Here is a 112,213-nt window from a genome sequence, read left to right on the forward strand (position 1 = left end):
CTCTGGACCTCAGACTCTGCCCAATAGGTAGGAGTCTGGCACTCAAACACTGGCCAGTGGGCTTCCAGCCTATTCTGGAAGGCAGATGGAAGTGGGATGAGCACATTTGCTGAAGATACAGAGACCTACGTCTCACTTATCTGGAACTTTTGAGTCTTTGCCAGGAGGCTGTGGGCTGTGTATGTTGGGGTTGGCTTACATGGGGGGAAAAAACTGTGCTATTCTGCAAGATGGCCGGGGTTCAGATTTGTTGCCCAAGCTTGTTGCCCAGACTGCAGCTGCAAAAACCAACCCTGCACGGCCTTTGTCAGGTTGGCGACACTCAATGAACCCCCTCGAACTATCCATTCCTCTTCTCCTCCGGTCATTCTTCTCTAATTTTAGGATTCCTTAATGACTGAGCAGCCTGTTACTGCGTAACTAATATTTTTCATTCTTGATGACCATCTCTGTACCCACAGCATCACCCCACCCTCAAATGTAAGCCATCCGTCATCACCTGTGAGTTCCTAAGGGACATGAAAGGCACACTCATCCGTATGTTCTAAGCTGTGTTGTTGTGCACACAGAGAATTCTTCTCACGTCCACACTAAGCTCCATCTAATGAGGTTAAGTCCCATTCCTAGATCTCCATCTTCCCCAGAGAAGAACTCGCCATGCAATATTTCTTCTGGAAATATGCTTTTATTTAATGTTATTAGAAACAAGAAAAACATGACAATAAAAAAATTAGTTTGCTTCTTTTCTATCAAAATCCACATACAAGACAACTGTATCTCTCCGCACAGCAGCTCTGTATGAGAGCGGAGGGGAGAATTGATGCTTTAAGTCTCCGGGCCTGCTCTAAGCCACAGAAGCCTTTCTGCTGCTGCTAAGAGGCCATACCACATGGGGGATGGGAAACCTCTGCTTCTGTTCTATATTGGCCCATTTTTAATCAGCCCATCTTGGCAAGTCAGCTTCCCACCCAGCACTCCTCCAAACTAACAGCTTGTTCCTATTCTTAGCCTGGTGAGAATATTTGACTCTGAGATGTATTCTGGGAAAATCAACGAGAGGCATTGAATGTGCAATCAAGACATTCGTCTTAAAGGTGCATACATTAGTGCCATGTAATACTACAGCGTTCAACTTTCAAAAGTCGATTTTCTACAAGAAAGTCTAATTTTAAAAGTGTTGTAGTTCCCGGATGTGGTCACACCCACCTTTAATCCCAGCACTTGAGAGGGAGTAGCAGGTGGATCTCTGGGTTCAGGGTCACGCTGGTCTACAGAGTGAGTTCTAGGACAACAAGGGCTACACTGAGAAACCCTGTCTCAAAAAAACAAAACAAAAAGTATTGTATTCATTATGAATATTATTTTTTGGTGGAAAAAATGTTTTTTTTTCCTAGTACCATAAGAACATAACCAAACTCAGCTCTTTGAACACGAATATACTTTCATTTAGGGCGTATAGGTTCTAGATTCACTGGGATGGTATCTACTCCTGCTTCCCCATGGCAACTGATATGCTCCCCTGGAGAGCATTCTTGGGGACAGGCCTTTCATTCCCTTGCCGGCTACTCAGTGTGGGCTGTGCACTTCACGGCTCCTCTCACCCTCGTACTTAGGAATGATGGGAGAGGAATATGAGTAGATGCATTAGTGTGAAACTGAAACTCGTGGGTTTAGATTTACAATACAATCTAAGTCTAATGTTGAAATCACCCCTCAGTAGATGTAAGGGAGAAGAGCCCCACAGATATCAACATCGACAGATACTCGAGTAGGAGACATAAAATGGCTTTGTATTTACATAGACTCCCATAGACTTCTTCCTCTGTGCTTTAAAACAAATGGTCGACAGACAGTTGTTCCGCTGTACCACCCAGGAAGTAATAACAAGGAAAAAGGGGCACATATTAAGTACAGATAATATTTTTCCCAACTGTTCTCAATTTGCAATATTTGCGTTCATGGGTACAGAGAGCTTTTATCTTGTTTCAATATTAATTTCAGCTAAATAAACCAAGACAAAAAATAAAGATCCTATGGGATTTGGTTGGGCACACTGATTAGTACAAAGAGCTCTTTGTTGTCCAGACTATTACACATTTCCTAAAATCCCAATGGAAAAAGTCACTGTTATGAGGTTATCTATGTGGTTAGAATACACGAAGATTTCATATTTGATTCTGCAATTTTGGCATCAGAAACCTTCACACATTGTCATCTGCTCCTGGAAGTGCTCTGGGTCTTCATCCTTGTTAATGTAGCTTTGCAAAAAGCTATTCTGTGCTCTTGATACCTTCTGTGTGATACAAACAGCTTTTATTACTATATGAAATCAGTGAGAAGATCAATTTGCATCAGTCATGTGTGTCTTTGAACAAATGTACATCTTGGTAGAACTGCTTAGACTGTTTGCTTCCATTTTCAAGATCCCTTTCCTCCAGCTAATGTTCTGTTTGTTGTCGCTAGTCTAGACCAACAGTGGATGAATAGTGCCACGGGCTACATACATGTACACGGCTCTCTGCAGGCCGTGAGGGCCTAGAATTCTGTCTTTGGTTCTCTAACTCCCAAATAGAAACTTCCAGTGGCAGAGCTAGGGGAAGAACTAAAAGACCAAACTGCTTCTGTCTTTCTGCTGCCTTCTCCACTACAAGCCGGACAAGACCAGCACTTGGGTCCACCCAACTTGGGGGACTAGACCAGGAGTCCACCCAACATCCAGCTTGCTGTCTTTGTTTCAGAAAGCACCAAGAATAAGAAACATTGTTCTCTGTGGGTACATCTCTTGAATTCCCACCAACAGGGTTTGGTGCTTAGATGTTGCCTTCCATGGTCCTTTTGTCTGTCATCAGCAGGAACAATGCCGGGCATCACCTGTCTCCAACCACAGCCACAAATGGATTCCATTCTGGTATTTTGTTTCCTTGCTAAAAACAAAGCCAGCTTCTTCTTTGCCTAGCACCCAAAAAGTAAGTCTGTATCAGGATTCTTTGGCAACATACCTAGAAACAATAAATCTGCTCTGTTTCCATCTTACATACTCCCTAGGAGCTGATGCATGGAATGAAGTGTTGGCCCCATGAAAAGTTCTTAGAAGTAAAATAAGAAATGGAAGCTACTCCTCTGTATCTCGACCCCTATGGATTTTAATAAGTGCTTTTAAAATACTTGTTTTGAAGAGAGCTTTGTTTTTCTCATCGCTTCCTCCCATCTGCTAGGTTTTGTAACAAAGCCATAATATGCCGCTATGAGGTTAGTGACTGTGTTAATGAATGCACTGCTGTGTTGGCAATGCTTGCTGAGACAGTGTGGCTAAGTAAAGGGGTTTGGACCATGAGTATTAAGTTACAACAAACTCAAAAGACTAAAACATTTGTGGAACAGAATCAATTTTGGAATCAATACATTATTGCTTAGCTGCAGGTGTAAAGGATCGGGCCTAAGACAGATATATTTGAAAACACTTATTGCTTAGAAAATGGAAGGATATATGAATAAAGAGATTCAGCTCATATTTTTTTCTAAATATATTGACCAATATACTGGCCCCATGAGTCCAGAAAAGGGTATTGGGTTCCCTAAAACTGGAGTTACAGGTGGTTATGAGCCACCAGGTGGGTGCTGGGTCCTCTGGAAGAGTAGCTAGTGATCTTAACTACTGATCCATCTCTCCAGCCCCCAAACCCTTATATTTTAAAGTAATCCTTCATTGCCTGCCCCAGCACAAAGTTAACTGACTTCTCTCCCTGGAATAGATTGTAAAACAGTGTGCATCCATGTGCGTAGGCTCACGTGTGTTGGGGGTAGATGATTGATACAGAAAAAAGACCAGTTCCCTGAAGAGGGATAGAGAATATTCATCTGCTTCAAATAATAATTTTCTTCACACCTTTCATCCTCACTCTAGAGAGACAGGAAATGAAGACCTCATCTTCCTGGCTTCCCGGACCCTCAACTCCCACTCCCACTTTCTGCTATTACATCAGCAGACTGCCACCCCACAGTGTGCCCTGTGTCTTCTTTCCACTGCATTTTGCCATGGGCTAAAGGAGACGGCCGTGGGTCAGAGGAGACATTTTGGTGATCACGATGTGAACTTTAACTGGTGGGAAGGGAGGGATTAGGACTGAGGAGGACTCAGACCCAGTACCTCGCTCAGACGACACGCCCCTTTCTCATCATTCCAACTGTGCCCTTCCTGCTTCGATGCCACCACAGCCACTCTCTGACTCACTCGGTCCTGCCCCCGACTTCGTCCACTGTCTCTTTGCTGCCCTTCATCATCAAGGGAAAGGGGGAATCAGTCTATTATTTGAGAGATTTGGCCTGGGTTACATGTCAAAATGCTCTTTTGGGGGGAGAGTTTTGAGACAGAGCTTCACTGTGTAGCCTTAGCTGTCCTGGAACTCACTCTGTAGACCAGGCTGACCTCAAACTCACAGAGGTGATATTTGTTGGTCTGCTTCTCTCCTGGTTGCTATTAGTGAGCCCCTTGAAGTACCATCTTTCTAGCACGTTATTTACCGACCAGTGTTAACATACCGTGCATGCCTGAGAAATGCTTCTGCCCCTTTGTGGTCATGTTAAGATGACGAACAGATGGATAACGCAACCTAGCTTCTGAAGAAGCTGCGTCATCATTGAGCTATTATTGCTGGGGGAAGCCAAAAAATGCTGCAGTCTCTAAGCCAGATGCCTAGAAAGGGAAATGCCTCTCAAGGTACCAAGAGTACCTCACAGACTCACAAACACTACAGATGCTGAAGCTACTTCTGTCCACACCACACACAAAATCTAAGACTTTAAAGAAAGAATATGATAGCATAATGGGCTTAAAATTCACAATCTATAGCTCAAGTGGAAATAGTTTATTTCTCTATCAAGGAATTCATCTTATCTCTAAAGTCCCCATTCTCACTGATGAGAGCAAACTCAGCCATACCACTCTCAAGAAAACTCTTTGCACTTTCAAGACCAGTCTCTTGAAGTAAATATTGAGTTCAGCTAGCCACTAACTCCATCTGCTTGGTGTCACACTCAATGTAAGGGCCGCTCAACAGCCATCAAGAGTCTCTTCTCTCCCCCTCAGGATATACCTGGACGAAAGGGACTCACGGAAGGGCCACATCTGGTTGTGCCCTCAAATACCTCTGTTCAGCCTTCATAACTGAAGGATGTATCGCTTGTCATCTGACTATGATAAAGGCCCAAGACGCCACCTCTCATTCATGTGAAGCTTGGAGACTCTTGTGTCTGTCCTTTGGGCTGCCCGCCCTAGAACCTGAGCCGCAGTCACTGTGTCCCAAGACAAGATTTGGAACATTTGTTGATACTCAGGGTGAATACTCCAGTTCCAAAGTACCGGGTACCGGTGTGGCATCACTGAGCATAGATATGGAAAGCTGTGCCCCGGCACACCATGCAGACACAGCAGCTGGAAGAGCGGCAGGAGTGTGGGACTCGAAAACGCAGTAAACTGATCTAAAAGCAATGGCTCGAGTAATCACTAGCTTTGTTTTCAATATAATTATTGCATTATAATTTTATGCCATTTAATCTTTAATAATGGCTGGCTTTATTAGCCAGCTCATAAAACCTCTAAAATTTCACAACCAGCTCTCCTCTTCAAGTCAGCTCCAGCCTCCTGAAGATCCTGATGCAACTGTGAGGATCCCTTCCTCATCCAAATTCTAGGGCAGCAGTGGCACCGTGAGGGAGAGGAGTGGTTGCTTCCCTGGACCTCACTAGTCCCAGGCTGCGCTGGGCTGCCCTAGTCTTATGGATATCCATCCCCTGAAATACTCAGACTGCTGTTAGTTATCGGTGTCATTAGTCAAACCGTGAGCTGTGTGGGGACACGCATATGGCTTTCAGTGAAATCAATAGTCTCCTTTGCTTTGTTAAGTCTCACTCATTAATTTAATCTTACATTTAAAAAGTAAGCATTTAGAACAAACTCAGACACTCCCTAGGAAAAAGGGTTCTATTTTGGGAGGTTGTTGTCCTTGTGTTGTTTTTGTATTTTGAGACAGAGTTTCATATAGCTAATTCGCCTTAGACCTTGCTAAGGGTCTAAGGAACTAACCAAGGATGGCCTTGATTTTTTTTTTCTTAAATGAATCCTGTATTTTTAAGCATTATTTATTTATTTAGTGGGGGTGTGTGTGTGAGTGCATGTGTCCTGGTGCCCTCGAGGAAGTCAAAGGCCTGTTTGGAGCAGTTGGCTCTCTTCCTCCACCATGTGGGTCCTAGAGATCCAGCTCAGGACTTCAGGCTGGGTGGCAACTGCCTTTATCCACTGAGTCATCTTGCCAGCCCTCTAGCTCTTTTTTTTTTTTAACAGATTTATTGTTGATGAAGAAATTGTGGTGGTGGGGGGTGGTGGCGCACACCTTTATTCCCAGCACTTAAGAGGCAGAGGCAGGCAGATCTCTGTGAGTTCCAGGCCAGAGCCTGATCTACAGAGCAAGTTCCAGGATAGCCAGGGCTACACAGAGAAACCCTGGAGAGAGAGAGAGAGAGAGAGAGAGAGAGAGAGAGAGAGAGAGAAATTGTTATTCTGAGCTGTCACTTGTGTTAAAAGTAAATCTGGAAAATATTCATCAAAATGTTAGCAATTATCATAGATGATGAGGCTGTTGTTTTCCTGGTGATTTTCTATGCTTCTGGCTTTTGTTTTCAATAAATACATTACACTGGTAACATAAAATGAGACAAATTTTTAGAAACTTAATAATCAAATTGCACTGGTGTTGTCTCTTTAAAGGCTAGAAGGACTAAATAGCATTTTCAATAAAAGCCAAGGGAAATAAACATCACTGTGCTGAGTTTCATTTAAAAGCCAGATACCCAGGAATTGGATACGGTTGATTGTCAATTTCTGTCCAGATGGAGTGTTTTCCTTTCTTCTGTCATTAGATGGAAAAGCACAGCCTCCCCGGCTGCTTCCTTGCATCCAGTTGACTCTGTTGGAAAACATTCAGAGTAGGTGGAGTGCCGGAGAAGGGTGGAATATCGGATAGTGAGCGGGAAGTTGATGTGCACGGGCGCAGCTTAGGTTATCCCCTGGCAGGGTCATGTGTGAGTGTACACATGTGCGTGAGTGTGTGTACGCATGTGCGTGAGTGTGTGCGCATGTGCGTGAGTGTGTGTACAAATGTGCGTGAGTGTGTATACGCATGTGTGTGAGTGTGTGCACGCATGTGCGTGAGTGTGTGTACAAATGTGCGTGAGTGTGTGTACAAATGTGCATGAGTGTGTGTACGCATGTGCATGAGTGTGTGCGCATGTGCGTGAGTGTGCACATGCATGTGCATGCACAAAGAGAAACAATAAAACCATTAATGGTTTCATGATGAAAGACCGCAAGTCTGTTCTATGCCCGCCCCAGCTGGGAATGGAATTCAGATCCTCCTGTACTAATAATAATCGATTGCTGTGTAACATTTTGCCAAGACGTAGCCACTTACAAGAAATGTGTATTATTTTATAGGTCCCATGGAATGCGAGCCGGTTTTTGCTGGATGTGTCCGTCTCAAGGTCTGTCATGAAGCTGCCAGCAGGAACTATGTAGGCATCAGAAGGTTTGACTGGGAAAAATATACATCCATGCCCCTTACGTTTCAGAATAATCTTTAGAATACAGAGCAAACTTAGAAGATTGTCTTAATAAAAGGTGCCCCCGTTTGCTTCTCTGTTGCTGGGACAAAACCATTACCCAAAGCAACTTGGGGAACTAGGGATTTATTTGACTTGTAAGTTCTAGTCCATCATTGAGAGTGCTGGGCCAAGGACTCGAGGTGGGGGACTGAAGCAAAGACCCCCTCAGAACACAGCTTCCCTGCTCACTCCCCATGGCTTTCTCAGCTTGCTCTCTTACCCCTCCTGCCCAGGGGCGGCTGGCACCGCCCACATCAATCATCAATTTAAGAGAAAAAAAACATAGCCTATAGACAGGCCCACCGACCAGTCGAATGGGGGCAATCACTCAGCTGAGGTTCCCTCTTTCCAGGCAACTCCAGTTTATGTCAACTGACAAGAAGCTAACCAGCACAGACGGGCTGGGGGCATGGTTCATGTTAACCGATTGCTCAGGTGGGCATGCTGGGTAAGGAATCCTGTGAGGTGTGACAAGTTCCCTCTGGTGAGGTGGAGGGGATGCCATCACAAACATGGAGATGGTGGCCGAGGATCAGGATGCCTGAGGCTGCTTTTCCAGACCAATCAACTGTTTTTTCCCTCTGATTTTTTGAGCCAGGGTTTCTCTCTGTTTCTGGCTATCCTGGAACTCGCTTTGTAGATCAGGCTGGCCTCGGACTCACAGAGATCCACCTGCCTCTGCCTCTGGAAAGCTGCTATTAAAGGCGTGCACCACCACCTGACCGGACCAATCAGTTTCAGAGGCAGATCCAGGTCGTGTTTGGAACTGAAGTACGCTGACTTGGCTCATTCATCACTTTGTCTTCGTTTGTCAAAACCTCTTATTAACTGATAGGACATGCTCTCATTCTCAATCGCTATAGATTTATTTCCTTTATGTACTCTTACTGTTCAGGAAGGAGATCCAGATTTTATTATGAAAAAATGTTGGATCTTATCAAATTCCTTTTTTGCATTAATTGATAATGATGCTATGTGAATTGTCTTTTTTAGCCTGTTGATATGTAATATAATTATATTGATTGATTCACATATAGCTAGGATAGATAGTAGCTATTTGGTCATATTGTATATTTTTAAAATCCTTTTTACTTGACCTGCTAGCACTTTGTTGAGAATTTCTGCCTCTAAGTTCCCGAGAGATGTTGGCCTCTAGTAGTCTTTCTTGTACTCTGCATGGTTTTGGTGTCAGAGTAACACTGGCCTCCCGAAGTGAGCAGAGAAGTATTTTTTCCTTTTCAGTTTCTGGAAGAGACTGCAGAAAGTTAGTAAAAATCCTGTAAATGTTGCTGGAGTTCTCCAGTTGAAACCATCCGTGTCTTCTTCCAGGCTTTCAACGATGAGTTCAGTTCCTTAATGGATGTAGGGCTATCCTGTTTCGTCTCGTTGAGTCTCAGTAGTTTGTGGTTTGTATAGATTGGCCCGTTTTCTTCTAAAGCTGTCGGATTTCCAAGTGTGGCTGTGTCTGCAGCGAGCGTCCTCTCTTCCTTTAGTGGCTGCAGAGCTGCGGCGAGAGTCTGTTCTGTGACTGGCCTTGATGATTTGGTCTTTTCCTCTTTGTTTCGTCAGGCTTGGGAGAGGTCCTAGGCAGGCTTTTGTGGCACTGATTTTCCCTGTAGTTTTTCCTTTCAATGTCACCGGTCTGCCCCTGTCTCAATCACTTGTTCATGCTTGCGTTGGGGTTCTTTGTTCTTTTTGTTTTGTTTCGTTCTGTTTCATTCTCTAGATCCTGAAGACAGGGGAGCACAGATGATTATCTTGAGATTTCTCTCATCTCTTCTTTTCTTTTTTAGACATTTCTACATTGACTTATTGTGTGCAAGGGCATGCATGCCACAGCAATGGAGGATGAAGGACAGCTTGCAGGAATCAGTGCTCCCCTTCTGCCAGGTGGGTCCTGGGGTTCAAACTCAGATCATCAGGGTTGGCAACAGACGCCTTTACCTGCTGAACCGTAGCACCGGCTCTTTTCCTCTTCTCTGATGTAGTTGTTAGTGCTACACATTTCCCTCTAAGAGCAACATCTTAGCTTTGTCGCAAATTTTGATGCATTTTATTCGTGTTTCGCTCAATTTGTGTGTTTTTTTTTTCCTCTGAGACTTCCTCTTTGACAATATTTTTTTAGAAGTGTGTTGTTTAACTTCTACAGTTGAGGATTCTTCTTCCATTGCATTTTCCTCACTAATTACTCGGTTACCTTGCTGTCAGAAGGCATATCCGGCATGGTTTGCCTTGGAGCTCCTAAAATAGTCTATCAAGATAAAATGCATTCAGCTTTTCATTCTATAGGGAATGCTGGGATTACACACGGTATGTGCACCAAATCAAGTGTTTTGTGAAGAGTGAGTCTGTATAGACCAGTGTCTGCCTCTTTATATATGTCTTGTGTTCACATTACAGTGATCTCTGGCTCAGCGCCTTTGGGGCTTCCTGGAAGCGGTTCCTCTGCCACAAGGGTCAGCAGTAAGATACTATACACATTCTAATCCTGAGAGCTAGACTGTTGGCATCTTCCTGGAAGCGGTTCCTCCGCCACAAGGGTCAGCAGTAAGATACTACACACATTCTAATCCTGAGAGCTAGACTGTTGGCATCTTCCTGGAAGCGGTTCCTCTGCCACAAGGGTCAGCAGTAAGATACTACACACATTCTAATCCTGAGAGCTAGACTGTTGGCATCTTCCTGGAAGCGGTTCCTCCGCCACAAGATACTACACAGAGCAGTGACTGTGAGAAAACATTTGTGTCCCAAGCTCAACTTCCCCATGGAGGACCTCGAAATCCCTACAGCCGCTCTAAGGATGCTCAGCACAAGAAGAACTGTGACAGGCAGTAAGTCACACTAAGAGATAATGCTTTTCACCAATTGTGGTTCAGATAGGTTACCTTTATAAACTCTTCTAGTTTCCCAAAGATCTATGAACAGATCACTAAGATACTTTGCATCAACTTAGGGCCTATGAGAATGATGTTCCACAACATTTAACATTCCTTAGTTTCACCAGCTGACCAGAGGAGAGGGAAGTGCACGTTTGTAAACATTTGTACATAGTTCCTCCTTTTGAAGAAGCAGCTTCTGGGATGGCTTTAAAACTTCACTGTTCAAATTTCCTAGCACACACAAAAGCAGCAAGAGCAATACGAATCGCTGTGCTCTTCATTTAGCTTCTAAAATTATTAATTTTGTTGCTTTTGGTTGGATGCTTTCAGTACACACGCACACACACACACAAACAGAGAGAGAGAGAGAGAGAGAGAGAGAGAGAGAGAGAGAAAGAGGGAATGGGGGGATGACCAAATCTCATTTATGCCCATATATATATGTATAATGAAAAAAGGCATGAGCCCTGCAAACAACAATATTATTTTAACCAGAGGAGAATTAAAGGCTTAAAAACAGATGTTGCCTTCAGATATGGATAGCCATCAGTAAATTCACATAAGAAATGGGCTACTTAAAAAATAAAGACACATTCTAACTTATCCAAACTGAGACAGAATAGAGATACCGAAAATATACATTGTCTGGATTTTTATCCTAGAGTTTTGATGTGGGGTGTCCTTCTGTATACATGTTGCTTTTTATTGGTTGATGAATAAAGATGTTTCTGCCAGTGACATAGCAGAGTAAAGCCAGGGAGGAAATCTGAACAGAGAGAGTAGGTGGGGTCGAGGAGACTCCATGTAGCCACTGAAGGAATAAGATACCAGAACATTACCAGTAAGCCACAGCCTTGTGGTGATACATACAGTAATAGAAATTTGAGATGTAAGAACTAGCTAGGAATACGCCTAAGCCATTGGCCAAACAGTGTCATAATTAATATCGCTTCTGTGTAATAATTTGGCTCTGGGTGTCCTGGAAACAAAATCACAGTCTCCATTTACAGAGTTACTCTTGGTTTCAGTGAAATCTTCTAGCCTCTTTTCTTTGGTTCTCTAACCATATGCTCAGATTTCTTCATATTTAGTTAACATTTTTGAATGTTTATTAAATAATATATATATATATATATATATATATATATATATAGCAACTTAACTAGGCTTTGGCATACCTGCAGCATTGGTAAACCTTTTCTTTTTCCAGCTTTGTCTATAGCAGCGTCTCCTGAAGAGAATGAAGTTCCGCTCACCACTGCAGGTACGTTCCTGCTCCAGTCCTTGAACATAGCTGCCCCTGTTTGGAGTTTTCAGATTCAAACCAGGACTTATACTCATGAGACACTCAACTCACAGACCTTCGGACTCACTGCATTTTATCACTGGCTTCCCTTCTGGCTTGCAGAACACAAACCATGAGACTTCCTGAGCCTCCATTGGCCAGTCCTCTAACACACACACACACACACACACACACACACACACACAGCTTCCATTTCTCAAGAGGCTGTTGAATATACCAGGAACTAGACACTTTCACATCCACTGCGTCATGGGATCTTTGAAACAAGCCTGAGGTGGACGGTATCATCCCTGTTTTTGAAGGTGAAAAGAGAGGTTCAGAGGGGTAGCTTGGCCAAGGTTGCAGAGAGAAGACATAGCTACAGCCAAGGACTTCTGGCTCAGTTCAAACATTCTCTTCATCACCAACATTTGCACGGCTCTCTTAAATCTCAAAGTACTTTCCCAGTTTACAAGATAGATAAAATTAATGGTAAAAGTCTTTAATCTACAATCGAATATAGTTTTATCTTCCATCTGCAAAACTCTACCTTAAGTTTCTTCCTCTGTTTAGGAAATTGTCCTTCTCATGAAGTGGAGCCCACCTCTTGCTATTGGATCAGCTTAGAACTGTTATGAAATATGGTAGCCACTCACCACACATGACCTATAAGCATGTGAAAGGGGCTAGTGTCCATGTCGAAAGGATATTTGGACATATTGAGTTAAATGAAATATATTGTTAGGTGGCTAGAGAAACACTCCTGCAGTTAAGGGCTTATAATGTTCTTGCAGAGTTCACAGCGCCCACACTGGGCAGCAGACAGCCATATGTACCTCCTCCAGCTCCAGGGGATCCAATGATCTCTTCCAACCTCCATGAGCACTGCACTTACGTGCCCAGCCCCTTCTCGTATGCACACAATTAAGATCTTTAAAGTATATGGTTACAATTTCACCTGTTATTTTTAAATATATTTTTATTAATTCTTTGAGAATTTTACACATGCATCCAATGTATTTTGATCATATTTACCCCTTAACTCCTCCCCCTAACTCTTCAGATCCATTCCCAAACCCCTCCAAACTTGGTGTCGTTTTGCTTTTTTAAAAGTAACACATCAAGTCCAATTTGTGCTGCCTTTATGCTTGCGGAGATGAGGCCATCCACTGGAGCCTAGATGCCCCACTGGGGGCCACACTCTAAAAGAAAAATTATACCCTTCTGAAGAAGCCATCAGCTGTCAACAGTCCCCACCTGGGGTCAGGGCTCATAGCTCCTCTCCGCTCCAGGCTGGACCATTGACTGGGTGGAGCTTGTGCAGGTAATTACAGCCACTGTGAGCTCAGGAGTGCAGCTGCCCTGTGATGTCCAGAACACGCTGTTTTACTCTAGTCCCCCCAACTGGCTCTTACAGTCTTTCTCTCCCCGCTTCCAGTGTTCCCCAAGCCTTGGCTTGAGGGTTCACTTGTAATTTTTTTTTTTTAAAAAGCCCTTTTTTAATGCAGCTCTTTAAAAAATCTAAAACTAAATATGTAGCTTACATTATATTTCTGTTATTTTTGTTTTATGCTTTGTTTTTCGAGGCAGGGTTTCTCTGTGTAACAGACCTAGTTTGGAACTAGCTCTTGTACACCAGGCTGGCCTTGAACTTGAACTCACAAAAATCTGCCTGCCTCTGCCTCCCAAGGTTAAAGGTGCCCGCCACCACCGCCCGACAGCTTACATTACACGTCTGTTGGACGGCATGAATGACACGGCTGAGATGTGACTGAATTGTGTCGATCACCTGTCCCCATTGCGGCTGAAAGCTGGTGCTAGGAAACAAGGTGACCTTCCGTTCCATTCCTCCGGGAGTAGCAACAGTGATCATTGCTGGGTCATGTTTCAGGGCCTTAATCGGCCAGGAACAGCATTTAATGTCTAAGTCATGAGGTAGCACAGTCTCAGTTTAGGTTTCGACATCCAACAGTGGCTGCAGGAGAGGTTTCAGGGACCCGTCGTGAGCATTGCTATGATTGTTGCCCATGAACATCCTATAGGCCCCCAAGACCCGACTAAGAAACTCTTTTCCCGTAAAGGCTCTTTCTGAAGCTCCCTTCTCTGCCCTAGTTCACAGGCTCTTTCTTCCTTTCCGCAACAATGGCAAGACACAAGCCACACAATTGTCTTCTGCTTGTGAGAGTCTCACGGGGACGTGCCACGTCTTCTCAGCCGCACTGTCTCCAGTGGTAAGAACTGTGTTCCCTGTGGTAAGAACCATGTGTTTCAGTTCATCCTTAGTATCTGTCAGACCCTCTTGGTGACATCACTGAACTAAGCACTTGTTATCACTACAGATCTCTAAAGCAGGCAGGGAAATAACCATTATCCTTGTTTGTAGATAATGAAACTACTACTTAGTGACTAGCACGCAGGTTTGCAGCTGGTTTGCTGTCAAGAGGGAGCAGAAGTCACATTGCCTACTCTCTGTTCTTTATTCTGGGCTCTGCCACACTGATAAGGTGGTGTCTTAGTTAGGGTATTTATTGCCGTGAAGAGATACCAGGACTATGGCAACTCTTATTTAAAAAACCATTTAATTGGGGTGACTTGCTTACAATTCCAGGTGTTGAGTCCCTAATCATCATGACAGAAGGCATGGCAGCGTTCAGGCAGATGTGGTGCTGGAGCTGAGAGTGCTACATCTTGTAGGCAACAGGAAGTTGACTGACAGTCACAATGAGGGGAGCTTGAGCAAAAGAGACCTCAAATTCCACCCCCACGGCGACATACTCCTCCAACAAGGCCACACCTCCTAATAGTGCCACTCCCTTTAGGGTCCATTTTCTTTCAAACCACCACAAGATGATGTGTTAATTTCCTAGGGCTACCATAATATCACAGGTTGGGCAGCACAAAACAGTGTATGTACTCATGGTTCCAATAAATGGACATCAAAAATTGAGGTGTCAACAAAGCATGCTTCCTCTGAAACCTAGAGGCAAGCAAAGCCTTGGCCACCTTATCTGAGCTGATGGCTTGCCAATGACATCTGACTTTCCTTGTCTCGCTCACCTCAGGAGGTGATGGCTTGCCCATGGCATCTGGCTTTGCTTGCCTTCCTGCTGCACTTCTCCAGCCTCCATCTTTGTCCTCGCCCGACTCTCTGTCTGTCTGAACATAAGCATTTTCTCATACAGACAACACTTGCTATGTTACTGCTCCCATTGCAGTGAGACCCAGTTTTAACTTAGCCGTATTTCTAATGATCCTGCTTTCAATCATGATCATGCTCTGGTGGTTAGCTGAACCTGTCTGGGGTGAGCACAGGTCAACTAATAACAGAGGGTCAACGTAAGGAAATGTTGTCATGGGTCCATGATTGGCTCCAAGGATTACACTATAGTCAGAAAGAAAGTAGAGGTGAGCCTTGTTTATTTATTTTACATTCCAGCTGCAGTTTTCCATCCCTCCTCTCCTCCCAGTCCCTCCCCCACCACACCCTCTTTTCCCACCCCCTAATCCATTCCTCTAGAGGTATTAAACAGTCTCATCTACTACTTGGTTTCTACGTGGATTGGCAGAGTTCAGTTGATCAGCATATAACATCATTAATTTAGTGTACCTCTTACCTCATATAAGAACTGAATGGTACCCACAAATAAGATAACAGCCCTAACCCCAACAAGCAGATCTCTCCAGCCATCCCAAACAATGATATAATTGTGAGAAATTAATAGAGAAAGAGGTTGTTACTGTGATCCTGTAACTCTTGCAGAAGATTGCTTTGGGATCTAAGAATTGGGAGACTAGATGGAGGAGGGCCAGTCGAACACACTAAAGAAGTCTAAGAAGTGTAAACTTGTACTTAGGATCTGATCCAGTCTTCAGGCATGTCTTAACATACACTGAAAAAAATGTTTTTAATAAAAATACAAAGATGAAAAAATGAAACTGGTAAAGTGAGTTCTGCTCTAGCTAAGAGGAAGGACTGGCAGCAGTCTGCAGTCAGGACCTCAGTGGGAAAGCACAGGATGGGCGGCAGCTGCTCAGGTATCTGATGAAAGCTAAGGACAGAGGCAGGTCCAAATAAGCTGTTCCTAGATCTGTTTCCCTTCAAAGGCAAGGGCATGCCTGGGCTTTGGGTCAAGACTGTCTCCAAAAGTTTTCTTGGTCCAGTGACTTAATCTCTTTGTATCTGCCCACGTTCAAAGTGAGAATGGCTACCTAGACGGGCTGTGGTAAAGAGTGAGGCTCTGCCACAGTACAACAGACATACAATATACATCACATTTACTTAAATCTTTCCTTTGTCCACCCCTACAAATACATTCAATATAATTTCTACCTACTCCTCCATCCACCCTGACAAATATAAAAGGTGATTTACATTTAATTTTAAAACCCAGTAGGTGAAAAACAATAAAACACAATTAGTTCGATTCAAATTCCCACATTCATTAATTCAACATTTACTGAGTAACCACCCTTGCCAGTCATGGTGTTAAAAACAAAACATTTTCCCTTTTAGCGAGCTCACTGTTCAGCGAGGAGATGGCAAGTAAACAATAAATATATAATTTAAAGATATAGCCAGACCCTGTGGCACATGTCTGTAATCCTAGCACTTGGGAAGTAGAAGGAAGATGATCACAGTGTATCTGAGGGCAGAGTGGATATGTGAGGCCCTTTCTCAAAAATAAAATAAAAACCGAAGGGCCAATTATGGTGGCATGTACCTATAATACTGAGGAAGCTAAGGCAGGATGATGACCAGTTCAAGGTCAACCAGGGTTACAGTGACGTCGTGTCTCAAAACAAACAAAGGGGATGTTTTGCAAAAACATCCTGCGTGCCAAAGAAGAAATGACAAGGTGCAATGCTGATGGGTAGGAAGGCAGATTTAGTTAGTAAACATGACCCAGTGGCCTTTCTGAGGTGGCAATTAAACCCCAAACCTTGAAGGACAACAAGAAGTCAGACTTGTAAAAGGTAGGTGGAAGTTCTTGCAGCTGGTCAAATCCACATGCCCGAAGGCAGCCAGGTGCTAAGTGTTCGGCGTTGTTGTATTTGGGAGGTTCACAGATTAGAGAGACCATTCTGCCTAAATCCCGCTTTCGACCGTGGCCTGGAGGCCCTGAATATTGCCTCCTCACCCCTTCCTCCACTGTCGCCGCTCTCTAGTTTTTCTGCCCCCCTTTCCCTCACAAACTCATTCCACCTGAAGCCCGTTTTTCTGTCCCCCTGGAAGGCTCTGTCCCAGGATCTTCCCAAGACATCTGTCAGTCAGTCTTAGGGCCATGTCACCTGTGGTAAGAGATTGTTTAACACTGTCCCACAGTGTTCATTCTGTTTCCTGGTTTGCTCTTTTCCTATTCCTTACCACTACTGGTTTTTGCCTATTCCTTCACAGTAGAGTGTGAATTCCACGAGTTTATATTCTGCATTGCTGTAACTCTAGAGCCAGGATCAGTTTCTATAAGTGACAGATACCCAAAGGATACTTTTTAAACACCCCAAGAAAATTATGATGGACAGGTAACTCAAGGTGAAGAGCTGATTGTTGTTTGAGACAAACTGAGAGGGAGTCCAGAATAAGTAGGTTTGGAATTAAAACGGGCGAGGAAGGCTGGAGGGGCACCTACAGAAGAAAAACTGGTTTTGTCTTCTCCATTGGGAAAGGGATTGACTCCCTTAGCGCTAGAATTCATTTTCAAATTTTCTATCATCAGTATCTAGCCCAGGACCTGGCATTTGGTGAATGCTTGATAGGAACAGATGCTCACAGATAACCGTAGCGTGCGCACAAAAAGTCTACTAATTCGTGGTTTCAGCTTAGCTGGAAAAGGTGAAAGCCGGGCGGTGGTGGCGCACGCCTTTAATCCCAGCACTCGGGAGGCAGAGGCAGGCGGATCTCTGTGAGTTCGAGGCCAGCCTGGTCTACAAGAGCTAGTTCCAGGACAGGCTCCAAAACCACAGAGAAACCCTGTCTCGAAAAACCAAAAAAAAAAAAAGAAAGAAAAGAAAAGGTGAGCAGGTTGGAGACTCAGGATTCCCGGTGCAGAGAACAGAAGGGACTAAGCAAACCGCAGAGACAGGGCACCGGCCGCTGCGGCTGCGCAGTCCAGTCCCTCGGCCCCGAACAGCGGGACGCCCGCCCGCCGCGCCCACCGCGCGTGCGCACTGCATGCTTCCCGCCTCCAGCAAGATGGCGAAAGCCCTGTCCTGAGTGGGCGGAGTGTGGCTGCCGGAAACCCGGCTGCCGTCTTGGGGGAGCTTCGGGCTAAGGCCCGGGAGCAGCGGACGGAGGCTGGCGCGATGCTGTTCCCGGGAAGCGCGGTCGGCTGCCGCTGAGGAAGCTGGAGCTAGGAGTTGCCTTCCCAGCGCCCCCTATGTACGCCTCCTCGCGCTCGGGGCCGGTCGCCGCTTTGCCCGCCTCGGTACCGCCCGTGACTCTCGGGGCCCGGAGCTCCGGCGGCGGCCGGGACCGAGTCCCGCGGGAGGGGAGGCGCCCGGGCGGCGCCCGTGCTTGCGGCCGCGGAACGAGCGTCTGGCAGGTGAGTACGGCTGCGCACGCCGGCGACTCCCACCCCGGCGACGGCGCCGGAGCCCGGCGGCCCGGGGCCACCGCTCTCCTCCGGACTGCACGTTCCTGGCCTGCCCGTCTCCGGCCTTCTGCTGGCCGCGGGCTCGCAAGCTCCCCGGCTCGCCTTCCCACACCGTGGGCGGGGGTCACCGTGGGTGGGAGGGTGACTCCTGCCGCCCTCGCACCTTTTCCTGGCTTTGCAGGCAGCCTCGCCCCTGCTTAGCAGTTCTCCTTTCGCTCTAGGTGCGTGGGTCGTCCTGCCCCTTTCATTTGAGCCCAGCCAGCTTTCTTCCCTTGAAAACTTTTGAGCTCCGGGAAGATTATCTGAGCCTAGTTTGTAGAGTTACCGAGGAAAGCGTTGCTTCTGCAGAGGCCGGTGGGATCCGTCCCCCTTGAGAAGGGAACGAGTCCCGGTAGACTGGGATGGTTTAGGCGTCTGACTCCTGCCTAGTGGAGCCTGCGATGGCAAAATGATTGTTCGCTTCTAAATCATCAATCTCTTTCGGCATAGTCAGTCTTTGGTCTCCAGATGGAGGCGAGTTTTGTGAAGCGTTCGGTTTTGTAGATCCATTGAAAGAATTGGGGAGTGTTCCGTTCCTTTAAAAAAAAAAAAGACCTTAGACATGTAAGATAACACATAATGGCACAAGAAAGGAGAAGTGGTTTATACTTTCTTTTACACTTTCTTTAGTTATTAGCCCACAGTGCGCATTGAAGCTTTGGAATCCCCAGTGTGCAAACCCTTTGTTTTTGTTTTTTTTTAGAAAGGGCTGCTCACATTTCTTGTATTCTCAGTTGTGACTAATGTTTTACAATACATATAGCACCTGATAGTAGCTGTAACCGGGGTTTGTGCCAATCTCGGCTACCCCTCAAGGGTAATCGCGATTACTGTACGCAAAATTGTCCCGATTAATTTAGGGACCTTGCCAAAGCTTGCAAGTGCAAACTACCCCATCACAGTGGCGGTGGAGGAAGTTGTCGGGGTTTTTTTGTCTCCTCTGTCCCGTTCCTTGGATATGTCAAGAGCCCCAAAGTGGGATTAAAAATACTTAGACTTTGCCCTTCGAGGCTGCCATACAGCGGGGCTTTGAATGCTAGTTCAGAAAACTGAGGCGTTAGCTCAGTGCTAGAATGCTTGACTCCGTGTTCATTCTCCAGGACTGTAAAAAAAAAAAAAAAATGTAAAATTTCACTATAGGATTGCCCACTTTAAAAGAAGAAATCTTTTTGAGTCTTCCCTCGTTTGTGAGTGGTAGCCCTCACTCGTCCCCGCTAAAGACTGCGTGTTCTTAGGTCTTGGCTGTCACTCCTACGCTTTCATTTCCATTTGAAGGAATAAGAAGGAAGCTGGGGCTTCTAAACTCCAGTGGCTGAGAAAAATCTCAGCTGTCTGAGGCATACTTCCTCGATTTCCCAGGTTCCCCCCCCCCATATTATCTCCCTATTTAATGCACATATTTCAGAGACAGAAATGTCTGTCTTTGCAAGAGCAACCATCTCTATTTAGAACTGTCCATTATTACTGTCTGGAGGCCTTCTTTTTTTTTGTTTGTTTTTCGAGACAGGGTTTCTCTGTGGTTTTGGAGCCTGTCCTGGAACTAGCTCTTGTAGACCAGGCTGGTCTCGAACTCACAGAGATCCGCCTGCCTCTGCCTCCCAAGTGCTGGGATTAAAGCTGGAGGCCTTCTTCAGTCGCTCCCTCTCTCTCCTATATACGTTTGTGTTTTCCGCTGAGCTGCCAGGTACAACTCCAGGAGGCCATTCTGAATTACAAATTTTCCTTCAGAATTTTTTCATCCAAGGACTCTGATATAGTCAGATAAATCCTTCAGTCTTGGTTTTGACTGGTGTTAAAACTGCTTAGCAGTGGGTGTGATCATATTACCGCTTAGACTATTCTGTATCTATAAAGTAGGATGAAATACTTACCGTGCATGGTGGATACAGAGGGAGTTACTATGTGTTAAATGTCCATCTGAGTGTTTGGCACATCCTCATCTTTCATTTCACTATGAAGTTACCATGAAAGTCACAGTGCTGTAAGGCCATCAAGATGGGTCGGCAGGTAAAGGTGCTTGCTGTGGAACCTAACAACTGGGTTAGACCCCCAGGACCCACATGGTTGAAGAAAATAACCAACTCTTGCACGTTGTCTTCTGACCTACATCACACATAGACACACAATAAATAAATGTAGTTTTTAAAAATCCTTTTTAAAAAAAATCAGGTAATACTAAGCACAAAATCTATTCTGTTTCATCTTCAGTTTGCGTAGGCAATTTGTAAATTATATAGTGCTCTGTAGTAATGAACGACCTGTTCTTGGCATTCTGTACTGTCCTTCCTAGTTTCTTTGAATGTCCTGCCCTCGCTCGGCTTCATTTTTCTCTTACTCCTGCTATCAGCTAGGCTGCAAATAGGATTCTCAAACAGAGGTAATGCATTTGCCTCTTGTAATTGGCAGATACGTCCTTAGAAATGGCATGAAGTGTGGTTTGTTTAGCGATCATATAGTCAGTGCTGAAACTCCATCTTTCCTCTCTTTTCTCAACATTGTCCTCCTGTTTGAGTTCTTTGCACAGACTTGCTTCTCGCCTAATAAGAAGATGACTAGATACAATGTTCGTGTATGATCTTCATTTACTATCAGAGGAAGGTAGAAGTCTTCTCTTCTAGCCTTTCCCCAGAGTTCTCAGCTCTCCTGTGGTTGAACAAAACAGAAGGTCATGCTGCTAGGTCTGGAGCAGTATCTTTTTCTCTGGGGGTGGTAGTTAGGTAGGAGTGAATCCTGTATAAAAATAAGGACTGGAGCTCAACATGAGTGGGGTGTGTGAAATGGGTCCTAAAAGGGTTGCTAATATCCTCAAGGCTTTGTATGTTCTTTGGTGTGTTTTCTTGGTGGTCATGTACATTTTTCTTTTGATATAAACGATTTTGTCTGGCTATTTCTAATTTCTGCAGCTCCCCTTCCCGCTTCCACTGTTCGCTGTGAATCCATCCCTAACTCAGATGTGCTGCCACAATCCACATGACAACAGACCAAATCAGTTTAGTCTGCATCCACCTACACCTTGTGCTGTGCTCCAGTGTGCTTGCATGTTTGTATTTCCTTCCTTCTAGTTTCTCCCTGTAGCACACTTCTCAGTCACCCAATATTGAGCCTTACAGTCATGTTGGTTCTTTCTCCACTGCCCATGAGTTGTCAGATCTTAAACACATGTTAGTTGGGCTCCAAATTACAGAATACTTACTTGGTGTCTCACATAAAACAGATGATCAGAATTAGAGGATTTCATGGCTAGTCAGTTGTGCTGCACAGTGAGGTTTCGGGGATCATCTCTATAATTGACAAGTCCTAGTGTGCTGCCTCAGTTGGGTTTTCTGTTGCTGTGAAGAGACACCACGACAACAGCAGCTCTTATAAAGGAAACATTTATAAGGGTGGCTTGCTTACAGTTCAGAGGTCCTGTCTGTGGTGGGGAGCATGGCCATGTGCAAACTTTGTGCTGGAGGAGTAGCTGAGAGTCTTACATGTTGCAGGCAACAGGGAATGGTCTGAGTATCCCACTGAACAAAGCTTGAACAAAAGAGATGTCAAAGCCCACCCCACAGTGCCAATCTTCTCCAGCAAGGCCACGCCTCCTAATAGCGCCATTCCCTTTGGGGGCCATTTTCTTCCAAACCACTACATGTACTAACTTTTGAACATACGCATATCGCATCATAATTGTTCATGACTCTTTTTTTCTCAAGTACCATACCCACCAAAGATAAGTATGCCCTCTTATCTCTTAATTAGGCAAGTAACCTTCCACAAGAGGTCTGTATCAATCGGGTGTCTACCTGAATTGTAATACTACTTGGAAAACCCAGTTATGGCATTTAAGTATAAGAAGAGGCTTAAGAGAAAGTGGCATTTGGTGTCAGTGACATATTTCTGCAGTGTTCTATGGAGAAGTAAGCTTTACAAAGAGAATTGCAAACTAACAGTAGGTAGCGTAAAGCGCTGTTTGCCAATGCACTGTCATAAACCATACATGGCTTTTTGCCAAACATTTTGATAACCATAAGTAACTATCTAAAGTGGTTTCTTACATAAAATTTGTAAGATTTGAGTGGTAGATTAGAATATTGGATTCTTTTAAAGTTGGTATGATATTAAATGCATTTAAACATACCTGGTGGAGCCTCTGTCTGAACCAGATATAAGCAATTATGAAACAGTTTTGTGGTTCCTTTTCAGGGAAAGCATTTGGAAATTCAGGGAACATTTTTGGTTGTCACAGTAACTGTCAAGTCTCACTAGCAATTAGAGAGTAGAGGTCAGATACACTAAGTAGTCTGTGATGACCAGTCTCACAAAATAGTCATACCTTAAAGTGCCACTATATACACACTGAGATTAGCAAGTGTTTTGCCTTTTAGAAGAATTCACAATGATCTACTTATAGTCTTATATTGTAAATGACAGGACAACAAATTCAAACTGATTTTCAAAAAGCAATGATTAGATCTTGTGTTAAATGTTAGCTCAGGCATCAGTCAGTGGCTCCCATGAAAGGAAGGACTTGGCTCCATTGTTCTGATTTGCTCTGCTGTCTCGTTTCCCTTAATTCTGGTTTCATTCTTAGGCCTGCCTCAGGGTAGCAAATTACTGTAGCACTTTCAGACTTAATGTCCACATTTCACATACAAAATAAGATGAATCACTTTTTTAAAAAAATTATTTCTTTATTTATTTGTTATGTATACAATAGTCTATCTGTATGCCTGCAGGCCAGAAGAGGGCACCAGACCTTATTACAAATGGTTGTGAGCCACCATGTGGTTGCTGGGAATTGAACTCAGGACTTTGGCAGAGCAGGCAATGCTCTTAACCACTGAGCCATCTCTCCAGCCCCATGAATCACTTTTATATTCGATGTTGTATTTGTTTTGAGTATCACTGCTCCTGGCCTTCCCTAAGCACCTGTTCCCACAAAGTTTGTTAGTTTTTCTGTCTTGGTACAACTTTGCAGACTGTGTCTTCATTATGTATCATACTGTGTTTTTTCTCTCTCATGCTCTATTCTCCCTTAGTTATCTTTATGTTCTTAAATTCTGTCTAGATTATTTAATGGTTTAGTGGTTCGACCGTATATAGAATAATTTTATACTTAGTACAAAGATAGGTTGTGGGGAAAGCAGAGAAACGGAAGGTCCCGCCTCTGTATTCCCTCAACAGCTTTTTTGAGCCCTAAAGTATGTGCATTGTACATGCCACCAAGCACGTGTATGACGTTCTTGTAATTCATTCTTTGGCATCCAAGAAAGATTTGATTTTGGACCTTCCATGGATGACCGAGACTCTTAAATAAGTATGATAGTATTTGCATATAATCTGTACATCCTTCCAAATACTTTAAATCATCTTTAGATTGCTAATAATGCAAATTTAACATCCCTTGATACAAACAACTGAAATCTGAAAAGCTCTAAAATATTAATTTTTTTGAGCATCAACATGACAGGTAGAAAATTCCACTTACAACCTCATCTGACAAGTCACAGTCAAAATGTGGGCACATTAAAAATATATATACTATCTCAAGTTAAATGAATAAGGTGTCTGTATGCAACATAAATGAATTTTATGTTTAGACTTAACATTCCTAGGATAGCTCATGCATATGCAAATATCCAAAAATCTGAATATTTTTTAATCTAAAATATTTTCGGTGAGAGACACTTATGTGTACCTAGTGAGTGTTAATGGTATTTAAATTGTGTTGTTTAGATAACACTGACAAGAAAGGCCATGTGTGCAGTACAAATAGAAGGTTTCTTTCCAGTTGTTTCTAATCTACTGTCAGTTAAATTCAAAGATGCAGAACTTGTAAAATGTACAGTTCACTGTTTTCTTAGTCAGAAAATCTAAACACAAATACCACTCATGTAATAAGCGTTTTAGGTAAAGTTCTTGTCTAGATGTGCAGGGCTCTGGGTTTGATTTCCAGCACCCCAGAAAACAAAGCAAACAAAACCCAACTATTTTTGAGGCCCTGCTGTGTAAGCGGGGTGGTAAGAACGGAGAATCAAATAGCCTGTGTTCTTTCTGAACTTACATTTTAGAAGAGAATATAGACAACAAAGAGTGTGCATCTGTGCGCAGGTCATGTTTAGGCTTTGAAGTAAATAAAATAATAAATAGGTAATAAAGCTCATTGCTCTAGATAGGTTGGGAAAGGACTTGAGTTAACGAAGTATTGGTAAAAGTCACGAAAGGATCTACTGAAGTGAGATGATCTGTGTTGTCCTTGTCAGGATTTCAAATCACTGTTACACTAACTTTGTAAAATAAATAGACCCTCATTTCTGCTCTGCACAGTTGGAATTATTTCTTCCTTGAATGTTTGTTTTAATCCAGCAGAGAAAGCATCAGGGCTGTGGGGGTGTTTTTCTTTGTGGAAAGGTTTTTACTAAAGGTGTTACTAACTAAATTTCTCTTTTCTCTTTCTCGTCCCCTCTTTCCTCTCCTTACTGGGGATCGAACCCAGTGCTTTATACAGACTAGGTAAGCTCTACCACTGAGCTGCACTCCTGTCCTTGGTTCCTCATCTGCGTGCACAGGTGAATGTGGAGGTCAGAAGTTGGCCCCTGGCATCTGTCTGGGGTCTTCTACCTTGGTTGAGACAGGATCTCACTGGGACCTGAGCTCCAGAGGGCTTCCTATTAGCCTAGGCTAGCACCCAGTGAGCCTCAGAGAACTCCATGACCATCGTCTTGCTGGACAAGTTCTTTACCAACTGAGCCATCTCAGTCACTGTTACTGTTTTCTTCCACCATCAGTATTGTTTAGCGTAACACATGTATTTACTGGTTTTAGGTTTCCTCTAAACGTCTGTTTAGGATCCTTTTTATTTATCTTAAAGAATCTGAAACACATCCTTTAGAATGTCCTCCTGTCCGCCTGAAAAGGTTTTACTTTTCCATTCTTGAAGGATGTTTTTGCTACAGAACGCTAGGTTAGCAGTTACTTGTTAAAATACGTTCTAGATTGATTGTTGCTTTATGTTGGCTCATTCTCTTTATTGCTATCATTATTTACATGTTTTCAAAGACAGGGTTTCTCTGTAGCTTTGGAGCCTGTCCTGGAACTCACTCTGTAGACCAGACTGACCTCAAACTCACAGAAATCTACCTGCCTCTGCCTCTGCCTCTGCCTCTGCCTTTGCCTTCTGAGTGCTCGAATTAAAGGTGTGTGCCACCACAGCTAGCTGACACCGTGACTCTAAAATTTTAAAATCATTTTGTCATATTCCTTTGAAGGAAGGAAAACTTTTTAACATTGTCTTCTGCTCTATCATCAGTGATTCGGCTTTGGATCCATTCTTATCAGTGCCACACATTTGTCAGCCAGAGGCCTTCAAGTACCACCTTTACCTCAGTATTCGCTTTTGCCCTTAGCAGGGTTCTGCAGTAATATGTGCAGATCTTCCTGCCTCTCGTGTGCCCTGATCCCTCCTATGGTGTCTTAAGGCTTTATCCTTAAAGTTCCTATTTTATTCACCTATATCTACTATTTGGTTACTCATCAAGTAAGTGCTTAATTTAAGTTATTTTACAGCCTCAATGTTTTTTTCAAATCTCTAATTTTTTATCCTTTGCAGTTACACACACGTAAGTTTAACTGCTAACTTCTTAAGTAAAATAATTAGGAAATCATAATCTAACTCCAATATTTGTAAATTTATGTGAATCTGTTGGAGAAATAATTTGTTGTATAAGATAATGCTAACATTTTTTATGAAGGTTTTTATTTGGTGTCATCAAGAGTCTGGGACTTATAAAATCACCTTCATCAATTTCACATTGTTAACTTTATGTGTGGTGCCAGAGTTCATGATTTCTGTTATAATTTGAATGAGGGGAGTGTCCTACAAAGGTCCATGTGGCAAAGGCGTGGTCCCAAGGTCGTACTGTTAGGAGGTCAGCTATGAGATGTTGGTGTTGATGCCACTTTGCTTTTTGGGTCATAAGATGAGCTGCTTCCTTTACTGTACATCCACTATCTGTGCCGCTCTCTAGAGTCATAAAGTGGCGGGACCACTAGGTTATCTTGTATCTGTGTTAATTACTCAGGTATTTGTTGGAATGAAAAACACAATATGGTCTCTTGTCTTATTCTTCAAATGAAGGGCCCATGAAAACCTCAGCCGAAGGCAAAGAGGTTTTTACTTTAGTTGGCACTTCGTCTGGGACTCTGTTTGGCTCCCCATCTTTGAAGTGCAGGCAGCATTAAATGTTTATTCTCAGCACTCAGGAGGCAGAAGCAGGCAGATCTCCGTTGAGTTCGAGGCCAGCCTTGTATACAAGACAGGCTCCAAAGCTACTGAGAAACCCTGTTTTGAATCCCCCCAAAAAAGATTATTTAATATCTCACTTTTAAAATTATTTTCAGAGATAGTTGGTCTGAAATGCCTGATATCCCATTTCTACAAGTAGAAGTACAGACATTTGACAACTTGTCCAAAGAAGACTAAACATTCCTGTGTTAGTGTGTTACTCGTTTGTGTTCATCTCTTTGTAGCATAAATGAGAGACCCGAGAAATGTAAAAATTAACATGTAATTGTTTTGTAATACCACTTTTTTTTAAAGACAGTGTCTGCATAGCCCTGGCTGCCTGTAGCTCATAGAGACCCACCTGCCTCTGGAATTAGAAGCCTGAGCCACCTCCTCCCTGCTCTAAAGTGTATTATTTGCCAGGCTAGTTCCTGTTACCTGTGGGAAGGGAGGCGGGATATCACATCTGATTGTGTGTCGCTGGAACAGGCGTTGTCCTTTTGACCTGGCAGGATGTAATCTTACATTGTAAAGTAGGATTCTACAAGTTTGCAAAGGACATGAATTGATTTGACAAGGTCTGCAAACAAATTGTCCTTTAATGGTTGTACTAGAAGTTGAGTTTATTTTCAGTAATTAATGTGAGATGTGATTTTTTTTTTTTAAATTACATGTATTTATCTAAGAGTGTGAGTATACGTCTTGGTCATAGCATGCATGTAGTGATACTTTGTGTTAACAAATGAAGCTTGCCTGAAGATAAGAGAAGCAGAGCTACCAGCCACTAGAGAGTTCTTTTATCACTACCAATGTTCAGACTGAAGGTGCAATCCTGTCCTCAGACTGCATCTGTCTCCACCAAACCTCAGACTGCACTGAGCTCCCAACTCCTCCCACCTTGTATTCCTCTCTGCCCAGCCATGGCACTTCTGTCTCCACCTCCCTAGTGCTGGGATTGAAGGGTTGGGATCACCTTTGTGTGAGCTCTGTTTCTCTTTTAGAGGGATTCAATCTTGTGTAGCCCAGGGTGGAGAGAACAGAGGTTCTCTCTCTTCCTAGTCCTGGAACTAAAGGTGTGTGCCACCACTCCCTGGCCTCTGGTGGCTTAGCTCTGCACTCTGATCGTCAGGCAAGCTTTATTTGTTAAAACACAAACAGAATATCACTGCACAAGCATATGGAGGTCCAAGAATTCCTTGGGGGCATCAGTCCTCTCCTCCCACTATGTGTGTCCCTGGGATCAAACTCAGGTTGTAAGACTTGGATGTAAGCCCCTTTACCCACGGAGGCATCTTGGCATCCCTGGGGGTTGTGAATTTCTTTTTCAGGGATAAAATAAGAGTTTTAAATCTTAACACATCTATAAAAATGCATAATTTGTATTTGGATTTATTTAGTTAAAAATGGAAGTCAAACTTTCAGTTTAGAAATTCTATGCTTGCTGGGCAGTGGTGGCACATGACTTTAATCCCAGCATTCAGGAGGGATTGGCAGGTGGATCTCTGTGAGTTTGAAGCCAGCCTGATCTTCAGAGCTAGTTTCAGGACAACTGGGGCTGTTACACAGAGAAACCCTGTCTCGAAAAACCAACCAAAAAGAAAAAAGAAATTGTCAACTTCAAATTGGTTGGCAGTCTTCCTTGTTTAAAAAGTTATGCTGGGAATTTAGAATTATATTCATGTTTTATAGTTATTTGACTTGATATTCTTCATAGCCTTTAGCATGAGATGCCATCCATTTCTGCCATTAAATTGATGCATCAAAAAAAAAAATACAGAAACAGCCCTCTTGGAAGGAAGCTTAGAATTTCTGAATTTTGCCTTATTCTTTTTCTTTTCTTTGTTTTTTTTTTTTTTTTTTTTTTGTTTTTTGTTTTTTGTTTTTTCGAGATAGGGTTTCTCTGTAGCTTTGGAGCCTGTCCTGGAACTAGCTCTTGTAGACCAGGCTGGCCTCGAACTCACAAAGATCCGCCTGTCTCTGCCTCCCGAGTGCTGGGATTAAAGGCGTGCACCACCACCGCCCGGCGCTTATTTCTTTTTCTTATCTGCCAAATGGGTATACTAACTTGAAGATCCGTGTTGATTATGGTGTCTTTGCTTCCTGTTTGTTTCAGATTTGTTCACTTGCATTCAGAACACTGGGTGATAACTTGGAATTGCTCTGTGCTCGGCCATCTTACCCACCTTTTTACACTGTGTGAAGTCAATGCCTTTGTCATTGTTCCTGAAGTGCCTTTCTGCCCTATCCCACTTGCTAGGCACAGCAAGATGATGATTCTCAGTGTCTTTTAAGATCCGTTCAATGGGTAATGCACCTTGGTTACTTACGTCTTAGTTGCCAGTGCAGTTAATTTTAGACCTCATGAATTAGTGAGTGTGTTTAATTTCTTAAAAGTCTGCTACCTGACTGAATTCAGGTATGAGTCAGTCTCACCCTTCAGTCTTGGCAGCTGTTACTTTCCAGGCTGTTCCTTGGCCTGGCCTGCCACACAGGTTGAGTATTCCTTATCCAGAATGCTTGAGACTAGTCGTATTTTGGATTTTTGTCTTTCTTGGACTTTGCAATATTTGTATGTGCATAATTTGAGGATGGGACTCAAGTCCAAACATGAATCAGTTTATATTTCTCATATACCTCAAGGTGTGTGTATGTACATACACATATATTCTTCTGACTGTGCTGGGACCAGACCCTGGGCCTAATGCCGTGTTAAGCACACACTGAGCTGTGTATTTTGTACATTAGCACATCAGTTTGTATTCTGACTGTGACCTGTTACATGAGACCAAGTATTAATTTCCCAAGTCATGTTGGCACTTAAAAAAGTACTGGATTTATGGAAAGTTGGATTTGTGGTTTTCAGATTGTTCAACTTGTATATTTTCTAAAGATTTTTACTTAAACAGTAAAGCAGCAGTTATGTTAGATTGAGTACCTCAGAAAAGGAACAGATGATACTATTACTCTATCATAGCATTTAATGTATTTAATTAGGGATCCTGTTATCTTATTTTCAAAATCTTGTCATGCTTGACTGACAAGGATAATGCTCACTTTTCCTGTTACATTCTTTTGTAAACACTGGAGTGTGGTTTTAGTACCTTATTTAATTAGCCAGTAACAGTCTACCCACTTCATTCTTTTAAATTCTCTGTCTTTGCTGTAGTTTAAGGTCAGAAAAAATCTGATGTATTTTATAATATTCTGGTTGTCTTTCAATAGTTTCGTACTTCAAACACATTTCTCCTGTGTTTTCTCTAACATTAATGTACATATTGACAGCAATTAAGAATATATTATCTAGCTGGGCAGTAGTAGCACATGCCTTTATTTCCAGCACCCTGGAGTCAGGGACAGGCCAGTTCAAGGATAGTCAGGTTTGCAGAGGGAGTTCTGGGACAGTCTCCAAAACTACATAGAGAAACCCTGTCTTGAAAAACAACAACTATATATATATTATATATATAATATTAATATATATTATTATATAAATACAATTATATTAAATGGATATATATCCATTGAAGCAAATTTAAGGATTGGAAAGTGTTACAGTGGACAAAACTCTTAAAATTGTTATTATTTAAATACTTCATTCATTTAATTTTTTGGGTATGTGTCTGAGGTGTATGTAAATTTTCAGGAGCCTGAGGTGGTCAGAAGAGGGATCAGAGCCCGTGATTTAAGATAGAATTAGATAGATCTTTGACAGAAAGTTATATGTAGTCAATAACTTGTTCACTAAATATTGTAAGTATGTTGAGGACTGAACTGAAAGAATGGCTTTCCACCTTCTGTAACAGGTGTTCAGCATCACTTTGTTTGTTTGTTTGTTTTCAGACAGGGTTTTTCTGTGTTACAGCTCTGGCTGTCCTAGAACTTTCTTGTAAACCAGACTGGCCTCAAATTCACCAGAGGCCTCAAACCTGCCTCTGTCTCCCTAGTGCTGGGATTTTACTGAGTTGTAAATTAAAATGTTTTATTTGTTTTATACTGGCTGTCAAAGGCCCTGTGATTATTGTAGCAGAGGCTTCCAGTTTATTACTTTGAGTATTTTATGCAATTTAATTCTTACCTCGTAGATGTATACTCACTGTTTGTCATTTTTATTAAAATTAAGCACCCACCATTGGTATAAGAATATTTTGATGATAAATAAATATATTTTTTATTTATATGAGAATTAATTGCCGTTGGTTCTTAGAGAACGGAAACCTGAACTCAAATTTGGCAGCTGTCTTAGTCAGTATTCTATTGCTGTGAAGAGACACCATGACCAAAGCAACTCTTATAAAAGAAAGCATTTAACTGGGGCAGTTTTCAGAGGGTGATGCAGGGAACTTGGCAGCAAAAAGCATGGTGCTGAAGAGGTAGCTAAGAGTTCTGGATCTGGATCTGCAGGCAGCAGGAAGAGAGAGACACTGGACCTGACTCAGGCTTTTGAAACCTCAAAGCTCACCCCCAGTGATACATTTCCTCCAACAATGTCACACCTACTCCAGCAAGGTCACACCTCCTAATCCTTCTCAAGTAGTGCCACTTTCAAAGCATTCAAATACATGAGCCTATGGGACATTCTTATTCAAACACCACAGCAGTTTTAATTAGGTTAGGACAAAGCATTGACTTCTGCCTGATTGATTTACTTGCAAGTCTACAAGATAAAGGCATACCATATTTTATGCTTCTTAAATGTATTTCCTGACGTAATATATGGAACCCCTCTTTCAGGTAACTTTTCTATAAAAAGAGTTAGACACAGACATTTAAAACTCAGATCACACTTAGATTAGCCAATATAGATCATTTCTTGTTATATTACCTTGGATGTTTCCAGAATTGTAACACTTGCTTATTGACCTTAAACCTTATAATAGGTTTAAACACACCAACCCACCAAGATACACAATGATGGAAACTTGTCTAGCAGGTACAAGGCCCTGTGTTCAACCCCTAGCACTAGGAAGGAGAGAGAGGAGGGGTAATGAAAATGATTTCAGACTAAAAGCTAACTAAAGTAACTTGAAGCTCCTCCCACTGAGTATGTACACATGTTCCTATGTGGTGGTGCACATATGTGCGTGTGGAGATGATGATAGCCTCAGTTGCCATTTCTCAGATGCCATCAGTGACTTGAAGCTTGCCAAATAGGCTAGCTTGGCAGGACAGTGGGTTTCAGGGACCCACTTGACCTGTCTTTCCACCAGCTGGGATTACAAGCACATCACCATACCCAGCTTTTTAGATGTGGGTTCTGGGGTAAGATAAGCACTCTACCAATTATGCTATCTCCCCCAGTTAGCATTATTCCTATTCTAAACATAAAAGAATTCATCTTTGTCAAGAGACAGACTTCAGGTTTTTTTTTTGTATTTGAATAGATACTGCATGCATGCAGTACACATTTGAAAACTGCAAGTATGTGTCTATAAAATAAAAGTAAATCTCCTATACTTGCTTCCTAACTATCCACAGAAGCAGAGGAAATCAGTTTTGTCTACCTTTTTAAGTTATCCCACATACTATGAGTATTCTTTTGGAAGGCAGAAATTATATTATTAGAACATTAGCATTCAAGAATTGATGTACTTAAGATTTTCATTGATAACTTCTTTGCAGTACAACAAACACTATGAAACAGATGATTGAATACAGTCTCTGCTCACATAGATTTCTCTTGGAAATCTGACTGGCTTGGAGTTTAAAAGTGGCCCCATAGTTAGTGGTAACAGAAAGATCTGGCTGGAGCAGCTCAGTTGCTAGCTATATAGGCAGCCATTATAAGGAATTTGCACTGGAAATTAATTACCAGCATAATTGCTAATTGCTTACCCACATAAGCAGTTTTTGTCAATGTGGCTGGAGCTAGGAAATTCACTTCCGAGTTCACTTGCTCACTTACTGATTGGCAGGTTGGTGTTGGTCTGGGCCCTTAATGTTGGCTTCTCTGCAGGGTTACTGAAGTATCCTCAGGACACTATGACTGGTTCCAGAGTAAGCAGTCAAGAGAGACCAGAGCAGGAGCTATTATGTATAGATATCATATATTATAGATCTTTACTATCTATTGATTGAGATACCAGTCTCTTCTAGAAAAATCCCATCGGTACACTCAAAAATTAATACCAGATATTTGGGTATCCTCTAGTTCAGTCAAGTTGACACCTAAGATAGCCATCATAAAGATGTGAATTTTAACTATATTCTCTATCAATTTAAAATGCTGTGATAATTAGGCTGCCAGATTAGTGTGGAAGAATAAGGCTGCCACACTATAAAATGGAATTGGGAGAAAATTATTATTATCCAAAGAAGCTTTTGATGGGCTGGGGGGGGTGAGTGTCAGTATAGTACTTACCACACAAACATCAGGATCTGAGCTGAGATTCCCCGGCAGCAGTGTAGAAAGCCAGACATGGCAGTGTGCACCTGTAATCCTCATGCTGGTGAGGAGACGCAGAGCATCCTTGGCGAGCTCCAGGTTCAGTGAGAGACCCTGTCTCAAAAAATAAGGTTGAAGAAGGTATTGAACATTAACTGTGGCCTTCAAACACATGTGCACACACATATGCACACCCAAAGTAATTTTTAGAGAAGAGCTTGAAATAACCAGTTGTAAGAGGGTGTGATGACAGGAAAGACTGAATCACGTGTTTATTTCGTTCATATTTCATGCAGCTGAGTGAAATATCATGTTGAGTATTCAGGGGATAAGGTTAAGATAGAAACGCCAATTTGAGATTTAGTGTAACATAGTTTGGTATTCTTTGAAAGAAGTTTGAGATCAAGGAGGGATTTGTAAAGATTAGTAATTCTAGGGTGTGTGTGAGAATGAGCCAATAGGAAAGGAGAGGCTGATTTGGGAGAAAAGACTAGCCAGATGAAGAGTAGTTGTAGTTTTTCTCAGGTGTGGACCATTTATGGGGCAAGGGAACTTAAGAGGGAGGGCAGCCCACACTCACGGCCATGGAACAAAACTCATGCCTGGAATCGCAGCACTTGATAGGCTGAGGCGGAGGGGGGGGGCAATTTTGATGAGAAAATAACTGGAACAAATGGAAAAAAAAAACCAGGAGTAGGCAGCTGGGTCTGTGGTGATGATGAGGTTCCAGTCCCCACCCACTATTGCCAGCTGCATACTGTCTGGGGAGTGCTGGAGTGTGCATGAGTTGGAAGGTTGACTTCTAGTTGTTGGCAGTAAGAATTCACCAAGTCAGAGCAGAGTGGGAAAGAGGCTGGCTATTTATATGCTAGTGGCCCTTTTTGTTTGCTTGTTCCTAACATATACTTGGTTGGTCAGTGTTTAACTTGGTTGGACAGGCTTTGTAGGGTCACAGCTCTGTGTTGGAAATTCATGTCACCATTTCTGTAATGCCCACCAGACCTAGCTTGTTCCCCCACAGCGAGGACTGGTACTTTCAGTGGTCCAACTGCCTAGTTACTTCTTGCTCCATTCTCTTATAAGCAGTCCAGTAAACTCACTGGTACAGCCTAGCTGAGCTTGGGTGGAATCTTTGGTCTGAATCTGGATAAAAGAGTCATTTATGTCTCTCCAGGAAAAGATATGCTTCAGATATCATTACAAATGTGTGTAATGTCTGGCAGATTATGTAAGTAGTTTTTCTCCAATAGCTTTTTATTGTTAAATAATTATATTAATTCTTGAGAATTTCATACAATATATTTTGAACATGTTTGTTCCCCTCAACCTTTCCATCCCTTCTCACCCACCTGTGTTATTGCTTCTTTCTTTTCTTCTTCCTCTGTAGTGAGATTTCATTTATATTTTAATAAATAAAGCTTACCTGAAGATCAGAGAGTAAAACAACCCTACTGGTCAACCTTACAGACCAGGTAATGGTGCACACCTTTAATCCCAGCTCTAGAGAGGACTATAAGACAGGAAGAGACAGCTCTTAGACACAGTCTCATTCTGAGATTCTGGAAGGCAGGATCACCATTTCAGACTGAAGTAGAGGTAAAGAGCCTGTGGCTGGCTGGGTTTTTTTTTTCTTTTCTTTCCTTTCCTTTTCTTTTCTTTTTTTCAAGACAGGGTTTCTCTGTGTATCTCTGACTGTCCTGGAACTCACTCTGTAGACCAGGCTGACCTCAAACTCAGAGAGCTCTGCCTGCCTCTGCCTTCCTGAGTGCTGGGATTAAAGGCGTGTGCCACCATGACCCAGCTGCTGTTTTGCTTTTCTGACCTTCAGTCTGAACCCCAGTATTTGTCTCTTGGTTTTTATTAATAATGTCACATTTCTTCATCAAGGCCAGCTTGTGTTACCCTGCTAGTATTAGGATTGGGGCATGCTCTGGTGTGTGATCAGCCCAATAGGTCACATTATTAAAAAACAAATAGCTGACTCTCTCTCTCCCAGTAGCCATCAGATGTTACTAGCTCCTCAGCTGCTAGTGGTGGGATCTCTCTCTCTCTCTCTCTCTCTCTCTCTCTCTTTCTCTCTCTCTCTCCCTCTCTCTCTCTCTCTCTCTCTCTCTCTCTCTCTCTCTCTCTCTCTCTTACACACACACAGTGTGCACGTGCTCTCTGTTGGGATTTTGTTTGGCTAGAGCGTGTGCAGGTCTGTGCATGCTGTTACAGTTGTTATGAGTGCATATGTGCCCTGTTGTACCTGGAAAGCTAATTGCTTTTATATTCTCAGTGAAGTTGGTCATTAACTGAGCCTATCATAAGGAGTAAAAATAGATTTGTTACAGGTTTGAGGAGACATGCAAAGCTCAGAGTAGGAAATAGAGTCGTCCTTCTAGGCCAGGGTTGACTCTCCTTTCATGTCTGTAGTTATAAATGTAAAGCGAAGTAGCCAGCGCTGTTCCTGAGCAGTATGAGTGCCACTGCCACTTCCTTCTGTTGCCCAGGCTAAAGAACTACTTCCTTTGTGCTTTCAGAGTTTACAAATGACTTATTGTTCTTAGGGCCAGAATAGAGTTACTTGTTTGTTTGTTTGGTTTCCCCTATTTTAGAAGGTAGAGGGAAAATGCCAGGCCTCCCACATGTAGGCTGATGAGATTTTATGTAGTCTCAAGTTCAGCTAGGTTGGTTATCACTTCAGCTGATACCTCTCTCTCTTCTCTCTCTCTCTCTCTCTCTCTCTCTCTCTCTCTCTCTCTCTGTAAAGAAGAACTTTGTATTCTCAGCCATGGAGAGCACTTGGAAAGGTGCCCCTTTTCTGCCCCACCTGTTATTGAACGATTTTGTTTTGTTTTAATAGCAGAACTTTGGGGAAATGTTAAGAAAAGGCACTTTTCATACTACCAGAGGTATAGGATAGTTTAAGATCAAGAGACTTTTTGATAGTTGTTGTTATTAGTTGGGAAAGGTATTTGAATGTGAAATGAAATTTAGTACAATTCTTGAATCTTGCTTTTGGCTTCTATAAAAGAACCTATGTAGTGTTTCAATAAATTCTACCTGACTTTGGATACCTTTACAAAATACATTTTAAAAGACTTAGAAAATGAATGTTTCTGTTTTAAAAACATTAGTCTGGATGGGGAGTGTACTTTAGTGGTAGAAAACATTGTCTAGCATTCAGAAGCAGCCAGTCCCCAGCACCAAGAAAGGTCACAGTACCTGATGTGAAAGAGGGTTCGCATATACTAGGTGCATTGGATTCATTCGTCCTCGTCTCTCTGGAATGTAATATCAAACACTCATATGAACCCATTTGTTAGTGACCGTTCTTGCCCTGGAATGAAATGAAATCCGCACATTAAGTACTACCTTTAGTAGTCTGGAAACCAGCGTCTCCTACTCTAAGTGACACTGGCTTGTTACATTAGGGAAGGTTTAGAATTTGTTTTCCATTTAGCAAGCTTGGATCATTTGGCCTATAATGACAAGAAATATTAATGAGAAATTTTAATCCTGCTTTACTACGATGAATAGTCTCTCAAAAACAAGTCTCTGTGTGCTCTTCACTCTCAAATAGCCCCTTCCTTTGTATTCATGTCAGATAGACAGAAGATGGATGGATGGATGGATGGATGGAGATAGATAGATAGATAGATAGATAGATTGATTGATTGATTTTACATGAGAGGAAACATTTGCCTTCCCTTACTACTCTTCCATCTCAAATAATCTGCCTTTTTTGTTGGGGGAGAGGTATCAAGACAGGGTTTCTTTGTGTAGTAACCCTGGCTGTCCTAGAACTTGCTCTGCAGACCAGGTTGGCCTCAAACTGTCTGCCTCTGCCTCCTGAGTGCTGGAATTAAAGCCATGCTATAATCTGCCTTTTTATGTCATATTCTCTCTCTCTCTCTCTCTCTCTCTCTCTTTCTCTCTCTTTCACACACACACACATTCTCTCTCTCTCTCTCTCTCTCTCTCTCTCTCTCTGCCTTACACTCTCTCTTTCCTTTTCTCTCTCCTCTCTCTCTCTCCCCTACACACACATACACAAACTCTCTGTACTTTACTAACATGAGAGAAAACAAAGTATTTGTCAGTCTGACTTATTTCTCTTTATGTGATGATCTTGAGTTCTTCTACCCATTTCTCCACAAATGAAACAATTTCTTTTTTTCCCCCCTATGGCCAAATAAAACTCCATTGTATGTTTACGACATTTATCTATGGTGGACAGCTAGACTGATTCCATATCTATTGTGAATATTACAACAGTAAACACGAATGTTTAAGTATCTTGGTGGTATGCTGACTCAGGTTGTTTTGGGTGTGTACCCAAGAGAAGTATAGCTGAGTCCTTTGATGATACTAGTTTTAATTATTTTTGAGAAACCTCCATGCTGGTTTCTGTAGTGGCTGTACCGTCTCATCAACAGTGTGTAAACGTCTGTGCGTGGTGTCCATTGCATTCCCACATCTTTACTAGCATGTATTGTTGATTCCTTGGCATTCTGACTAGAGTGAGATATAACCTCGGTTTAGTTTGTATGGGGTGGGGGTGTTGTGGGCCGGTGCATGTGGAGGCCAGAGGTCAAGCATCTTCTGTCTTTCCTTCCTCCCTCAACTCCCCTCCCCCACCTTTTTTATTTTATGACACAGGGTCTCACTGAACCTGGGACTTGCCAAGTCAGCTAGATTGATCAGTCAAGGAAGCCCCTGGGCTCCTCCTGTATACTTTGCAACACTGGGATTTTAGGCCTGAACTCAGCTTTTTAGTGTGGATATCCAAACCCAGGGTCTGGGTCTTGTGCAGTAGGTGCTCTACCTGTGGAGCCTTCTCCCCAGATCTACGTGGAATTTTTAGTTGCCTTTTCCAGGATGTTTTGAAAAACAAACAAAAACAAAAAATAAAGAATTTACTTGCTTACACACAAATTTAAAAGTTGCTAAATAAAATTTCTATGGCAGTCCATAGAGCATTCCTATAAACATGTTCTTCCAGTTGAAAATACTTTTGACTATTATACTTGGCTGTAATTTTATGGCTGTAATTTCTCATTATTTTCCCTTTTGAGTAGGAAGAGACACTAGTCCCGTTGCTTTTTGAAGACTTTGCTCTTGCCATACATTCCTCCTTATTTGAGATACTTATTCCATTGTCTGTAGAATAAAGTTTAAAATTTTAAGCTAACAGGTAAGATGAGACGCTCTGCCCCAGCATCCTTCAGGACTAGTTCTGTCACTCTGTGCTCTCTGAAGTCTTTTCCTGATAAGCTAGACATGACCTAACCTGTCCTCTTTTAGCCATATAAAATTGGCCTTAACCTTTGTATTAAAGCTTACATTGTACAAGCCTCAGTTCAAGTTAATGGATTGTTGTTGTGTTCATCGTTATGTTGTTATGTCATAACAACATATTCATACATTGAACGGAATACATGAAACACCAGGTATTCCAGGTCTGAGAGAACAGCAGGGTCCTCATGGAGTTTATGTTCTGGTTTGGGAAATGAGAAGACACACACCTTAGTAAGTATGTAGGTAGAACGTTTTCTATTTCCGGTGTTCTGCGTGAGGATAGCACCGTGGTGTGGTGGGAAGGCGGAGCAGAGGGCAGTGACTCGGTTAGCATGGAGGGGTCTTTAACAGTGGAGGCTATGAAGGAACCGTCATAGTAAGATTTTGGAAGCAGAGTTGTTTTCTGGGGACTGAACCAAGGGTCTTTTTCTTGGTATACAAGTGATCTTCCAGTGGCTGTACCCCCAGCCCTTTTTGTACACATACATACCTATCCATACACAGACACACACATAATCAAAAGTATTTTGTTTTTGTTTTTTTGAGACAGGATTTCCTGGAAGTCTCTCTATAGACCAAGCTGGCCTTGAACTCACAGAGATCCACCTGCCTCTGCCTCCTGAGTGCTGGGATCAAAGGTGTGCACCCAGCTTAAAATTGGTCTTTTTTAAAACTGTTAAGAGAAAATGCAGTACCTGGGTTGATATACTGTATGCATAAACAAGGTCTTGGTTTGTTCCCCAGCCCCTGCCCCCCAAAGTTAGTTGGTATTATATAATAATAATTATATAAAACATTATATATAAAATATATATGTTCAGTATTTTTATAATACTGCATGAATTATGTAATTATGTTATCTTCTACAATATTCTAATCATCTTGGAAAGGTACCAGAAGTTCAGTTAACTAGCCTGTTGTTAGAAATATGAGGTTAACATTTTAGTAATATAAATAATGCTGAATATTTTTACAGTATAAATATTTTTCTTTATATTTATTTATTTGTTCCATTTTGGTTTTGGTGAAACAAGGATTGAACCTAGACATAAGCACTACCATTGAACATGCCTCAATTGTACCCTTCCTCTTTTTATTTTTTCAAAGTTTTTTTTTTATTTTACCTGCATGCATGTCTGGGTACCATGTGCATGATTGGTGCCTGTCAGAGGCCAGGAAAGGGTGTTATATACCCTAGAATTGCATCTCTTTATAGCTAGAAATTTGTTTTGTTTGAATTCCCCAGTAAAGAGACAACTGAAGTTACCAAGTTTGGATGCTCACCTTACGAGACCTGGATAGAGGTGGGCAGTCCTTGGGCTTCCCACAGGTCAGGGAACCCTGATTGCTCTTCGAGCAGATGAGGGAGGGGGACTTGATCGGGGGAGGGGGAGGGAAATGGGAAGCGGTTGCGGGGACGAGGCAGAAATCCTTAATAAATAAATAAATTAAAAAAAAAAGTAAGAATCAACTACAGCTGTCAAAAGGAGCACTGATTTAACTCACTTCACCAAACTCAAATGCTTTTATTAATATCCTTGTCAGTTCTTTAAATGTTCAGTTTTTTAAAAGACGTGTGTGTGTGTGTGTGCGCGCATGTGTGCGCGCTCGTGTGTGCGCACACTTTGTATGAATGAGTGCCCTTTGAGGCCAGAAGAGGGCATGAGATCACCCAGAGCTGGAGTTGTAGCCATTGAGAGTGGGAACTGAACTTCGGTCTTCTGGAAAAGCATTCTTTAACAACTGAGCTATCTCTCTAGCCTCTAAACTGTGAGTCTTAAATCAGGTTTAATGAATATATAAAATATAGAACATACAGTTGAAGACATTAATAATCCTATTAATCTTATTTGGTCTCTTTGTTTTATTTTTTTAAGACATGGTTCTTTGTGTAGCTCTGGCCATCCTGGAACTAATATTCTGGAGATCAGGCTGACCTTGAACTCGGAGATCTGCCTGCCTCTGCCTCCCGAGTTCTGGGATTAAAGGCGTGCGCCACCACCGCCCGGCTTGGTCATAATTCTTTTTAAGGTTCAAATTTTTCAAAGATAAAATTTGCATCCCTGTTTAATAACACTTGCAAATTAAGCCATTTACTAAAAACAAACTGGTAAAAATTTAAATTAAAAATATTTCTTGAAAAAAAAGATCTCGAGTCTCTATAAAATTTCAGTGTTATATTTTGAATAAAAGTTACCTTTATTAGTTTTTATTACTCCATGTGCTTGTGTGAGAGTACATGCACTTGTGTACATAGGGATCTCTGTGGGGCCCAGAAGAAGATATCAGAGTCTTTGGAAAGTTGTTTCAAGTGTCTGAACTACCCATCAAGGGTCCAGCTCTCCTGATAGAGCAACAAGTGATTCTAACCCTGAGCCATCTCCCTAGCCCCGAAATGCTGTCGTTAGTTCTTTTTTTTTTTTAAGATAAAATTCAGTCTTGAAGAAGCTGGCTTAATGGTTCTTCTTCTTCTTCTTCTTCTTCTTCATCATCATCATCATAATTGAGTTTTATTGAATAATCCAGTTGGCAGCCTGGTGACTATAAAAAGTCTTTGGACTTCTTATACTTGAACCACAGTCTAGGTTTATGAACATGTAATGGTCATAGCTTTCTTTGAAACTTAATCATTTGATGGTCTGTGTGTAAGGAGGCCTTGGGGTCATTCTTTAGCATCCCGTGCCACTGAATCACTGACTAATTTCAGTATTAGTACATGTAGTTAAAATTTAAACAAGTTTTGACTACCAATTCATTTCTTAAAGTAATGGCTTAAGTCACTCATAGCCCGAGTCAAAAGTAACAGGCATAATTGTTTCGTAGGCTATTAAGTTATTTTGAGGAGCTTTTAAAATGCATTCTTTATTTTGCAAGATAATTTTTCTTTCTGGAAGGCCGATCCTGAATGAGGAATTGTGAATTTGTCATAGACGATGACTGTGTAATGAGTCCTGCAGACTGAGTGATGCACTTCCAGTAAGATCTTAAAAAAGGCTTTGTAAAGCCATGTCTTTCAGGAAAGATGTTTAGAATAGAGTCAAGTTGATTCACGTTTCCTTTGTTCAGTATGAGGCTTTCTTTCTAAATATGTTTAAGATTTTAGTATATAATTCTAATTACAGTTATATTGTGGTCAGTGTGGAAGTCCTGACTTACATACAGCAAATATATACAGCATATTAGGTATTTATAGAGACTAATAGAGGGAAAAAGACCCAAAGCCCAAAAGAAAATTAGAAATCCCTCCCATATTCTGACCTTCAAAAGAATATCCCTATTTTGTTGTGTGTTATCCTTTTTAAGATTTAATTTTTATTGTGTATTTGTGTGTGGTTCTGTGACATGAGTGCATTACCAGTTGATAGGCCTGGAGAGGGAGTCATATTCCCCTGGAGCTGGAGTTACAGGCCACGTGAGCAGGCACATGGGGTGCCACAGCAGTGTGGTTCTTACCACCACACTCTCACTAGCCCCTAATTTTCTTCTGTGTGTAATGTTTTATAAACGGGAATTGCCTCAAAAATGATACTTAGTAGCTTCTTGTCATTTTATTTGAAAAAAATGCAAGAAATTATAGTAAATATACTTCATTTAGAACTCTAAATTTTAGTTTATTTTTAAAACTTCAGTAGATGGGGCTAGGGAAGGGATGTAGCTTCATAGGTAGAGTGCTTGACTAGCCTATAAGAAGCCCTGAGTTTAGGATCTAACTCTGCCTAAACCGTGGGTGGTGGCATACACACACACACCTTTAGTCCCAGCCTTTGTGGAGGCAGAAGTTCAAGGTCATCCCTGGCTCTTTTAAGTGCTGTGCTAGCTTGGCACGCGAGACCCTGTCTTAGAAATATTTGTTTGAAAAAAATTTTCTTGTTTAAAACAAAGCTTAAATCAGACTTTTAAGCTAGAACTTAATGTGAATCTTGCCCTTCTCACACATAAATCAGTAAATGTGGAGTATGCAGTAGGATCAGTGGTAATTAACAGCTTGCCCTGTATGCCTAGGAGTGCTTTAAATACACCCTGCTTATACTAACTCCTATTTTATGCTTGTTCTTGTTTAATAAAAGAAGGAATTTAATCACTGAGAGATCAGTTGACTAGTTAGAGGGCGAGAGAGGAGCAAAAACATTTAGCCCAGGCTGGAACTCTGAGGTCAGACACAAGTCACTGTGTTTTGTCATCATGGCTTTTCTGGTAACTGTCCTAAATACAGTCGTAATTAGAGTTAATCTACTGAACAAGTTAATGATTTATAATGTCAGATTATTCATTGTAAATCACTGACTAGAATTGTGTTTCTCTGCTGCATGTCAATCATGAGAATGAAATCTAATTTACTGCCCCTCCCACCGTCAGTATCCCGCATCCCATGAGGGGCTTTCCACCCTGTGGACCTGTGGTTTTGAGTGTCAGCTAACCCGGGCTGCCAAGGTAGGGGTGTCCGGCTGGACAGTGCGGTGCAGTGGGGTGGGTCTCTGCCCTGCTGTGAAGCAGGTCAGAAGCGTGAAGCAGCTGTGTAATCCGCTGGATGCTGACCAGGGCGCTCCCCATTCCAGTCTGGAGCCAGCGGATTGGCTGGGCGCAGACACACGTGACCGACATGTGGCTGTATTGGCGCAGCCTGCCGGGGTGTCACTGGAGACAGAATGGAGGTGCTGCCGGGCTCGAAAATGGGGTAGGTGCTGGAGCTGCGATAGCCCGGCTTGCTGCAGGGGAGAGGGAGGAGGTGGTTTTCTCATGGACTGCCTTAAACCGATGACCTTTCCTTGGCACAGGGTCTACTGCCACATGCCAAGCCTAGGAGGCAGGGGCGTCGTCCCACTCCTCTCCCCCACCCCCCACTGCAGCACAGGAGATGGATTTCCTGTGCTTCTGATCCTGGGATTTTGACAGAAGAGGAAGAAAGGGGGAGGGGTAGAAGTGGTAAGGGGAGCCAGGAGAAAGCCGTTTTGTTTTTTATAATGCCTGTTGACAGTGGAGTGGAATAACAGTATCTAAGGAAACGAGTAGAGGACAACAAAGAATGGAGTATATTCATGGCGAGGAGAGAAAGCCCTAGCCCTTTGAAAGGCTGCTTTTCCTCCTTGGCCACAAGGGCACAGGCAGTGGTCGCCAAGAGTGGGCATACAAAGCTGCAGCTGATGGAAAGGGCTACCGAGGACGGGAGGAAAAAAAGCGGAGCCCAAGTGATCTTTCGCTTGACTGGCGAAATAACGTTCAGTAGTAGTAACGTGCCGCTTTCGTACTGCATGTAGGTGAACTCGTTGAGAATAGGATGCAGAGATAGCTGTGTCTTTGTTAGCGGCAGGATGCAGCGGTAGTGGCTTTCGGTGGTGATGCAGCAGGGCTCTGCTGTAGACAACTGCAGAGAGTAAGCAGATGGAATGCTCAGTCCGTCTACAGGAGGCCAGCGCACAACTACACCCAGAGAGGAGAAAATGCATAGTCTGCCTTTTTAAAGTGGGAGGAATATCAGATTATGAATGTTTTGACAGAGGAGGGTATCAAACACTTTGATTTTATATCACAAGAGATGTCAAATGCTTTGATTTAACATAAATCCTATAGGAAGTCTTAATACATTATGTATGGAACTTGGTCTTCCCCTTTGTTAGTCTAGCTCTTATGCCATTAATTAGATCATTCGAGGGCAGATTACTTTAGAATGTAAATTACTTTGTGAAAAATTTCAGACAATACATTTTTTATAGGCCTGATATTTATGACTTATATTTATTACGTAAATTTCTATTTCTCTACTGTCACTTTTTAATGTAGTTTAATAAAATCTACAGATAAATATTTTAGCTATATCTCTATTTAGTGAGTATCCGCAAGATACAGTCTCAGTCTAAAGTGTTTTAATGACATTAGATGTCTGTCTCGGATGAGTCTTGGCCTTATTCCTGTGCATGTCTATGGCAACCCAACCCCCAACCCCCCCCCCCCCCCCCCCCCCCCCGCCCCGCACTTCAGGCTCGGAGCTGCACTAGCAATGGCTTTGTGAAGCCCTCCAGGATCAATGCTCCTCCAAGATAGTTCCTTTTAAGTTGTTTATGTAGTTGTCTTAATAGAATTTCCAATTTTCATTGACAAATGAAAATTAACAGTTTTATTATTTTTTGTTTTGTTTTGCTGTTTGTTGTGTTTATTTTAAAACAAAGTCTCATTGTGTAGTCCAGACTGGCTTCCAACTTACTTTGTACAAGAGTGACTTCAAACTTAGGCTCCTCCTGCCTCAGCCTTCCAAGTGCTAGGGTTATAAGACTATGCCAGTATGCCAGGCCTAACTTTATTCCTTAATATTTTTAATATTTTAATTTTATGTGATTGTGGATGTCAGGATTAAAAGTACTTGGGATAGCTTTTAAATCTGATGGAAACCATACCTGGGATTAAAGGTGTCATGTTGAACTGGCAATGAAATTTAATAGCTAACATTATCCAATCCCTTGCATCTCAGTCTACTTCTTGAGTTTATGGAATTATAATTTTTACAGATGTATTCTCATTTAATCACCTAGTGAGTGTAGCATTATTCTCATTTTATATGTTTTACAGTTCTCCTATCCTAGTATGTGACTTTATCCAAGGTCATCGGGTCATCTACTGTGTAAGGATAAGAGCTTGTCTTTTATTTAACTTCTGTTTTGTTTTGTTTTGTTTTTCGAGACAGGGTTTCTCTGTGTAGCCTTGGCTGTCCTGGAACTTGCTCTGTAGACCAGGCTGGCCTCAAACTCACAGCAACCACCTGCTTCTGCCTCCCAAGTGTTGGGACTAAAGACCTAAAGACATTCACCACCACTTACTGGCCAGTTTTTAACTATAAGAATGCATTATAAAAGATTTGATAACTTAAAATTACATGTATATATTTACTCTGTGTGTGTGTGTGTGTGTGTGTATTTGCATGCATGTTGCCAAGAAGTTTATGTAGAGGTCACATGACAGCTTATTGGACTTGGTTCTCTCCTCCCTCCATGGGAGTTCCAAGGATCAAACTCAGTCTATTGGGCTTGATGCCTAGTACCTTTACCCACCGAACAATCTTGGCAGTCCCATTAATTAGTATATATTTTTATTAGTATTATAAACATTTCTACAATATTAGATTACAGTATTTTTCCAAGTTAAGAGAAATAAGACTAAATTAAGAAAAGATCTCCCTTTAGTTAGAATAGTCTATATTTCACTGAGCTTTGTAAAGGGGTCTTTAAAATTGCTTATTGCTAACTTTTGTAGCTAGAATTATGTGACCTACTTGGAAATTCATAAATTAACTATTCAGAAGTGTATTTTGTGAACTAAAAGCTATTCATGATTTTGTTTGGATGAATTACAGTGTGAATTTATGTTTTACTGTTTTTCTCTTGCACTGACTTCACACACTGTAACTAGTACTGCACTTCCGTGTTTAAACACTTCGCGGTGCCACTCTCCCGTTGGACGGACGAGGCCAAGTGATAGCTGTTCGCACAGGTGCCAGAAGTGTGATAGCATGTGGCTTAGAAAGATGAGTAACACTTGAGGAAATCTACTCAGTACATATTTGTTAGAGTACCAGCCACATGCCAAACGTCAGAACCAAATAAAACCTGGGAACTAACCTTCATGAGACTTATAATAAACTGTGAAATCTGAACGCGGGTTGGATACTGATTGCTTTGGCTAGTCCTGGGCACCTTTTTAAAGGTTTGTATAATCTGAAATATTTTCTGATTTGCAGGGAAGGAATGGATTGTTCTTTGAAGTACTGTACCCTTGTTTAAGACCTGACATCACAGATTGCTTTTGAATATCATCAAGGTTGAGTGGAATGGTTTCTGTATCATTTAGTCCTGGCTGCCAGTTATATATTTAGTTTTGTTTTTAGACAAGGAAGGACACCCCCATTGTTTTGGTAAGATGATGTGTTATGTGGAAGGAGCTTTGTCCTTTGTTTTCACCTCTCCTTCTATTTTTCTTTCAAAGTGCATGTCTTGTTTTTACATTGCTGGAGGTTGAACCCCACAGCCTTTGCCTCTGCCGCTGGACCATAAGCATTTTTAAGTGTACAGTTCTATGGCATTAAATACATCGTGCATCTATAACCACGGTCATCTCCAGAACCTTTTCATCTTCCCTTGTGGAAACTTTGAGACCATAAAAACCCCAATTCTCTTTCCCTTGACATTTAGCAACCAGAACAGTACTTTATTACCTCTATGAAGTTGCCTGTTGTAGGAATTTCATATAAAAAGATTCATATATTTACCCTTTGGTGACCAGCTGGCTTAATTCATTTATCATAGTGTCTTCATGAATCATTTAAGCTAGCCTGCATGTATTTTAGTTTCTTTCCTTTTGAAGACTGAGTAATTCCATTCCATGCACACTACATTTTGTTTATCTATCTGCCTCTTGGAGTCTGCTTCCATTTTGTCCTGAGTAAAGCTGTGATCATGTGTGTGCTGAGAACTCTTGTCTCTGCTTTCACTTTCTTTTTGTGCTGACAAATGTTTTAACTCTTAAAATGCTGTCTGTTTTACTTCCTGTCCTTAGAATTTGTGGTGCTAACATCGCTGTTTAGCACCCCATAATGTTCATTGTTACTCTAGTGGAGGCTGTAGGTTTCCTTTTCTGGATTCTGTTTACCACAGACTGCAGCGATTCGTACTTGCTATGACTACTCACTGGTTGTCCTAGTTCTGTGTTACTGCACAACAGATCACACCAAAACTTAATGCTTGAAACAACATTGTGCCTTAAATTATAAGCATTTATTGTTTCAGTTTCCATGAGATAGAAATTCAAGAGCATCTTGTTTGCGAGAAAACTGTTTTCTCAGGAAGCTGCAGTTAAGATTTGGTTATCTTTTTTTTTTTTTTAAGATTTATTTATTTATTGTGTATACAGTGTTCTGTCTGTGTGTATGCTTGCTGGCCAGAAGAGGGCACCAGATCTCATTACAGATGGTTGTGAGCCACCTTGTGGTTGCTGGGAATTGAACTCAGGATCTCTGGAAGAGCAGTCAGTGCTCTTTACCTCAGCCATCTCTCCAGCCCCAAGATTTGGTTATCTTGACAGTCATCAGGCCTTGACTAGAACTGAGGCTACTTCCAAGATGACTCGTTCACATATCCTCTATTTCCCAATGGCTACTGACCAATAGTCTCAGTTGCTTATTTTGTGGGAAAGAGGCAAAAAAGGAAGCCATTTATGGTGTGGTCTCAGAGCCTGTACACCATTTCTGTTGTCTTAGGGAGTCATACTTTCTTGGCCTGCCAGCCTGCAAAAAGTGACTTGGAGACTTCTTATTAATTATGAAAGCTTGACCTTAGCTTAGGCTTTTTCCCAACTAGCTCTCATAACTTAAATTAATCTGTTTTTATTCATCTATGTTATATTATGTGACTTGGTTACCTTCTCTGTACTGCATGTCTAACTTGTTCTGCGTCTCTGCATGCCTAGATTCCTTCTTCTCTTCCTCTCTCCCCACACAAGTCCCACCTATCCTCTCCTGCTCAGCTAATGGCCATTCAGCTCTTTATTAAACCAATCAGAAGGTGTCTTGGCAAAGACACATCTTCACAGTGTACAAAGATTATCCTACAACAGCCCTACCTTTACTAAGAGTGCTAAGTCTAGCCTACAAAAGAGATGAATTGGACCTCTTAGGAGAGTATGGTCAGAGAATTTGTATAAACATTTGAAGGTCATTGCATGGATCAGGATGGCACTGGAATTTAGCCCTAAGGGAAGTGGTCACCATATTGGCATTGCTTTCTATTACTGTTATTGTTGCAAACTTAGTGGGTGGAGTGGGTTGGTTATCTGTGGGTTTTGTTGGTTGGTTTTTGAGAGGGTCTTGTATAGCCCAGATTAGCCTTGAACTCCATGTGTAGCTGAGGATGGCCTTGTTGCTATTACTGATCTTCTACCTCTACTTCTGGGATTATGGGTGTATACTTGGTTTTACGTGGTGCTGGGACCAAATCCAGGGCTTTGTGCATGCCAGGCAAGCACTCTACCACCTGAGCTATCCTCAGCCCACTTCAGGATTTAAGACAAAATTTACTATTACGCATTCTTGGAGGTCAGAAGTTGGAATGGTTTCCACTGGCCCGAAGTGAGGAAGCACTTCGGGATCACTGCCCTTCCTAAGGCTGGAGGGAAGTATTTGTTTCTTTGCCTTTTCCCCTAGCTTCTAGGTGCCTCCTTCATTCCCTTTCTCTACCTTCACTGTCAGCAGTGTCATTAATTTCCCTCTGAATCTGACACTTGGCTTCCACTGTCACAGGTCCTTTTTTGGTCAGCCCCTTTCTTCTTCTGTGAACATATGTCATAACATTGGTTCTGCCCGCGTAAGTCAGGAAAATTTGCTCCTCAGACTTGACTGATTGTACCGACAAAGTCTCTTTAGCCAAGAAAAGTAATGCATTTATGGGTTGGGGAGGTTAGGGCACGGACAACTTTCTGGTATCATATTTTTTTTTGCCATAGGTATGCATACTAACAGTTTGTTTTTCTCTGAGGCATTTTGAAAATAATTTTTTTGTGAATAAGTATTACTTTTGAAGTGAGACTAAAATTGTTATTTAAGCCGGGCGATGGTGGCGCACGCCTTTAATCCCAGCACTCGGGAGGCAGAGGCAGGCGGATTGCTGTGAGTTCGAGACCAGCCTGGTCTACAAGAGCTAGTGCCAGGACAGGCTCCAAAGCCACAGAGAAACCCTGTCTCGAAAAACTAAAAAAAAAAAAAAAACTAAAAAAAAAAAATAAAATTGTTATTTAAGGTATAATTGGTAAGTATTGAAATAGGTTTTTAAATTTTTTTTGAATACTGGCTTTATTACCAGTTAAATGTTTATCTGTATATTAGCTACTTATGACAGAGTCTATAATAGAAACTCAGAAATGAAGTCACTCTTTATACCTTTAGACTTGTAGCACCTTTTCTGACTCCAGTCAATGACAGCCTCCTTATACAATCTAATTCCAAGCCACAGTGTTGTTTATATCTCTCCCTCCCTGGTCTCCTTGGTTATTTAATATAACTAAATACTGTATTTAGTTATATTAGATAATTGTGTGCTCCCCAATATGTATCTTGCTTTGTCAACTTCTGAACTTTGATTATGGTATTTGTGTTAATGAACTTGGGGATACAACCTGTGCCCCAAGTCAGGTCTGGTCACCCATCCTCAGCAATTAAAGCCAATTGAAAGAGCCAAATTAAAAGTGGGAAGCCGAAGATTTATTCAATGTGGCCACATTGGGAAGAGAGACAGAGCTCTAGTCAAACAGACACATGCACACACGTACAGATGCACATACTCGAGCAATACCCCAACCCATCTTCTCTGTCCTGAAGTGAGATGGAGGTTAAAGAGAGGACCAAGGATATGCACATCTAAGCAGTCCAGGTCAAGATGTGTGGCCAGCACCATCCCAGATGGACCCATCTTTGTCTGGATTTCAGTCTCCTGCAAACTAATCTGGAAGGTTCTTACAGCTGTGTGAATCTCTCCAGGAGACAAGTTCCCCTCTGGCTGAGGCTTTTTCTTTCTCCCAGCATGAGATTCTTGGGAAATTTTCTGGTTTTTTTTTTGAGGGTTCCCCATTTCAATAGTATGATAGTCAGATTGAAAGACACAGGTATCGCTTTAGAAAATCTTTATTTCCTCCATGCCTGTTGGTTACCTTCCTTTCCTGGAATTCTATCCTCTCATGGTTCTGTTGACGTCTGCAGTGAGCTGGTGGAAGAAGGAGTGCACGGAGTTGTGAGCCAGGGAATAGAAGGTGGCACCCACAAGCCTGATGGTTTTGTATAATGATCTTGTTTATCCTTTTCCAGGAGCTATTTCAGAACAAGGAATGTATTAACTTACCTTTTATCACTATATTATTTTCCCAGAGCTGTTGGAACAAAGTGTCATAAACTGTTGATAGTTTAGAGCATTAGAAACCTGTGATTTTACTATTCTGGAGACTGGAAGCCCAAAACCAATGTGTTGGCAAGATTACTTTTTTCTGAAGACTCCAGGGAAGGGCCTCTCCTCTCCTCTCCTCTTCTCTCTCTCTCTCTCTCTCTCTCAGCAACCCCCCTTTCCATTGTAACATAGTGTTCCTTCTGTGTGTCTGTGTTGATTCACGTGTCCTTGAATTCCACCAATTGATGTAGGCCCCACTTTAATACAGTGTCCTAGCTCTATTACTAATGCAGAGACCCTGTCTACAAAAGGTTCAGATTTATTGTTAGAAATGAACCCATTGTTTACACAAAGCCCTGCTGACATGTCTAATCAACAGCACATATCCTGCTGAAGGAGCAGTAACTATGACACAAACTAGAAATGAAAATCAGCAGCACACAAGAGAATACAACAAGCCAAGCCAAGCAGTGATAGCTCATGCCTTTAATCCCAATACCCAGGAGGTAGAGATAGGCAGAGCTCTGTGAGTTCAAGGCCATGCATATCAAGTTCCAGGACAGGCTCAAGCTACAGAGAAACCTTATCTTGAAAAACCAAAAAAATAAATAAATAAATAAATAAAAGAAAGAATACTCGAACAAAGTAGAAATAGTTTTGCAAGGTGATTTCTCTTTTGGCAAAAAGGTTAGGCAACAGAATCAAAACCCTGCTAGCCAGCATACTCTAAAAATGAAAAAAGGCAACTGTGTTTTATCCCTGACTTATATGACGGTACCTCATCTCACTGAGAACTTGGTTTTCCAAGTGACATGATTGGCACTATCAGCTCAAAGTGGAATGGGAGGACTCAAAGTTTCTTATAGCATTAGCACCGCCTTATACTGGTGTGGTAGTGTATGGATTAGAAATTGTCAGAATTTGTTGATCCCATGGTGCAGCCACAGAGAGTCTTATTCTTTAGTGGAAGGTTGTCTTTCATTTTTCTCTGAATTTGTCTTGTTTTCTATTTGCTTGCTTCTATAACTGATGATGCATATTGTTTACCTTCTATGTGACTGTCACTGGGAGCATTGGGGTTACAGAGACTGCACATTACATACAGCCCTCTTCTAAAGATGTCTGTGCCTTAGCTGAGGAGATAAACACACCAGAGTAAAGTAGACCATAACTAGGCCAAGGTGTGTCATAGTTACTGCTCCTTCAGCAGGATATGTGTTGTTGATTAGACATGTCAGCAGGGCTTTGTGGAAAGCAGCTGAACTGGACCTAGAAGAAGAAGCTATGCTCTAACAGAGCAGAAGATAAATAATGTGGCATTCAAAAAGAGGATGTTAGAACACATGTACCACAAAGGTACAAGCCATATGCAGAAAATATTGAGAAGAGACTTATATGGGGGGGGTATACTGGAACCTAATAGGAGGTAAATTGAAAGCTGTTATCAGGTTAGAGCCTTGCTTGCTCGGTAAGAATGTGAGCATTGGACACCAGTATGGGTTTGACTCCTGACAAACCTTTGGTCTGAGTTCTGGGGAAATTACTTGCCATTTGGACATCACCTTTTCCTTAACTCTACAAGAAGCATAATACTTACTTCATGGGTAGTTGTAAGGTAAAGGGGGGTAATGGGTTTAACACATGTACAGCTTATGGCATATACTATCTGGATTTCACGTCTCAGACACATAGAAGTAAGGATATGTGTAGAAGATATAAATAATATGTCATAGCTAGGAAACAAGGTATAGAATTTTGAGACTTTTATATGCTCTCAATTTTTTTGATAAAGTTTATGAAAATTAGTCATGTAATCTAAGAACAGTTGGTGCCCTTAGCAGTTCTGTTGTTAAGGAAACCACTATAAGAAATGTGTTAATAAAAGGAAGTAAATAATCTTCAGTCTAAGCACTTGGAAGGCAAAGCAGGCTGATCTCCATCTCTGTGAGAGTCCTGAGACACAGTATGATTTAGTGTCATAAAAATATGTCTCCCAAATTAATAAAATACTATTGGGTTAGAACTTTACATTTCTGTTCGATGAAAAAAATGTAAAACCATTATGAATATAATTGATTTTCTTCGTAGAAGATCACTATCCTCATTAGGTACACAGTTGTGTATGAATGAATATAGAAATGGAGTTTCCGGTTTGACCCTTCTCTGAAGTAGTCAGCCACAAATTTGTTTATTTCCTGAAGTAAACACCACTCATTCGTGCTTTATTCCTTACTAGTACTGGGAATTTTCTGTCTCCTCGGGTACCTAAGTGATAGTTAAGTTTTTGAAAGTGTGAATTTACAATCTCAAAAACCTGAGAAGCAGCTAAAAAGGTAAGGAATGGAGTGACTTGCAAAAATCAAGGGGCTTGAGATGAGACCATGTAGTTCATTGTTCTTTTCAGCATAACAACAGATTACCTCTTACTAGCTAAAAGTAAATACTAATTTTCAGAATTTTTCAGTAGCCTTAGAAGTTACGTGGGCTGCCCTTGAATGTTTGAAGATCAGATAGATGCCAGGGTTTTGCAAACTGCTAGCAGTTTCTGTAAACTGGCTGTATTTGAAGATAGTCATGCTGTCCCATGTTGTAGTTTCTGAGGGTTTTATGCTACAAAGACCAGAAGGTACAACAGTCATGTGGGCCTACAAAGACTTATAATGTTTGCTGTTCTCTCTTACAGAAAACGTGTGTAGCTTGACGTGGTGGCCCATGCCTTTAATCCTTGCACCTAAGAGGCAGAGGCAGGAGGATCTCAGAGATTGTCAGGTCAGCTTGATCTGTATGGAGAGGTCTAGACCATAGTGAAACCCTGTCTCCCTTCCCCAACAAAAACATTTGCTCCTCACCCTCTTGATTTAATTGTGATGGCCACCTTAGCGCTTGCCAGTTTTCCAGACAACATCCATAGCCATGTTCAGGGAGTAAGGACTGTCATTGACTATGAGGCCTTGCGGAGTGGAGAGGGTGGCTAACATTGCTTGTTAGAGAAAGTGACAGTGAGAGAGTTAGTCTTCTTGGACTTAAACCCTTTCTTAAAATTAGCATGTCAATTTGGAATCTGACAGTTTTATATTTTCACATTTAAGTTTCGGGGGAGGTGTTGGGTGGTGGTGGCACACTCCTTTAATCCTGCGCTTGAGATGCAGAGGCAGGCGGATCTCTGTGAGTTTAGTCCGCCTGTTCTACAGAGATAGTTTGAGAACAGCCTGGTCTACCCAGGGACGAGGACACGTTCATCGTTTTTGTTTGTTTCTTCCTTTTCCAGTCAGTATTCTTAATGTCGTTAAGATTTACAATGCTTACTAAGACCTAGGCTGTGGTGAAAACTGTGGTGACACCTGTGGATGTTTTGTTTTATTGTAAAGAGGCTGCATGCTTCTAATTTCACCGAGGCATATGCACATGCGCAGCGCTCATGTGGGTACTGGCCGGAAGTCAACTTCAGGGGTCATAGGTTCTCTCACTGCTCTGATTAGGCTAAACTGGGTGGCCCTGTGACGCTGGGGATTGTTCTGTCTCGGCCTCCCCCATGCTGGGATTAGAGGCAAAAGCTACCTTTGAAACACAACAAAACAACTTGGATATTGAGCATCAACTCAGCTCCTCGTGTTTGCAGTGCACGCACTTTGCCAATGTGAGTCATCCTCCAGCCTGATATTAGTTTTGTGGGACCAGGCATGGTAGCTCACATCTGTAATTCCTATTAAGGACTGCTCTCCGTTCTAGGCCAGCCTGGGTTACAGAGTGAGATCCTGTCTAAAACCAAAACAGCTAAAATTATGTAGTAGCTAGGGACCTAGTAATAAGAGCTCTTGCCTAACGTGTAGGAGCATCTAGGTTCAGTGTCCAGTATCTCAGAAACGAAACAGGAAGTTTATTGTAGAAATTTTTAGCAGCCTCCCTCCTATTTCTACTTTATAAAGATTTTTTTATCAGACTATACTCTGACTTTTGTCAAGAGTTTTTTTTTTCTGTTTTAGTAATCAGGTCTTTCTAAAACCTCAATATTTAATGGACTGAATGATATTAATAAACTATATTTACATTCCTAGAATAAGCTGTTTGGTTCTTTACTGTGCATTCTGTTTTCTGATATTTGCTTTAGGGTTTTTGAATCAATATTTGTGAATAACAATAGCCTATGTTGTTTCATTCACAGCCTTTGAGTTTCACACCGTGATCGTCAATTGTTCCTATAGATGGATTGAAGGATATATACTATTTTTCTGTTCTTGAAAGGGTTTCTGTAAAGTTGGGGTGATTTTTTCCCCCCTTTTTCCCCTCCTGGTGGCTGTCCTTCTGTTTAGGAGCAGGGCACTCCTCGTGGCTGTACTTCTGTTTAGCATTACTAAACCCTTCTTTCCCATATTTGAAATATTACCTTTATCATAGACTCAATTTCTGTATGTTTGCTTTCATGTTTTAAAAATTGTATTCTAGTGATTGATTTATTTATATGTCAATATTACAGCTTTTTAAAAAACTTTCATTTAGGCTGTTTGTGGAGGCACGCATGATTAATCCCAGCACTGGAGAAGTAGAAGCAGTTGGATCACTTAAATTCCAGGCTAGCCAGGGCTATGTGGTGAGACCCTGTCTCAAAACAGCATGTACACACACACCACCACCACCATCACCACACTTAAATAACTTTGGACTTAGAGACTAGCTACAGTAAAGAGAAGGATTAGTTCCCATGCACACTCATTCAGTTCTCCACTCTTTCTGACTGTCAGAACTAAGGAAACTGGAAATGGATTGTGCCAATGGAAGCCAGGGTGGTGTAGCCCCAGTCCTTGGGAGGCTGGGCAAGAGGCTTGCTGCCAGTGCAGGGCTAGCCTGGGCTGTGGTGATTTGAGGACAGCTTGGGCCTCGCGTGAGTATGTGATGGGTCTACTCCACTGTCATTTTATATTTTTGCTAGCCTTTCCCCAAATGTGTAGCTTAGAAAACAACCAAAATAAACCATATGCAAAATTTTTATTGGAATTATAAATGTATGTTACTTTAGGGAAAGTAGCGTGTTTATGATGCTGATCTTAATGCACAGTCATGCCTTCCCACTTGTTGGCGATCTGTGTAAGTTTACAGCATCCACCTATGTTTTCCCCATGGATTACCTCTAGGAAGATAAAGCCATAAATTTATATATGGAAGCATGACTTAGCAGTTCTTGTAAATGGGATTTATTTCTTGTGTTTCACCTTCTATCTGTCTTCTATTTGAACATATGAATTTTTAATGTTTGTCCTGTAGTATATTCATATATTGTTCCCCACTATTTCAGTTGTGTAATACTTCATCCAAGGTTTGCCTTCTAATTTCCTTTATTAATTTGTGTCAGCTACTGCTGTAATATAATGTTTCTGTATAAGGAGGATGCTTCTTCTAGGGCTGATGTGAATCATATTAAGGAAGTTGGAGCGTTCGGTTGTCTGGTGTTGGGGTTGAACCTGGGGCTTCACACCTACTAAGCATGCCCCCACATTGAGCTGAGGATGGCTGCTGGAATAGAAAATACCTCTTCTCCTTAGTTCTTTTCTCTGTGTGGTCTATTCATGTCCAGTGATACAAACTAGTAATAACAGCTTTGCCATTGTGACTCCTCCAACCCAGTCTTTCTATGCAGAATTGCTGACCTTGAATTTGTAATCATCCTCCTGCCTTAGTCTCTAGTGCTAAGGCTGATTATAGGTATACACCACCATGCCCAACTGTATTGTAAGTCTTCCTTGAAAAATGTCCCATTTCTTTATGGGGATCAGTTTGGTAAATTATGTTTTCTGATATATTGTTTGACTAATGGTCTTTTATGATCTTATGATTTTAGGTGATCTTTTATGATTTGCCTGATTTTCTTTGGTATTTTTCCATTAATGTTTACTCCATTATCATCTAAAAGTATTAAAACCAAGACAAGCAATTCTATTATTTAAAAAAAAATAGCAGTCCCAGACTTAAGTGAGTAATAATGAATTCTCCACGTTTAATCCTGGTTGTACTACTTTTGCCTTTCTGTTCCTTGCTTTGTTTTCTGCAGTGCATGTGTTTTCTGTAAGCATTTAGGTAAAGTCTGGTTATAGCCTCCTTTTGCTTGCTCTTGCCCTACCTCAAGATGTGAGCAGGGATCTGAGCTGGCATCTTAGCTACAGGGAAATAAGTTGAGGTGTTTGCATGCTCTTGGTCAAGTCAAGTTTTTGAGTTTCCAATTCACAAGGCATGGTGACATTATGTGATCACGTAAGCTCCATTGTTGTGCTTGGGTGGGTACTGAAGATTGAATATTCAAGGCAAGAACTTACCACTGAGCATCACCTCCAGCCCTTTTTAAAAAAAGCGGTTGAATGAGTTCTAGTTACACTATTTGGTGTGAAATTCTTATGATTGCATGAAAAATATTCCCAAAGTAAATGCCAAAATTTCCAATTTTTTTTTTTTTTAAATTTTCGAGACTGGGTTTCTCCGTAGCTTTTTGGTTCCTGTCCTGGAACTAGACCAGGCTGGCCTTGAACTCACAGAGATCCACCTGCCTCTGCCTCCGACCAAATGCTGGGATTAAAGGCGTGCGCCACCAGCGCCCGGCTGAAAACTTCCAATTTTTGTATAGAGCAATTGCAGGTTAAGACATGACAGCTTCAGCCTCCAGAAGGGTTGTGTGGTAGAGTAACCCTCCGTGAAACATCTCATTGTTTTCTTATTTCATTGTTAGAGCAGAAGGACTTTAGTGATTGAGATTCTTTAGGGGAGTAGAGGTCATGAAAATCTTGACCACCATTCAGAACAAATCTGGGGGCTTTGGCCAATAAGAGTGCTTGAGTTCTCAGCACTAACATTGGGTGGATCCCAACCACCTGCAACTCCAGCTCCAGAGGATCTGATGCCCTCTTCTGGCCGCTGTGGGCATTGCACTCTTTTGCTCAAACAGTGTACCAACATCAGTCTGAAGTTTCTGCCTGCTGGCCAGAGCTTGCTCTTTTTTTGTGGTTATGTAAATCGACTTGTCTCAGCACACCCCCACATTAGCTTTTCCCTCGTTTTGTTATTTTAGTGTAACATTGCCTGTAATTGTATTTTAAGTAAATTATTTTGAGGCTTAATTATTAGAGCTTTGTTGGATCCCTACTTGTCAGATGATTTCAATATGCTGTGTATTTCTGGACCTACTTATTATTGACATATATAAAACAGAAAAAAAAGATTAATCATATGAATTTTGCCATTGTCTGAGAGCTCTCCTTGGTCCTGTGGAAAGTGGTCTGCTTCTTTCCCTCTCATCCCTGGTATTACGGAAGGGCAGCTTCACCGTAAGGTCTCACTAAGAAGTTTGCTGCACGTGTGCCTTCAGAATATATTTACTTAGAATCGCGGGTTTTCAGTCTCTATTTTCTTACTCCTAACAGCATTCCTCTAAGTTATGTTGAAGCAGGTGGTAAATGCCTTCTACAAATGAAATAACGAAGGGGTGAAAGTTAACCGATAGATGACCGTGCCTGAGCCTAAGACCATGCTTCCAAATATGAGTCTCCTTGTTTTTAACTTTGGAAACTTCCGATAGATGGTCTCCAGCCCAGGCCTCCCCTTCCTTCTTAGGCACCCTTGGGTTGTCCCAGGTTCACCAGTGTCTCTGGCCTTGTAGAAATGACTAGATTCGAGTCCCTTGATTTGTTGTTAGGGTGCTCGAGTTGTACAACTCCAGTATTGTCACGAATAGCCAATGGTGTAGGCAGCCTGCATTGTCCTAATTAGATGCCCTTCCTTTTATGGAAGCAGTTTATATCAGAATCTTTAAATGTATGTGATGTTTTGTATTAAATAATTTAGAATTGTTTATTCTTAATTTTTATTCCAAAATTAGTTGACATTAAACTAAAAAGAGAATCTGGGTTTCCTGACTCTTGTTATTCTTTCTTTTTTCTTCTTTTGTTTTTCTCTTGCTTAGTCTTGACATGCCCTGTGTCATCCTGTATCTGGTCATACCAACAGCGCTCTCTTTCTTGTCTCCTCTGTTCCCTCCACTCTCTTTAAAGTCTTATCTCTAAGGTCATCCCATGCACTTTCTTCTGTCAAATACCTTTCAGCCTCAGTTTGAACACAGACCACTTCTGCCATAGACTGGGCTATCCTTTCCATCAGAAGTCTCAGTTTTATCCTTGCCTTTGTGACAGTTTTGTGAATGGCTGCTGTTCTGTGACATCTTAAATCTTCAGAACTACTTCACCATGGGATGTTTTAAGACAAACCTTTCATTAAATAAAAGTGATAGAATGGTCTTGTTAATCTGTTCTGACTCTGAAAACCTATAACCCATGCTCAAATCTAAGACTGAAATCCATTACTATACAACTTCCTTATCAGTGGCTCTGTTCTGTAAGTTTGACATAACAGGGCTAGTTAGATCATCTTTAACCTTGAAAGATTCTTACAGATAGAAATCTTCCCTGTGCAAATAGGCTGAGGTCTGCCTTCTGCTTTTACCTGTTTCTCTTCAGCTAGGACCCTGTGTTCTGTCCTCTCAGGAGGTGCTGTTGCTTGAGTGACGTCGTTTGGAGACCAAACCCGCACACAGCCACCATCCCTGTCTGGACAGCTTTGCTGCCATTGTCTCTTCTTTCAAAACAAAACAAGCAGCTTCTCCATTTTCAGTAGTGAATTTCAAAATCCTTTTTAACCCTATAGGTCCAAGGGTAGCCAAGGATGGCTGCAGCTTCATATGATCAGTTGTTAAAGCAGGTGGAGGCCCTGAAGATGGAGAACTCAAACCTTCGACAAGAGCTAGAAGATAATTCCAATCATCTTACAAAACTGGAAACTGAGGCATCTAATATGAAGGTATCAAGACTGCAACTTTTAATTGTAGCTGATCCACTTTCATTCCATATCCTCTTGTCAACTTGGGGTAGCTAAGATGCTTTACTAACTCAAAAGTATACTTTAAACTAAACAATAATATATAAACTCTTTCTTAAAGTTAACATATTCTTAGTAAATGTGTTACATTAATATAACAAATCATTCAAAGAAAATAAATTAGCCCTAGTGACTAGTTCTTTCTAGTTTTTAAGTTTAAAAATAATAACCCCAACTTTATCATTGTATTCAGTTTAGAGGGAAGGGTTTCTGTACAGCTTATAGAAACTAGCTTTATTTTTACAGTGTATCTCAAATATTTCATTGCCTTATTTGGAAAATGCAGGCATCATAAGCCTAGAGAATGATTTCCATGACACTTCTTAGCACTGATGTTGGTTTGCCAGATAGCAAGAAAACTTACACAATAAAATATTTAGTGTGTAGAAGGGAAAAGATTCAAAGTAATTGATTAAAACTTTAGTTACTTTAATTATCAGTTAGGCAGATTCCCAACAAATATAATAACTTCATAAAATTGGAGATTGTCAACAGAAATGGTTTACTTCCTTCCCTGAGGGAAAGTTCTATTTTGTGTTGTTTCTGTTGCTTGGCTATTTTAACATCTTGATTTCTGACTTTTTCCTCTGAATACTCCATTTTGCTCATCTATAGATATCTCCTATTCTATCTAGTTCTTTTCTGTCATTTCAGAGTCTCCCTTCTTTTCTAGACTGCTGTGACTCACTGAAGAAACTGTTCTCTTTCCTGCTTTCTCCATTAGCTCCAGCATCCTAACAGCTCAGCCTTTGCTCTTACACACTGTCTTACTATCATCTACCTATTATCTTTTTCCCATTCTAATTGCCTAAAAACTCTCTGGCAATAACGTCTTCAAAATAGACACTTCATATCATTTTGGAAATAGGATAACTATAAACAATGATTTGTTTTTTCTTACCACAAGCTACTATCAGTGATTTAAAACACTAGAGTCAGTTACCTAATAGGTTAAAAAGCCATTTGTTATCGTAACACTTACAGCACAGCGCCCTTTAAACTTGTACAGGACATCTGTTTGAGAGTTCAGGGATATAATGTGCAGACACATTTTGGTTTGCTTGACTGCATATACATTGCACACTTCCTCCTGAAGGTCCTGTTTAAATGGTACATATCTGATTTGTCATACAGAACTCAGTTCTAGCTTGAAGTTTTCATTTAACTATTTAAGCAAATCCAAAAATTGTTTTTAAAAAACACTTTGGAGGAGACATTTTAGTCGACATTAGGTCCATCTCCATGCTGAAAGTAGAGTGTCTTTGAGAGTGGCCATTCGAGCCGTACCTTGTGCTGCTTCCTTTAAACCAGGCACAGGAGGAATATATTTAAGGTGCGCCTGAATTCAGCGATTTCGCGAAGGTGTTTCTGCACACACCCTTGCAGACCTATTTCATTAGGACTGGGCTTACGGCATCATAGTAATTACAGCCGTCAGTCGCGTTATTTATGGATTGCTTCCTAACGGGCTCTGTGCTGCTAAAGAACAGGAACTGTGACCTGTTTTGTCTTATATTGATTTGTAAAAAGATGCTTTTGAAACTGTTGGTGCTTCCCATGTTGGGTTAAAATTAATGCAGCACAGTAGTTCAGACACTCTTTAGAACACATAGAACAATGGCAAAGCTTGTTTCCTGACCTTTAACCTAGTCTCCACAAAGCAAGGCAAGACATCTTCAGATTAAACCAGGGAAGCCTAAAATATAAGCAGTACTACCACCTAGTGGCAAAATAGGGTACTGTTGCTGGCCACCTGACATCACTATAAAAACATAAATACTGTAGGGTAGATAGCACAGGAGAACGCATAGTAAGAATTAGAGGATATGAACAGACCGCATATCTGAGGGTGCTGTGAGTGTGCTGTGTTGAGAGCCCCTTTTTAAATACACCTACCAAAAGACTGCAGAAGAAGTGCTGTGTCACGGGAAGCAGAGCAAGCGGAGATTACTGGTAACTTTCCTCTCTGGGGACATAAGTGCAAGCCAAGCTGGGCACAAGCTGACAGCTTTGGCGGGGGAGCACACATGAAGGCAGGGGAGAAGAGCTGCAGCCATGGCAGCCTTTGCTGTGGATGCTGAGTCGTGGAGAAGCAGGGTTTGGGGGGAGAGAGAAGGCTTAATCTTAGCTTGTAGGACGTGGCTACAGAGAGAGTAACTTTAGTTTCATATAGTGTTTGCCAGGATTTGAACTTATTGGACTAGATTAAAAACCTCAACTCCAAGAGATGGATTTTTAGTGCTAAAGAGATAAGAACCAGAAAATCATGCAGAGAAGCTGTAGTGAGATGTTTAATGGATGCATCTGCTGTGCCAGGCATGGCTTGTTCCCAACCATGTGTCGGATCTGAGTTGTATAGAGTAGGGGGTTAAAGGCCGAGGAAACAGACGCCCATGGTTTCAGTCCAAACAAAAAGAACATACTCAAGAAACAAAATAGATTGAAATGACCTGTAAACCATTCACTGCATCTGGTGGGATGGGAGAGGGCAGCCCCAGCAGGGGATAATCTATAGAAAGAATACACTCATCTTAAGTCTTTCTTGTTCTTATAGACACACCATTGGCATATTGTCAAGTTTTAAGAAATAAGAAAATGGTAGTCAGGAAAACAGAAAGTAGGAGGTAATGCAGAAGTTGGAGTTAGTCAAAGATTCTTGACATAAATAGAATGTAATGAAAAAATGAAAATTTGTAAAGTGCCAGAAATGCTATAAATTTTTGACAGGTAATTGTATCCACAATAAAAAATGTTCTGACTCTCAGGAACCAAACACTTCCCAACTTCTCACCTCCTGTCTTCTTAATTACTCCAGCGGAGCAGCCTCGAGTATCCCCATAAAGCAGTTTCTGGTATCTTGTTTTTTGTTTTTGTTTTTTTAAATTTCGAGACAGGGTTTCTCTGTGGTTTTGGAGCCTGTCCTGGAACTAGTTCTTGTAGACCAGGCTGGCCTCGAACTCATAGAGATCAGCTTGCCTCTGCCTCCCGAGTGCTGGGATTAAAGGCGTGCGCCACCACCGCCCAGCTTCTGGTATCTTGTTTATCACAGCTGATTCTTCAGCCCCAGCTAACAAGGCCACAGAATTCAAAATAACAAATGACCGTGATGGACTCTTAACTTCCCTCTGAAACTTCACAAGCTGGACCTCTGTACTGCCCTCAACATTCTTACCTTCCAAGCTCCTACAGAACAGCTCACCAAACTTTGAACGATGACTTTTCTAACCCAGAATTCCAAAGTCCTTCCACAGTTCTCCCCCAAAACATGGTCAGGTATGTCACAGAAACATCCCATTATCCTGGTACTGACTGGTCTTAGGGTTACTAGTGCTATGATGAAATACCACAACCAAAGCAACTTGGGGAGGAAAGGGTTTATTTGTCTTACATTTCCACATCTCAGTTTATCACCAGAGGAAGTCAGGGCAGGAACCTGAAAACAGGAGCCGATGCTGAAACTGAAAGAGTGCTGCTTACTTGCTTGCTCCTCGTGGCATGGTAATCACTCTCACGTTCTTATAGAACCCAGGACCAACTGCCCAGGGCTGGACCACCCATCATGGCCCAGCCTCCTCCATCAGTCACTAATTAAGGACATGCCCAGTAGGCCTGCCTATAGCCTGATCCTATGGAGGCTTTTTTTCTCAATTGAAGCTCCCTCCTCTCTGATGACTGTAGCTTGTGCAAGTTGACATAAAACTAGCCAGTATAGGCTTCATCAGAATTAAAAATTTATATCTTCAGAAGGCTTCAATAAGAAAATTAAAAGCAGGCCATTATCAACTAAGGAAAATCATTTACCACACTGCACATATATTTGACAAAAGAATTTGTTTCAAAATATATAAGGGACTTGCATTATAAACAATAAGATCTAGTTTGGGGAGCTGGGAAGATGGTCAGTTGGTAAGGTAAAGCACTGGTGGCACAAGCAGGGTGACCCCCCCCCCAGAAGGAAATGCTGTGCTCCTGACATCTGTAGTCCAAGCACTCCTAAAGTAAGAGGAGAGCAGACGGGAGAATCCATTTCCCAAAAGCTCGAGGCCTCGTTAGCCCGGAGTATCTGGCTCGGCAGCAGCAGAAAGGAGAGTTGCCCTTGCCTCAATAAGATGGAAGAGAACTGACCCCCCAAAGTTTCCTGATCCCCTCAAGTGTGACACACACACAAGTAGACAGACAAATGGGTTTAAATAGCCAGTGTTTTGCAACATGAATTAAGACAGTCCAAGGAGGAAAATAAGTGGCCAGGTACACTAATGGAAAGTAATTGGGTATCACCTGTCATTGGGGAAATACAAAGATCATCTTACACCTACTCAAATGACTAATATTTAAAATGTGACCACTTCACATAAATTGGAATATTGAAGTGTTCACACACTGTTGGTGGGCCTATTTTAAACACACATACATAACAACAACAACAACAACAACAGTTTCTTCTTATGGTAAACACTGTGATTCAACATTTGAGCTTGAAATCACCCCAAGAGAACTAAGTGCTTATGTACAAGATGTTTGTCCAGAGTGATCGTGCTAGCTGTCTTCATAGTGGCCTTCAGACGGGGCCATCCGGATGTCCCATCAGGAGTGTGTTCATATAGTAGATTCTATTCACCAAGGAATAATGGATGAATACATGCAGTGGTATGAAAGCATCTTACAGGTGATTACTTAAAGCAGAAAACAGAAACTCACGGGGCTGTTTACTGTCTAGTTGCAGCATAGTGGCTGTTTCTAGGGACTGAGGATACACTGGTGAGAACTTGAGGCCACCAAAGTTGGAAAGGTTAAGCCATCAAGGACTAAAGATCTGTACCTGTATAAATTGAGTCTCACAATAGAAATACAACTGGGGTTATTTTTGTTAGGGAGTAGGCATAGACTATTCATTGCAAGTAGTTACATTACATATTGTAAGTAGTATAAATTACGCGAAATGTTGTCATCTTAAGGTAGAGTAACTGGACCGGAGCGAGGTGGATGTCCAGCTTTGCCTAGTGAAGTTCATAAGTCAGAGCACTTAACAAAGATAACATGAAAGACGAATGGCACAAGCTGATACTTTTTAGAATTGCTACTCATAAAATCCTTAAAAAATTTTATCCTTAAATTTTGTTCTAATTACATTGCTGCTTTTATCAATATATTTCTAACAGATGTATCGGCCCTGAGAATTAAACTTATGGTGACACACATTCTCCACAAAAAGCGTTCTACTGCTAAGCTGTGCCCAGCGCAGTTATTTACCTGCTGTATGCATGCATGTATGTGTGTGTGTGTGTTGTACTTACGGAAACCAGAGGACAATTTGTGGAAGTCAATTTTTTTCTGCCATGTGGGTTCCATGATTCAAATTCAGATTGTAAGTCTCAGAGGCTTAAAAAAGTAGTTTTATTACAAGTTGTGAATTTAACCAGTTTTAAGATTAGGAAATGCAAGCAATCCCAGAATCATTCAGTTTGTATAGGGATTTGGGGAGGGACTAATGCTCAGCCCTAGGGCCTGTGTGTCCTAGATAGGCACTCTACCACCGAGCTTTCCATCCAGCTCATCCACTAATTTATATTTGTAATTTCATCACCGACGTAAAGAGAAGCTTTTTCTTGTCATCCTATACAAACGTGTTCAATGGTATCTTTTTTTTTCATACTTTGTTTTTCTGTATGACATGCTGTGGTCATCTTGTCATAAGATGATAAGGTTAAAAGACTGCTACAGGTAGTCGCCATGGATGGAAGGAGATTAGAACCCTGGGGGAAAGTCACAGGGAAAGAGGTGAAGTGACCTGCAGTTGACAGCTGACCATTGGGCATGCTCTGCAGTCATGTAAGGGAGGTGTCCCCATATGAATATGGTCTCATTCTCACAGTGCTGATACTCTCTTGAGATGATTTCCACATGAACATCATTCACCTTCCCAACACCTCCCTACCCAAGACTTTCACTTAACGGCGGCTTGGTCTGTTTGAAGGCCACGCGCTCAGCCCAGCCCACAGCTCATTTGTCGTTAGATCAAGGCGGAGCCGTGGAGCTGCCCCTCCTGCTTTGCTCACTTTGTGGCAGATCACTTCCCCACACAGTAACACTGCCTTTAGTTTTAGGGTGGCGGACATTCAGTACATTTTCAAAATCAAATTGGCCAAAGGACATGCTGGAGGCTAGAGTGACGTGCTTCAATATACGGGAACTAACGGGTTACTAAGGAGTACAAGTAAAAGACAAGGTTTACAGATAATTGGACAGCAAACTTTTAAAGAGTTTATGAAGTAATGTATGTGAGAAGGAAGACAGTGGTCTCAAGGTCAAGAGGCAGCTAGCACCTGGGTGTCTGCCAAGTGTAAGTCGGTGCTCTAGTGTGCTCGGGTGTGCTGTGGACTTGGGCAGTAAGCTGCTAAACAGCAGGCTCGTGTCCTGGTCATGCAAATACAGGCCCAAGAGGTACAAGTTCTAAACAGTCATTTTTTTACAACTTAAGCAAGTCTGTAGGTGTCAGCTGATTCAGAATGATAATAAACTTTTCATAAAAGTTAGCTGATATGTTTTATTAGCCTATACTGTACAAAATAAGTGTTTGTTTCATTAAGTCTTTTCAAGTTTGCAGGTAATGCAGTTTGATCATAACACCCCATACCTTCCTTTTAAGTGTGGCATGAAGTGTCTTGCGTGGAGACTCCTCGTAATCCCCACTATCACAAAATGCCACTATTATTGTTATTGAGATATAACAGTGAATAATAGTAATATATTTAATATACACTAAAGCTTATGGTATGTTGTCATCCTGAACTGAAGTAGCTTTCTCATCCGTGGTCATATTTAAATGCCAAGAAATACAGATTCGTGTCTTCAAGGAGTGACTTAGAATTTCATGTTAATGTACTGTACTCTTTTCAATAGGAAGTACTTAAACAGCTACAGGGAAGTATTGAAGATGAAACTATGACTTCTTCTGGACAGATTGACTTACTAGAGCGTCTTAAAGGTACATTTTTTTTTTAAGTATTTTAAAAATACTGTTTTAGACTCAGCATGACAACTGATTGAAGTTCAGCTGCTCTCAGTTTGAACACTGGTCTCAGCTTGTTCCTCCTACTTCCATGTTTGGTCATAGCTCTTGAATGCAAATAGATAGAAGGTCTGTTTGCCCGTTGTTTTAAATGTATGATTTTAAGTTTTCATCTTGGAAATTCTGAGCTACTTTTTAAATTCATTGCATTTGACTAGTCACTAGATATGCTTCAATATGCCATGTCTCACAAGACTCCCTTGGCAGGTGGATTCAAGGGCTATTGTCTTTTGTGTTCCATCTGGGATGGAGGTGATAGCTTTTCCTATGCCGTTTCTAATAGGATCTGTTTTAAAATGTCTTTCTCACTTTGTTGCCTAGAAATTCTAGTGTCAGACAGGGACCCTGCTTAGTAATAATTGAAACTAGAATAATTGCTTTCTGAGTCCCTAAATATTATCACAGGGAATCTAAGGATGGACATTTTGTGTAATTCCCATTAACATACTTGTTTTCTTCATGATTCAAGCTGACTTTGCAAGGGAAATTATGACTATTCTAAATAATTATTTATTCAGCCTTGTATATTTGTAGTTAAAATATAAACCTGAGACTTCTTTTAAAATAATGTAGTAGCTTTAGGAATATTTTACATGACATAAAGCAGTTACTACATAAGAATTTGTCTCTGCTTAGAATTTAACTTAGATAGCAATTTTCCTGGAGTGAAACTACGCTCAAAAATGTCCCTTCGCTCCTATGGGAGTCGGGAAGGGTCGGTATCCAGCCGTTCTGGAGAGTGCAGTCCTGTTCCCATGGGGTCCTTCCCAAGAAGAGCGTTTGTAAATGGAAGCAGAGAAAGTACTGGATATTTGGAAGAGCTTGAAAAAGAAAGGTAACATTTGTTCCTATGTAGTAGGTATGGCATGTGCATGGAAGTGCCTTTGTGTTTCTAATCTAAGATACAGAGGACAGGCTGACCGCGGGTTCCTTTTGTCTCCGCTTCTCTGTGGCAAATGCTCTTGGCTCATGTTTGGCATCATTTATCTCTTGCCAGTTCCTACCCATTTATTTTCTTACGATTAAGGTTGCTTGTCTTTGAGATTATTTCTGAGGAAAGGTGATCTCAGTAAGATATGCAGCCTTCTGCATGCATTTGTACTCATTATGAGTGTTTCTCAAGGAAACACCAAACAGAATTTTAAAAATATCATCAGAGTGGGAAGCATCTTCTCATGTGGCCAAATTCCAGATTCCATAATAGAAAACATTCACAGATCTGACTACATGAAAATCCAAATTTTCCAAATAACAAAACTATTATAAGTGATAAATTGAAAAAATGTATATGCAACCTAGTGACTAAGTATTGCCGTTCTCAATATAGAAGTCCTCTAAATAAGAAGCAAAGTTACAGAAAAGGGAGGGTTGCAAACTCAGAAAAATAGTCTCATGTACAGTAAGATAAATCAATTAAAATCATGGTGATATTCTGGAGGTTTATAAATTCAGATATGGAAGATATTAAAAGTTGTGTTGTAGCTGGGCGTAGTGGCACACGCCTTTAATTCCAGGACTTGGAAGACAGAGGCAGGAAGAGCTCTTTGAGTTCTAGGGCAATCTGGGCAGTTGTACAGAAAAACCCCGTCTTGAAAAACCAAACCAAACAAAACACACACACACAAAGTTGTGTCATATACTTAAATTCATGAAAATTTGTGTTATAAGTTGGTATAACACCTTACTGGAATGGTAAGTTAAAATGCATGGGCCCTCAGAATTTATTATGGAATGAAGTACTTTATTATTATTACATAAAGACAGCCATGTAATATTTATGTTAATAGGAAAATATTTAAAAGATGCTAAGTGCTCCCCAGCAAAGAACTGGCTGGCCATAGTATGTCTCCTTTATGGGTTCATCAATATTGTTGAGATACATGGGCTATTAGCCAGGTAGGTCTTTTGTTCTCACGTGGTATGGACCCCCCCCCCCCCGGTAAATTTTTTAAGTGAAAAAATGTATAGGGCAACATATGCTAATAATAGAATATTTATATTTTTAAACATACATGTAATTATGCACATTATTCTGTGCATCTTTATAGAAAACTTCTGGAAACAGCACAAGAAAATTATAACATACATTGCTTTGGGAAAAGAACCATACAAAACAATAAGGAGCTTGAACTTTTGTAATCCTCTTGAGTTTTATCTTAGTAACTGTATTTTGTTTATATTTATAATGGTAAGGTATATGGTGGGTCTGGTTCTTCAGGAATTACATAAATTCATCGAGATTCCAAGCTAAGTTCCTCTATGCAGAGCAGCTTTCTCTGACTGCAGATGTGATAGGTCTGTTCACAGTGTTGTTGCAGCTCAGCAGCTGACATCACGCTTTCCCAGCGTCATTGCTGCTGGCCTAACTCCTTTAGTGTTAATGTTTGTTCTTCCTAACAAACTTTGAACTTGGTGCTGTCCACACCCTTCACTTACTTCTTAGACTGTATGAAAGCAAGCCCTCTGCTAAAGCTTGTTATTGGTCAGGTTGAGAACCGTCTTACTCAGGGAAGGAACACTCTTGGCACCCAGATGTCAGTGAGTATGAATCTGTAAGTTCTACTACACAATCCAAGTCAGATTTTTCACCAGTTCACTATCGTTTTACAGTGACAGCTGGAGAGTTATTCTTAGGCAATATGCAGTAGCTTGTGTAAATTTACCTTTCTTTTAAACACAGATCATTACTCCTTGCTGATCTTGACAAAGAAGAAAAGGAAAAAGACTGGTATTATGCTCAACTTCAGAACCTCACGAAAAGAATAGATAGTCTGCCTTTAACTGAAAACGTAAGTACCTGGGCAGCACAGCTTAGATTGACTAACTTGATCTTTTAAAGTTCTCAGATTATATATGAAGAATTTGAGATAACTGCATATCTAATGATTTATAAATTATAATGTGTCTTAATTAGCTATTAACCTAAGTATATAATGGTTAGTAAGCATTTCTTGTTTTTTTTGTTCCATTTGTTTGTTTTTGTGGGGTTTGGTTCTAGTTTTAACACAGGGTGTCCTGTACCCTGGGCTGACTTCAGACTCGCTGTAAAGCTGAAGAGGACCTGATCCTCCCAAGTGCTGGGAGTGGAGTGCAGGCCTGCCTCACCATGCCAGCTCGTTGACAGCTTCCGTTTACTGTGTACCAACAGATGCTTATTTTAATCCCCATGAGTTTGGATCCAGATTCTACTAGATAACTGCATGTTTAATTGTTAGAAACATTAAACCATCTGCTTGGGTTTTTCTGTACAATGCAGGAATCCTGCCAGATAGTTTTTACAACTAAACTATCCTGGAAGGCAGTTTGAACCTTACTCTCTCTAGGTGCAAGTGCCAGTAGCTAGAGTCATGGATCTTACTGTTCTGTGAATTCTTGACTCCCTTTAGCAAATACTCCTGTGTTTAAAATTTTGAAAACGGAGGCCAGTGAGATGCCCAGCAGGTAAAGGGGCTTTTATGCCTACTTGGCATCCTGAGTTCAGTCCCAGGAATTCACCTGGTGGTAGGAGAAAACTAACTTCCATAAACGGTCTCCTGACTTCCACATTCCTGCTGTGCCATGCACATGCATTTGTGCACACACGTGCACACACACACACAAACAAATAGTTAAAAATAATCCTGCAGACTTGTCCCTCTCTGTGTTAACTTTTACTCATGGGATAACCTATATTAAGGATGTTTCTAAGAGTCGGGTGCACCTTTATTGCCCAACATGCATATAACTCTGGGTCAACCCCAGGAACATCATAAACTGGATACAATAATACATGCCTGTAATGGCTGGCCAGCACAGTTCCAGAGATGGGCCTGACTGAGGCAGTGGGGGAAATGAAGAAAAGACAAGCACACATGAACACACAGAAATAGTGGACTGGGTTCTCTGATGGAGAATGTTAAACAAGGAGGTGAGGCTATTGCAGATGTAGTAGGAGCAGTGTCTGTGGGGGAGCAGTCTTCAAGCCATAAACACCCAAAGGGAGAGCATTATGGTGGGCATTCAGACCAGGAGGGAAGGCTTTGCCATTTCCTGTGGGTCTGGGCTATGGGGATTTTGACATAGCTTTGCCCATGTTAACAATACAGATTTGCTCAGAATTTCACATCCTTGGGCCTCTCTCTGTTCCCCACATGTACTCTTAACACTCGGGGATTTGAGGCAGCAGTGTCAGAAATGCACAGAGCTAGAGAGAGCTCAACAGTTAGGAGCACGCCCTGCTCCTCTGCAGGACCTGGACTTGCTTCCCAGCACCCACGTAGAAATTCATAACAATCTATAACTTCCGTCCTCAGAGACCTGACACCCTCTTCTGGCCTTGTAGGCACTAAGCACACACATGGTATACATGTATACATGCATGCAAAATACTCGTACACGTAAATTAAAAAATAATAACTCTTAAAAAAATAAACTGAAGGTCACCCTCAGCTATATAGTAATTTGAGGCCAGTCTGGGATATATGAAGTCCTGTTCAAAAATAAAAGAGAAAAGAAAGCTTCTGAAATACATTAAGAATCTCAAGACTATATCTTTCATCAATATTTTACGTGATATTTAAAAAGGGGAAATGAGCCAGGTGTGTGGCTTGTGCTCATAACCACAGTATTCCAGGATGCTGACCCTGAGGGTGTTTGTGAAGCCAAAGTCTGGGCTGCAGTAAGATTCTGCCTCAGTGTAGCCTGTGCTCTCAGCTTCGGCTCTTTCTTCCTCGTAGAAGTATTGAGAGAACACAGTAGACAGAAGCCTTTCAGAATATAGCTAACTGGGTTTCCTGAGTTTACTAGTTAGAACTCCAGGCTTGAAGGGAGAAGGACCCCTCTTCCTGCAGTGCCCTTCAGATTCCCCCTGACCACTAAGACATCATACACAGGGAAAGACGGCTGCTGGGGAGTTTATAATGAATGAAAATTAAGAGATCCAGAAGGGTTGATGAGATTTTTCAATTTTTTTTATCATTTTTTTATAAATATTTATTTATTTATTATGTATACAATATTCTGTCTGTGTGCATGTCTGCAGGCCAGAAGAGGACACCAGACCTCATTACAGATGGTTGTGAGCCACCATGTGGTTGCTGGGAATTGAACTCAGGACCTTTGGAAGAGCAGGCAGTGCTCTTAACCACTGAGCCATCTCTCCAGCCCCCTTTAATCATTGACTATGATTGGAGAATATACAAAATCCAGAGCCCTGTTGTCTCCATGAAATCAGGGTCAAGAAAGGGCTTTGGTATATTTTACAACTCAAGAGCTGTGGGTTACTGTCGGAAGTAAAGATGGGCTGTCAAATTCCTTAAGTAATCATGTTTAATAGAATATACCAGAATATGTAATCATTATGGGCCATTAATAGCATTAGTAAATTTAAACTTGCTTATATTTTATAACCATTTACTATAGTTTGCTTTCTTTTTGGGAAAACAAGTTAACAAACTTTATTTCCACTTGTTCCATGTGGAAATATTGACCTGTTTATCAAAATACCGCACTACTTACTATTAGAAATAGTTTCTAACACTAGCTCTCTGTCGATGCAAAAATCCCAATCATGCCAAATCAAAACAAGCCGAATGAAAAGCTATCCAGGTTTGATAGGACTCCTGCGCTCTCAGGTGGCCCCGAGGGGAACTGACCTCCTCTGGGGAGGGATCAAGGTTTGGTGGGCTACCTTGACCCTCCTCGGGTAGGTGGCAAGGGACACAGGGGCAGGGCCTCCAAAGATGGAGGCCAGAGACTGGGATTACACTTACCAACTCGAAACCATATTATCATGACATGCTCTGTCCCTTTTAGCATGTTGGAAAGTGGAGGACAAATAGAGAAATAATAATATAGACTCAGAGAGAGTAAGAAATGGCATTCAGTGGGGGTGTGGTGATACTTCCCTTGAGTCTCAAAAGCCCAGCACTTGGAAGACAGAGGAGGCAGGTTTCTGTAATTTCAAGTCCCGCCTGGTCTATGTAGTGGCTTCAGGCCATCCAAAGCTGCATAGTGAGACCCTGTCTCTAAATAAATAACTAACATGCAGACCATTTGGTATGCCTGCAAGAATGCATTCTGAACATGAGTGTTTTGTTTGAGGGCAATTTAAAAAGACATCAGTCTGGAGTCATTGGGCACTCACAGCAGGAGCAGTTCCCTCCATACAGCATGAGGAGTGTGAGCAGTCTCACAGCCTTGCTTCGTTCTCCCATGGCTCCTGGTGTCTCTGCTGACTGCTCTGCTCTCACTTCATAGTCTGCCCTTTTTATGCCTTTGTACACCTGGCAGCTATCCCAGTGTGAGGACCAGTGAAGGGTTAACACCACTTTGTAAAGTACTGCCACAGTCGGTGTTGATTTTGTCGGGCTAGTAATATTTATTTTAGATATAGGCTTTTTTGTTTCTTACTTCATTTTCTTCATTCTAAAAACAGAGTTTTTATCTCTATTTAGCCTGTACACTTTAGTCAGTTAATGCTTACCTTAAAACTAAAACATTAAGAGTAATGAATGCCTGTTTTTGAGTCTTCCCCCAATGTTGTCTATGTTAATATACTAGTTTTTGTTTTGTTTTGTCTGAGACAGAGTTTCATGTAGCCCAGTTCTCTTGTGCAGCCAAGGATGATCTTGAACCTCTGATCCTCTTTGCCTCCACTTGCTGAGGGCTGGGATTCCAGGTCTGTGCCATCACACCTGGGTTTATGTGGCATGTTAGGTAGGTATTCTGCTAACTGAGCTACATCTGCTGTCCAGAATAGTAGTTTTAAGAGTTGAAAGCAGGGCTGGCGAGATGGCTCAGAGGTTAAGAGCACTGACTGCTATTCCGGAGGTCCTGAGTTCGATTCCCAGCAACCACATGGTGGCTGACAACCATCTGTAATGAGATCTGGTGCCCTCTTCTGGCTTGAGGGCATACATGGAGGCTGAACACCGTGTACATAATAAATAAATAAATTAAAAAAAAAAAAAGAGTTGAAAGCAGTTCCTCGGGGCTGTGGGATGTAGTTCAGCGGTACTGTGCCTGCCTAGTGTGCATAAGGGTCTGGTTGACCCCTGGCATCACAAAAATCAACTAATCAGGTGCCTCTTCCGCAGGGAAAAGTCATAAGGGTCCACTTTAATTGGACCAATTGCCTGTTTTCAACGCAACAGTCTTAAGTTGATCATGTTTTACTTTGAGGCGGCTCTGAATCTTCATTAGGAATGCCAGCTACTCCTGGTGCCCGTACTCAGGTTTAGGATTCCTTGGAGAAAAAAATAGATTTCTCAAGTATGGTGACTCACATAGTCATTTACTCAACTTTTCAGTTGACATTTGTGTGTTCTTTGGTTTTACTAATAGACAGTGAGAAATTAATACGTTATTTGTGGTTTTAGTTTTCCCTACAAACAGATATGACAAGAAGGCAACTGGAATATGAAGCAAGGCAGATCAGGGCTGCAATGGAGGAGCAGCTTGGCACCTGCCAGGACATGGAGAAGCGAGCACAGGTGAATGGCATCTTCCCACACTGCACACGTCACAACTCTGATGATGTTCTTAAACTCCATACTGCAGCTAGGGTGTAGTTCAGTGACAGAGCACTGGCCTCTCCTACAAGGCCTTCAGTCCACCCTCCAGCACCATCAAGGAAAGGACTTCAAAGCCTGTCTCGTGTCGGCACTGTTTACAGGGTGACAATTTCTTGTGACTGTTGGCCACGGTAACCAGTATTGACATCACTCTGCCTCTGCTTATTTCTGCATAGAATCACAGGGGAGGTGCTGATTTCCTGGCAGCCAATAACTAGTTTCAGCTGCTTTGAGATTGTTATTTCTTGTAATCTAAGTTTGTGTGGTAACATTCAGAAGTTTTCCAAAAAATAAAAATAGAAGCAGCAGCAGTCCATGTTTGAGAAACAAAGGAGGCATGAAGAAACCCTGAGGGAAGACGGCCTGCTGCGGGTGAGGATGAGAGTAAACCACACTGAGGTCAGAAGAACATGGCCTGATTTTACTGTTGAGCACTTGTGTGTGAACACAAATGTGTGACGGCCTAGTGGTCTAGGCCTGTAAAACCATCCACACTGCCGTCATCCCAGCCCGGCCCGCCCCGTCTGCTCCAAAGTGAGCATGGGGAATTTTTTATTTTTGCTTTTTTAAAAAACTTTTAAGACATATTGGAAGAACATTCAAAGATTATATTTAAATAGCAACTAGTAGGACAAATTAATATTTGTATAGTGGTATAGATACATGCTTGTATTCTGTAAAGTTGATCTTGTCTTTAAGTTTTTTCATATAATATATTTTGGTCACATCCTTTCCCCTTCTTCAACTCCTCCAAGATCCACTTCATATTCTCTCTCTTAAAACAAAAATAAAACCAAAATGGGGAGGAAGAAAGAAACCAAAATACATGGAGCCCATTTCACATTGTCTAAATAGTTATTCCTGAGCAAGTGGTCAGCCCTGGGATGTGACTGATGGACCCAGTGTCTCTCTCTCTATTAAGAAAATTGGGCAGCCCTCTCCCAATAGCTGGTATTACAAATAAATTCTTGGTTAGGAGTGGGATTTATGTTAGAATACGATTGTGTCCGATGTAATAGTTAACACCCATAACATGACACATTTTATAGTTGGGGAGATAACTAAAGTTATGTGCACATACATATGCATGTATGTATTTGTGTTTCTATTAGTTATCAGATTACAATTAGTATATATAGTTCTTGCCTTCCTGCCCACATTGCATTCAGATAGATTAGTTATTTAAATATCAAAAGTAAAGCTTTTATTTTTTGGTTGAAAATATGCACAAACATGTCTCTGATACTGCATAGAAAAGAATTTCTTAAACAAGATGAGATTATAAAATATAAGACTGGTGAAATTTTACTGATTCAAATTAAGAATTTGTCTTCATCAGGAATAATCAGGATAATGACAAGCACGCCTGGGTTATAAATCCACAGAGCTTGGACTAATCTGATTATAACCCAGCGTTCAGGAGACTGAGCAGGAAAGTCGAGTTGGAGGCCAACCTGAGCTCCATACTGAATGAACCCTGTCTCAAAAAGGGGCTCAGATGTTAACACCTCTACCTTAAAAGAAATTTGTTGGTTACTAGTTGTGAAAAATGCTAGCACTTAGTCTTAATGGAAAAGGGCTAAAATTAATAGAAGAAAATGTAGAACGTTTGATGCCTTAAGATTGAAAACTCGGGCTGGAGAGATGGCTCAGAGGTTAAGAGCACTGCCTACTCGTCTAAAGGCCCTGAGTTCAATTCCCAGCAACCACATGGTGGCTCACAACCATCTGTAATGAGATCTGGTATCTTCTTCTGGCCTGCAGGCATGCATGTAAGCAGAATACTGTATAAACAATAAATAAATAAATCTTAAAAAAAAATGAAAACTCTGCAGGTGGTGGTGGCTCACACCTTTAATCCCAGCATGGGGGAGGCAGAGGAAGGCAGATCTCTGTGAGTTTGAGGCCAGCCTGGTCTACAGAGTGAGTTCCAGGACAGCCAGAGCTACACAGAGAAATCCTGTCCGGGGCGGGGGAATGGAAACATAAAAGTAATAAAGATTATTTTCATAAAATTTTAAAGCACCTGTCCTATAAGAATAGAAAGGGAAAATATTTTCAATAGTATAAAGAAATCTAATTAATATCCCTAAAATTTGAGAATCCTAAGGATTAATTCTTGAAGACAGCCCTTGTTTTTAAATGGACAGAGGATTGGCCAACAGTATGTTTAAAGGGTGGAAAAGTCCAGTATGACATGTAGAAATAACTGGTAAATAATTCAGGGAAATTCAAAGCAAAACCCATTCTTGCCCTGCCTTTGTGAAATCTTTTGTTATCAATTTGTTATTTACTTACAGTTTTTGATCCGTGACATCTGGTCTCATAGCATGTCAGCAAAGACTGGAAAGGTGCCTGTTGGGTTGTACTAGAGCCTGCTTCTAGCCTGGTGTGGCGCATGCCTTTAATCCCAGCAGCCACAGATAGTGTACACGTGAGCATACTGTGTTTCAGTGGTTTCTTCAGTGTGAATGCAAGACTGTACCATTGTTGTGGTCCTTGTAAATAAAATAAAAGCAATGTCCCCTTGGAAAGCAAAGGCCAAAGGAACACAGTTCGAGGCCACCCTCACCACACACCTTCTAGCCTTAGTGGACTAACTAAGGAGACCCTGTCCCAAACAAAAGGAATGTTTAGTTGCAGTAGGTACTTTAGGAAACTTCTAAAAATATTGACTTATAACAGGAGTAAATTTGAAGTATGTTAGTTCTGCTATTTAAATAAACCCTGATATAAAACAATGGGTTTTTTTAAATATTTATTTATTTATTATGTATACAATATTCTGTCTGTGTGTATGCCTGCAGGCCAGAAGAGGGCACCAGATCCCATTACAGATGGTTGTGAGCCACCATGTGGTTGCTGGGAATTGAACTCAGGACCTTTGGAAGAGCAGGCAATGCTCTTAACCTCTGAGCCATCTCTCCAGCCCCCAATGTTTTTTTCTTTACAGCTATGTTGTGTTTTATATAAAACTATTACCAGTACACATGTAAGGCAGCTCCACAGGTGTGCACACAGACACATAAAAATAATTGAGTTTCTGATTTGTTCTCTTCTTTTATTTTAGCGAAGAATAGCCAGAATTCAGCAAATAGAAAAGGACATACTTCGTGTACGACAGCTTTTACAGTCCCAAGCAGCTGAAGCAGAGGTTAGTAAACTGCCCTTTTGTTCATGTGTTGATGTCTATAGCTCTTCCCAGAAAAGAAACCCATGTAATTAACGTAACACGATTGAGAAATGGAGCTTCTAGAGAGAGACTTTTCTTTTAAAGGTTCATTTATTTTTTTTATGTGCGTTGGTGTTTTGCCTATATGTCTGTCTATGTTGAGGATGCCAGATACCCTTGAACTAGAGTTACAGACAGTTGTTAGCTGCCATGTGGGTGCTGGGAAATGAACCCAGGGTTCTCTGGAAAAGCAGCCAGTGCTCTTAACTGCTGAGCCATCTCTCCAACTTGGAAACATGTTATACCTTTCAGCAGTTAAAATTTAGTCACTTTAGCGTCGGCTGTCGGTTTCTAGAATGAAATCACCATCTTGGGCTATCATTACCCTGTAAGTGGGCTTTTTCTTATATGTAATTCCTAGTTTTAAAAAAATGATCAAACATTATTGCTTGTAGTTATCCCACAATCCTTATAGAAATGGTAGTAAAAACATTCAATGAAACAGTCACAAACACCAGGGGAAGTGACAGAAGTGAAGTGGAGGCTTTGGCAGAGTTGCCCAGACCTAACTGGTAGAGCTTACAGAGAGTACGACAGCCATGACAGCGTGTGTCATGGAGTCCTTAAGGGTTCCGAGACCGGCTGTTCAGGTCAGCTGTAATGTAAGTGTTAAAGGGGCTGAAATGAGATTAGTTGAAGAGCTGTTTACAAGCAGGTAAGGGGGATGGAGAAATGGCTCAGCAGTTAGAGCCCTGGCTGCTTTTCCAGAAGAACCAGATCAGATTCCCAGTACCTGCCTGGTAGCTCACAACCATCTGTAACTCCAGTTCTAGGGGATCTGTGCTCTTTCCTGACCTCCATTGGTAGCAAGCTTGTCCATAGTGCACATACATTCTTTTTGTTGGTGGTGTATCCCTGGTCATCCTGGAACTCACTCTTGTAGACCAGGCTGGCCTCTAACTTCGAGGCCAGCTGCAGTGACCACAGAAGGGGCTGTGTTTCTTAGAGCAACTTGTGTTGCTTCCAGAAGCGTGCTGAAAGACAGGGTTGGAGGAGAGCAGGAGTTTCATCATTAAGTACGTTTTCAGCTAACGATAAATAATTGTAAATTTTTATATAGTATTTGCAGTTTCAGTTATATAGGTTTACTGTAATCTATTCAAAGAGCCTTATCCTTGGGGCGGGGCAACTTATTTTCTGTCAGGATAGAATAGGGGAACAAACAGCAAGCAGCTATGTTGAAATATGTAGCAGTTTTGGGAGCTCGCTTGCTTTTTTAAATTTTATTTTAGTTGTATGGGTGTTTTTCCTTCATGTATGTGTGTGCACCACATGGTGGAGGTGGCTCACGCCTTTAATCCCAGCATTTGGGTGGCAGAGGAATTAAGTTTCAAGGCCAGCCTGGTCAGTGAGCCCCTCTCTCGCAAACAAAAACTCCAAACAGGACAAAGTAGATGAGCTGCTGCCTGGTGCTGTGTGGTCATATGGATGGAATGTAACTAGGCAGGGGAGAACTTACTGTAATGATAAAAATATTCTACAACTTGATTTTGGTGATGCTTGGTAAATTTACTGGCAATCATTCCAATTGAACACTTAATGTGTATATTTTGTGGTACTCAAGTGCTTAAGCAAAACCGCTTTTGTTTGTTTGCCGGGCCAGTGATATTATCCAACGTCAGGAGGCAGAGGGGTCAGAAGTTCAAGGCCAAGCCTCAGCTACATAGCAAGTTCAAGATTAGCCTAAACTACATGAGCCCCTGCCTCAAAAAACACATACTTTCTTCTTCTCAGGCCCATCACCTAGGGCAGGAAACTGTTTCCCTTTTACAGAACCATAGGAATACAGCTTTCGCTGGTTACTAGAAGTCAGCAAGCAATAGCCTCTCTTGGTATGCAGAGACTGTAATTGAGGACAGTCATCCAAGAGTACAGGTGTGCTTCAGTCTGGGTCCGTGGGGAAGTAAAGGGACGGGGCACAAAGAGAAACTTCTTCATCTGAACATCAGTCACAGGCAGTCCTTAAGGTTTTTTGTTTTGTTTTGTTTTTCTCTGTATCTTTCTTTCTTAGGCCACTGCACCCAATGAAGAGCAGTGTGTGACTCTGTCGACTGGGCAAGGGAATTGCTCTGTGGCCCTTGTAAATTTCCTTTGCTGAGCGTCAATCACAGGCAGCCCTTAAGGCTTTTTTTCTGTGTCTTCTCTTTCTTAGACAATCTCACTTAATGGTTTATACTGTTCAATTTATTTTTCTTGTCCTTAGCTCCAGATTCTTAATTCTTAATTCATGCTCCTACCATGTATTACCACTTAGGATTTGCCAAAGACTTTAAATCCAACATATCAAAAACCCAATTAACAGTTGAGTTTGGTGGCAAACACCGTTAATCCCAACACTCAGGAGGCAGAGACTGGCAAATCTGACTTTGAAGCTAGTCTGGTCTACCTAGTGAGTTCCAGGCCAGCCAGGGCTGCAGTGAGACCCTGTGTCACCAAACAGAACAACAGAAGCCCATCTACACCATGACCGGCTGGCCACCTTCTCCTCATCTATTTCTAAGGACTGTGTGAGCTGAGGAGCATTAGAGTAGTACTCCATATCCTGGAGCCATTGTTGGCTATTTCTACATCGCTGTGGCAAAATAGCAGAAACAGGCAAATGAAGAGAAAGAGTTTGGGATATACAGTCTGTCTTGCTGGATAGGGCTTAGGAGCAAGGGCATGAAGTGACTAGTCTGACTACTTCAGCAGTCCCGAAAAGGAGACGGGAATGCCGGTGCCTTGTGCTTTCTCCTTTTTCCCCTTTTTAGTCAGTCAGAAACCCCAGCTCCTAAGTGGTACCGTCTCTTTCAGGAAAGGTCTTCCTGTCTCCTAATTGATTCCACCCTAACCCTCAGGTGGCATGGCTGCCTCATAACACAACGTGCACTTAGTCCTTCTCTAAACGCTCCATAGTCTTATCAGTTCTAACACGGTTCAAAACCCACTCTCTTTGAGACTTAGGGTACTTCCTTAACTTCATAAACAAAGTAACAATTGTAACATTCTTAACAGGTGACATACCGTGTCACAGTAATACAATTGGTGGACTGGACAAAGCTTATTGCAATGATAAAAATATTCTAAAACGGAATTATGGTGCTACTTGGTAAATTTATTGAAAATCACTTAATTGAACACTTAATATATACATTTTGTGGCACTTGACTGCTTAAGCAGAATTGTATGTATTTATTTATTTATTTGCCAAGCCAGTAATGCATTCCTGTTACCCAGCACTCAGAAGGCAAAGGCAGGGAGATCAGTAGTTCAAGGCCAGCCTCAGCTACATAGCAAACATTCCCATTACAACATGAAGGACTGGGAGGATAGCAAGGAAAGATCAAACCAGAGTAAGTGGGAAGCCCAGCATGGCAGATTCCAGATGCTGCCCCGCCTCTCCAGTTCTGCCTCCTGCAGCTTGTGCAGCCTCTGTTAGGGTATTTCTGCTGCACGTGTACAGCTCTCCTTAGGACACCTCACAGTCTGCCGTCTCTGGATCACTTCACAGCCTCACGAGTGGGCTCTCGGGCCTCCTTGCAGGAACTCTACTCTGCCACGTGTCCACAGCAGTTTCCTGGACTCTTGGTCCAAGTTTTCATGAGCTATAAATCTTGAAGTTGCATGCCTGCAAAACCACATGGGCAACCCTGACCAACTGGCCAGTGTGAGGGGTAGTCTAGCCAGTTCTTACCTTATCTGGGGTGGCCCCTGTGCCCCTTGGCAGCAGAACTTGAGAAACATTTTCCATGGTAGTTTTCAAGTAAGGTGACATTCTCATTTCAGTTTCCCCCTTCCCTATGAGTTTATACTTTTTTACAGGCTGGAGCCTTCAGTGAGTGGAGTATTGCCTGCAAAGAGAATGTGAATTTCATAATTGTGCCAGCCTCTAACATTTTAAACATTTATCTACACTGATCTTTAATCCAACTTCAGACTCTCTGCCTGCTCCTTCGTTTGATAGATTTCACGTTTTTCATATATTTTTGTTCTCTTTCACTGTAAATCTAAGAGCAGTGAGTGAAACCATGCCCCAGCCTGTATGTTACGCTGTCTTGAAATTTCCTCCACCAAACAACTTAATTTGTTACCCTTGAATTAAGTCTCACTCCATTTTTCAGGATACAGTCGAAAGCAGCCTTGTTTTTTTGCCAGATATAACACAGCTAGCCTCCAGTACGGTTCCTTTAGAGTCTTTGCTCCTCCTGTGAACCCAGAGAGCACAGTTGTCTGCCTTCCTGTCAGCGTTCTGATCGTCAGCACTCACACCAGAATACCTCATTAAGCCCTGCTTAGCAGTGCTTCTCAACCTGTAGGTCACAACCCTTTGACCGGGGTCACCTGGGGCCATTGGAAAAACACAAATATTTATATTACAATTCGTAATAGTAGAAAAGTTTCAGTTATGAAGTAGCAACGAAAATAATTTTATGGTATGTTTACTAGGTCGATGTCACTTTTATTTCATACAACAGATAGTGGCTACATTAGCAAAGTTTTCTGTTTTACATATCAGTTTTGAAGAGCTTGTCATTTGGTTTCCTATGACCTTTGCAGATGTGCACATATTCTCTGTAAAAAAATGTCTGCACGGGAGCTATTGTAAGCCTAGGTGTTAGTCTAACTGCTGTATTTGCAGCAGCACCATTAAATGCCACAGTCATGTGACCTTGCAGAAAAGGACAGTTATTTGCTTGTATTCCTGATAGTGAGGAAAGCACATCTGGTGGAGGATGTGTTTCTGTGAGCTCAGAAAATTCTTTGTCTTATGCAGCTCAAATGCTCAGGGGAACGCTTCCCTTCCCACTTACCAGGATAGTCTACTGCAAGCCATGCTGGAGGCTGGACGTGTAGCGTGTGCTTCTCGTCTTTTGTCAGCCTGTATAATTGATTCGTTAAGAGGTTGGAAGAAAAAGACAAGCTGTGAGCTATAAAAGTGTACTCCATTTTTCTACATAATTTATGCTAACTCCATGTTAACAGAGGTCTTCTCAGAACAAGCATGAGTCTGCCTCCCATGAAGTTGAACGGCAGCATGACGGTCAAGGAATGGCAGAAAACAACATGGCAACTTCTAGTACTAGCCAGGTATGAACCATCATGTCTCATTTTTGTATTGATTCAGTATTTAAAAAGTAAATGATCCACAAGTCCTTCCTGTTTCCTTAGAATGTGTTTCTACATTCAATGTCAAAGTCCTATCTTTTCTCCTTACTACATTTGAATATACTTTCGGAGTCTGCTGGAATATCCTTATGCTCCAGATCGTGTTTCTGCGTTGGTCTCCAGTGTGTGGCGGGCATAGTTTTGGAGAGTGTTCAGTTCTGTGTGGTTGACCCTGCTGTTGCTACATTGGCATGGTTCTGCTTTCCTCTGAGGCTCTCAGTACAAAGACATGTTTCTGGGTTTATAATGATTGCAAAGACCCTTATAGTGTTTACTTTCTGATGTACTTCACGATTACACAAATTTAGAAATAAATCTTAACTGGAAAAGATTACTGTGATGCATATAAACAATAAGCTGTATAGTTCATCGTGTTTAGCTGTTACTGTGTTATATTTTTACCATCTGTACAAATTGTCACCAATTTTCAGTTAGTGCTTATCAAAATAATATGACAACTTTTCATTGGTGTGTCCTGTATTTCTCAAGTTTCCTTTAAAAGACATTTTATGTTGTAAATAAATATTTTAAAATGGAATTTCACCAAACTGACTTTAAGATAATTTTCCTACTATCAACAAAAAAGATTAGTCTTTCTAGGTTACTTATGATGGTATTATTTATACGAGAGAGAGAGAGAGAGAGAGAGAGAGAGAGAGAGAGAGAGAGAGAGACACTATTCTAATTCATTAAATAAAGCTTCAGATGTTTCCTGTTTAAAGATATTTCCTTTTACTGGGCTAAAACAGATACTTAATTCCAAATCACTGATTAGCACTATACGGGAAAATTATTTGATGGTAAATTAGGGTAAAATAATGAGAGTTAGATAGAAGGGTTGAGTTCTTTTTTGAGAACTATCTATTCCTACATTGCAGAAGGATGAAGAGTTCAATTTAATTGGACAGTTCAGACTTCAGTATTACTCATCTGGTGGAAGCTATCTATACTAGTTAGGTCTCTGTGGTACTATAGAAAAACCAGCTCTAGGTTGATTATGCTAAATATCAGAAATGGAGACTGTTGCAAGATAAAACGATTAAAAGGACAGCACTCGGAAGGCAGAAGCAGGCGGATCTCTTTGGGTTTGAGGCCAGCCTGGTCTACAAGAGCTAGTTCTGGAACAGGCTCCAAAGCTACAGAGAAACCCTGTCTCAAAAATCTGGGAGGGGGGATGAAAAGGAAATTTTTATGATGAAATGGGTGAGAAAACCACAAAAGAAGGATCAGTAGGTTTCAGAAGAATGTGAATACTTTAGTATTTGGAGAAATCAAAACAGGATTGTTAGACAACAGAAGTCACAATCAGGTGCTGGAGAGATGGCTTAGCAATAAGCAGCACTGACCAGTTAGTTGCCCAGAGGATCTGAGGTTCAAGTCCTAGAACCCACATGAAGGCTCACTCCATTCCCAGGGGGTCCAGTGTCCTTTTCTGGCTTCCAAGGGCATTAAACACTTATGTAGAACACAGACAGACATACATGCAGACAAAACACCCATATAGTTGGTTTTGTTTTTGTTTTATTCTTTGGGGGCCCGCTACCCAGCTCCCAAATAAATACATGGAGATGTATTCTTGCTTATGAATGCCCTGCTGTAGCTTGGCTAGTTTCTAACCAGATTTCTATCCTGTTTCTCTTTAACTACATTTTGCCTCTTGGGCCTTTTACCTTTCTCTATTTTATAGAACTTTCTTTCCTTCTTAATCTGTATCTGGCTGTGTAGCTGTGTGGTGGGGCCCTGGCTCCTTTTCTCGTTTCTTACTCTCTTCCCTAGATTTCCCCTATTTATTGTCTGCCCACCAGTCCCACCTATTCCTGTCTCCTATCTAGCTATTGGCTGTTCATCTCGTTATTAGACCAATCAGGTGTTTTAGACAGGCAAAGTAGCACAGCTTCACAGAGTTAAACAAATGCAACATAAAAGAATGCAACACATTTTTGCATTGTTAAACAGATATTCCACAGCATCAATAAATGTAACCTGTTATTCCACAACACACTCATACATGTTAAATGATTTAATTAAGATTTTGACAAGAGAGATTATTTTTTTACTTTTCCCTTTCTTAAATTAAAATATAATTGCATCATTTTCCCTTCCCTTTCTAAAAGCCCTTCAGTCTCTCCAGTATTCATCTATATGTGCCCTCCCCTCAAATTCATGACCTCTTCTTTGTTATTACTGCATTGTGCATATATATAACACATAAATCTATAGATAGAACCTGTTGAGTCTGTTTAGTATTGCTTGAATGTACATAACTGCAGAGCTGACTGACCACTTGGTATTGGATTACCAGTTAAAGGACTCGTACCTGAAGAAGACTAATTCTTTGACTCTCAGCATTTTTAGTTGCCTGTCATTCTTTGTCTAGGCATGTCCCCGCCCCAGCCCACCCACTAGATATTCCTCCTTCCACAGTAGCATATCTGTTCAGTGATGTTCTCGTTCAGACCTTGTTTAGGCAGCTATATTGTTGAGCATCATGACTAAAATGTCCCTGTCGTTTCTAAGAGACACAGTCCACAGCAGATTTCCTGGTCCTGACTTTTACAATTTTTGATTCCTCATCTGAGATGTTCCCTGTGCTTTAGGGACAAGAGTTGTGTCATAGATATATTTGCCATACAGGTTTTCTCTGCATTTTGACTTTTCTGTAATGGTCTCCATCTATTTTAGAGAGAAACTTCCTTGCTGTAGGGGGAACGACACTGATCTGCAGTGTGAGGCTAAGTACCAAGAGTGTAGTTAGGAAGTACACTGGCTTAATCAGTTATTGGTGATGCTCTCCTCTTAGGCCCATGATCTCACTTGCCCTGGATAGTGGGCTAGGTTTCCAGTTCCAAGCATGATTTCATTTCCCTCCTGTTTACCAGGTCTTAAGTCCTGTTACTGTTGGTTACCACCAAGCTATGAGTGCCACTCTGCACCCTTAGGAATATCTTTTGTTGTGTTGTGTTTTGAGACAGGGTTTCTCTGTGTAACTCCGGCTGTCCTGAAACTCGCTCTATAGACCAGGCTGACCTCAAACTCAGAGATTTGCCACCACTGCCTTCTGAGTGGGCCTAAAGGTGTGCACCACCACCTGCCAGCTCCCTTACCATGCTGGTTTTTGTTGTGGTTCCTCGGCATCACAGCTGGGTAGGACTATTGGTGCTTTTCTCCCTTACCAATTGCAGAACTAGGAAATTGAGGACTAGGAAAGCTAGTCCTCAGTGGGGAACTTGACCTTTAGAAAGTCAAGATGGGCTGAGCAGTGAGTTCTAGGACAGGCAGGGCAATACAGAGAACACTGTCTCAAATATGGAAGGTAGGAACAGTAAAATCAGGAGTTCGTGGCTACCTTTGGCTGCAGAGACAGTTAGAGGCCAGTCTGGGTTACAACAGATCCTGTCTCAGAACAACAGCAAAAAAGTCAAGATTATCTTATTTTCAAACATTTATAAAAAGCAAAAAAAAAAAAGTAAAAATATATAGATATTTACATCGGCTATTTAAAGATACTTCAGAGTGGGCAAAGGAAGACCAATGAGACAGTTCTCTGTGCACACGTGTGTGCTCTGCATAGAGGTCTAGGTCACTGTGCACACGTGTGTGTGTGCTCTGCATAAATGTCTAGGTCACTGTGCACACACGTGTGTTCTGCATAGATGTCTAGGTCACTGTGCACATGTGTGTGTGCTCTGCATAGAGGTCTAGGTCACTGTGCACACGTGTGTGCTCTGCATAGATGTCTAGGTCACTGTGCACACGTGTGTGCTCTGCATAGGTGTCTAGGTCACTGTGCACATGCGTGTGTGTGCTCTGCATAGATGTCTAGGTCACTGTGCACATGTGTGTGCTCTGCATAGATGTCTAGGTCACTGTGCACACGTGTGTGCTCTGCATAGATGTCTAGGTCACTGTGCACACGTGTGTGCTCTGCATAGATGTCTAGGTCACTGTGCACACATGTGTGCTCTCTAGGTCACTGTGCACACACGTGTGCTCTGCATAGATGTCTAGGTCACTGTGCACACACGTGTGCTCTGCATAGATGTCTAGGTCACTGTGCACACATGTGTGTTCCAGGATAGCCAAAGCTACAAACTAGGACCCTGTCTCAGTTTAAAAAAGAAAAATCCTACCTAGTTCATGCTTTACCACAGTCCCTGATGAATAATTAAGTGAATGACTAGAGGTTGTAAGGAGAACTGATAACCTTGCTAGGAAGAGGATGTTCTGATCTGTGTTTATTTCCTCAGAAAGTTAAGTGATAGGAAAGGCTAGAAGTAAATTACTCAGGCTAGTCCCTGCTTGTTCCCCTTGTTTGTTTGGAGAGCTTTGTTAACGCCTGTGGGTATGATAAAGTTCCAGCACAGTTGGGAGAAGTCGTGCACAGGTGATTCCAGATGACACAAAGGCAGAACAGTAGTGGTCCATACAGATCATATTCACGTGGGCTACCCATTTTGTTTCGAAGACTGTTCTGTCATTTGTTCCGTAAATATTTTACTGTTCATTTCCAAGCTAAGAATGCTTTTCAGAATGCATACCTGATGTCATTATTATATTCCAAAGAAACGAATGATTCCTCCCTAGCACTGGATAGCCTCTTGTGATTCATTCGCTGTTGTTTCATAAATGTGTCTATCATGCTTTCTTTGACTTTGAGCCTAGATAAGGGCCATGAATTTGTTGGTTTATATCTAAAGTTTGTTCTAATCTCTTGGCCACCTGTAGGTTTTCCATCATGTCCTTTGTTCTTTTTAAAATATAATTCTGATTTTGCTAGCCTGCCACCTAAAGTTCAGGCTCCACAGCTTGAATATAACATCTTTTAAAGCCCCCCAGATAATTATTCACTCCACCCTGTGTCCACATTAGAATACGTCATGCTCTCCATGTTTGTCTTGGTTGTGTTGAGATGCAGCTTTCATTGTCCACAGCAGGTCATCGCTCCTTCTCTTCCTTTGGGATTCTGTGCAGTCCTCTGCTGTGGTGCTACATTATGTTAGGCTGAAGTTTTTATTTTTCCTCTTTCCCTGTGAATGCCAGTGAGCCCTTTCTAAACTGTGAGGCTAGAGTTGCCTGTGTTTGTAACCTAAATTACACTATCTGTAATTTGCCCCATTTCTAGAGTCCAGCTACACGAATGGATCATGAGACAGCCAGTGTTCTGAGTTCTAGCAGCACACACTCTGCTCCTCGAAGGCTGACGAGTCATCTGGGGACCAAGGTAACAGCAGAGAACAAGTCCTCTTGTCGAGGCTAGGCATGCTTTGCTAAGACAGTCGTCATGGACATTCTGTTCTCTAAAGATTTTGACTCAGTCTCCTGGGAAAATAATGTTTTTATACAAAGAAACATAAACGAGAAAATGAGAATTATAAAAACTCTCGAATTAGATGCCTGTTAATTTCTTGTTCAGCTCATTATCCATTTACCTGCAAGCATCCAAAGCCCCAGCCAAACTGACTGCTTCAGCACCCTGTGCCTTGCCTGTGGCGGCACCTAACACTTTTTGCGAAGGGCTGTCACCGTCTTTCCATGGCTCGGGACTCTGAGCCCTGCATCTCCAGAAGACATTTTCTTAATCCCTAACATCCTCTTAGCCACTGGCCTGTGTCCTCTCATAACAGTTGGCTTGAAACTTGCTCTTGGAAAACAGATTGTTGTCCTCTGTCTTCAGCATCTCACAGGATCTGCACATGATGTTAACGAATGTTTATTGAAATGGATGGAAAATCATTGAAATTGAGCATTAGCCAGTACTGCAAATATTTTAAGGTTAGGGGAGAGTGTGAGAAGAAAATCACTTTAGTGTTTTACTAAAATGACATTCTGAGCAACATGTTTTCAGTCAGAAGTGCAGGGCATTGTCTTCATAGCCTACTCTGTGTTCTCTGGCAGTGCTTAGGAAACACTGAAAAAACTAACGTTAATTTAAGAAATGAATTTTAGGGATAGGAACATAAGTCATTGGTAGAATGCTTGCCTAGTATGTCCAAGGCTCTGGACTCAATTCATTAAGAAGAAACAATAAAAATTAAAGAAATAAATTTGACTCATTAATGCTAATCCACAATAGTTTGTATTTAGGACCTCTCTGAGGTGTGCCAGTAAGGAGTTGCCTCTACATCACCAGTTCACCCAAACACTTGTATTCTTATCCCTCTAAGGAAGAAATTGGAAAGAAAGAATCTGCTTCAGGCCATTAGTCTGAAGCTGACGAGATTGATTCAGCATCAACACAATATTGGCTCTTGGCACATGGACGTTGGCATTCATACTGCGTTTCCTTTAGAAGTGATACGTGCATAATAATATTCAGGCTTTGCTATACAATTTGAATGCCAGACTATTATTTTATGTAGTTTTCTGTATAATGTAAATCCTTACAATTTGCAGTGGAGAAAATGCAGAGAGCTTATGCTCAAGAGACATCAAATAAATTAACTAATACCACATAGCTTGCTTAAAAGTGCTGGAGCCAAACTTGGAACCTAGGTCTGATAAAAACACATTATCCCCAGCCCTGTCACTGCCATAATAGAGCTAGCACCTCTAGGAACTGTGATACACTTCTGAGCAGCGTTTTGCAGTAAGCAGCATAGCTAGGTCATTCTTGGTTACACTATACAATGTTATGCAGCACCTACAAGATGCCCCTAACACTCTTCCAACACTGTTGTTAAGACCAAAAATACGTATCCTTGTGGATTACTGACTTACTCAGATGATGCTTTCTGCATCTCATACCCTCTCTTATGGAATATCCTCTAACTTTGAAGGGAAGCTAATAGCGACCCATGCTAACTGGATGCTGGTTTTCTATTTCTAGTGTCCTTCTCAGTTCATCCTTCCAGCTTACTGTAAGCAACCAATGCTTACCAGTTGCTTTCTAAAAGGAAAATGATGACAGTTCTTGGCTTTGTCACTTCCTATGTGTTTGTGGCATTTGTCTTTTTATGACAAAATAATTTTAGATGATAACAGATCATATACGTTTGAATGTTGTAATTATAAGCCTGATGAAATGTAATGATTGCGGAGAATTAGAATTTAGTAGATTATAATTGCTACAAAATGTTTTCTATTGCTTAGAAGTAAAATGAAGTTTTAAATTATATAAAGAATTTAATAAACACATTCCAGAGAGAGAGAGAGAGAGAGAGAGAGAGAGAGAGGAAGGAAGGAAGGAAGGAAGGAAGGAAGAGAAAATGAGAATGAATGGGTATGTGAGAAAAAGAAAAAATTATTTTCATTCATGTAACAGTTAGCTTTAGCTGATGCAGGCATGTAGCAATTTCAGTACTGTAAGAACCTATTTTTTTCAGCAGTCTGCAATATTATCACTTAGTCATATAAACCAATTGTGGATGTTATTTTGAAATAGCACTCATCACTTCATCCAGAAGTTTTTTTTTATTTAATTTTGTTTTGTTTAAATTTTTAATGAATTTAGTAAATAATCCCATTCATCACTTCATTAGATCTGGCTTTTGGGTATCAAAGTCATAATTTTGTTTCTAAACTCATTTGGCCCACAGGTGGAAATGGTGTATTCATTGTTGTCAATGCTTGGTACCCATGATAAGGACGATATGTCACGAACTTTGCTAGCTATGTCTAGCTCCCAAGACAGCTGTATATCCATGCGGCAGTCTGGATGTCTTCCTCTCCTCATCCAGCTTTTACATGGCAATGACAAAGACTCTGTATTGTTGGGAAATTCCCGGGGCAGTAAAGAGGCTCGGGCCAGGGCCAGTGCAGCTCTCCACAACATCATTCACTCACAGCCTGACGACAAGAGAGGCAGGCGTGAAATCCGAGTCCTTCATCTTTTGGAACAGATACGAGCTTACTGTGAAACCTGTTGGGAGTGGCAGGAAGCCCATGAACAAGGCATGGACCAGGACAAAAATCCAAGTATGTTGTCTGTAGTGTACATCACATTGCATGTTTCAAAGCATATGTAAGTTACAGGTTAGAAACTCGTTGTAGTTAGTATGCTGTCTTTATGAATAGAAAGGATTTGTATTAGCTAGCTATTGCTGCTAACACATTAAAGGCTTAAATCTGCATTTCCCTAAAACTTTAGTGAAGGAAAATGTTATATGCACTACTGAGCAATCAAAACAGAACAAGCAAATCAGTTGTGAGGGTGATCTGTCTGGGCAGGCGTTCCCTTCCTCCCTCACTGCTTTATTGCTTCCCCAAAACTGAGGACACAGTTAAAGAGGACAGCTTTTCCCAGAAGAGGAGGACCATCATTCAGTCAGGGGTATATGAGTAGCAGCAGTCCCTGCTAGAACCTCCAGGCAGGCTTTTAAGAACAAACCAAAAGACACTTGTAATTAAAACTTAAAGCTAGCTGCTTTGATGGCTCATGTGTGTAATCTCAGCATTTGAGAGATGGAGACAAGAGGATCAGGAGTTCAAGGTCTTCTTGGACTGTACAGAGTTAAGAGTCAGCCTTTGTCATGGGACCCTGTTTCAAAGAACCACAAAAAGAAAAAAATTCTTGGTAGAGCTAAAATCAATGTGAGCAGCTAGGTTGCCCTTTGAATGGAGCTCAGGAAAGTTATTTTTACGTAATTTCCTTCAGTTTTTAGCAACCCAGCCATAGTTTTCTACATTGTACGTCACATACACTGGACACACTCTACCTGCTGTTTCTTGGTCCTCACAGCAGCCTTTATGGAGTAGGAGCAAAGGAAAGGTGTATCGTCTCCATTTGTAAACGAAATTGATGTTTAAGCTAAAAACACTTGCGTATGTCCTTGAACCTATATAGCAGAATTTTTCTAAGCTTAATATAAAGATTATTTCAAATCTTAAGAATGTATAAGGCAAGGAGCAAGGATAATTTTTTTTTTTAATTCACTTAGGGAGACTTGGAGTGAGAGGTGAGAGCCAATAGACACTTTGTTTAGAGAACATTCCTTTCTTGATGGGGGAGGAGTACTCACAATTATTTAATAAGTCATATTATTGCTTCTGAAAAAATAGTTTAAAAATACTTTGTGTCAAATACTGACTTGAGACCTTGCATATAATATTAAAGATGTAAGTGCATTTTACACTTTATTTCAGATACCGTTTTCTTTACATTTGTATTATGTATCTGTCTGTATAGGAAACTTTGTGCTAGGTATCACATTTGTATGCGACCATATGCTTTTAATCCATAGCCATCGTAGTTGTTTACACTGAAATTAGAAACAAAATCCAACAGTATTATACCAAAGTGTGTTTAGTTTTTCATGTAGTCATCATTTAAAATGATTACACATATAAGCTATAGCAAAACCTACGGGAGACCCAGTCTGACAGGCTTGGTTACAGCAGGCAAGTGAACATGTGTCGTGTTCCACTACTGTGGTGTTTGTTCATCATTCAGCAAGTACTTGCTGATCTGCCAACCTTAGGGACATATTAATAACCCCGGCACATTTTAGAAGTGTAATAGCATCTCTTCTATAATAACAAAATATTATGGCTTAGGTAAATTTATTTTTCAGTGCCAGCTCCTGTTGAACATCAAATCTGTCCTGCTGTGTGTGTTCTCATGAAGCTTTCATTTGATGAAGAGCATAGACATGCAATGAATGAACTTGGTAAGATAAAAAGGTTTCTTAATGCCATAAGTAAATGCTGCTGAATCTTTAAAACAACTATAGAAATTCATCATTGGAATAAATACAGATGATAAGTTGATATAATGTAAGGCTACTAACTTCCATCCATATAGGAAAAAACGAAAAACCACTGTACCCAGGTCTCCATGGGAAAATGGGTCCTGAATCATAGAAATGTCTACCTTCTTATAAACCAACTTCAGTTTTTAAAATCTTAACTAAAGTTTGGAAAAATTACTAAGTGGACCACCCCTGTCCCTGTTACCCAAAGAGATCCTGTGTCACCTCTGATGAAGAGGAATTATTTGAATTATTTGTTAAAACGTCATTGTTCTTAGCCAGTCAGTGGTGGTGCATGTCTTTAATCCCAGCACTTGGGAGGCAGAGGCAGGTGGATCTCTAGATTAAGAACAGCCTGGTCTACATAGTGAGTTCCAGGACAGCCAGGACTACATGGAGAAACCCTGTCTTGGTTGTAGGGGAGGGGATCAGTGTTCTTGCAATCTATCCGTGACTTTAGATGAACACCAGGAAGAAGAGTTATTAGGACTTTAATTAATCTTAATGGTTATCAGTATTTTACTGGTTTTTCTTGAAACTAGCATATGTAGAAAGATATGTTCCAATTGAAGTTAGAAATATTGCATTAATTTCGGAGAAATAACTCCCTTATATACATATTATCACATCCTCTAAACCCTTTGTGACCATTGAGTACCCATTTTTTCATGTAGCAGTTTCTTTAATTTCTAGATTTATTTTACATGTTTATAAAGCATGTCATGCTGAGCCATCACTGTAAACTGGATTTCTGTAGTCATGCCACATGCAAGAACCATACACTGAGTTTCTGTCTTGGCATAGCTGTGCCCATGCTTTTGTGCTATTTTTGTTATTGCATTCCAGCCCCTGCATTGTATTCTTAGCACCCTGTCATTGTTATTCATCATTTACTATAAAAGTGGTACAGTTGTGAGACTCTTGACTACAAACTGCACTGCAGAACGTGAGTGCCATCTCCTTCAGAGTCATCACTCAGGAGAACTCTGTGCTCCGTGGCTTGAGGCCTGCTCTCCAGCCATGCTTTTCTTCCCACAGGCCCATCTGGTCCTCTTTCCAGTGTCCTGTGAAACTTCATTTAATCTTATGGGTTTTCCCATTTCAGTACAATCTCAGCATTTATGACTTTTTTTCCTAATGCCAATAATTATGAAAAGGTATAAAACTAACAACAGGAAAACACAGTTTTAAGATATTGCAAAGATTTTTCTATAAATGTTCATATGTTCCAATGAACTATAGACTAGGACTGACACATTAATTATCTGAATTTCAGAATAAAACTTAGACTCAGTATTTGTTCCTCTTCTTCTTCAGGTAGGAAGGCTACCGGGGGCATTTCACCACAGGAGCTAGGTCAGGGGCTCTCAGGTGAGGAGCAGGAGGGGCTCTGGGGTGTGACTGCGGGGACATAGCCACAGGGTTACCTTCCTCTCACTCCTCGCCTTCAGATTTGTACTGGGGCAAAAGAAGAGTTAAGGTCTCTGTGTCACAGGCAGGGAGTATAAGATAGCAGAGGATCTGGCCGTAAGGACTAGGGAAAGTGTCAGCCCCAGTCAGATGAGGACAACTCTTAGGCCTAGTCATGAGCACTGTCACGTGTAGTATGTGACGATCTGCCTGCCCAAGAAAGTTTGATAGACACTGGAATTTTCAAATGATTAAGATATCCATGGCTTCCAGTAAAAAATATGATTTATTTACATTAATATTTCACAACACTTCTAGATCATAACAGTCAGCAGAGGCACTTGCCAGGCCAGATAGATTTTCCAGCCCATAGCAAACAGACTCCCCAGAGTAGGACCCCAGGAATTAAACATAGTCTGAGTGATGCTTATGGTTGTCAAATTGGGGTATCAGTCTACAGAATATTGATGTGGACCCCAATACTTACTTTAGAGAGACTATCTCAGGCTAATGATGGCTGTCTAAGCTAATGATAAAAAAAATTCTGTACTTTTAAAAATTAAATGTCCTATTATCTTGTTTTAGTGTGACTGTGAGTCTATTCAATATCTCTTGAAGCAATTGGCTCTTCCTTGCTCTTCCTTGTCTGTAAGGCAATTGAACGTCCTATCATTTAATAGTGAGCTCATTCTAGACCTCTGCATAGACACTATCAATAGTGAGCCCATCTAGACACCAGTGCAGGAGGGTATATTCACTTCTGCATTGAGACATACTCATTTTTCTGCTGCTTATGAATTTACATCATATTTCAGTGAATCTTTTTATAGTTTTAACCTGTGAATTATATCTTTGCCTCAGAATTCACTGATTTTTTTTCTTTTTACTTGCCTAAAATTATAAAGGAATCTCTTTTATCTAATCTTCCAAGTTTTACTAATTTTTTTTTCAATCAGTTATAGTCTTTCTAGAATTGTTGACATACAGTATATCTTTAATTTTTGTTTAAAATCAAATCCTAAAATTGATATTTATGGATAGGAGAATTCCCTGACAATTGAAGGCCTTCATAGCACCTTCTTTAGACCATTTTATCTTTCTTACGAAATAATACAGATACTACACTAGGCAAGACTTCATGCAAAAATAGAGCATAGTGTGTTTTACCTTGGTACTAAGACCCTGCTTCACAGTACTCTACATCGGCATCCAGTGCCACAGTCTTCAGGTCTTTAGTGACTCCCTAGTATCTTGTATCAAAATATCAGTTATGTTGCTGTCTCCTTCTTCTTTACTCAACTCTACAAAATACTAGCCTTCGTTGGAGCCTGGCCTTAGGCTCTCCTTCTCTGTCCTTGTGCTCCATCTTTTACTGTGTTAGTCACTATTCAGCCAGTGTTCTCTGATTCACGTGTCAATCTAACTTTTCCCTCCCAAGTTTTATGTGTGTTAGGCAAACACTCTACCACCAAACCCTTTGGATATGTTTTCATTCTACTTACCTGGCATCTTCCTTTATATGGTATTCTAGACACTTCCAACTGAACTCTCACAAATGGAAATTGTTACCTTCATCCCAAAATCTGTCTCTTCCAGATTTCCTTCTGGCATTCTAATAAACCACTTGCTCAAATCAAAATCTTAGGAAAATCATCCGTGACTGCATTGGTATCTCCCACATTTAGTAAAGGAGCACTTTAATCCTAATTCTTGAGTATATCTCAAGCCAGGCATGGTGGCACACACCAAGTGCTTGGGAAGCAGATGAAGGTTTATCTCTGAGTTCAAGGCTGGTCTATTCTATGTAGGGAGTTCCTTCCAGGTCTATCGGAATGCATAGTGAGACCATGTCTCAAAAACAACAGCTGTGTGTGTGTGTGTGTGTGTGTGTGTGTAATTGCTATTTCTCATTGTGAAGCGAGGCACCATTGTCTCTCTGGTTCTGCATATTTTGTACTACTTCCAGTCATAAGCCATTTTGCACCTTGCACTCATACTTTATTTATAATGTGCCTCTAATTCTACTCCTCTTCCTAACATCCTGATCTGCTCATTGTTGTGGCTTCAGTTGGTGGCCTCCTCCTTGTTGGGCCCTTACACACACTGTTTATCCTACCTAGACTAATTCTTTCTCTTCCTTGCTCTGCCCTTGTTAGATTCTCAGTCATCCATTAAAGTTCACCTTAAACTTGGTTTCTCAGACCTTTCCGTGGGGCCTTCTCCACTGCAGATCTGGGTGCTGCACACCACTCATAAGTTTTGTGAAGACAGTGACTGGATTTGTTTCACTCACTACTTAACCCATTATTGCAAATAGATGGAGGGAAATCTTCATAAATATGGTTTAGATTTTCTTTATACAAATTAATTTGCTTGCCAGTGTTCAGAGAATTGCCTGTCATCTCTTCTTGTCATAAAGATCTGCATGAATCCTCCTGTAATTAAGATACCTTATCTTACAGTTTAAAGCTCAACATTGAACTTCATTTTGTGAGTCTACAAATTCTTCTGCTGATTTTTTCATGCTGCTCAACAACCCTTTAATAGTCCATGTGCTTTTTACCTTCCTTTTATTCTTGTCCTCACCGCTTCACTTCACTTGTTTATAGCTCGTTCCTTTGTTGTCTTCCCTTTCCTCCCCTTTTATGTTTCTCCTTTCCTCCCTAGTGTTGGCCATTGTGAGCATTACTTAGCATATCTGCTAGTTGAGTATTAGGAAGGAGGAAAATACTGAGTCTTGGTATGGATGATATGTTGTAGTAGCCACGGGAAGTAAGACTATTTTGTAAAGAAACTTTATAGTTGGTTGAATAGATTGTTCTTTATATGAAATAAGTTTTACTTCATGCACAATTTCATTTAAAAGTTTCATTATTCTGAAGGATACTTATTTGACACTTCAAAAAAAGTATTAGGCCACAGTAAATGACAATGGAAAGTAGTTTTAAAGCCCTTACACTAGCAATAAGTTAATTTTTCCATCAGGCTTAGGAAGACCCATGTTATAGCAGATAGCCTCCATTGTTGCCAAGGCACAGTGTATGTCAGTGAGCAGAAAACAGTGGTGGTGTCATTCAGTGAAGCTAGAGGCTGGAGGGTGGAGACACTGGCAGGAAGTGGAATTGTGTCGGTTGTACTTTATATTACAAAGAGATTGTTTATAGCAGTTTTGTGGCTTTTTCATTCTAAAGGGAAATTTATTTAAATCATGTAGTCTCATTCTTTGAGATTTCCCCCTGGTTTTTAAGCTGCCAAATTATACCAATTTATTTGATTCTAGATTATTATGTTTTTCCTTTTACCCTTGTTAATTAGGGGGACTGCAGGCCATTGCAGAGTTGTTACAGGTGGACTGTGAGATGTATGGGCTTACTAATGACCACTACAGTATTACTTTAAGACGGTATGCTGGAATGGCTTTGACAAACTTGACCTTTGGAGATGTTGCCAACAAGGTATGTCTTTTTATAAGATTTACTTCTTAAGGTAACTCAATTACGAGTCAATTTATTTTCATAAAAACAACTTTTTGAACTAAAGAAGCAAAGAATTTCTTCTGAGTTTTTGGTGTCTCCCACCCCACCCCAGTTGAGCAATGGCTGATAAAAGTCCTTCCTCAGCCGGGCGATGGTGGCGCACGCCTTTAATCCCAGCACTTGGGAGGCAGAGGTAGGCGGATCTCTGTGAGTTCGAGACCAGTCTGGTCTACAAGATCTAGTTCCAGGACAGGCTCCAAAACCACAGAGAAACCCTGTCTCAAAAAACCAAAAAAAAAAAAAAAAAAAGTCCTTCCTCACTGCTGCACACCCCAGCTTAGCAGGTCCTTCCTCAGTACTGCACACCCCAGCTTAGTAGGTCCTTCCTCAGTACTGCACACCCCAGCTTAGTAGGTCCTTCCTCAGTACTGCACACCCCAGCTTAGTAGGTCCTTCCTCAGTACTGCACACCCCAGCTTAGTAGGTCCTTCCTCAGTACTGCACACCCCAGCTTAGTAGGTTCTTTCTCACTGCTGCACATCCTAGCTTAGTAGGTTGTCTTTTGCCTAAACAAAGCAAAAGTGCACCTGACCTTAGACTGCTGTGCTGAATTTACATAGCTGCTCCAGCAGCATTGTTCCTCGTACTGGGCATGTAGCAAAAAATGGTGGTCCATCCACCTAGACAGTGCAGACCAGCAGTACTGGAGGAAAGAGTAATTTCCAAAGCACTGTTCCAGGAGAAAGCATAAGCTACCACGACAGACAGTACAGCACCATGCTCTGCCTTATTGTTTCTCAGGGCTTTGTTTGGCTTTTCCAGTTAGGTAAAAGATAGATAACAGAAATGGGAGGCATCTGTCTTCCATCTAGGTAGTTTTGTTCTGGGTCTTGTATAGGTGAAATAACATTTATAATTTAAGTAAGAACCAGCTTTGAAATTCAGTAGCTAGAAAGAAGCCAGCTGAGGCCGTCTCACTAATGCTGCTGCTCCGCGTCTCCCGTTGCAGGCTACGCTGTGTTCTATGAAAGGCTGCATGAGAGCACTCGTGGCCCAGCTGAAATCTGAAAGTGAAGACTTACAGCAGGTACTGCTTAGAATTTCTAGTGTTTTCCTGGATAGTAATGGTTAATGTACTGATTTATATTAAACTTTAGCTCAGTATTTAGTGGTTTACGTTAAAGTATGGTTCCATTAACACTAAAGTAAAGGAAAATATTTATGTTGAACTAATTCCTTTTGACATCCCCGTAACATATATGAGAAATTTGCTATAGGCAGAAAATTCCTATTTTTATTATTATAATCAATCATATTTAAATTAGTGGTTTTCATTTATGACCTTTCGAGACATGTAAATGCCATGCTTTGATAATGTAGCTGGAGCATTCCTAATTATAAATGTGAAACTATTTGTATGCTGCTTACATGACACCACGTGTGGAAAATCTGTGTTGTGGAACTGATCAGTGCACTATACTACATAAAGTTGCCTTTGGGTTAAACATGTATGGTACATATATATGGAATGTAATCTTATACCCAGGGAATGTCACACATGTACTAATATATTCAAAAAGCCAATTTTAAAATCTAAACACTTACATTGCCAAGCTTTTTAGATAAGATGTATTTAACTTGTAATAGATTCCTATTCTTACCTCTGGCTTTAGAAACAAAAAGGTATGCAAATTATTCTAAACCTGATTATTTGCAGGTTATTGCAAGTGTTTTGAGGAATTTGTCTTGGCGAGCAGATGTAAATAGCAAAAAGACATTGCGAGAAGTTGGAAGTGTGAAAGCATTGATGGAATGTGCTTTGGAAGTTAAAAAGGTAACTTTTAAATGTTCAGTACTGTACTAGGTAATCCACCTGCCTCTGCCTGCCTAGTGCTGGATTAAAGGTGTAAACCACCAGAGAGACCCTGTCTGAAACAAGGAGGGAGGCAAGACCCAACATCAGAGGCTGCCCTCCTTGACTTTCACATGGTGGCGTGCACACACCTATTCTCTCACAGCTCACACAGACACTTGTGTATTCACCATACACAGGCACACACAGCCTTATTTAAATGCATGTAGGTTCTATAGAAAGATACTGCTAAACAGCTAACAGGTGATTAGCCACTGCATGCTGAAAAGGGTACAGGACATCATTCGTTGTTAAACTACAGTGAGATGCTATTATGCATACCATACTGGATTAATGTTAAAAACTAAGCCACATGTCAAGGTAGTTGAGCCACTGGAGGCATTCTGTACTATTGTTGGGAATGTGAAAGTGTGTGTGAGCGCTTAGGGAAACATTGGGACAGGATTTATGTTAAACATACACCTTCCAAACTACCCAGCCATTCTATTCTTTAACATTTTCCTACAGGAACAAAAACTAATGTCAGACTCCAAGTAAAATAATTCAGACTGTGTTCAGAACCTAGTTTTTGTTTCTGGTGTTTTCTCTCTACATTGTTTATATTATTCTCCTACAATATTGTCCCCTTTGTGAGGTATTTGTATTAAATTCAGACTGCTGTAGCCTTCTTTTTAGAGTACTGTATTGCATCTGTATTGTCTGAAGTGCTTCTTGTCCTAATAGGAACAAATACATTTCTAATGAAGATTCCTTGATGGTATCATAAAAAGAAACACTGACTCTGGAATGTGACCAATTATAACCAGATACATTAATTGTGTATCAAAGTGTATCTGTGGCAGTTACATTTTTTTATATTAGGGAGCTTGGGCATTTTCATAATAACTTGGTTTCTTTAGGAATTTTAAGAATTTGTACATATTCTAGTACTTTTCAGAAGTTACATTATTTTTAACCAACAGCATAGGAATACATATATTTGTTTTTAATACAAATAGAATATTATATAACCTTCTCTGCAGTGTGTTGCCATTTAGTACTTAGATATCCTTCCATATACATACACAGTATATGAAGGTGTTTTAATTGAGTTTCTGTTATCCTCCTGATATTATTTTGTGATAGTGAATACAATTAGTGATTATCAATTCTGCTTCATATTCTGGGTTCATTAAAGATATATCTAATATCTAAACACTTGGAACAAAGGTCATTGCTTTAATACTGTATAATAGGAACAGTGCTGACCTAGATTTCATTTGGCGTGCACGAAAGTGTTTGTAATTGAGAAGTTCCTGATTTACTAGTGAGGAATGTGCAGGAAGGAGACAAAAAGAGAAAGGATTCTAACATATGGATGCATACTCTGTTTCCATTGTTAATAGGAATCAACCCTCAAAAGTGTCTTGAGTGCCTTATGGAATCTGTCCGCACACTGCACTGAGAATAAAGCTGACATCTGTGCCGTGGATGGAGCACTTGCATTTTTGGTTGGCACTCTCACTTACCGAAGCCAGACAAATACGTTAGCCATCATTGAAAGTGGAGGTGGGATATTACGAAATGTGTCCAGCTTGATAGCTACAAATGAAGACCACAGGTATATACTAAGTTTTATATTACTTTTAAATGGATTGTTATAATTTATTTTCTTTAAAAAGACCTAATTGTAAACTATTTTTGGCACTATGAAAGCTTTAAGCAAGATGTCCTTACTGCAGCGTGAAGGTAATTACATCTCCAAGTATAGCTCATTTGCATGTTTTTGCTAGTAAAGTGTGAAGTATCTTATAGAAATTTACAAATAAATAAATGGTAGTTGAGAAGTACAGCCTACCTGTAAAAATAAGAATAAAAGTCAGAATATTTTTAGCTCTTTTGTGCCTGTTTAGATAATGTAAAGGAATATAAAACTAATTTTTAAGCAAAGAAAAAACTACTGATTATGATCTAGGAAGTATAAAGGCTTTAACAATTTTCTAATGGTGTCTTAACTTCAGTCTTCAGATTGCTTAATCACGAATTGTTCATCATGTGTACTAAACTGTGGAGCTTCAGAAGTCACTGAAGTAACAGAAGTTAGGGCAACGTGCTGTCCTGTAAATGTTACATTTTCATAGTGCATATCGTGTTCTTTTTAGTGTGCCAGCAACCACATACAAAGGACATGGCACTTTCACAGGTACAGAGATCATTCTAGAAAGTAAGCTTGCTATTCTAGAAGCATGTGTGCTCCCTGACTACGTAAAGATCTATCAATCACCTGTCTTCTGCTTCCAAGATTCCTCAGTATTCAACATGGTTGCTTCACCATAAATTAAATTGCCACAGTCCCTGTTTAATTTAGATTTCATAATGTGTTTGTAGTTCTTCAGTTAGGAAACGTACTGTGTGAATGGAGAAAATGTATTTGTTCAAATATAATTCTTTTTCTCATGAAGTGGATCAGAGTAGGATACAGAGTAAATGAAACCTAACATTCACTTTTCCTACTTTTGGTCTGACATATGGATACTTTAAAACAGTAAATATTAAATGAACCAAGAGAACAAAAGGAGAGGTGGCTAGCTTGGAGTTGACAAGATAGCTGATAGACTCATATTATGCTGATTGTGTTTAGTAGTCAGCTCAGGGTTTACAGTTGCTTTCTGTCCCTTTATTTCTTGTCACTAATCACATTTCCCCCTGAATCTTATGTGTTCTTGTTTTAATTCAGGCAAATCCTAAGAGAGAACAATTGCCTACAGACTTTATTACAGCACTTGAAATCTCACAGCCTGACAATAGTCAGTAATGCTTGTGGAACTCTGTGGAATCTCTCAGCAAGAAATCCTAAAGATCAGGAAGCTTTATGGGACATGGGGGCAGTGAGCATGCTCAAGAACCTCATTCATTCAAAGCACAAAATGATTGCTATGGGAAGTGCTGCAGCTTTAAGGAACCTCATGGCAAACAGACCTGCAAAATATAAGGATGCCAATATTATGTCTCCTGGGTCAAGTTTGCCATCTCTTCATGTTAGGAAGCAAAAGGCCCTAGAAGCAGAGTTAGATGCTCAGCATTTATCAGAAACCTTTGACAATATTGACAACTTAAGTCCCAAGGCATCTCATCGTAGCAAGCAGAGACACAAGCCAAATCTTTATGGTGACTATGTTTTTGACACCAATCGACATGATGATAATAGGGCAGACAGTTTTAATACTGGGAACATGACTGTTCTTTCACCATATTTAAATACTACAGTATTGCCGAGCTCTTCTTCATCGAGGGGAAGTTTAGACAGTTCTCGTTCTGAAAAAGACAGAAGTTTAGAGAGAGAGCGAGGTATTGGCCTCAGCACTTACCATTCAACAACAGAAAATCCAGGAACCTCTTCGAAACGAGGTTTGCAGATCTCTAGCACTGCAGCCCAGATTGCCAAAGTTATGGAAGAAGTATCAGCCATTCATACCTCCCAGGAAGACAGGAGTTCCGGCTCTACCACCGAATTCCATTGTGTGCCGGATGAGAGGAATGCAGCACGGAGAAGCTCTGCTTCCCATACACATTCAAACACATACAACTTCACTAAATCGGAAAATTCAAATAGGACATGCTCTATGCCTTATGCCAAAGTGGAGTATAAGAGATCTTCCAATGACAGTTTAAACAGTGTCAACAGTAGTGATGGCTACGGTAAAAGAGGTCAGATGAAGCCCTCCGTCGAGTCCTATTCTGAAGATGATGAAAGTAAGTTTTGCAGTTATGGTCAGTATCCAGCTGACCTAGCCCATAAGATACATAGTGCAAATCATATGGATGATAATGATGGAGAACTGGACACACCAATAAATTACAGTCTTAAATATTCAGATGAGCAGTTGAACTCTGGAAGGCAGAGTCCCTCACAGAATGAAAGATGGGCAAGACCAAAGCATGCACTAGAAGATGAGATAAAGCAGAACGAGCAAAGACAGCCCAGAAGCCAAAACTCCAGTTACCCTGTCTATCCTGAGAACACGGATGATAAGCACCTCAAATTCCAACCACATTTTGGACAACAGGAATGTGTTTCCCCATATAGGTCTAGGGGAACCAGTGGGTCAGAAACAAATCGAATGGGTTCTAGTCATGCAATTAATCAAAATGTAAACCAGTCTTTGTGTCAGGAAGATGACTATGAAGATGATAAGCCTACCAACTACAGTGAGCGTTATTCAGAGGAAGAACAACATGAAGAAGAGGAGAGACCAACAAACTATAGTATAAAATATAACGAAGAAAAACATCATGTGGATCAGCCTATTGATTATAGTTTAAAATACGCCACTGACATCTCTTCCTCCCAGAAACCATCGTTTCCATTCTCAAAGAACTCATCAGCACAAAGCACCAAAACTGAACATCTCTCTCCAAGCAGCGAGAACACATCCACACCTTCATCTAATGCCAAAAGGCAGAATCAGCTACATCCAAGTTCAGCACAGAGAAATGGTCAGGCTCAAAAAGGGAACACTTGCAAAGTCCCCTCCATCAACCAAGAAACTATGCAGACTTACTGTGTAGAAGACACCCCCATTTGTTTCTCAAGGTGCAGTTCCTTATCATCTCTGTCATCAGCTGAAGATGAAATAGGATGTGATCCGACAACACAGCAGGCAGATTCTGCTAACACTCTGCAGATAGCAGAAATAAAGGAGGACGATGGAACTCCATCAGCTGAAGATCCTGCGAGCGAAGTTCCAGCAGTGTCCCAGAACACCAGAACCAAACCTAGCCGACTCCAGGCTTCTGGCTTATCTTCAGAATCAACCAGGCATAAGGCTGTTGAATTTTCTTCAGGGGCCAAGTCTCCCTCCAAAAGTGGTGCTCAGACGCCCAAAAGTCCCCCCGAACACTATGTCCAGGAGACCCCACTTGTGTTCAGCCGCTGCACTTCTGTCAGCTCACTTGACAGTTTTGAGAGTCGCTCCATTGCTAGCTCTGTTCAGAGTGAGCCTTGCAGTGGAATGGTGAGTGGCATTATCAGTCCCAGTGACCTTCCAGATAGCCCTGGCCAGACCATGCCACCAAGCAGAAGCAAAACCCCTCCTCCTCCTCCCCAGACAGTCCAGACCAAGAGAGAGGTGCCAAAAACGAAAGCACCTGCCGCAGAGAAGAGGGAGAGTGGCCCTAAGCAGACCACTGTGAATGCTGCGGTCCAGAGGGTCCAGGTCCTTCCGGATGCTGATACTTTACTGCACTTTGCCACAGAAAGTACTCCAGATGGGTTTTCCTGTTCATCCAGCCTGAGCGCACTGAGCCTGGATGAGCCATTTATACAGAAGGACGTGGAATTAAGAATAATGCCCCCAGTTCAGGAAAACGACAACGGGAATGAAACCGAGCCAGAGCAGCCTGAAGAGTCCAATGAAAATCAGGAGAAAGAGGTAGAAAATCCTGACTCTGAAAAAGACCTATTAGATGATTCAGATGATGATGATATTGAAATATTAGAAGAGTGCATTATCTCAGCCATGCCAACAAAGTCATCACGCAAAGCCAAAAAGCTAGCCCAGACTGCTTCAAAATTACCTCCACCTGTGGCAAGGAAGCCAAGTCAGCTGCCTGTGTACAAACTTCTGCCATCACAAAACAGACTGCAGACACAAAAGCATGTTAGCTTCACACCAGGAGATGATATGCCCCGCGTATACTGTGTAGAAGGGACACCTATAAACTTTTCCACGGCGACATCTCTAAGTGATCTGACAATAGAATCCCCTCCAAATGAGTTGGCTGCTGGTGACGGAATTAGAGCAGGTACACAGTCAGGCGAATTTGAAAAACGAGATACCATTCCTACAGAGGGCAGATGTTCAGATGAAGCTCAGAGGGGGAACATCTCATCTGTAATTAAGCCAGACCTGGATGACACTAAAGCAGAGGAAGGAGATATTCTTGCAGAATGTATCAATTCTGCTATGCCCAAAGGAAAAAGCCACAAGCCTTTCCGAGTGAAAAAGATAATGGACCAGGTCCAACAAGCATCAGTGACTTCATCTGGAACTAACAAAAATCAATTAGACACTAAGAAAAAGAAGCCGACTTCACCAGTAAAGCCCATGCCACAAAATACAGAATATAGAACACAAATGAGGAAGAATACAGACTCAAAAGTTAACGTAAATGCTGAAGAAACTTTCTCAGACAGCAAAGACTCAAAGAAACAGAGCTTGAAAAACACCTCCAAGGACTTCAGTGAGAAGCTGCCGAACAACGAAGACAGAGTCCGCGGAAGCTTTGCCTTTGATTCACCGCATCCTTACACCCCTATTGAAGGAACTCCTTACTGCTTTTCACGAAATGATTCTTTGAGCTCTCTAGATTTTGATGATGACGATGTTGACCTGTCCAGGGAAAAGGCTGAGTTAAGAAAGGGGAAAGAAAATAAGGATTCAGAAGCCAAAGGTATCTGCCACACAGAACCAGCCTCAAGCCAACAGTCAGCTAGTAAGTCACAAGCTAATACAAAACATTCAGTAAACAGGGGACAGTCCAAACCAGGGCTTCAGAAACAACCCACTTTCCCTCAGGCCTCCAAAGACTTGCCAGATAGGGGGGCAGCAACGGATGAAAAATTGCAGAATTTTGCTATTGAAAATACTCCAGTTTGCTTTTCTCGAAATTCCTCTCTGAGTTCCCTTAGTGACATTGACCAAGAAAACAACAATAACAAAGAAAATGAACCAATCAAAGAAGCGGAACCTACTAATGCACAGGGGGAACCAAGTAAGCCTCAGGCATCTGGGTATGCGCCCAAGTCATTTCATGTTGAGGACACCCCTGTCTGCTTCTCAAGAAACAGTTCTCTCAGCTCTCTGAGCATCGATTCTGAAGATGACCTGTTGCAGGAGTGCATCAGTTCTGCAATGCCGAAAAAGAAAAGACCTTCAAGACTCAAGGGTGATAGTGGAAAGCAGAGTCCCAGAAACATGGGAGGCATATTAGCTGAAGATCTGACCCTTGACTTGAAAGATATACAGAGGCCAGATTCAGAACACGGCTTATCTCCTGATTCAGAGAATTTTGACTGGAAAGCTATTCAAGAAGGTGCGAACTCCATAGTGAGTAGTTTGCACCAGGCTGCTGCTGCTGCGTGTTTATCTCGACAGGCTTCGTCCGATTCAGATTCCATCCTCTCGCTCAAGTCAGGCATTTCCCTGGGCTCACCCTTTCATCTCACACCTGATCAAGAGGAAAAACCCTTCACAAGTAATAAAGGCCCACGAATTCTCAAACCGGGGGAGAAAAGCACATTAGAAGCAAAAAAGGTAGAATCTGAGAATAAAGGAATCAAAGGTGGGAAAAAGGTTTATAAAAGTTTGATTACTGGAAAGATTCGATCTAATTCAGAAATTTCCAGCCAAATGAAACAGCCCCTCCCGACAAGCATGCCCTCAATCTCAAGAGGCAGGACCATGATTCACATCCCCGGGGTTCGGAACAGCTCCTCAAGTACAAGTCCTGTTTCTAAAAAGGGCCCACCCCTCAAGACTCCAGCCACCAAAAGCCCTAGTGAAGCTCCGGCAGCCACCACTTCTCCTAGAGGAACCAAGCCATCAGTAAAATCAGAGCTGAGCCCTATTACCAGGCAGACTTCCCAAATTAGTGGGTCAAATAAGGGGCCTTCAAGATCAGGATCTAGAGACTCCACTCCCTCAAGGCCTACACAGCAACCATTAAGTAGGCCACTGCAGTCTCCAGGGCGAAACTCAATCTCCCCTGGTAGAAATGGAATAAGCCCTCCTAACAAACTGTCTCAGCTGCCCAGAACATCGTCTCCGAGCACTGCTTCAACCAAGTCCTCGGGCTCGGGGAAAATGTCCTATACATCCCCCGGCAGACAGATGAGCCAACAAAACCTTACCAAACAAGCAGGCTTACCCAAGAATGCCAGTAGTATCCCAAGAAGCGAGTCCGCATCTAAAGGGCTGAACCAGATGAGCAACGGCAATGGGTCCAATAAGAAGGTAGAACTTTCTAGAATGTCTTCAACTAAGTCAAGTGGAAGTGAGTCAGATAGATCAGAAAGGCCTGCACTAGTACGCCAGTCTACTTTCATCAAAGAAGCCCCAAGCCCGACCCTAAGGAGGAAACTGGAGGAATCTGCCTCATTTGAATCCCTTTCTCCATCTTCTAGACCAGATTCTCCCACCAGGTCCCAGGCACAGACCCCAGTTTTAAGTCCCTCCCTTCCTGATATGTCTCTGAGCACACATCCGTCTGTTCAGGCTGGTGGATGGCGAAAGCTCCCGCCTAATCTCAGCCCCACTATTGAGTATAGTGATGGAAGACCAGGAAAGCGCCACGATATCACACGCTCACATTCCGAAAGTCCTTCCAGACTGCCAATCAACCGGGCAGGAACCTGGAAGCGAGAGCATAGCAAACACTCCTCATCCCTCCCTCGAGTGAGCACTTGGAGAAGAACTGGAAGCTCATCTTCTATTCTTTCCGCCTCATCAGAGTCCAGTGAAAAAGCAAAGAGTGAGGATGAGAAGCATGTGAACTCCGTGCCGGGACCCAGACAAGTGAAAGAGAACCAGGTACCCACAAAGGGCACGTGGAGGAAAATCAAAGAAAGTGAAATATCCCCCACAAACATGGTTTCTCAGACCACTTCCTCAGGTGCTGCCCATGGTGCTGAATCAAAGACTCTGATTTATCAGATGGCACCTGCTGTTTCTAAAACAGAGGACGTGTGGGTGAGAATTGAAGACTGTCCCATTAACAACCCTAGGTCTGGAAGGTCTCCCACAGGTAACACCCCTCCAGTGATTGACAGTGTTTCAGAAAAGGGAAATCCAAGCATTAAAGACGCAAAAGACAGCCAGGGAAAGCAGAGTGTGAGCAGCGGAAGTCCTGTGCTCACCGCGGGCCTAGAGAACCGCCTGAACTCCTTTATTCAGGTGGACGCCCCAGAGCAGAAGGGAACGGAGGCGAAGCCTGGACAGAGCAGCTCTGTGCCTGCAGCAGAGCCCAGTGAGACGTGTGTGGTCGAGCGCACCCCTTTCAGTTCAAGCAGCTCCAGCAAACACAGCTCACCCAGTGGGACTGTTGCTGCCCGAGTGTCGCCTTTTAATTACAACCCGAGCCCTCGGAAAAGCAGTGCAGATGGCACGTCAGCCCGGCCCTCGCAGATCCCAACGCCGGTGAGCAACAACACCAAGAAGCGGGATTCAAAGACTGACAGCACAGAATCCAGTGGAGCCCAAAGTCCTAAGCGCCATTCTGGGTCTTACCTCGTGACATCTGTTTAAAAGAGCTGGGAGGACAAACCTAGGAAAAGCTGGTTTTATCACAACTGCTGTATAGAGACTTTATTTCAAAGAAAACTTTAAAGGTTGAAAATTTTTGTAAATAGGTTTGACTCTTGTTAGAGGGGTTTTGTTCTGGAAACCATATTTGATAGTCCACTTGGTCCTCACTGGTCATTTTGGAAGGCACTCTTGTTAGGTAGGAAAGAAATGGTAAATCCAAGTCTATTTGTACAGTATGTTTCACATGTATTTAAGTGGCATCCATCCCTTCGTCCTTTAATTATCGCTTATCTTAAAATAACGCTACAGATAGATGCTATATGATATATTGCTGTTATCAATCATTTCTAGATTATAAAATAAACTTACATCAGGGAGAAATTGGTATTTATGCAAAAAATAGTCCTCGTGAATCCATCTAATGTCATAATTAATCATGTGGCTGTGAAATTCACAGTAATATGGTTCCCAATGGATATGTTTACCCAGCCTGCTTTGCTTTACTGCATGAATGAAGCTGATGGTTCAGTTTCAGAGATAATGATTATTGGTTCTGTGATCACATGGTGTGCATAGGATAGCTACAGTGTAACAATTCAGATCTGTGTAACTGTAAAACATTGAATGGAACTATTTTACCTGAACTAGATTTTATCGAAAGTAGGTAGGATTTTTGCTATGCTGTAACTGTTGTATATTCTGGTATTTGAGGTAAGATGGCTGCTCTTTTATTAATGAGACATGAGTTGTGTCTCAAACTAAATGAACATTTCAGAATAAATTATTGCTGTATGTAAACTATTACTGAAATTGGTATTTGTTTGAAGGGTCTTATTTCACGTTTGTATTAATAATTGTCAAAAGGGCCTCTTTTAAAAGCTAAATGTAAAGTTTTTCTTGAGATTCTATGCATTAAGAGTAAAATTCCCTCTTACTGTAATAAAGACAATGAAGAAGATTGTTGACACTTACCCATTCCTAAAATTTATTTTTATGTACTTAGCACCTCTCAAAGCTTGATGTCCCTCCACTTCTTTTCTTACTACTCTGGAGTCTAATTAAAGCAGATGCCTGGAATAGCACAAGACGAGGACAGATCGGCCCACATAGAATAATAGCTCCTTTTCCTTGATAGGATTCATACTTGAAACATTGGTTTTTGACAGGTATCACTTGTGTCTTTCAGGCTTTACAGTGCAACTGTCTTACCCCGTCATCTCCACCATGTTGAAACTGGGTCTGAAATTAATGCCTGTCACCACCCTATATGTTAAAGTAGATTGTTTGTGACCAGGTATAATCAGTATTTTCTCATGCTCAAAAAAATACAAGTCAGTGAAATGTCAGAGATAAATTTAATGCTGTTAGAATAAATTTTAAAGAAAGATAAAGGTGACTGCCATCAAGCCTGAAGACCCACGTGGTAAAGGAGAGAGCCAACTTCCCGAAGCTACCCTCTGACCTCCACACACCTGCGTGTGCACACACAAAGGACTGCCTAGGGCCAACAGGGTGTCTCAGCAGGTGACTTTCACACATGCACCATAATTCAAAAGTCAAAAGGTTTCTTTAGTTCCTGCCTGTTAAGGACAATTTTGTTTTTAATGGGTACAGTGATGAGGTGATTAGTGCCCACTTCCCATATGGCAGAGAGACTCCATTATGAGGGAGAATACACTGATACACGTAATTAGCCAAGAGTTTCAATTTTTGTCAGACTTTATCTGAAGTGTGTGTGGTTTTTTGTTTTTTTGTTTTTTTTAACAATATCCCATCATGTTCTCCTGGGCTGCCGTAAGCATCGGGGATGGGAATGTAGTCATAACTGTCTTTCAGTCCTAATTTCCATTAGAATTACTGCACGCCAATTTTTATAAGCCACTTCAAATATTTCTGTGGAAAGATATGAGGTATTAGAATAAATTGCTTTTTAGTACATGTCTTGAAAAATTAATGTTCAAACTAAAAGAAGAGTTCATTCCACCTGTTGGAGACTAAAATCCCTATGGGCAGCCCTACTGGAAGGGTCTGTCTGTGTTGTCCCTTGTAGTTGTTGGGTGAAACCCTCTGGCTAGAGGTAATGGCTGTGGAAATGAAGGGGTTTCCTCCGTTCTGTTTGGAAAGTTCACTGGGTGATGTCTTAACTGGTAGCAAGCCAGCTTCTGCTTTAACGGCACACTAGCCCACTGTTGGGGATTGGCTACTACTTAGCAGGCTATTCAAAGGGCAGGAGCCTATTTAGTTTGGACTACAGCAAAGAAAACCTAAGGTAGCAGTTTTCAGACAGGTAGGTGTGTTTGGGTCATCAGAAGTGTTTATTAAATCACAGCTGGGCCCCACACCTCCAGTTTGAGAGGGTTGATCTGCAGAGGGTTGCAAAACCGAGTTCAGGGATGATATGTGGCCTTATAGGGTGGGGACCATAAAGAACCACTGTCCTTAGTAGCCACAGCCAGCTCTTAACACTTAAACAACTGGACCTTTAATCTGCCGAGGAAGCTCCTTGGCATGAAAGACCTGAATATTGAGTTGTCCAATTCCACAGCCTATGTCAACTCACAGTAGGGAGTAAACTCGCCAGACTAACGAACACGCAGTTCTCAATACATCCACTGCATCTGAGGATCAGCTTGTGTTAAGGAGACAGCTCCCGTTAAAGAGCCTTATCAATATGTAGTTTGGATATGCAGTATGAGACTATGAAAAGAGAAATTGGAGATGAGAGAAAATTGGTTGTAGGTGAAAGGAAAACCACCCATTTGTTAGTGCACAGTAGCGGTGATGAACCAATGGTAAGCTTTGCAGATCACCGGGGCACTAACGAGGTAATGGAGGAAATAAGATAGGCCCTGTGGGAACCAACCAGTACTGTTCGTGCGGGCAGAATTTTATGTGTAAAATGTGGATCATATTACCACAAAGTTAATTGAAAAATGAGTTTGTTGCTGAAAATGGGAGACAGTTGCCAGGGTTTCTTACAGCTAAGAAAAGAATACCAGAAATGCAAGAATTAAACTGCCCAAAGTTAAAGATGGGTTTGCGTGGTCAGATGATTAAAATCTCCCAAACAACTTTTCAAGAGTCGAGGAGGCTAACATGGAGTGTGTCTTCTTTCTCACTTTCTATTAGCCGGTTTCCCTCACATGCTGACCTTAGAATACTACTCTGTAATGTGGAAATCTATGAACTGTGACTTCTGTAAACCCACGTCATTTTCCTCCTGTTCTCTTAACTCTGGTCTACAAAAATATGTTCTGCTTTTTGTTAGGCCATTGATGCATCTTTCAAACTGTATGTTCTATATGTGTAATACTGTTCTTGGTGCTAAATATACTTTCCTCTGGTATTCAGGATAATTTTTCTCCATATTTCTGTTCACTTACTTTCTTGAAGTTACCTGATTGTTATTTTTAATTAAAAATGCTTAATGTATACTAGTGAAGGTTGCCATTGAATATAAGAAACATCTTTTGAAGGAAGCGCTAGCATTACCCGTCCATTTATTCACACTCTTGGGACCTAAACACTTTATCCCACTGATAAACCATTGAACCATGTGCCCAGCCTTTCTCCTGATCATGACTGCACCTGAAGACCTATGTGGCCTGGGTTAGATAAACTAAATTGACTAGGCTAGTCAGTTTGAGATAAAAGTCACAAATTTTCTGGCCTGGTGTGGTGACACACACTTGGGGGGAAGGGGAGTAGGAGGGTCAGGAGTTCAAGGTCATCTCTAGTTTGGTGGGGTGAAGGCCAGCCTAGGGTATATGCTGGCTGCCAGCCTACCTCCAGGCTCAGTGAGAGACCCTTTTCTCAAGGGAATAATGCAGTGTTAGAGTGGGATCCTGACCTCTGACCTCCATGTGTGCATCGGCCTGACCGCCCATGTGCACATAGACCACACACACAGGTTTCGGCTGGAGAGATGTAACTGAGAGGATCTGCAGACTAAAGGCTGACTTGGGACCGTGTAACAAGCCAGGCAAGAAAAAAGGGAGCAGATTCAGGAAAGAGCAATTAAGAGACAATCACTAGCTACCAGAATTCCCCATTTCTGTTTTCCTGACTTGGCGTTTGTGAACCAACCCCAATTCCTAAAGTGACTGGAAGCTAACAAAGCCACACTTAAACACATCATCATTGGGTTTGGTAATGGGGGAGAATCAAGTGTGCAAGCCAAGTACTTCTATCAGTGATCCACACTCCCAGCCTATTCAAAAACAGAGAAAAGGAGGAGTCACTGTCAACTGTACTGATGTCAGATTCCCACAATACTAAATGAT

At 41.4% G+C, this 112,213-nt stretch overlaps 1 protein-coding gene across 8 annotated transcripts; it reads left to right on the forward strand.

Moving 5' to 3' along the window:
* The first annotated feature begins 18,041 nt into the window (after positions 1-18,041).
* LOC121443013 (adenomatous polyposis coli protein-like) lies at positions 18,042-111,367 on the forward strand. Of its 8 annotated transcripts, XM_041644690.1 has the most exons (17): positions 18,235-18,359; positions 58,972-59,124; positions 66,103-66,187; positions 66,908-67,106; positions 68,952-69,060; positions 73,630-73,743; positions 76,895-76,978; positions 82,019-82,123; positions 87,324-87,422; positions 89,737-90,115; positions 91,711-91,806; positions 93,205-93,258; positions 96,613-96,752; positions 97,783-97,860; positions 98,491-98,607; positions 100,032-100,246; positions 101,363-111,367. In XM_041644690.1, the coding sequence occupies exons 2-17, from the start codon at positions 58,990-58,992 to the stop codon at positions 107,928-107,930; spliced, it is 8,577 nt and encodes a 2,858-aa protein (XP_041500624.1). In that variant the 5' UTR covers positions 18,235-18,359; positions 58,972-58,989; the 3' UTR covers positions 107,931-111,367. The 8 variants fall into 8 exon arrangements, with proteins under 8 accessions (XP_041500623.1, XP_041500628.1, XP_041500625.1 ...); XM_041644689.1 differs by lacking the exon at positions 58,972-59,124 and having other exon boundaries at positions 18,042-18,359; XM_041644694.1 differs by lacking the exon at positions 58,972-59,124 and having other exon boundaries at positions 18,042-18,359; positions 90,040-90,115.
* Positions 111,368-112,213: the final 846 nt, after the last annotated feature.

The sequence above is a fragment of the Microtus oregoni genome, unplaced genomic scaffold (assembly GCF_018167655.1).
Source record: "Microtus oregoni isolate MIOR12 unplaced genomic scaffold, Mior012 000098F_ref0000018, whole genome shotgun sequence".
NCBI lineage: Eukaryota > Metazoa > Chordata > Mammalia > Rodentia > Cricetidae > Microtus > Microtus oregoni.

What these genes read in the sequence shown, in the direction of transcription:
- LOC121443013 (XM_041644689.1), top strand. Translation starts at nt 18,195, where the DNA reads ATGTACGCCTCCTCGCGCTCGGGGCCGGTCGCCGCTTTGCCCGCCTCG. An exon ending in GAAGAGCTTGAAAAAGAAAG is followed by an intron (nt 67,107 to 68,951) that starts GTAACATTTGTT and finishes TTTTAAACACAG; the next exon opens with ATCATTACTCCTTGCTGATC. An exon ending in GCTACAAATGAAGACCACAG is followed by an intron (nt 100,247 to 101,362) that starts GTATATACTAAG and finishes GTTTTAATTCAG; the next exon opens with GCAAATCCTAAGAGAGAACA.